Source organism: Pelecanus crispus, chromosome W, assembly GCF_030463565.1.
Source record: "Pelecanus crispus isolate bPelCri1 chromosome W, bPelCri1.pri, whole genome shotgun sequence".
NCBI classification, from domain to species: domain Eukaryota; kingdom Metazoa; phylum Chordata; class Aves; order Pelecaniformes; family Pelecanidae; genus Pelecanus; species Pelecanus crispus.
Genome location: NC_134675.1, coordinates 3625746 through 3737047, shown reverse-complemented (window position 1 = coordinate 3737047; position 111302 = coordinate 3625746). Strand labels below are relative to the sequence as shown.

The 111302-nt window shown below is 42.2% G+C and overlaps 1 protein-coding gene across 1 annotated transcript; it reads left to right on the top strand.

The window, feature by feature from the left end:
* The first annotated feature begins 25804 nt into the window (after positions 1-25804).
* LOC142596492 (uncharacterized) lies at positions 25805-89340 on the top strand. The gene is made up of 13 exons (XM_075725616.1): positions 25805-25965; positions 39738-39871; positions 48068-48183; positions 59945-60109; positions 61148-61326; positions 61933-62063; positions 63535-63649; positions 66113-66232; positions 68493-68685; positions 68860-69035; positions 77096-77191; positions 77992-78127; positions 89188-89340. The coding sequence occupies exons 1-13, from the start codon at positions 25805-25807 to the stop codon at positions 89338-89340; spliced, it is 1875 nt and encodes a 624-aa protein (XP_075581731.1).
* Positions 89341-111302: the final 21962 nt, after the last annotated feature.

The window sequence follows — 111302 nt, the reverse complement described above, 5'->3', positions numbered from 1 at the left end:
TTTTATATTGCTGTATTATTCTTATAGCATTACTCTCCTAAACCGTTGACCAAGTCTGAGACTAAGACTGGGCCCAGCCGCACCTCGGCTCCTCTCTGAGAAGGAGTTTAGAAAGCAAGGTGGTCCATTCTGAACCTCGTGACTCAATGGGAGGGTCCCCTTTCACACCCCCCCCCCCCCCTTTTTTGCCTTTATTCCATATATACGCAATGCTTTTATGAATCATCTTAACTTGTTGTGATTTAATTCTCTTTTATGTGCTTCTATGTAGTAATAGAGTGAACCTTGCCATCTTCGAATCTGTAACTGTCAGTTTGATCAATTTTGTCTAATCACTTTATTAATCATTGATGATTGAGTGCTATTAAAAATACTATAATCAAATTCTGCAATTCGCTACAAGTAAATTCTAACTTTTACTAAATCAAACTGTGTAAAGTCACTCATTCATAGTGAATCGACATAATCAGCAAGATTCACAAACCTGCATTCATGACAGTATTATAGCACCCTCAGGGAGAAGAGAGGGAAAACAAACTGACAGGCACTGCATCTACACCAACCCTGGCAACAGGCACTGCAGCTAAATCAGGGAACCAACCTGTGCTGGTATCAGTCACCCCTATACACAAGAAGAAATCTTGGAAGCGGAAATCAGCTCATTTAGAAAGGGAAGAGGAAGGTCGTCCTACGAGGGAGCAGGAGGAAGCAGCATACTGTCTCAACGGCAAGGAGGCAGACTACTCCAAAGCAGGGCCACCATGAGAACAGGAAGAGGAAGAACTCATAAATGAGACAGTAACCACCTGATCCCTATCCCTGAGTGAGATGCAAGATATGCAAAAAGATTTCAGCCTTTTTCCAGGTGACCACATAATCACCTGGCTGCTCCGATGCTGGGATAACGGGGCCAGTAGCCTGGAATTAGAGGGTAAGGAAGCCAAGCAGCTGGGATCCCTTTCTAGGGAAGGGGGCATTGACAAAGCAATTGGAAAAGGGGCACAAGCCCTCAACCTCTGGAGACAACTCCTGTCAGGCATGAAGGAAAGGTATCCCTTCAAGGAAGATGTTATATGTCACCCAGGCAAGTGGACCACCATGGAGAGAAGAAATTAGCCATGCTGGAGGTGATTTATGGTGACCTGAACAATGAGCAGTTACCCAAAGATCCAGATGAAGTCAGATGCACACGACCCATGTAGCGGAAGTTTCTATGGAGCGCACCATCATTGCATGCAAACTCGTTGGCAGTAATGACCTGGAAAGGCAGAGAGGAACCAATGGTGGATGAATTGGCTGGCCAACTCTGGCAATACGAAGAAAGTCTCTCTTCCTCCCTCGTCTCGGCCATGGAGAAACTGTCCCAGAAGGTCCAGCAATTCAAAGAGAATAGATCCTACTCCCCACCTGTACAGACCGGTATCTCAGCCATTAGGACTAAGCGCCCCTCTGCTCAAGAGAGAGGATGGAGAGGATACACACCACGGGGAACCCTGTGGTTTTACCTGCGTGATCACGGAGAGGACATGAGGAAGTGGGATGGAAATCCACCTCGACCCTAGAGGCACGGGTGCATGAGTTGCAAGGAAAAACTATTACAAAAGGCGGTTCTCCCAGGAAAATTGCAGCTCCAGTTTCCAGTGAGCAGTTCCCCAGACAGAGTAAGAGGGCTAATTTTACTTCCGAGCTTAATCAAGGGACTTTTGATTCGTATTTACAAGAAGTGAACAACGAATACTATGACCAGTGTTAGAGGGGCCCTGCCTCCAACCAGGAGGAGGAAAGGGACAACCGGGTTTACTGGACTGTGTGCATTCGATGGCCTGGCACATCAGACCCTTGTGGCTCCCCTTGCCTTGTCCTTACCTGGCAGCAGCGGTACCCTCAAGTTTCTCAGAGGGCTCCCAGGAGTTCCCCCTCTTCTACCACTTTCTAAGAGCCTCATTTCAAGTATTTTCAAGTATGGCATCACCACTCCTTGCAGTCCAGCCTCTCTCCTCTGTCACACTCCCTGATTTCTGGCTCTCTGCCTTCTTGTGTTCACTTTTCCTGATATTGTCTGCAAGAACATGGCTTGTATTTCCATATTGCAATTTGAAATATTGCTTTGTATTAAGGACAAGAATTAAGTATAGAAAAAGAAGCAGCTATTTGGCCTAAAAGAGGAGAAAACATGAAATAATCATTACAACCTACATATTTTAGACTACATCAGAAATACTCTGCACAAGATTTTGTGCATTTCAGAAGTAGGTCACACATCCCATTTAAGGGAAAAAAAATCTATTTAGTAGCTATGGATAAATATTACTGAGCTGTGAAAGATTCAGTTAACATGTAGCTTGTCTATCTTAACGTCTGAGTGAGGACACTTTCAGCCACTCACATTTATATGAATACCTGATTAAAAGTTTTAGAGATGTAAGAAGATGCAAGAGAACAAGTATCATGTGACTTGGCTGGCAAGGGTCCCAAGATGGCCAAGAACAGTTCCACGTTAAAGGTCATATTACTGAAATTATGTAGCTTTTCTGCATGACCCAAACTTTTGAGCATCAGGAATTACATTTCCAATTACAGTAGTCTGCAACATCTATTTTTGCAGCTGCATAACACAAAGGGGAGTATGGCTCTGCACTGCATACATTTCATGAGACATGGTTAGACATTGCAAATTGCTGAACTATTTATGTTTCAGTATTGTCCAAATTAATGAAAAAACTGTGATGCAGTATTCGGTGAAAATACCAATTTGGATAAACTTCTTAAGGACTGCCTCTTAATAGAGAAACTGGTAGCAGATGAATCAGATGCTCTACAGAGAAATTCTCATTCAATTGCTGATGTTGATGATTTGTGAAAGAAACTCTGGGGAAAAAAAACCCTACAAACAACAATAAGGGGGAAAAAGCTTTCTACTGAATTATAAGTATGCACTGGCAGAATACATGATTCGAAAGTATTGCGCCAAGGCTCCTAACATCATAACATTTTGGCATATTTGATTGATTTTTGTCTGTAAAAACTTCCACTCACAACAGAATAATCAACAACTGGTTTTGAATATGGAGAAGGTATTTTTGCTGAGACTGTTTCTGCCATTCTTTAATTGAAAGCCATGGCTCCTCTATGGAAAAAGTGAGGAATTTTTAATAAATATTGAAATAGTTTTTAAGAGCTGGTTAGCTGACATAATATTAAGTCCTGGGAAAAAGGAAATAATCATGTAAAATTTTCTCATTTGCTAACTGTAATGTGAAATGACTGATGAGGTTGGAGTTGATGCATGCAAGAGTTAGAAACCATGCTGTAAAACCTCCAAACAATTTTGTTTCTACTGCATTTTAATTAAAAAAGCTATGAAAATACACTTGGTGATTTGAATAAAGGGACTGGCTCTGCAGTAAGTGACGTGTGGTGGTTTTTTAATTGGAGATTGTAATTATTCTATTATAGTGTTAATCATGATATGCTTATATTTTAAGGCATCTTAAGATACCAAAAAGAATTTTCAGCATTAGTACTTACTGAACTCAGTTTGTTTTGCAATAATGTATATTTTATACCACTTTCAACTAAAAGTTATAGAGAAAATGTTAATGTTTATTTGCACTGAGTTATATTCTGGTATATTTTCCAACTTCACAATTGTAAAGGTTCTAATCCTTTTACTGTCAGTGGAAGACTATATTCTGATGCCATGAAGGAGTCTGGGAACTAGAACTACTGGCAAAGTGTGATTGTGCCCAGACCTCCTCATCTTGAAATGCAGCAGGACATGCATGATCAGATTTTTTAAGTGTGCAATCTACCATTATTCATATTTTTTTCTATGTCTCAGATAAAAAGAATTTGGTTGACTGATATGAGCAATACTGATATTATTTTTCCAATTTAAGGCAAAAGAAATATTCTTTTAAATTGATCATGTGAGAGCAAAGTAAAGCAGCCACTTTAGCTGCGACAATACCTGGATTATCTTCCTTCAAAACAATATCCCCAAACCAAAAACTCACTACTGTTGTGATTTTCCAGTTGCAGGTGTTATTATCCAGCTGAAGATGATATTCTATAAACTCTAGTTTACCAAACCAATACGTATGATGACAGTAATTCAAATATTGCAAAAAAAAAAAAGGGAAATTTCTTATCTAATGGGTAGACTGGAACTGTGTTTGTGTGCCAGAGTCAAGCACTAAAATAGAAAGGCACATTTCCTCAGTTTCTCCACTATATGTGAAATTATTTGGCTTTAGAGGAATGAGACTTTGGTTTCAATGTCCTAAATGTATTTAAACTTCTTGCCCTGATCCTACAAACTCTGGCTGGAAGGCAGAGGAAATTCTTCCCAGTGAATTCCAGAATTTTCTATCCAATTCCTTTGAACTATCCTGTTCAGATAGGTATTTTTGAGATTTAAAAACATCTCCCCTTTATGTAGAGTTATATACTGTGACTCACAGCAGGATAAATCTCACAGCAAAGGAAAAAGATGCTTTTTTTCCTCCAGAAATAGCAGGGACCTGAGCAGTTCCAATAGCATGTCCTGCCAGAAAAAGAGCAAGTAGCAGATCTGTCAGCAGACACTCAATTAAATTTACAAAAAAAGCTGATTTTTAACATTTTATTTTCCTTCTCCTATACATACATATTTACACATACTGGTTTTAAAAGTGTATCATAAAATTTTTAGTTTAATATAAACTTAAAAAATTAATATGTAGAATTTTATGCAGCTTAAAAAGAGGGTCTTCTAAAAACCCCTTTTGAAGAAGTGCTTCCATAATCCAAGTAGTGTTGCCTGGAAAACAGATACTAGATTTCATAAGTGACTGAAGAAATGCTGCCATGAAATGATAATTGGTTGCAGAATCTGTTCTCAGATTTATCTTTTACCTACTTGGGTGTATTTTCCCAGTCTGTAAATGGTGGTGATAATTTTCCTTTGTTAATATGCAATTGGAGATCCAGAGATAAAAGTACTATCTAGATGCTATTGGTTGTTAGCTAAGTCCTCCATCTTATTTTGAAGTAAGTTCAAAAAAACCTGAAAGCTGAGCAATGCTACTTCATCTTTGATTTAAACAATTTTATGGGGAGAAGGAAAACTTCATTATAAAACACACTCATATAGCTGCTAATGTGACTCTTATACTGCTATGCTAAATACAACAATCCTAACTTTTTTCATGTGTTTGCCATAAACCAGATAAAAAGCAGATGCCAAAATCTCACAGCCATTTCAGTTTACCAATGCCTGTTTATATAGTTGACTGCCATCCAGAAGCAGGAAGTTTGAAAATGTTTCAGCTGCTGTCATTGATTATGTAGTGTTTATCTGTTAATCTCAGTGTAGGTAGGATTTTAAGATTTCAAACTCAAATTTAATCTGGGGAACAAATAAGCAAACACAGCACTACTAGAGAAATTTTATGCTAGAAAAATCTTTCTAGAATTTTGTTGGGTAGGAATATGAAATTGGTTTCATACTTTGTGAAAAAATAGGTCTTGTTAAATGCTTTTTATTTAATTTTTGAGATTACAATGTGGTGGATTAGGGATTACTTCACAGAATTAGGACTTTGTGTTCTGTAAGATGTTTTCCTCTACTACATAACAGTCTCATTAGAGGAGGAAAAAAAAAAAATGGGAAGGCATATACTAAAAAGAGAGCAGCTACCTGATAAATCTGAAAGGTATGATGAAAAAAGTATGAAAGCAATTTCTAGCATTTAGGAAGAACTGTAAGAGTTTAGAATGAAGTCTATTGTCTATGAAATACTATAAAGTTAACATTTTCTGGTTTGTCTATATTTGAAAGTTCAAGTTGAAGTGATGTGTGAATCTGAATTGCATTAGCTATTTCAAAAGTCCTACTTCCATGTACAGTTTTATTAAAAAAAAAATGCTGAAACAACTGCAGATGTAAGGAAAACATATACTGTTGTTTTCAGATTTCATGTTAATCGCCTACTTTGATGAGAAACAGTTCATGCTATCAGAACTGAGGTTTTGGCCACACACAGAACTTGGCAAGCATCTCTGTATGAATTTATACATTGATTAAAATTCCTGACTGATTACGAGAGGCAGAAAAATATCCTGACCTGGGGCACGTGTCTAGGCAAAAACTGATAAAACAAGAGTATTATCAGAAATTGGCTTGAACAGGCAGTCTACTGTGAGTAGGAGACTGGCATTTGAATATTATGCCTCTTGATTAATTCACAAGAGAAGGAATAATAGTGTTGTAAAAGACACATTTGTTTCCTGTGTTCTGCATCCTCCACCTATGTAAAACATTGTAATTCTGGTTGTATGATAAGGCAAATTGTGTAAAGTTATTGTGTATGGAAATAAACTTATGTAGCAAAAGCTATACAAATACACTGGCTTTTCGTGGCATTCTAGTATTGCTTGTGAAAGAACATTCAGAAGAAAAAGACTTTAATTTTATTTGGATCTCTTCACCAGATTGATACATGTCTATTTTAATAACTCTGATATACTGAAAGATTAAGTTAAACACATAAATTCACCATCTTAAATAAATAAAAAGTAGGATACTTAACACAACTTGAATGCTTTAATGAGACCCAAAGGTGCTAGCTCTGATGGCAGTATTTTAAATGATGGCAGGCAGTATTTTAAACATTTGTACCATTCACTCAAACTTTTCTTGAAGTCTCAATAAGATGTCAAAAGTTCCCTAAATTCAAAATGGGTTATACAATGGTTATTTTAATGTTTGGACATCTTTTTCCCTAAAGACCACTAGCTTTTTTTGAGTTCAGTGCATAATTACAGAATTATGAAAGCCTGACTGAAAAACAGAACAAAGAGTGTGTCATTTAGCATCCTGCAAATATGAGTTGATATTGAAATAGCCTACACTGAATCATCTAGTCATTTGACAACCAAAATCAGCTAAGAAACGTCCATTGGAAGGAGTATCAGTCACATGGCCATCCTACCACCACATGTGTGGTTCTTCCCTGAACAATGTACCTATTGGTCGTCTGTGTTTAATAGAGCATTACAATAAGTCAGGTGAGTAACAGGTGCTACAACACCACACAAAGAATAACTGGTGATTGAGAAAAATATTATGGCAAGTAGGAAAAGCAGTTTGACATACAGGCAAATACTTTGACAGATACAAACTTCTGAGATTATCTGTTTTTGCTGACAGTGATGCAAATTCATTGAGACTTTCATGTACCCACAGAAGGTTTCTCAGACAAAGCTCTTTGTAGACTATCTTACAGTTGTACTTAGGTTGACAATAATATGCTTGATATTCTATATGCTGCTTAGCCAATACAAAATATTACTTTATAAGATTTACTGAGCAATTCCAAACATTGTTTGCTACAACATTAACCAGGCAACTGGCAGCTAGGCTTTCCTTGCAGAAATGATGTTTGTTCTTAATCACATCTTGGTGGAAGTCAAGCATTATTCCTTTCTATTATAGGAGAACAGAAAAACAAAGAAATTGTTCATGATTGTTCTCCTATTTGAGTTAGTAACACTAGTCTCACTTGTTGATCACATTCCTTCAAATCCTGTTCAATGTAGATGTAATTGAGCAAAGCATCTCTGGTTCTCTCTAATCACTGGTTTTGGCAATAACAGTAAGAATTAAAGTCTGTTAGATTCTCTCTCCTTGAAGAATCATAGAATATCTCGAGTTGGAAAGGACCCATAGGGATCGTCAAGTCCAACTCCCTGCTCCTCACAGGACTACCTAACACTAAACCATATGACTAAGAGCATCGTCCAGATGCTCCTTGAACTCTGACAGGCTTGGTGCCGTGACCACTTCCCTGGGTAGCCTGTTCCAGTGACCAACCACCCTCTCAGTGAAGAACCTTTTCCTAATGTCCAATCTGAACTTCCCCTGACACAGCTTCATTCCATTTCCACGTCCTATCACTGGTCACCAGAGAGAGATCAGCACCTCCCCCTCCGCTGCCCCCCTTGAGAAGTTGTAGACTGCGATGAGGTCACCCCTCAGCCTTCTCTTCTCCAAGCTGAACAAGCCAAATGACCTCAGCTGCTCCTCATAAGTCTTGCCCTCAAGACCTTTCACCATCTTGGTTGCCCTCCTCTGGACACTGTCTAATAGTTTGATGTCCTCCTTATATTGAGGCACCCAAAACTGCACACAGTACTCGAGGTGGGGCCACACCAGTGCAGTGTAGAGGGGGACAATCACCTCCCTCGACCGGCTAGCTATGCTGTGCTTGATGCACCCCAGGACACAGTTGGCCCTTTTGGCTGCCAGGGCACACTGTTGACTCGTATTCAACTTGCCATCAACCCAACCCCCAGATCTCTTTCCACGGGGCTGCTCTCCAGCCTCTCATACCTCAATTTGTATGTATAGTCAGGATTACCCTGTCCCAGGTGCAGAATCTGGCACTTGCTCTTGTTAAATTTCATAGAGTTGGTGATTGCCCAGTGAATAAGTGAACTCAGTTCAGGAAAGCACCTTTTATTCTCACAGAATCACAGAATTCCTGAGGCTGGAAGGGACCTCTGGAGATCACCCGGTCCAACCCCACCCTGCTCAAAACAAGGTCAACTATGGCAGGTAACTCAGGGCCACAACCAGTCAGGTTTTGAATATCTAATATCTAATATTCCTGTATTTCGGTTTGTGCCCATTGCCTCTTGTCCTGTCATTGGACACCACTGAGAAGAGTCTAGCTGTCTTGTCTACACTCTTCCATCTGGTACTTATTCACATTGATAAGAAGCCTCCTGAGCTGGGGAGCTCAGCACTGGACACAGCATTCCAGATGTGGCTTCACCAGTGCTGAGGGCAAGGATCACCTTCCTCAACCTGCTGATGATGGTCTTGCTAATGCAGCCCAGGGGCCTGTTGGCCTTCTTTGCAACAAGGGCACATTTCTTGCTCACATTAAACTTGTTCAACAGGATTCCCAGGTCCTTTTCTGCCAGCTGGCTTTCCAACCAGTTGGCCTCCAGCGTGTACTGGTGCATGGGGTTATTCCCGCCCAGGTACAGGACTTTGCATTTCCCTTTGCTCAACAAGCTCGCAGTCACCGAGGCGAAGGGCTCCGGAGCGGACGCTCGTGCCGGGGCACCCTTGCTAAGGCGGTGTCCTGGTTTCGGCTGGGATAGAGTTAATTTTCTTCCTAGCAGCAGGCATAGTGCTGTGTTTTGGATTTAGTGGAAGAAGAATGCTGATAACAGGCTGATGTTTTTAGTTGTTGCTGAGTACTGCTTATGCTAGTCAAGGACTTTTTCAGCTTCCCATGCTCTGCCAGGCGCACAAGAAACTGGGAGGGGGCACAGCCAGAATAGTTGATCCAAACTGACCAAAGGGCTATTCCATACCATATGACGTCATGCTCAGTATATAAACTGGGGGGGGTTGGCCGGGGAGCAGCGATCGCTGCTCGGGAACTGTCTGGGTATCGGTCGGCGGGTGGTGAGCAATTGCATTGTGCATCACTTGCTTCGTGTATCATTATTATTATTATCATTATTATACTGTTACTATTAGCATTACTATTTTACTTTATTTCAATTATTAAACTGTTCTTATCTCAGCCCAGGAGTGTTTCTCACTCTTACTCCTCCAATTCTCTCCCCCATCCCATCGGGGTAGGGGGAGTGAGCGAGCGGCTGCGTGGTGCTTAGTTGCTGGCTGGGGCTAAACCACGACAGTCCTTTTTGGCGCCCAACGTGGGGCTTGAGATAACAACAGATTAATCAGAGTGTATTAAGGAGTCTGTTAACAGTTGCCGGTCACGATATTAGTTCTTCTGATCTGCACCATGTTCTTTTTTTTGCAGCACGCGTTAAAGCTTGCTGTCAGTTTGTGTGGTGTGCTATGCTCTGCAGTGATTCATGATCTTTTGCTTGGGAGGCTCCTTATCAAAGCCCTGACCTTGAGCATTCTTTGGTATTTGGGTTTCATACAGAAGTCACTACTGTACTTCGGGTACTACCTCATAGAGAGAGTTAGCAATTATACTTCTTACTCTGAGAGGCTTGTTGTGGAGGAAATACAGAATGGCACCTTTGCTGCTTTCTTCTATGATGTTTCCTCCTTCATTACAACAACTTTCCTGTATCTTGAACACCCCTGGGCAGTTAAGATACTTCTATTGATACTTCTTGGGAATGTAGTTTCCGTTTTGATAAAGGTCAGTAAGCAGTTTAAAAATACCATCCAGAGATCTACCCCAAGGCTGGATAGTTATGAGTGGCAGGGTGTGTGGGATCGTATGCGCAAGTACCTAGGGCAGTGGGGACCTCCAGTGTTTTGGAACTTCACCCCTGAACAAGTGCAGAATCCTGAAGAACTAGTAAAGTATTTGGAAGAAGTATGTTCTCACCCTGGCAACTCCAAAGAGACACAACTCATTGCAACATGCTGGGGACTGGCCCATGCTTATACAGCCCTGTTCAACACTATTCAGTACCCTCAAGGGAAAGAGAGGGTCTCTGGATCTGATGACAAAACAACAGGCACTGTGGCTACTCCAACCACAGCCACAAGCACTGCAGCTACTCCAACACCCACCACAGGCACTGTGGCTACTCCAACACCCACCACAGGTACTGCAGCCACTCCAACCCCAGTGGCAGGCACTGCGGCTAAACCAGAGAACCAACCTGCACCGGTATCAGTTGCCCCTATACAGAAGAGGAAATACACGAGGAAATCAGTTCGTTTAGTAAGGGATGAAGATGAACCAGGGCCATCACGAGAACCAGAGGAGGAAGAACCCATAAATGAGATGGTGACCACCGGATCCCTATCCCTGAGTGAGCTGCGAGATATGCGAAAAGATTTCGGTCGTCATCCAGGCGAGCACATCATCACCTGGCTGCTCCGATGCTGGGATAACGGGGCCAGTAGCCTGGATTTAGAGGGTAGGGAAGCCAAGCAGCTGGGATCCCTTTCCAGGGAAGGGGGCATTGACAAAGCAATTGGAAAAGGGGCAAAACCGCTCAGCCTCTGGAGGCGACTTCTGTCAAGCGTGAAGGAAAGGTATCCCTTCAAGGAGGATGTTTTATACCGCCCAAGCAAATGGACCACCGTAGAGAAAGGTATCCAGTACCTGAGGGAATTAGGCGTGCTGGAGGTGATTTACAGTGACCTGAATGATGAGCAGTTACCCAAAGACCCAGATGAAGTCAGGTGCACACAATCCATGTGGCGGAAGGTGGTACGGAGGGCACCAGCATCGTATTCCAACTCGTTGGCAATACTAGCCTGGAAAGACGACGAGGCACCAACGGTGGATGAAGTGGCTAGACAACTCCGGGACTACGAAGAAAAGCTCTCTTCCTCCCTACAGGCCTGTGTCTCGGCTGTGGAAAAACTGTCTGAAAAAATATGCCAAGAGTTCCAACAACTCAGAGAGGATCTGTCCTACTCCCCACCTGCACGGACCAGTGTCTCAGCCATTAGGAGTCAACGTCCCTATGCTCAAGAGAGAGGATATAGAGGATACACACCACGGGGCACCCTGTGGTTTTACCTGCGTGATTATGGAGAGGACATGAGAAAGTGGGATGGAAATCCACCTCAACCTTAGAGGCACGGGTGCGTGAGTTGCAAGGAAAAACTATTAGAAAAGGCGGTTCTCCCAGGAAAATTGCAGCTCCAGTTTCCAGTGAGCAGTTCCCCAGACAGAGTAAGAGGGCTATTTTTACTTCCGACCTTGATCAGGGAACTTTTGATTCACATTTACAGGAAGTGAACAACGAATACTGTGACCAGTGTTAGAGGGGCCCTGCCTCCAGCCAGGTGGAGGAAAGGGACAACCGGGTTTCCTGGACTGTGTGGATTCGATGGCCTGGAACGTCAGACCCACAGGAGTAGAAGGCTCTAGTGGACACTGGTGCACAGTGCACGCTAATGCCATCAAACTATAGAGGGGCAGAACCCATTTGTATTTCTGGAGTGACAGGGGGATCCCAACAGCTAACTGTACTGGAAGCTGAAGTGAGCCTAACTGGGAATGAGTGGCAAAAGCACCCCATTGTGACTGGCCCAGATGCTCTGTGCATCCTTGGCATAGACTACCTCAGGAGAGGGTATTTCCAGGACCCAAAAGGGTACCGGTGGGCTTTTGGTATAGCTGCTTTGGAGACAGAGGAAATTAAACAGTTGTCCACCTTGCCCGGTCTCTCAGAGGACCCTTCGATTGTAGGGTTGCTGAAGGTTGAGGAACAACAGGTGCCGATTGCTACCACAACTGTGCACAGGCGGCAATATCGCACCAACCGAGACTCCCTGATTCCCATCCATAACCTGATTCGTCGACTGGAGAGCCAGGGAGTGATCAGCAAGACTCGCTCACCCTTTAACAGTCCCATATGGCCAGTGCGAAAGTCTAATGGGGAGTGGAGACTGACAGTGGACTATCGTGGCCTGAACGAAGTTACACCGCCGCTGAGTGCTGCCGTGCCAGACATGCTAGAACTTCAATATGAACTGGAGTCAAAGGCAGCTAAGTGGTATGCCACAATTGATATTGCTAATGCATTTTTCTCCATCCCTTTGGCAGCAGAGTGCAGACCCCAGTTTGCTTTTACCTGGAGGGGTGTTCAGTACACCTGGAACCGACTGCCCCAGGGGTGGAAGCACAGCCCCACCATTTGCCATGGACTGATCCAGACAGCACTGGAACAGGGTGAAGCTCCAGAACATCTGCAGTACATTGATGCCATCACTGTGTGGGGCAACACAGCAGAAGAAGTTTTTGAGAAGGGAAAGAAAATAGTCCAAATCCTTCTGAAGGCTGGTTTTGCCATAAAACAGAGTAAGGTCAAGGGGCCTGCACAGGAGATCCAGTTTTTAGGAATAAAATGGCAAGATGGACGTCGTCAGATCCCAATGGATGTGATCAACAAAATAACAGCCATGTCCCCACCAACTAGCAAAAAGGAAACACAAGCTTTCTTAGGCGTTGTGGGGTTTTGGAGAATGCATATTCCAAATTACAGCCAGATCGTAAGCCCTCTCTATCAAGTGACCCGGAAGAAGAACGAATTCAAATGGGGCCCTGAGCAACAACAAGCCTTTGAACAAATTAAACGGGAGATAGTTCATGCAGTAGCCCTTGGGCCAGTCCGGGCAGGGCAGGATATTAAAAATGTGCTCTACACCGCAGCCGGGGAGAATGGCCCTACCTGGAGCCTCTGGCAGAAAGCACCAGGGGAGACTCGAGGTCGACCCCTAGGGTTTTGGAGTCGGGGATACAGAGGATATGAGGCCCGCTCTACTCCAACTGAGAAAGAGATACTGGCAGCATATGAAGGGGTTCGAGCTGCTTCAGAAGTGGTTGGTACTGAAGCACAGCTCCTGCTGGCACCCCGACTGCCGGTGTTGGGCTGGATGTTCAAAGGGAGGGTCCCCTCTACACATCATGCAACTGATGCTACATGGAGTAAGTGGGTTGCACTGATCACACAACGGGCTCGAATAGGAAACCCCAGTCGCCCAGGAATCTTGGAAGTGATCATGGACTGGCCAGAAGGAAAAAACCTTAGAATATCACCAGAGGAGGAGGTGACACGTGCTGAAGAGGCCCCACTGTATAATAAATTGCCAGAAAATGAAAAGCAATATGCCCTGTTCACTGATGGATCCTGTCGTCTTGTGGGAAAGCATCGGAGGTGGAAAGCTGCTGTATGGTGTCCTATACGACAAGTCGCAGAAACTGCTGAAGGAGAAGGGGAGTCGAGTCAGTTTGCAGAGGTGAAAGCCATCCAGCTGGCTTTAGATATTGCTGAAAGAGAAAACTGGCCAGTCCTTTATCTCTATACTGACTCATGGATGGTGGCAAATGCCCTGTGGGGGTGGCTGCAGCAATGGAAGCAGAGCAACTGGCAGCGCAGAGGCAAACCAATCTGGGCTGCCGCATTGTGGCAAGATATTGCTGCCCGGGTAGAGAACCTGGTTGTAAAAGTTCGTCATGTAGATGCTCATGTACCTAAGAGTCGGGCCACTGAAGAACATCAAAACAACCAGCAAGTAGATCAGGCTGCTAAGATTGAAGTGGCTCAGGTGGATTTGGACTGGCAACATAAGGGTGAATTATTTATAGCTCGGTGGGCCCATGACGCCTCAGGCCATCAAGGAAGGGATGCAACGTATAAATGGGCTCGTGATCGAGGGGTGGACTTAACTATGGAAAGTATTGCACAGGTTATTCATGAGTGTGAAACATGCGCTGCAATCAAGCAAGCCAAGCAGTTCAAGCCCCTTGGGTATAGTGAACGATGGCTGAGATATAAATATGGGGAGGCCTGGCAGATTGATTACATCACGCTCCCACAGACCCGCCAAGGCAAGCGCTATGTGCTCACCATGGTGGAAGCAACCACTGGATGGCTGGAAACATATCCCGTGCCCCATGCCACCGCCCGGAACACCATCCTGGGCCTTGAAAAGCAAGTCCTGTGGCGACATGGCACCCCAGAAAGAATTGAGTCAGACAACGGGACTCATTTCCGAAACAACCTCATAGACACCTGGGCCAAAGAGCATGGCATTGAGTGGGTGTATCACATCCCTTACCATGCACCAGCCTCCGGGAAAATTGAGCGATACAATGGATTGTTAAAGACTACCCTGAGAGCAATGGGTGGTGGGACGTTTAAACATTGGGATACGCATTTAGCAAAAGCCACCTGGTTAGTCAACACCAGGGGATCTGCCAATCGAGCTGGCCCTGCCCAATCAACACTTCTACGTACTGTAGAAGGAGATAAAGTTCCTGTAGTGCACATGGAAAAATATGCTGGGGAAGACAGTCTGGGTTACTTCCCCCTCTGGCAAAGGCAAACCCATTCGTGGGATTGCTTTTGCTCAAGGACCTGGGTGCACTTGGTGGGTGATGCGAAAGGATGGGGAAGCCCAATGTGTACCTCAAGGGAATTTGATTTTGGGTGAAAATAGCCAATGAACTGAATTGTATAATATTAATTGCTTTATAATACTGTATGTTATCTCTTAACTATATGTTATCTCTTAACTGCATGTTAATATAAAAATATAGTAGGTTAATATTAAGTATATAATACTATATATTATGATTGCTATATGCCGCATCAATGGTATTGCAGTAAGAATTGCCCAGCCTAAGGAAAATGAACTTTCATGAAACCATGTTGGAATGAGAACTGACTTCAGCATGCAACAGTCCAACACTGCACACCACCTCTCCTGCTCTGAAAGACTGTGATGACAGATGGAACCCAAAGTCATGGGCTAAATGAACTCAATGGACATTTTAGAGGGATGGGCCATAGACGAAGGGAATGATATCTGTGTGTATATCAAGATAGGGAAAGCGGTGGTGATTAATTGGAACACATTGGAAAGGGGAGGGCCTGTGCATGACGTAGATGGTATAGAATAAGGGGTGGATACTGTCCTGGTTTCGGCTGGGATAGAGTTAATTTTCTTCCTAGCAGCAGGCATAGTGCTGTGTTTTGGATTTAGTAGGAGAAGAATGCTGATAACAGGCTGATGTTTTTAGTTGTTGCTGAGTACTGCTTATGCTAGTCAAGGACTTTTTCAGCTTCCCATGCTCTGCCAGGCGCACAAGAAACTGGGAGGGGGCACAGCCAGAATAGTTGATCCAAACTGACCAAAGGGCTATTCCATACCATATGACGTCATGCTCAGTATATAAACTGGGGGGGGTTGGCCGGGGAGCAGCGATCGCTGCTCGGGAACTGTCTGGGTATCGGTCAGCGGGTGGTGAGCAATTGCATTGTGCATCACTTGCTTCGTGTATCATTATTATTATTATCATTATTATACTGTTACTATTAGCATTACTATTTTACTTTATTTCAATTATTAAACTGTTCTTATCTCAGCCCAGGAGTGTTTCTCACTCTTACTCCTCCAATTCTCTCCCCCATCCCATCGGGGTAGGGGGAGTGAGCGAGCGGCTGCGTGGTGCTTAGTTGCTGGCTGGGGCTAAACCACGACAGGCGGCAAAAAAAAAAAAGCGTGAAGGGCGGGAGCGGGCAGCCCAGCCGCCCTCCCAGAGCGGGAAAGAGCGGGAAAGGGCGAGCTTCTCACGTGCGGCAGCTCTGATGCGGCGTGGGCGGGGCCAGGAGTGACGGTGGCCAAACCCCCAGACCTATAAAAGCAGCCCCCAGGGAGCGCGAGCGACCAGGAGCGCGGCGACCAGGACGGGCAAACAGGGCGTGGCGCGTCAGTGCAAACAGGGCGTGGCGCGTCAGGAGGGCGTGGCGCGTCAGTTTGCACGTCAGTGCAAACAGGGCGTGGCGCGTCAGGAGGGCGTGGCGCGTCAGTTTGCGCGTCAGTGCAAACAGGGCGTGGCGCGTCAGGAGGGCGTGGCGCGTCAGTTTGCGCGTCAGTTCGCGCGGTCAGGGCGTGCGGGGAAGGCCGAGTGTCCCCCCCTCCAAGTTCCAAAGGGGAACCCAGGCAGTGTTCACCGTCCTCCCAGGAGAACACCTGGCAGCGATGGTCACCACCCGCCCGAAAGCCGCCGCCAAAAGGAATGCGGCGACCCAGACGGAGCTCCCGCACAAACACGCGGCCGTCCAGGTCACCGGCTGCAGGGAGTGCCTGGGCCTGTCGCTTGTGCCAGACGGCAGCGGGGACGGCAAATGTCTTCGCTGTGAGCAGGTGGATGATCTGCTCAGCCTGGTGGCAGAGCTGAAGGAGGAGGTGGAAAGGCTGAGGAGTATCAGGGAGTGCGAGAGGGAGATAGACTGGTGGAGCTGCACCCTACCATCCCTGGGGCCAAGGCAGCAGGCGGAGGCCCCACAAGGAGCGGAGGCCCCCCTACCCTCTTGCCGGCAAGCAGAAGGAGGGGATCCAAGAGACAGGGGGGAATGGAAACAGGTCCCTGCCCGGGGAGGCAGGCGAATCCCCTCCCGGCCTCCCTCCCCTTCCCAGCTACCCCTACACAACAGATACGGGGCTCTGGAAGTTGAGGGCCAGGCAAGCCGGGAGGGAGGTGAAGGCAAAGGTCCAGCCAGGGGGCTGCCGAGTGTCAGTCAGTCAACCCCACGGATTACGACTGCCCCTGCTAAGAAAGAAAGGAGGGTAATTGTGGTGGGTGATTCCCTCCTGCGGGGAACTGAGGGCCCGATCTGCCGCCCGGACCCATCCCACAGGGAAGTCTGCTGCCTCCCTGGGGCCCGGGTTAGGGACATTACTAGGAAACTCCCCGACCTCGTGAGGCCCTCCGATTATTACCCGTTGCTGGTTATACAGGTGGGTAGTGATGAGATTGCAGAGAGAAGTCCTAAGGCAATGAAAAGGGACTTCAGGGCACTGGGGCGACTGGTCACAGGATCGGGAGCGCAGGTAGTGTTTACCTCAATCCCGTCAGTGGCAGCAATGAATGCTAAATGGAAGGGGAAAACTCACCTGATTAACAGGTGGCTCAGAGGCTGGTGCCATCGGTGGAATTTTGGGTTTTTTGATCATGGGGAGGTCTACACGGCACCGGGCCTGCTGGCGGCTGATGGAGATCGGCTGTCTCCAAGGGGGAAAAGGATCCTCGCCCATGAGTTGGCGGGACTCATTGAGAAGGCTTTAAACTAGTTTTGAAGGGGGAAGGGGATATACACGGGCCCGCTAATGAGGGGCCCAGGGGCAGCACATCAACGTTGGGGGCGAAATCGATAGCCCAGCTTAAGTGCATGTACACCAATGCACGTAGCATGGGCAACAAACAGGAGGAGCTGGAGGCCCTTCTGCAGCAGGATGGCTATGACATAGTCGCCATCACGGAAACGTGGTGGGACGACTCTCATGACTGGAGTGCTGCACTGGAGGGCTATCAGCTCTTCAGAAGGGATAGGCAGGGAAGGAGAGGCGGTGGGGTGGCTCTGTATGTTAGGGAGTGTTTCGACTGCATAGAGCTTGACAGTGGTGATGACAAGGTGGAATGCTTATGGGTAAGGATGAGGGGGAAGGCCGGAAAGGCGGATGTCCTGTTGGGAGTCTGCTATAGACCACCCAACCAGGATGTAGAGGTAGATGAGGCATTCTATAAACGGCTGGCAGAAGTCCCACAATCGCTAGCCCTTGTTCTTGTGGGGGACTTCAACTTGCCGGACATCTGCTGGAAATACCACACAGCAGAGAGGCAGCAGTCTTGGAAGTTCCTAGAGTATGTGGGGGATAACTTTCTGATGCAGCTGGTAAGCGAGCCTACCAGGGGAGGTGCCTCGCTTGACCTGCTGTTTACCAACAGAGAAGGGCTTGTGGGAAATGTCGAGGTCGGAGGCCGTCTCGGGCTTAGCGACCACGACATGATAAAGTTCTCAATTTTGAGTGATGCTAAGCGGAGGGGCAGCAAAACTATTACCATGTACTTCCGGAGGGCAGACTTTGGCCTCTTCAGGACCCTGGTTGGGAAAGTCCCTTGGGAGGCGGTCCTGAAGGGCAAAGGGGTCCAGGAAGGCTGGGCCCTCTTCAAGAAGGAAGTCTTAAGGGCGCAGGAGCGGGCTGTCCCCGTGTGTCGTAAGACCAACCGGCGGGGAAATCGACCGGCCTGGCTGACTAGGGAGCTTTTGCGGGGACTCAGGGAAAAAAGGAGAGTCTACCACCTTTGGAAGAAGGGGCAGGCAACTCAGGAGGAGTACAGTGATCTTGTTAGGTCATGCAGGGAGGAAATTAGAAAAGCAAAAGCCCAGCTAGAACTCAATCTGGCTAGTGCTGTAAAAGACAATAAAAAATGCTTTTATAAGTACATCAGCAATAAAAGGAGAGCCAAGGAGGATCTCCATCCTTTGCTGGATGTGGGGGGGAACATTGTCACCGAGGACAAGGAAAAGGCTGAGGTACTTAACGCCTTCTTTGCCTCTGTGTTCAACAGCCAGACCGGTCATCCCCAGGGTACTCAGGCCCCTGAGCTAGAGGATAGGGATGGGGACCAGAATGGAGCCCACATAGTCCAGGCGGAAGCAGTTAATGACCTGCTATGCCACCTGGATGCTCACAAGTCTATGGGGCCGGATGGGATCCACCCGAGAGTACTGAGGGAGCTGGCAGAGGAGCTCGCCAAGCCACTCTCCATCATCTATCAGCAGTCCTGGTTAACAGGGGAGGTCCCTGATGACTGGAGGCTTGCCAATGTGACGCCCATCTACAAGAAGGGCCGGAAGGAGGACCCGGGGAACTACAGGCCTGTCAGCCTGACCTCGGTGCCGGGAAAGATTATGGAGAGGTTCATATTGAGCGAACTCCACAGGCAAGTACAGGTCAACCAGGGGATCAGACCCAGCCAGCATGGGTTCACGAAAGGCAGGTCCTGCTTGACCAACCTGATCTCCTTCTATGACCTGGTGACCCGCCTGGTAGATGATGGAAAGGCTGTGGCTGTCATCTACCTGGACTTTAGCAAAGCTTTTGACACCGTCTCGCATAATATCCTCCTCGGGAAGCTGGCAGCTCACGGCTTGGACAGGCATACTCTTCGCTGGGTAAAGAACTGGTTGGGTGGCCGAGCCCAGAGAGTAGTGGTAAATGGTGTTAAGTCCAGTTGGCAGCCGGTCACGAGCGGTGTTCCCCAGGGCTCTGTTTTAGGGCCAGCCTTGTTCAATATCTTTATCAATGATCTGGATGAGGGGATCGAGTGTGCCCTCAGTAAGTTTGCAGACGACACCAAATTGGGTGGGAGTGTTGATCTGCTCGAGGGGAGGATGGCCCTGCAGAGGGACCTGGACAGGCTGGATTGATGGGCCGTGGCCAACTGTATGAGGTTCAACAAGGCCAAGTGCCGGGCCCTGCACTTGGGTCACAACAACCCCATGCAACGCTACAGGCTTGGGGAGGAGTGGCTGGAAAGCTGCCTGGCCGAAAAGGATCTGGGGGTGTTGGTAGATAGCTGGCTGAACATGAGCCAGCAGTGTGCCCAGGTGGCCAAGAAGGCCAACAGCATCCTGGCTTGTATCAGGAATGCTGTGGCCAGCAGGAGCAGGGAGGTGATTGTCCCCCTGTACTCGGCACTGGTGAGGCCGCACCTGGAATACTGTGTCCAGTTTTGGGCCCCTCACTGCAAGAAAGACATTGAGGTGCTGGAGCATGTTCAGAGACGGGCAACAAGGCTGGTGAAGGGTCTGGAGAACAAGTCTTATGAGGAGCGGCTGAGGGAACTGGGGTTGTTTAGCCTGGAGAAGAGGAGGCTGAGGGGAGACCTCATCGCTCTCTACAACTACCTGAAAGGAGGTAGTAGTGAGGTGGGTGTTGGTCTCTTCTCCCAAGTAGGTAGCGATCGGACAAGAGGAAATGGGCTCAAGCTGCGCCAGGGGAGGTTTAGACTGGAAATTAGGAAAAATTTCTTTACGGAAAGGGTGGTCAAGCATTGGAACAGGCTGCCCAGAGAGGTGGTGGAGTCCCCATCCCTGGAAGTGTTCAAAAAATGGGTAGATGTGGCACTTCGGGATATGGTTTAGTCTAGTCTGCCCTTGATTGGTTTAGGTGGGCTTGGTAGTGTAGGTTAATGGTTGGACTGGATGATCTTAAAGGTCTTTTCCAACCTAGACGATTCTATGATTCTATTCTATGATTCTAAGATGAGATGCCTGTCAGCCCATTTCTCCAGTCTTTTGAGGTCCCTCTGAATGGCAGCACATACACTCTGATGTATCAGCTGCTTCTCTGAATTCTGTATCATCTGCAAACCTGCTGAGGTCGCACTCTACCCCACAGTCCAGATCATTAATGAAGATATAATAGTATTGGACCCAATATTGACCCTGGAGTACACCACTAATTGACTCATCACCAGCTGGATTTTGTGGCCACTGATCCCAACCCTTTGAGCAGGGCAGTTCAGCCAGCTTCCATTGCACCTGATTGCCCACTCATCTAGTCTGCACTTCATCAGTTTGTCTATGAGGATGTTATGGGATGCAGTCACAAAAGCCTTGCTAAAGTCAAGATAAACACTATCAGCTGTTCTCCCCTCATTCATGGAGCCAGTCATTTCATTGTAGAAGGCTATCAGGTTGGTCAGGCATGATTTTCTCTTCATAAATCCATGCTCATAACTCCCAATCACCTTCTTGTCCTTAATATGTTTGAAAATGGTTTCCAGGAAGATTTGCTCTGTCACTTTCCCAGGGACTGAGGTGAGGCTGACTGATCTGTAGTTTTCCAGATGCTCCTTCTTGCTCATCTGGAATCTAGGGGTGACATTCACATCCCCCAAACACCACAACCTTTCAAAGATAATTAATGGTGGTCTCGCAGTGACATTGGCTAGATTCCTCAACACTCATAGGCACATCCCATCAGGTCCCATGGACTTGTGTACATCCAATTCGTTTCAGTATTCTCTAACCTGATTCTCCTCTGTCAAAGGTACATCTTCCATGCTCCAGACTTTCCCACTGGTCTCAGGGGCTTGCAGTTTCTAGAAGCAAGTCTTACCAGTAAAGACTGAGATGAAGACGGCATTAAGTACTCTAGCCTTTTCCATATACTTTGTCACCAGGACCCCTGCCCCATTCAGCAGCAGTCCCATGCTTTCCCTTGTCTTCCTTCTGCTGCTGCTATGTTTGTAGAAGGCTGTCTTGTTGCTATTCACCTCCCTCACTTGATTCAACTCTAGATGGGCTTTGGCTTTCCTAACCTTGTCTTTATACACTCAGATAGTGTCTCTGCATTCCTTCTGGGTGATGTGACCCTGCTTCTACCTCATGTATGTTTCTTTATTATGTTTTACTTCTGTCAGGAGCTCCTTGTTTACTTTTACAAGCCTCCTACCACCTAGGCTTTACTTTCTGCACATAAGGAAGGACTGTTCCTGAGCTTGGAGGAGGTGATCCTTAAAAAAACCTCAGCTCTCTTGGGCACCACTTCTTTTTAGAACCATCTCCCATGGGATTCTTTCAGGCCAGTCCATGAGCAGGCAAAGGTCTGCTCTCCTGAACTCCAGGGTTGTGATCCTGCTATTTGCTTTGTTCCCTCCTCTCAGGACCTGAACTCCACCGTCTAATGGTCATTGTATTTAGGCTGTGCAGCCTTAAGTGTTCCAGGAGTAGTTGAATCTGAAGTTAAATTTTACCTTTTGTAAATTGCTCAAGACTTAGAACTATTTGATTTTATATCAAATATATGCACTCTGTGGATAACATTCTTTTGGAAGTCTTTAAGGCTCTGTTTAAAGAAGGCTTTCTAATGTTTCTGTCTTTATCTTACCTCATTTGGTTTCTATTCCCTAAGCATGGAAGTGCAGTAAATGCCATACTGATGTCCACCTCTAACAGACTACCCACTGTCTACTTTAAAGGTGACTTCTTGTAAGGAAAAAGGCTTTTCTCCTGATCATTTAAAACAGGTTTTACTGTAACCTCCTTCTGAATTGCAAATATTTTGGTACTGCTACTTGCAATTAACATTTCCCAGGAAATGCTTTTTAAACCTTGGGAAAGACCAGGAAATACAATCTTAGACAAAAGGTTAATAGTTGCTTTTGTTTAAAGACTTTACCTTTTTACACATAGGTAACATGGAATTTAAGCTTCATGATCTCTGTAAGGGTAATGTATTGGTGTTGGTTTTTCAGAAGCTAAAAGGAAGAGGGAATGATGCAGTTTTAGGGGAAGATTATTTTCTATACATAGGAAAAACTCAGCCGATTAATGAAACAAAAAAGTATATTATTGTAAGGGCAAGCAAATGCTCCATATTCTGAGATTTGCCCTGTACCGCTAAAAAAAAAAAAAAAAAAAACCCACACTTTTTTGTTTTCAGAAAGGATTGCTTATTTGTCCTCATGAACACTCATATTGTTGATGCATGGATGGTTTCTCATTTGCCTTCACAGTATCTGAAAACTGTGCTCACCAGGGGAAGCCTATGAATTGCAAAGTCCCATTCAGTCTAATTTCTGGAGCAACTTTGAAGGAAAGGGAAAGAAGAAAGGGAATATACATGTTTTGACTACACAATGGTTGCTGATAAATCAGTTCTCTTCAAAGCATAGTTTGCACCTGTTTTTACACATTAAGAATAGGAATTATTAAGTAATAACTTTCCTCTTCCAGGAAAGGTGTTGATGCATATTTTTGAGAATTTAATGCAATGACTGTAAAGCTGTTCTCTTGAGCAACCCAACAACTCTGGATAAATGCAATTGCAAAGGGCTTTCTGAAATCATGGTTAGAGTTCCAGGACTGGAGCTCAGTCAAAATCTATTGTTTGGATTGTCAGGAAACTGATGTTGGAATCCCCAGCTAGGAGAAGTTTAAGGATTTCTGCACTGCAGGCATGGAATACCTTGGTCTTTGCTAGTTAACCTGACATTATTGCTCGTACGAGTAAGGTGAAGGTAAAATGAAATAATTTATTTTCTGAATCTAAGTGCAACAATCCAGTTACTGAAAGTATAAAAACAGGTGAGCAAAACTGAAAAGAAGCCCCTACAAACATTAATCCAGCGCTTAGAACACAGCTGAAGTTTTCTCTTGGCCTACAGCATCCTGTAAGAAGATATTAAGGCAGGTCTGTTAACAGTTGATTAGAGAGAAGGTGATGTTAGGGCACTGCTTGTACATTGATTCCCCTCTTGCATGTCTACCCATTTTATTTCACTTTTTTTTCCTCAATAGCTGTTTTTTATTATAGAGAGGGAGTGGCTCTTAAATACTTTTAAATTTTGAACAGTTTGGCTAAAACAGATTCATTGTTTGCTTCTGGCATTTTAATGGCAGTCTGTGTGAACCAAGGCTTTCGGCATTATTTCTTTTTTTTCTTGCTATTCTTCTGAAATCCAAGTTAATTTTTTTCATATTATTTTCCAAGCTAATTTTGTCCTGTGGTAGAGACTGACAAATATAAAATTTAAACAGTGTTTTGCTTCTGTTTTGGTTTTGGGAAAGAGGCCAGTAGCTCAGAATTTCATATTTACTATTAAAGGCTTTGCCTGAGGGGGGGATATCCCAGCCAGTTCTAACAGTACAGAATTTTTCTATTTGTGAATTTTAGAGCTCATTTTTCTGGTACCCTCCACTGAGAGATGCAAGGAGAAAGGACATGAATGTTCAAAGCAGTAATAGCTTCTACACCTCTGCCAACTGTCTTCGGATGAAATGTACTAGTCAAAACACAGGAAATCTTTATGTAATGTTCCTATAGATAGAATAATCATACCAAAGTTTAATTTTGCATAATATATAACAAAAGATCTTGAATTCTCCAGTTAAACTTCTCTAAGTTTAAGCCAATTAAGAAGCTATCAGGATGCCTTAAAGAAAGGATTTAACTTGGATCTTAAATCTTGTATTTTTGGAATCTGGATTCCATTTAGAAAAAGAATATAAGTGCACTGATTAGCATTTTGAAGTACTACCTGAAACATATGTGTAGGCATTTTAAAATAAAATAAATCTCTGACAATTGCTTGGGATTACTTAAAATCCTTGTCCTGGTTTCAGCTGGGATAGAGTTAATTTTCATAGTGCTGTGTTTTGGATTTAGTATGAGAATAATGTTGATAACACCCTGATGTTTTAGTTGTTGCTAAGTACTGCTTATGCTAGTCAAGGACTTTTCAGCTTCCCATGCTCTGCCAGGTGCACAAGAAGCTGGGAGGGGGCACAGCCAGAATAGTTGATCCAAACTGACCAAAGGGCTATTGCATACCACATGACGTCATGCTCAGTATAGAAACTGGGGGGGGGTTGGCTGGGGGGCAGCGATCGCTGCTCAGGAACTGTCTGAGTATCCATCGGCGGGTGGTGAGCAATTGCATTGTGCATCCCTTGCTTTGTATATTATTATTATCATATTGTTACTATTATCATTACTATTTTACTTTCTTCCAATTATTAAACTGTTCTTATCTCAACCCCGGAGTGTTTCTCACTCTTACTCCTCCGATTCTCTCCCCCATCCCATCGGGGCAGGGGCAGTGAGCGAGCGAGCGGCTGCGTGGTGCTGAGTTGCTGGCTGGGGCTAAGCCACGACAGTCCTGTAATGTATTAAGCATCAATAAAGGAAGCACTACCCAGGTTTATCTGTGGAGATTCCATAACAATTGACCTACTTGCTAAGGGAAGTATCACAAATTTTTTTCAGCCCAGATAGCCTAAAAAATACTTCAGTCCCTTCTCAGTTCAGGTTTGGGGTATGGAAGGTCTTAAAAGCTAAAATATTCACGTCTGAAACCTTAAGTCTTTCAGTGCCAAGATACACAGTTCTTTACCACCTAAGAAAGACTGCAGTTAGATCCTTAATATTGATCACACACATACATAGTGCTCAGTCTCATTTTCTCCAGTCAATTTGTGTGTGTGCCGCGTCCAGGCCGTCGTGCTCGCTTTCTCCGCTATACGGGCGCCGGGGCTTGTCCTTCCGGCGCCCCCCCCCCCCCCCCCCCCCCCGCAGGATCTGCGGTCGGGTCCCCTGGCAGCCTGGGGCGGGTCGCGTGTGCGTGAAGGGAGGCGGGGGGGATGCCCCGCGCTGGTCTCGCCCTGGCAACGGCAGCCTGGCTGGCTCCTTGGGTAGCCGGAGGGAAGAGAAGCTTTTTTTCCCCTCCCCTCTTGCAGGGGAGTTCTCGCGGCCGAGCTCGGAGTCCCGTCTGCGCGGAGCGAGGGCGCCCACTCCCCCGTGAGCCCCAGTCGGCACGGGAAGAACGGCTGCCCGCCCAGAAACACGTCCAGGGAGCAGTCGAGTTCGCCGCTAGAGCGCCCGCATGCTAGGACGCTCTGGCAGGCGCCGCGCGCTCCTCTCTGTCGTCAGGCCCGCCTCTCCGGCTGTGTGTGGCACTGCCGCGAGCGAAGTGGTTGTGCAGGCTCCGCCATGATGAACAGCGGAGGGATCGGGGTGCCGCTCGGCTTCCCCTTGGGCCCCACGTCTGTCATCCAGATCACGAACCTGTCCTCGGCAGTGACCAGTGAGCAGATGCGGACTCTCTTCGGCTTCCTGGGAGATATTGAGGAGTTGCGCCTCTATCCCCCGGAGTAAGTAGGCCCTGTGCCGGCCTCCGGATCGATAGAGACTTGGGACGAGGAAGAGGCCTAGAGGGGTCGGGAGGATGGAGGGAAGGGAAGAGGCAGAAGGCTCTATGTGCCATCTTGAGTGTGGGCACCAGAAGTCTCCAGCACGGGGAGGGGGGATCACGTGGTCCCACCCCTTTGTACGGGGCAGGAGCGTTAGGGGAAAGGGGCTTCGCCCGGACCTAAGATGGCGGCCCTGGTCCGGAGGAGGAGAGCAGTCGCGGCATCTCTAGAGCGGCCTGTAGAAACACGGCGGGTTTTGTGTTTTCATGGTGGCGGCTGGGGCCGCGGCCACCCCATGGAGGCTGCCGGCACTGAGTCACAGCCTAAGGCCTGGTGAGAAGCGGGCTCCTGGGCTGCCTCGAAGCGCTTCCCCGGCGCAGGTCTCGTTTCCACTCTTTTCCTGAAAACCTCTTTTCTGTGGCCCACCTTTCTCTTCACTCGGACTTATCCTAAGTGGAGGGGAGTCGGGCGGGAGCGCCCCAGGCCCGACCCCCGCCTGGTTGGCTGCCAGGCTGCGCCGCCCGGGCGACGCATGCCGGCAGGACCAACTTTTTTTGTTCGAAGGGCTCTTTTCTCCTTCGAGAAAGGGCCGCTCGAACAGAAGCCAGCATAGCTGTTAACAGAGGAACGGTACTTGCCCTGTGCTCAGAAATGCCCCCGATAAGACGTTTGCAGTAAATGAAAGTTAATAATGGACATTATACGTTTCTCTAAATTGTAGCTGTCCTCGTTATGTCAGCTGCACGCGAGGGATCTGCTCAGATGGGAGATAATATTGTTATTTTGCAAACCTCGGTGTTAATTCCAAGCAGATGGTAGCCAGTAGAACAGGGGAGGAAAAGAAATATTTTTTCTTAACGCATCTGTTGTATTAGGAAGTGAATGACAGATGTGCCTTTTCAAACCATTTATCTTTTCTTTTTCCTTATGAAAATTAGATAGGAATAGCAGAAAGGGGCAGGGGGAGTCATCCACATCCATACTTAAATTTTAATACAAAGATGACAGAGGAATAAAATTCCAATTTTTAAAAACCTAAATAGCAAAAAAAAGTTGGTATTTGTCCATTTTTATCTGTTACTAGATTATACTTGGCTAGGTTTGAATGAGGACCATTCAGAAAAATTAAATGTGATTTTATATGTAATAGGCATCTATTCATGTAAAGATAAAACAGCCTTACCAAGTCTTAAACACCCTTTAATAGATTTATGGTGATTTCTGTACAGTTTTCTAGGTTTCTTATTTTGGACTTGTTTGACAATACACTTAATACATTTGTTTTCTCCTGACTTAATATATTTTTTTTGTTATACATGTTGCTCTTATTTTTCACTGTTATATAACAGGTTTTAAGGCAAATAGATATTTTCTTGACATTCATATGCAAATAATGTTTGTGCCTATATATAAAATTTTGCCAGTCTCTGTATATACATCAAATATTAAAATCCAGTGCCATAACAGGGTTTGACTTGGAAATGTCAAGGTTATAATGCAGTAAGCATCAGTTCTAAATGATTAATTTAGTTTTCAGAGATAGGATGTGGGATTGTGATTATTCATTTTACTCTTGGTTTTATTTACAATTTTTATGCATAACTTTTAGAAATAAGCATTTCCTTGCCAAATAGTTCTGGACATTTGACCTGACTTTCAAATTATTACCTTGGAAAAAAATTAAGTATTTAATCTAATGCACTTCTTGTGAAACAGTAAAAACATGCTTCCTATTGACTCTCTGAAAATATATTTTAATAATATTATGATAAGTTCAGAAAATACTGTTTCATTGACAAGTGCACGGGTAGCAAAGGTATCCCAAGCAAAAAGATGCTACAATAGATGTCTGCAATTTGTTAAAATTATTTTCTGCTCCTATTTTTTCCTTAGGTATTTAGCAATTTAAGGCTTAGATTTTTTTAAAAAATAAATTCTTTTTATTAATTCAATAAAAAAGGAAGTTTGCTTTTTATATTAGAGTCAACATCAGACAAAAATTAATGTCATCCCAGTCTTACCTTTAAAAACATTTCTGTAAGCAATCCAAACTTCGAATGTTTTCTAGAGCATGAATTTTGTTACCTTCATGGAACAGCGGGAAACTTACTTTTCAGTCCGGTTTCTAGCTGAAAAACATGATTCAGTAAATTGAATTAGTGAATTACAGGTCTCATAGCTATTGACTACTGAACAACAAATATTAATATGCTCTTTTAAATTTATTTCATGCTGAGGAATAAGAGGAAGGTGACATGGTAGCTTTCAGTCATTACAGAATATTTGTGTTACCTAAATTAAATAAAAGTTTTCACTGAGATTGGGAACCCATTTGCTAGCCTTTGTACAGAAGCACATAGTTAAAATAATAAAGCCAACAGTTCTTGTTTCAAGAATAATTGTCATGGTTTACCCCAGCCAGCAACTAAGCACCACGCAGCCGCTCGCTCACTCCCCCTACCCCCAATGCTTTCCCACAAGACGACAGGACCCATCAGTGAACAGGGCATACTGCTTCTCATTTTCTGGCAGTTTATTATACAGTGGGGCCTCCTCAGCACGTGTCACCTCCTCCTCTGGTGATATTCCAAAACTTTTGCCTTCTGGCCAGTCCATGATCACTTCCAAGATTCCTGGGCGACTGGGGTTTCCTATTCGAGCCCGTTGTGTGATCAGTGCAACCCACTTACTCCATGTAGCATCAGTTGCATGATGTGTAGAGGGCACCCTCCCTTTGAACATCCAGCCCAACACCGGCAGTCGGGGTGCCAGCAGGAGCTGTGCTTCAGTACCAACCACTTCTGAAGCAGCTCGAACCCCTTCATATGCTGCCAGTATCTCTTTCTCAGTTGGAGTAGAGCGGGCTTCGGATCCTCTATATCCCCGACTCCAAAACCCTAGGGGTCGACCTTGAGTCTCCCCTGGTGCTTTCTGCCAGAGGCTCCAGGTAGGGCCATTCTCCCCGGCTGCGGTGTAGAGCACATTTTTAACATCCTGCCCTGCCTGGACTGGCCCAAGGGCTACTGCATGAACTATCTCCCGTTTAATTTGTTCAAAGGCTTGTTGTTGCTCAGGGCCCCATTTGAAATCGTTCTTCTTCCGGGTCACTTGATAGAGAGGGCTTACGATCTGGCTGTAATTTGGAATATGCATTCTCCAAAAACCCACAACGCCTAGGAAGGCTTGTGTTTCCTTTTTGCTAGTTGGTGGGGACATGGCTGTTATTTTGTTGATCACATCCATTGGGATCTGACGACGTCCATCTTGCCATTTTATTCCTAAAAACTGGATCTCCTGTGCAGGCCCCTTGACCTTACTCTGTTTTATGGCAAAACCAGCCTTCAGAAGGATTTGGACTATTTTCTTTCCCTTCTCAAAAACTTCTTCTGCTGTATTGCCCCACACAGTGATGGCATCAATGTACTGCAGATGTTCTGGAGCTTCACCCTGTTCCAGTGCCGTCTGGATCAGTCCATGGCAAATGGTGGGGCTGTGCTTCCACCCCTGGGGCAGTCGGTTCCAGGTGTACTGAACACCCCTCCAGGTAAAAGCAAACTGGGGTCTGCACTCTGCTGCCAAAGGGATGGAGAAAAATGCATTAGCGATATCACTTGTGGCATACCACTTGGCTGCCTTTGACTCCAGTTCATATTGAAGTTCTAGCATGTCTGGCACGGCAGCACTCAGTGGCGGTGTAACTTCGTTCAGGCCACGATAGTCCACTGTCAGTCTCCACTCCCCATTAGACTTTCGCACTGGCCATATGGGACTGTTAAAGGGTGAGCGAGTCTTGCTGATTGCTCCCTGGCTCTCCAGGTGACAAATCAGGTTATGGATGGGAATCAGGGAGTCTCGGTTGGTGCAATATTGCTGCTGGTGCACAGTTGTGGTAGCGATCGGCCCCTGTTCTTCCACCCTCAGCAACCCTACAATCGAAGGGTCCTCTGAGAGACCGGGCAAGGTGGACAGCTGTTTAATTTCCTCCGTCTCCAAGGCAGCTATCCCAAAAGCCCACCGGTACCCTTTTGGGTCCTTGAAATACCCTCTCCTAATGTAATCTATGCCAAGGATGCACGGAGTGTCTGGGCCAGTCACAATGGGGTGCTTCTGCCACTCATTCCCAGTTAGGCTCACTTCAGCCTCCAGTACAGTGAGCTGTTGGGATTCCCCTGTCACTGCAGAAATACAGATTGGTTTTGCCCCACTACAACTTGATAGCATCACGGTGCACTGTGAATCGGTGTCCACTGGAGCCTTCTACTCCTGTGGGTCTGATGTACCAGGCCATGGAATCCACACAGTCCAGTAAACCCGGTTGTCCCTTTCCTCCACCTGGCTGGAGGCAGGGCCCCTCTAACACTGGTCATAGTATTCGCTGTTCACTTCCTGTAAATGTGAATCAAAAGCCCCTTGATTAAGTTCGGAAGTGAAATTAGCCCTCTTCCTCTGTCTGGGGAACTGCTCACTGGAAACTGGAGCTGCAATTTTCCTGGGAGAACCGCCTTTTCTAATAGTTTTTCCTTGCAACTCACGCACCCGTGCTTCTAGGGTTGAGGTGGGTTTTCCATCCCACTTCCTCATGTCCTCTCCATGGTCACACAGCAAAACCACAGGGTGCCCCGTGGTGTGTATCCTCTATATCCTGTCTCTTGAGCATTAGGACGTTGACTCCTAATGGCTGAAATACTGGTCCGTGCAGGTGGGGAGTAGGACAGATCCTCTCTGAGTTGCTGGAACTCTCGGGACAGTTTTTCCACAGCCAAGACACAGGCCTGTAGGGAGGAAGAGATGCTTTCTTCGTATTCCTGGAGTCGGCCAGCCACTTCATCCACCGTTGGTGCCTCGTCATCTTTCCAGACCAGTATTGCCAACTATTTGGCATATGATGTTGTTGTGTTCTGTACCACCTTCCGCCACATGGATTGTGTGCACCTGACTTCATCTGGGTCTTTGGGTAACTGCTCATCATTCAGGTCATTGTAAATCACCTCCAGCACGCCTAATTCCCTCAGGTACTGGACACCCTTCTCTACGGTGGTCCATTTGCATGGGTAGTATATAACATCCTCCTTGAAGGGATACCTTTCCTTCACGTTTGACAGAAGTCACCTCCAGAGGCTGAGGGTTTGTGCCCCTTTTGCAATTGCTTTGTCAATGCCCCCTTCCCTAGAAAGGGATCCCAGCTGCTTGGCTTCCTTACCCACTAAATCCAGGCTACTGGCCCCGTTATCCCAGCATCGGAGCAGCCAGGCGATGATGTGCTCGCCTGGATGACGACTGAAATCTTTTCGCATATCTCGCAGCTCACTCAGGGATAGGGATCGGGTGGTCACCATCTCATTTATGGGTTCTTCCTCCTCTGGTTCTCGTGATGGCCCTGGTTCATCTTCATCCCTTACTAAATGAGCTGATTTTCTTGTGTATTTTTTCTTCTGTATAGGGGCAACTGATACCGGTGTGGGTTGGTTCTCTGGTTTAGCCATGGTGTCTGTTACTGGGGTTGGAGTAGTCGCAGTGCCTGTGGTGGGGGTTGGAGTGGCCACAGTGCCTGTTGTTTTGTCATCAGATCCAGAGACCTTCTCTTTTTTTTGAGGATACTGAATAGTGTTGAACAGGGCTCGATAGGCATGGGCCAGTCCCCAGCATGTTGTCATGATTTGTGTCTCTCTGGAGTTGCCAGGGTGACAACATACTTTTTCCAAATACTTTACTAATTCTTCAGGATTCTGCACTTGTTCAGGGGTGAAGTTCCAAAACACTGGAGGTCCCCACTGCCCTAGGTACTTGCCCATACTATCCCACACACCCTGCCACTCCTAACTCTCCAGCCTTGGGGCAGATCTCTGGATGATATTCTTAAATTGCTTACTAACCTTCATTAAAACCAAAACAATATTCCCAAGAAATAGCAATAGATGTATCTTAACTACCCAAGGATGGTCAAGATACTGAAAAGTTACTGTAATGAAGAAGGAAACATCACAGAAGGTAGCGAAGGTACTATTCTGTATTTCCGCCACAAAAAACCTCTCAGAAGAAGAGGTATAATTGCTAATACTCTCCATAAGGTGATACCTGAAGTACAGTAATGGCTTCAGTACAAACCCCAGATACCAAATAGTGCTCAAGGTCAGTGTTTTAATAACAAATCTCCCAGGCAAAACATCACTGCAGAGCACAGCAAACTGCAAAAACCAACACCAATCTTTAACATGTATAGCAAAAAAAGGAGCATGGTGCAGATCAGATGAACTAATATCATGACCGGCAACTGTTAACGGATTCCTTAACACACTCTGGTCAATCTGTTGTTATCTCAAACTCCTCGAGCCCCATGTTGGGCGCCAAAAAGGACTGTCGTGGTTTAGCCCCAGCCAGCAACTAAGCACCACGCAGCCGCTCGCTCCCTCCCCCTGCCCTGGTGGGATGGGGGAGAGAATCGGAGGAGTAAGAGTGAGAAACACTCCTGGGTTGAGATAAGAACAGTTTAATAATTGAAATAAAGTAAAATAGTAATGATAATAGTAACAATATAATAATGATAATAATAATAATATACAAAGCAAGTGATGCACAATGCAATTGCTCACCACACGCCGACCGATACCCAGACAGTTCCCGAGCAGCGATCGCTGCTCCCTGGCCACCCCCCCCCAGTTTATATACTGAGCATGACATCATATGGTATGGAATAGCCCTTGGGGCAGTTTGGATCAACTGTCCTGGCTGTGCCCCCTCCCAGTTTCTTGTGCACCTGGCAGAGCATGGGAAGCTGAAAAGTCCTTGACTAGCATGAGCAGTACTTAGCAACAACTAAACCATTAGTGTGTTATCAGCATTCTTCTTCCACTAAATCCAAAACACAGCACTATGCCTGCTACTAGGAAGAAAATTAACTGTATCCCAGCCGAAACTAGGACAATAATATATAGTGTAATATTAAAAGAGTATTATCTTAACTATTTTATAGATAAAGCAATGTGGTGAAATAAAGTTACATGTTGCATTGTGTAGAATTGTAACCTGTCTTCTCTCTAATTCTTTATTGCAAATATTCATCATACACACAAAATATTTTTACTTAGTCAAGCATGAGTTTGCAGAGCAGAGTGAAGTTGTCTTCTCTTGTGTATGCATCATCTCATGTATTAAAAAAAAAAGGGCATTCACGTTAAGAGATTTACCATAATATTTGTAATCCCATTGCCTTTGCTGGGCATGTTTATTTCTAATGGATATGAGCTTCTAGTTCTGTTGATGTTCAACAGTAAGCAAAATATATATACATATGTATGTATATGTACATGCATGCGCATGCTTTATAAAGCATATAAACTACCCTTTTTCTAATCCAGCATTATGGTCTTCCCAAATAAATGTTTAAATTAGCCTTCACCTCTTTCAAGTCAGTCATGTTTGTCAGCCTTCTACTTTTTCCCTTAATCTGCTGAAGTCTAGTCCATAAAAACTGATTGTATTTAATACTCAATTTTTTTTAATAACAAAGCTACTTTTTTTTTTTTCTATAGGAAATAAATCTCATTCTGGTATCTGTGAATTAACTTGGTCAAGGACATGGACCATTTTGGAGCATTGTTCTTCATAATTTAATTTCTTTTTGAAATATTTTTCCCCATTCTTGGAAGATGCAGCATTACATGTTACCTTTGGATTTTTTTTTTCTTCCTAATCCTTTTATATTTTGCTCTGTCAGAGCAATCCAAGAGGTTTGTAGAAGTGGTGAATTTGATCAGGTGATCATTTCAACCTTATAGGAAATTCCTTTGATAACACTGTTCCACTATAATTCATTGTGCAGCACCCTACTGCTGACTGGAATGAAAAAAAAAAAGAGAAGGTTTATGACTTACTGGGGAGTGAGGATGATGTATCTGGCACCTATAGGCTCTTCAATGATTATAGAACAAAGTATAAGGCTGTATAGGGCTGTGCTATGGTTGTCTGAACTAGCATTATAAGAGAGAAGAGTTCCTTTTCATCAGTTTTCTGCATTTCTCCAGTCTCCTGTCATTAACATGTCCCTTGGTTTTATAGGGTTCACCAGAGAATTTCTTTTAAAAAAAACCTAACAGGAAGTCTCAATTGTTGAATATAATTACTTACAGATTACATTAAATAGAAAGCATGTTATTGTTAGATTAGTTCACTTAAAGTTCTTGTAAGCATGCAAAATGTGGAGGGGAAGAGAGAGAAACCACCCCTGTTTTTTAATGCATTAAATAAAATGCAGATTCTTTAAGATGACTCTTCAGTATTCCTAGTGAGCTTCCTGAACCCGGTGACTTTTCCCAGCAATTAATATCTTAAGACTGTGGTTTTAAAGTAGCAGTTTCTTTTAGGGTCCTTTATTTTGTATACTAAATTGATTGGGAGGACTTTTATGAATGTTGAGTTAAATCGCACTATGCTCTTTGGTAGTTTATCACTTCATGTTTTATCTTCGTACATCAAAGCCCTTCAGTTTCTTCAGTCACTGCTAATCAGACATTCCTTTTAAGAAGGATGGATTCAATACCTGTCATGTTCCTGAAAGCCTAGTTCTCTATGAGGAAGTGTCTATCTCGTGTATTAGAGGCTTTCACACTTTATGCAGATGGCAGTAAATGCTACTTTATTATTATTGTTATTTTCCAAAGAGGCCTGTGTGAACTGTGAGTAGTCCATTTTCAGATTCAACGTTGAGGGCATTGGAAGCTCTTGGCACTGAAGAAGTTGTTTCCATATGGTCATCATCCTGATTTTAGCTACTTGTCAGTGAGGCTTCATTGGCACTGAAAGCAATATTTCTTTTTATTGAAAACCCATTAACATGAATCATCTTTCAGTGGGTCAGAGATGCTTGTTACTGGTGGCTGTTTGTATTTACCTATTTTCTTAAAAGAAAATTTTAAATTTGACTTGATTGTACAACTATATACTGTTCTGCTGTCTGGAAGGCTTTCCATTGAAACTTTAATCTAAAAATTGAAAGCACCTATTTGATGAATAACATCAATAAACAAGTATAAGTTATGTGGAGGTGGGAAAAGAGGTGGTATCTTTTTTTTATCCACTCATTTTACTCTTAAGTAATTTGTATTTGATTATCAAATCTTAAAGAGACTAGCTGAGTTTATGTTTTATCATGCTGCAACTGTCTGCTGTATTGGTTTAAAATTGGTATCAAAAACTTGCCCAAGAAACTTTGACTTCGTGAGATTTTTAACCCTTTCCTTGTAAAACTTGTCTCTTAAACACTGCTGTAGGTGGCTTTCAGTGCTCAAAGACCCCATTTATTCCATTTCATTACTATTGCCAAACATTTTGGTCACCTCTTCTTCCCTCTCCCATAAACAGAGCTTTAGCCTTGAGAAGAAGGCTATTCAGAGAGTTTGTGGGTTTTTTTGGTGTGGGTTTTTTTTTTTTTTTTTTTTACCAACTGCTCAGAAATGAAAGTAAGGGATTGTAAAATCCTTTCAGAAAATAGGATTTCTATGTTGTTTGGTTTTTTTACTTGTACATATAGTATTTTCCCTTTTGCTTACATCTTGAGGAAAATGACTGAATTGCAGGTTTCTAATTTTACCAAATGAGATCTGTTTTCTTCCTGAAACTAAAGACTTAAATATAGTAAAGAAAAGTTAAAGGTGTATATGAAAATGACTTGGAAAAATTATGGTTAGATAGGGTGAAACAGTCAACAAGACCAGAAAATAATATTACAGTCATAGCCTGTGTAAGAGATTTAGTTTATGTACTAAGAGTTGTTACTACGTTGGGGCCTCGGTGTGGATTTGCCACTTCTGTGTAGAAGAGGGTGGGTTTAGTGGGGCTTTGCTGTCAGCTTCAGTGATATTTTTGTCATCAAAGTCTGAGGAAAAACTCCTGAAGTTTTGAATATCTGTGTATGGTCCTGATTTGGCTAGAGATCTGAATTACCATGTTGAGAATGGAGAATTGCTGTCATTGTTTAACAAGTGCTCCTCAGTTTGCCATTTGCAAAACTTTCAGTGCTTATTGAATTTTCTCAAGTGGGAATACAGAGGCCATTAAGGAGGTAGGAGGGAGGCATCCTGCAAGCCGGTGTGTGCAAAAGATCTCTGAGAAACCACACTTGCGTGGTGATGCCAGGAGCATGAGAGGGTATGCTGTGTTCCCTGCTTTGCAGATTGTTCTCTGAAACTTTTGTCTCTTCACTGTGTGTGGGGTTTTTTGTTTGGTTGGTTTTGTGTTTGTTGTGGGCTTTTTTTTATCAGCCTAAAGTTACTTAAACTTACAAAATGTGTTGTCCAAGAAAGTATTAATTTGGTACCTTTCTATTGGCTGTTTAAATAGACTTTTGTGCGAAGATGAAGTATGGCTTCTTTTTCTCACAGTTCTGAACAAGACCGAGACCAGTCTTTATAGATCGCTTTCAGATTGCAGTACAGTTGAAATCTGAAGCTGGTTTGTAGGGTGCGACAGGTCTTTTGCCTTGGGTATGTACTCCAGTATGCCAACTACTCATACAGCTTAGAATTGTTTTTCGGCACACCAGGAGACCAGTGACGTCTGTAATGAGATTCTTAGTCCCAGTCATGCTTTTGCATTATGCTTGTCACCCAGTTGAAGTCTGTGTTTCAGAGGAGCCTTCAAAATTACATTTGTAGTGATAAGCTTTCAAATGTGGCTGTAAGAGGATTTTTGAACAGTTAAATATTGAAAAGCTTTATTGAGCAACAATTGAATTTTTGCAGAATGAACTGTTTGAAAGCAGGGAGGCACAAACTGTCTGCATTAGGTGTTGAAAGCTCTGCTATAATACTGTTTGCTTCCGGATGTTCTGGAGTGGTCTTGGAGGCTAGTACAGGCGAGTGTTTCTTAGACATTGTTATATCCTGCAGTGACTGCAGTATAGATAAGGCCTTTGAGATAAAACACACAGAGCCTTATTTAAATGTGATCTGCACAATTATTCCAGAACATCTTATTTTGATAGGGTATTAATTTCTGTTGTCTCCTCCACCATCACCCTGAGAAAATTTGGACCCTTTTATTTGATTTTTCACTGTAGCTTTCTAAATAGGTCATTCTTATGTTTTTGGTTGGTGGTTGTTCTGTTGGGAGATGGATGTTACTGTCTCCCTACAAAGGAAAACAAAAAAGGCAGAAACATCTGAATACTATTCAGATCTTTATTTCCTTTTTGAGTTTTCTTACTTTCCTAAAGGAACTGGATTATAGTAACCTTAAATCAGAGATGTAGGACTTGCTTTTTTGCATCAGTGCTTTGTAACCCTAGGAAGAAGACTATGACTCTACTTCAATTCAGCCTCAGAAAAGGTTGGCAGAAAAAATGGAACAAAAGGAATTAAAACAGAATAGGACTTTCCTGTTTTAAGGAAGACTTCTTATGAAGCCTACTGGGGAAGTTTAGGAGGCCCGCTTTGTAAAAGGAGGCCAATCACGACTCAATCACTGTGAAACCTTTTAGAATTTTAGATCTTTTGGATCTTAATCATCTCCCTCGATGTAGATGCAGCATTGATGTGTTTTCATCAGAGGTGGTCTCCTTATAAGAGAATTTCCCCTCTTCATCACTTCTCCAGTGAATTGCATGATTAGCTTAACCTTCAGAAAACACTTTGTACCAAGACTTCTTTTTAGACCCTTGTTGCAGCAGTGTTAATATTTTTTAACATATTTTCCAGATAGCTTTTGTGTTTGAAATCCAGGAAATACGGGGGGGAAAATATTATTAAAAATACACTTGTCATAGCTGACTCTATAGATGTTGAAATTTATAAGGATTATTTATGGAGCCTGGAACTGCTTGGAACAGCATTATTGAGTTAGCAATGAAAACAAAAAAGGAAAAAGCCAAGAGATGTTAGAAGTCTGGACCACAGAATCTTCAGTGGAGGCTTCAGCCATTTGGGTTGTAACACTGGCATGTGTATTTAAAAACAAACCAACCCCAAACAACAACAAAAAACCCAAAACACCCTCCCCCCCAACCCCAGGCACACAGACCCCTTTCACCCCCCTACCCTCCAAACCAAACAAAAAAAAACCCTCTGTGGCCATTAAAAAAATAAAAATCTTTGCAGTGAGCAAAGTCTGGCTCTTCAGAACATGTAAGATTACAAGTTGTATGCAAACATTTTTGCTGAGTACTGAGAAAGTCATAGTTCTTTGTCAGCTCTGATGGAAAGTGTTCTGAACCAAGACCTTACAGATGGCTCAAAAGCCATTTTATACATTTATTTCCTTCCTGAACATGAAAACTTGAAACTGTGAAAACATTGTCCACTACAGACAAACTAAATGGACAGAAGAAATGTAGTCATCTTGCAATGTTTTTCTAAATTGTATAAGGTTGACTTTCATATTTATGTTTCTTCCATTCCCTGTTTGTTTTTGCTTCCTCAATGTCTCTGTTTTTATAGAATTTTCCATCATAAATGTTTCTGATTGCCATTCTGAAGTTGGCTGGCTCTCTAGATATTTTACCTAGATGTTACCTTTCTGGTAACCAAAAATGTACCAATCTGCCTGCCTCAGCCTAGGTTCTTGGTTCAATTAATATGATGAAATAATGTGTCTAAAACTTCTGAGTTTGTATTTAAATACTAAAGCCTAATTAATTCCATACAGCAACTTTGGGAGTACCTGCTTGGAATTTGAGGGACTACAAGATGGATTGGGCTAAACTTGAACTGCTTCTGGTACTTCCAGAAAGTTGACAAGTGTTTCTGTTTCAGTTGAGGGAGGGTCAGGATTAAACAGTTCATACAGTGTATTTTCCATTATTTACTACTTTGCTAGAAGACAGATTTTTTTTTTTTCAAATGGAACTTGCTGATGTTCCAGCAATATCCTATTGTATTCTGTCTTTGAAGGCTTCACCTGTACTTACTTCATATGAAGAAATAAACTGCTTGTATAAAGAGTATAAACCTTGACTAGGGAATACATTTTTAAAGCAAACATCTTTGTTTTTGATCAAGATTACAAAGTTTACGTATAGTGCTTTCAGATGTCTCTGTTGGTGTACTTTTTAATGGAAAAGCAAATTACCCAACATACATATTTTTAATTTTCTTCCTTATTCTAGCCTAATAGTGAATTCCTCCTACCTCCTCCAGTGTTATCCTGTACTACACTATGCCAAACTAAGGCAGATGATAAAAAGGATTTTTGTTATGTTAGCAAACTAAGACCTAACTTTTGAAAGAACTCTCAAGAACTGCTTTTATCTTAATATGAATTAACGAAACTTCTTTTGTGAAGGCCTAAGAAAGAGTATCGGTTAATATGGGCCAATATCTGAAGGACCCACTGAAAAATGACTGGGCTTATTGTTTGACTTTCTTAAACAAGGATTATTTGAAGGATAAAAGATAAACTATAAATTATTTACTTGACACATTTGTTGATTAAATGTGCTACTTAAAATAGTAATTTGGAATGTACTGGTGAATGTTGTTTAGCAAGATTTGTAAAGAAAATCAGCCTTATTAATTTGGGATTTTGGCTTCTGTAAGTTTCCGTTAAAAAGGAGGAGGGGCTATGCTATGCTTTTTTTAGTGACATAGTAAGTAGGCAAATTAGTAAATTTCTATACTCTTGTCTTTTGGGTAACTTTTCCAGGAAGTCTAAAACTTTTTTTTTTAATTAAGAAATAATAGTTGAAAATACATGCATACAATTATTTAATATGGCTAATTGGTTTTTTTCCTTTTATCTTGCAGCAACGCACCTCTTGCTTTTTCCTCCAAAGTATGTTATATTAAGTTTCGTGAAGCATCAAGTGTTGGTGTGGCCCAGCATCTAACTAACACGGTTTTTATTGACAGAGCTTTGATAGTTGTGCCATGTGCAGAAGGTTGGTATTTTAGTCATTCTTCTGTAATGTTGGTCTTTGTCCTGTCTGCTAATTGTTTTAAGCTTTCTATGTAAGGAGGTGGTGCTCTGTTGTTATTTTATTTTATTGCTTTTTAAAAAAAAGTCTTGAAACAAAATTAAAAATTGAATGAAGAAACCCAATTATATAGATTTAATTGAAATTCAGCATTAGAAAACATTAGTTGATTTAAATTAGGATAATTCAATTTTCCATGGTTATTACATATTTTGGGGGAAAAGAAGGTAAAATAATTCCCTTCAATATGGTTTGTGTTGGCAAGCTTATTCCTACACAAAGTTTTCACTGAGGTCAATGGAGCACTGAAAAGATTAAGCAATTTCCTGGCACCGATAACATTGCAGTTTGGATCTTAATGTATTGCCCTTAGTGTGGTGGTTTTTGGTGTGGGTTTTTTTTGTGGGTGTTTTTTTTTTTTTAGATACTAATTATTTTTCCATTTTTTTTTTGACTGAATCCCTATTTTGTCTTGTAGACACGTGATATATGCATTTGACCATTTTAGATTCATCTAATCTAAAATATTTTTCATTTGTGGTGATAATTACTGTTTGAATATAAATGTTTACCTGCTAGTTTAATGAAAAAAAAAATCAGTTTTCCTTTCTTGTTCCTGTGGAAAATATTACTTTGTGTGCAATAAAAAGGCTTTCTTATGCATACTGGTACTCCTTTTTGATTTTAGATATCTCTTTAAAAATGCAATCAGCTGTACAGAATGCTTCTAGTGTAAAATATTTTTATAACTCTTGATAAAATAAAATGCTTGGTGAATACTAAATTTACAAGTGTTCCTTTAACTATCTCTGAGGTCATGCTTTTACAGATGTGTTGAATACAAGGTAGTTCTTATTGTTAGTATACTATCCCAGATCTGAATACAGTTCTATGAAGCATGGCTCTACTGTAGGCAGATCACTGGGGTTAGGCAGAGCCCCATTGACTTCATTGGGATCATTGTGGGAATTGAGCATCTGCCCATTTGGATCTGGACTGTTTGCCCCTTTGGAGTGGAAACATTCCAGCTGGTGGAGCGAAGCTAACTTCACTTTGAACATGGTAGCTGTTTTGCCATGAACAACGATATGATTTAGAATGATTGATCCATAAACTGCAGCAAGTCCAGAAATATCTCCTATTAACAGGACTTTTCTAACTGCAAGAGTCAGGTTTTGGTTCAAAAAATACTGTTGACTTCTTGGAGTTTGGTAACAGTGGTCCCAGAGTACCATTTTTTGGCATGTTGGCCACATCATGATTTGGATAGTATGAGATTAGTGCTGCTGTAATAATGGTCTGGGGTGTTCCTAGCAAACTCTGACAAGTCTCCAAAATTTCATAGACTCTAAAATGACCTACAATATGCTGTCTATTCTTGTAGCCTTGTTAATATGGGCATGTTAACAAGTCTTTGTGAAGCCTAGATTTTTAGTTGCTTTTATGCTTTGTTTTGGAGGCTTTTTGGCTTTATTTTTGGAACTTGTTCTTAAACCACAAAGAGGATATTGCTGTATCCATTTGAAGCTTTGTAGAGGCTTTGGGTAGGCAAAATGTATCAGACCAGAGTCCTTATTATTGAAAAATTTTCCTTAAATAATTGATTACAAATTCTTCAGGATCTTAGTTTTACGTTTCATTGAAAAGACCTTAACACTGGTTCAGTACTGCCAGAGAGGAAAGATTGCTGCCTAATGAATGAACAACACTTCCTGGTGTTTTTCTTGTGATGAGATCACTGCCTGACATGATATGGCAGCAGGCAGGTAAAGCTACATTTTCCTGTGTCTCTTGATAGTAGACATCAAGACTCCACTCTTGAGTGGAAGTAGAATAAAATCAAAGTTCTGAGAAATCTTGTTCCAATCCTGTTTGTAGCTGACTTATTAGGCATTTCTGAGAAAATGTGTTACAGAAAAATTGTCACTGTTCCAGATCATTCTGGACCCCACAGAGATTTATGCATAATTAGGTGAACAAGTGATTGGGTTGTAAAGTCAAATTTTTTTAAAGTCAGAATGCTGTTTCCATGTAACTTTCTAACAGAGTCACTAATTTTAATTTGTAAAGATGTGAATTCATATAGGTTTAACTTTCTGAGGAATTTATTCTGTGGAATAAGCATGGCTTTGGAGACCACAGTGCAACATTTTTGATTCACTATCTATCATTGTTAACGGAGTCAGTGGAGTGTATCACAGGCTTTAAAAGTAGCAATGGCTATATTCTACTGGAAGGTTAAATTTATATCCATGGCCAACAGTGTCAGTAATAAAATGTTTCATGCGCCAAATCAAACACAGAGGAGAGGTAAAACGGAACTCTGAAAACTTGGTTTTAAAAACCAGAATAAAATCTGAAATTTGGAGTGTATTTAAACAGTGGTAAATCAAGGGAGTATGAGGAGGGAATCACTACAAAATAAAAACAATGTTAATTTTGTGACATTTAACAAACAATTTAACAAAAACGTAATTGTAAATGTAGTAATATGACTTTGTTTTGTGTGTATCAGTAGGTTTTTCTTTAAATGTTATACTTTGAGAACGCAAAGGTTGAAAGATAAACAAAGATACCACCCTAATCATTCGAAATTTTATGTCCAAATTGTCTAGTAGATGGATTTTGACTATTAATTTGGTTTTGTATGTTTTCTCTGTGTGATATTTGTGCATTATTAGATGACTAGACTGGCCAAGGCAGACCTGTTACACTTGCCTGAGTTAGGCATTGTTTGCCATGCCACTAAACCTGCCGCCAAGTGAAACCTTCATGGGGGAAATGAGATCGAAGTCTGGCCTGCTGAAGATGGACGCCCTGTCTCTGTTTTTATTTTATTTTGCTTTCTTTCCTTTGTTTCTTTTATTTTTTCCCTTTTTTGTTTTGTTCTGTTAAATCTCTTTCCCTTGTACTTGTGAACTGGTAATTCAGTTCTGAAAAAATTATGTTTTGTAAAGGGTTCTCAATGTTTCATTTTGAAGTTGACCTGAAGCTGCTTGTGGATGGTATACACAAAATTTAGAATATGATTAACTAGGCTTTATGCTGTGAATTATGGATAAATTTGGTTTGGAATACATTTAAGCATCTAAATCCAACAGATGAGCACATTGTGTCAGACTGGAATAGTGAAAAATATATCAGTTTTAAGATGCATTCTTTCATATGTAATGCTTCATGAGCTTATCTTGGAAGAGGACAGTTGAAACTCTTCCTTTCTGGAGAAATTAACTTTACAAAGTAATACTGCCCATGACGTCATATGGTATGGAATAGCCCTTGGGGCAGTTTGGATCAACTGTCCTGGCTGTGCCCCCTCCCAGTTTCTTGTGCACCTGGCAGAGCATGGGAAGCTGAAAAGTCCTTGACTGGCATAAGCAGTACTTAGCAACAACTAAAACATCAGGGTGTTATCAGCATTCTTCTCCTACTAAATCCAAAACACAGCACTATGCCAGCTACTAGGAAGAAAATTAACTCTGTCCCAGCTGAAACCAGGACAGAGTGTATTGCACTTTTACATGCTCCAGTGGTGATTATTTTAAGAAGAGTTAAAAAAAAAAAAAAAAGTGTCATCTCACAATCTCAGAAGCCCTGGCAGCTGATGCTGGAGTGTTTGAGAAGGTTCTCATCCCTAAATGATGTTCGTTCTTCTTTCTTGTGAAATGGAAGCCCTGAAACAGAAGTGCTGGGCCAGGTGGTGTGTCTAGTCCTCAGACATCATTCTTCCCAGCCAGCTGCATTGGGACCAATTGGTTTCACTGGTAATGCACCAGGTTGTGAACTGCAGCTGGGAAGAGCTTTGCTTTGTGATCTCTGTTGGATTTAGCTGTGCCAGTTGAGGTAATTACCAGTAGTTGTAATCTCTTTAATCTCTGCTGCTAAATCCAATAAGAATCATGAATTGGATCACACAGAAATTATTTTATTTGTGTGTGTTTTCCATTGCTTTAAAATAGTAGGAAAATAACAATTCCTTTAATTATGTTTTGAGTAGATGTGAACAGAAAGTATTTTTAAAACAAACCTACATACTTATTGCTGAAGCAGTTTTGGGGGGAGAGGAGGATTAACCATGTAGTTTCAGTACAAAGAGTAGGAAATTAATTTCTTCTGAGCACATGGAGGGGGATAAGAATACTGTGATTAGTACCTGCTTAACACGGATACTTCTGTTCAGCATTTAACAAAATGGATTCGGGTATGGACTATGTTGATTAGGGCTCTTAAGCACTTTGATGATACAAAAAACTAACAATCATAACTGATATTTAGGACAACTGTACATTTCTGAAGAAGCATAAGGTATCTCTAGGCAATGCAGAGCTAATCTACATTTGCTTCCAGATTCCTTTGCAAAGTGAAGAATAAATAAATAAATGATCATAGAATCTGTAATTTACTAAACACTCATAAGCTCCTAAGAAATATTTCTAAGGATGTGGCATATTTATTTTGTCTGTTTCCCTTATTAGAAAATAAATATCTTTACATCATTTCCATTCAGCTTTTAAATACCATGAGTTTAAAAACTGAAACAGTTATTCTTAAACTAAAGTGTCCTAATTTATTATGACATTACCCACATGCTTTGTTGTATCTTTGTGGGCTTGTATTCCTTTTATAAATAAATTCATGGAGATAACATTCCAAGACTTAAAGACTGTAACTCGTGGGGTTATTTGGCCTCACATATTAATTTGTTTTTCAAAACTGTCTGAAGAACAGGGAAGTAAATTTACAAGATGTTTCAGGTTGGCTTTTTTTTTTTTTTTTTACCCCACAATAGTTTATTTTCTATAGACTTGTTAAAAAGTTTGGCCTGATCTTAAAAACTAGAGGGGGATCTTTTGAAAAGACAGTATCTCTGAAAATACAGGCAAATTTTCAGGATTCTGTCTGTAGAGATACAGATTCCTCATTCTTGAATAAAATAAATGAGCAGATCTTTGTTTGTGGCATGGAACTGACCAACTAGATTTTGTATTTAAAATAAAATATTACGTTGTTGAGGGACCAAAGTATTCTGGAAATAATGCTGCTAACTTTATAATTTAGATATGCATGTTATACATTTTTTGAACTGCTATAATAGCTTACTTAACTGAAAGTGTTCAGTGGATTCCTTAAGCAACGTTTGAGCAAATGAATAATTCCAATTATTTCAGTAAGATGACCCATATGCTTAAAGTTTAGAATTGTATTTAAGTACATTTCTGAACTTGACTTCCTGTCTGTTTAGTTATGTGCATAACTCAGTTCCTATTTAAAAGGGCTAAATGTGTTAAGCATCTCTTAAGTTTACCTGGTTAAGTGTATATTGAATTGGCTGTATGTAAGTGCATACTTAAATTAGGCATATACTTATGTACGTTACTGACCAAGGATCTAAATTAGAATACAGATGCACCACTTCTGGAGCCATTTCTGCCATTGGATTTACTTGAGCCATGTCTGTTGATCCTGTAGAAACTTGTATGAGTATCCAGTTAATTGCAAGATGCTGGCTATTCAGGATAAGGTCTGGTTCATCAATCATTTGAAAACACTCAAGTATTTTGATTTTCAGAAGAACTGGTATATAATTGTATGCCTAATTTGCACACACAGTTGCTGGAACTGTATATTTGGAAGCCTGTTAGTTAGCTACATAGTAGGCAGGAAGTGCAGCCAAGTACCTGATTCTCATGAGTAGTCAGGCGAATCAGGTACACTTCTCATTGCATGCCTGACTTGAAAATGAGACCTGTAAAGAGTGCTGAACATTGTGACAGTGACTCATTCATGCATGTTTTTAAAAAAACCCTGGAAGACATAACAGCACAGTTAATTCTTAAGTGCTAGTTTCCTATTTTTTTTCCTTTAGATAGCAAAATTAAGTGGTTTGTTACATGTTAAGGAGCAAGGTGCCTCAAAACTTAACATAAATAAAATAAATTTAAATAGGAGGCATGAGGGGAAAAAAAAAAAAGAGTACTGTTATTTTATCTTTTCTATTCCACCCATGCTACATATAAATTAATTTTCATTTAAATTTGTTTTGACCTTTGGTCATATCCAACTGTAACCCAGTCCTTGCTGCAGATCTGTAGAACAGGTTTGCAACACTTTTGTCATCTTTTTATTTTTTTTAAAGTAGTATTATTCCTGTGGGGTTTATTGGAACTCATATAGCTAAAATTGCACAGTGTTTTGAAACTTATCTTATATTTTGCTTTTTAATAACAATGTTTATATATTAATTTTTAAATCCTGAAGTTAGGGGTTTTATAGTTAAAACACATACAGTTTGAACCAAAGCAGTAAAAGCCACTGGCACAGTATTTGTATATACCTTGACTTTTAAAACGATTTTTAAATAAAAGCATTTACTTTATTAAAGTGCATGGGGTAATATCAAAGGGCTCAGTTGGATAGCATATATACAGTTATGCCAGTAATTTTGAACAGGTATAGTATACTATACCTAGTATAATTAGAACTTCCTTTCTGTAGTTTTTCAGTTCAGTGTTTAAAGTTTGTACCAGTTTAAATCCCTTTGTATTTCAAATTTAATACATACATTTAATTGTATTTGTAATTAACTATTACATCTTTTGATTTTTGAAGATTTTTTGGGGTTCATTTAGCAGTCAAATTATAACTAACTTTGAATGAAACCTGCGTTTAGTTCAGATTACATATTACTTAAACTTTTAGCATGACAGGGAATATAATATGGTTGAAATAGTAGGAAATACATATTTTAGGAAAATATAGCTTGCTTAGCGGATCGGTTATGATTTTCTTCAATCTCAGTAAATTTAAAGCTAATTTATCAAAGTTTCAGATTGTCGTGGTTTAACTCCAGCCGGCAACTAAGCACCACACAGCCACTCGCTCACTCCCCTCCAAGTGGGATGGGGGAGAGAATCGGAAGGGTAAAAGTGAGAAAAGTCGTGGGTTGAGATAAAGACAGTTTAGTAGGTAAAGCAAAAGCCACGCACGCAAGCAGAGCAAAACAAGGAATTCATTCACTACTTGCCATCGGCAGGCAGATGTTCGGCCATCTCCAGGAAAGCAGGGCTCCATCATGCTTAACGGTTACTTGGGAAGATGAAACGCCATCACTCTGAACGTCCCCCCTTACTTCTTCTTCCCCCAGCTTTATATGCTGAGCATGACGTCATATGGTGTGGAATATCCCTTGGGTCAGTTGGGGTCAGCTGTCCCAGCTGTGTCCCCTCCCAACTCCTTGTGCACCCCCAGCCTACTCGCTGGTGGGGTGGTGTGAGAAGCAGAAAAGGCCTTGACTGTGTAAGCACTGCTCAGCAGTAACTAAAACATCCCTGTGTTATCAACACTGTTTCCAGCAGAAATCCAAAACATAGCCCCATACTAGCTACTATGAAGAAAATTAACTCTATCCCAGCCAAAACCAGCACACAGATAAACTGAGGTGACCGGTGACCTAGAATGTAAGATGGTACAAATCTGAAATTTTCTGCCCTCTCCTCCTCCACTCCCAACTTCACTTGTAGTATGACTTCTGTGGTGTCACAGTAGTTTTTATTTTATTTTTATTTATTTTTACATCAAAAGTAAGTAACACTAGAGGGGGAAAAAGTGCACTAATTTCAGTTAGCACATACTTTTTTTTTTTTTTTTAATTTTTTATTTTTACTGATTTGGTTATTTGCCATTTCTGGGGATTAAACTTTAAAAAATGTTCTTCTTTTCTGTATCTGATGTTCTGTGTGCTATTAGTGATGCAGCCAACACGAACGGTTGTCATGTGTAAAACAACTTTCGATCACCATGAAAACACCGCCCTGGGAAAGCGTCCATGCTTGATATCGTTTGGTTCATGAACATTAAGTTTCCAGTACAGGTGACCCATAGCTCAAAGTGTTAAATAATTGTGTACATTATTCAGTTTTTAAAATAATAATACATTAATAAGATTGCTAGTCTTTGAAGTTTTCCTCACTGTTGTTTTTCCTAGTAGAGCAGGGTAAAAGGAAATGCTTAAGTTCATATTTGTTTCTTTGTAAGGATCTGGTAGATAGATTCATTCTTATTTATTACTTTTTTAAATGCAAGGGTAATTGTAAAATCATAGAAAGAGTAACATCTGTGTAGTGTTCCAACCCTGTGTAATGCTTTCATTTGCTTCTTCAGGTAAAATCCCAGATGAAGCCAAAGCCCTTTCTCTATTGGCACCTGCTCCTACTATGACAAGCCTGATGCCTGGTGCAGGGTTGCTTCCTATACCTACACCTACCCCTTTGACTACAGTAAGTAAAATTCAATCCCTGTTTGGTTTCTGGTTTTCCTCTGTACTCAGTAGCCTTTCTGAGTTCAGAGAACAAGAACTATCTGATCCATGGATGTTGTCCTCTTATATGCTAAATCAGTGAAGATTTAGCTGTGGTGCCTCTTTTTGAGGATAGATCACAAGATGTCCATTGCACTACCTTTCCTGGGTGTTTCTTTCAGACTCTTGTTTTGCAAAATAGTAGGTAAATATTGGTTTTGGTTGTGTCCATTTTAATTGTTGTCCCTTCCCTAGACCTATTAATTTGATCCAGTGACAATGCTATCTACCTCCTAAAAATTTGTTAAAACATAATAGTTGAATCGACACAGTTCTTTGGAATATTAAAATGCTGCATTAGGGTGCTTTTACTTTATATCTCTATGACAAGGTTTTTGACTGTTAGCCTAACAATGTTTTCACAGCAAAACGCACAGGAGCTAGCTGCTGTTGCTTCTGCTCAGTTCCCTTTTGCCTCTCTAAGTCTTTCTTGACATCAGCAGGCTGCTGTGCCCTGTTTAGGGAGAATTCTGGAAATAGTAAATCCTACTTCAAAAAAATGGGGCTTAAAGTCACTGACCCCATGTTATTTGAAGATGAAAATCCTCAGTCTTCCAAACATATTGCAGCAGTGTGTGTATTGATATTGTTAGTGGTACCATCCTGGATTTGTGACTCGTGTTAAGGGTGTCCTGCAGATTCCCAAACCTATTGTCGTGGTTTAGCCCCAGCCAGCAACTAAGCACCACGCAGCCGCTCGCTCACTCCCCCTACCCCGATGGGATGGGGGAGAGAATCGGAGGAGTAAGAGTGAGAAACACTCCTGGGTTGAGATAAGAACAGTTTAATAATTGAAATAAAGTAAAATAGTAATGCTAATAGTAACAGTATAATAATGATAATAATAATAATGATACACGAAGCAAGTGATGCACAATGCAATTGCTCACCACCCGCCGACCGATACCCAGACAGTTCCCGAGCAGCGGTCGCTGCTCCCCGGCCACCCCCCCCAGTTTATATACTGAGCATGACGTCATATGATATGGAATAGCCCTTTGGTCAGTTTGGATCAACTATTCTGGCTGTGCCCCCTCCCAGTTTCTTGTGCGCCTGGCAGAGCATGGGAAGCTGAAAAAGTCCTTGACTAGCATAAGCAGTACTCAGCAACAACTAAAAACATCAGCATGTTATCAACATTCTTCTCCTACTAAATCCAAAACACAGCACTATGCCTGCTGCTAGGAAGAAAATTAACTCTATCCCAGCCGAAACCAGGACAGTATCCACCCCTTATTCTATACCATCTACGTCATGCACAGGCCCTCCCCTTTCCAATGTGTTCCAATTAATCACCACCGCTTTCCCTATCTTGATATACACACAGATATCATTCCCTTCGTCTATGGCCCATCCCTCTAAAATGTCCATTGAGTTCATTTAGCCCATGACTTTGGGTTCCATCTGTCATCACAGTCTTTCAGAGCAGGAGAGGTGGTGTGCAGTGTTGGACTGTTGCATGCTGAAGTCAGTTCTCATTCCAACATGGTTTCATCAAAGTTCATTTTCATTAAGCTGGGCAATTCTTACTGCAATACCATTGATGCGGCATATAGCAATCATAATATACAGTATTATATACTTAATATTAACCTACTATATTATTATATTAGCATGCAGTTAAGAGATAACATATAGTTAAGAGATAACATACAGTATTATAAAGCAATTAATATTATACAATTCAGTTCATTGGCTATTTTCACCCAAAATCAAATTCCCTTGAGGTACACATTGGGCTTCCCCATCCTTTCGCATCACCCACCAAGTGCACCCAGGTCCTTGAGCAAAAGCAATCCCACGAATGGGTTTGCCTTTGCCAGAGGGGGAAGTAACCCAGACTGTCTTCCCCAGCATATTTTTCATGTGCACTACAGGAACTTTATCTCCTTCTACAGTACGTAGAAGTTTTGATTGGGCAGGGCCAGCTCGATTGGCAGATCCCCTGGTTTTGACTAACCAGGTGGCTTTTGCTAAATGCGTATCCCAATGTTTAAACGTCCCAGCACCCATTGCTCTCAGGGTAGTCTTTAACAATCCATTGTATCGCTCAATTTTCCCGGAGGCTGGTGCATGGTAAGGGATGTGATACACCCACTCAATGCCGTGCTCTTTGGCCCAGGTGTCTATGAGGTTGTTTCGGAAATGAGTCCCGTTGTCTGACTCAATTCTTTCTGGGGTGCCATGTCGCCACAGGACTTGCTTTTCAAGGCCCAGGATGGTGTTCCGGGCGGTGGCATGGGGCACGGGATATGTTTCCAACCACCCAGTGGTTGCTTCCACCATGGTGAGCACATAGCGCTTGCCTTGGCGGGTCTGTGGGAGCGTGATGTAATCAATCTGCCAGGCCTCCCCATATTTATATTTCAGCCATCGTTCACTATACCCAAGGGGCTTGAACTGCTTGGCTTGCTTGATTGCAGCGCATGTTTCACACTCATGAATAACCTGTGCAATACTTTCCATAGTTAAGTCCACCCCTCGATCACGAGCCCATTTATACGTTGCATCCCTTCCTTGATGGCCTGAGGCATCATGGGCCCACCGAGCTATAAATAATTCACCCTTATGTTGCCAGTCCAAATCCACCTGAGCCACTTCAATCTTAGCAGCCTGATCTACTTGCTGGTTGTTTTGATGTTCTTCAGTGGCCCGACTCTTAGGTACATGAGCATCTACATGACGAACTTTTACAACCAGGTTCTCTACCCGGGCAGCAATATCTTGCCACAATGCGGCAGCCCAGATTGGTTTGCCTCTGCGCTGCCAGTTGCTCTGCTTCCATTGCTGCAGCCACCCCCACAGGGCATTTGCCACCATCCATGAGTCAGTATAGAGATAAAGGACTGGCCACTTTTCTCTTTCAGCAATATCTAAAGCCAGCTGGATGGCTTTCACCTCTGCAAACTGACTCGACTCCCCTTCTCCTTCAGCAGTTTCTGCGACTTGTCGTATAGGACTCCATACAGCAGCTTTCCACCTCCGATGCTTTCCCACGAGACGACAGGACCCATCAGTGAACAGGGCATATTGCTTTTCATTTTCTGGCAATTTATTATACAGTGGGGCCTCTTCAGCACGTGTCACCTCCTCCTCTGGTGATATTCTAAGGTTTTTTCCTTCTGGCCAGTCCATGATCACTTCCAAGATTCCTGGGCGACTGGGGTTTCCTATTCGAGCCCGTTGTGTGATCAATGCAACCCACTTACTCCATGTAGCATCAGTTGCATGATGTGTAGAGGGGACCCTCCCTTTGAACATCCAGCCCAACACCGGCAGTCGGGGTGCCAGCAGGAGCTGTGCTTCAGTACCAACCACTTCTGAAGCAGCTCGAACCCCTTCATATGCTGCCAGTATCTCTTTCTCAGTTGGAGTATAGCGGGCTTCGGATCCTCTGTATCCCCGACTCCAAAACCCTAGGGGTCGACCTCGAGTCTCCCCTGGTGCTTTCTGCCAGAGGCTCCAGGTAGGGCCATTCTCCCCGGCTGCAGTGTAGAGCACATTTTTAATATCCTGCCCTGCCCGGACTGGCCCAAGGGCTACTGCATGAACTATCTCCCGTTTAATTTGTTCAAAGGCTTGTTGTTGCTCAGGGCCCCATTTGAATTCGTTCTTCTTCCGGGTCACTTGATAGAGAGGGCTTACGATCTGGCTGTAATTTGGAATATGCATTCTCCAAAACCCCACAACGCCTAAGAAAGCTTGTGTTTCCTTTTTGCTAGTTGGTGGGGACATAGCTGTTATTTTGTTGATCACATCCATTGGGATCTGACGACGTCCATCTTGCCATTTTATTCCTAAAAACTGGATCTCCTGTGCAGGCCCCTTGACCTTACTCTGTTTTATGGCAAAACCAGCCTTCAGAAGGATTTGGACTATTTTCTTTCCCTTCTCAAAAACTTCTTCTGCTGTGTTGCCCCACACAATGATGTCATCAATGTACTGCAGATGTTCTGGAGCTTCACCCTGTTCCAGTGCTGTCTGGATCAGTCCATGGCAAATGGTGGGGCTGTGCTTCCACCCCTGGGGCAGTCGGTTCCAGGTGTACTGAACACCCCTCCAGGTAAAAGCAAACTGGGGCCTGCACTCTGCTGCCAAAGGGATGGAGAAAAATGCATTAGCAATATCAATTGTGGCATACCACTTGGCTGCCTTTGACTCCAGTTCATATTGAAGTTCTAGCATGTCTGGCACGGCAGCACTCAGCGGCGGTGTAACTTCGTTCAGGCCACGATAGTCCACTGTCAGTCTCCACTCCCCATTAGACTTTCGCACTGGCCATATGGGACTGTTAAAGGGTGAGCGAGTCTTGCTGATCACTCCCTGGCTCTCCAGTCGACGAATCAGGTTATGGATGGGAATCAGGGAGTCTCGGTTGGTGCGATATTGCCGCCTGTGCACAGTTGTGGTAGCAATCGGCACCTGTTGTTCCTCAACCTTCAGCAACCCTACAATCGAAGGGTCCTCTGAGAGACCGGGCAAGGTGGACAGCTGTTTAATTTCCTCTGTCTCCAAAGCAGCTATACCAAAAGCCCACCGGTACCCTTTTGGGTCCTTGAAATACCCTCTCCTGAGGTAGTCTATGCCAAGGATGCACGGAGCATCTGGGCCAGTCACAATGGGGTGCTTTTGCCACTCATTCCCAGTTAGGCTCACTTCAGCTTCCAGTACAGTTAGCTGTTGGGATCCCCCTGTCACTCCAGAAATACAAATGGGTTCTGCCCCTCTATAGTTTGATGGCATTAGCGTGCACTGTGCACCAGTGTCCACTAGAGCCTTCTACTCCTGTGGGTCTGACGTTCCAGGCCATCGAATCCACACAGTCCAGTAAACCCGGTTGTCCCTTTCCTCCACCTGGCTGGAGGCAGGGCCCCTCTAACACTGGTCACAGTATTCGCTGTTCACTTCCTGTAAATGTGAATCAAAAGTCCCCTGATCAAGGTCGGAAGTAAAATTAGCCCTCTTACTCTGTCTCGGGAACTGCTCACTGGAAACTGGAGCTGCAATTTTCCTGGGAGAACCACCTTTTCTAATAGTTTTTCCTTGCAACTCACGCACCCGTGCCTCTAAGGTTGAGGTGGGTTTTCCATCCCACTTTCTCATGTCCTCTCCATAATCACGCAGGTAAAACCACAGGGTGCCCCGTGGTGTGTATCCTCTATATCCTCTCTCTTGAGCATAGGGACGTTGACTCCTAATGGCTGAGACACTGGTCCGTGCAGGTGGGGAGTAGGACAGATCCTCTCTGAGTTGTTGGAACTCTTGGCACAGTTTTTCCACAGCTGAGACACAGGCCTGTAGGGAGGAAGAGAGCTTTTCTTCATAGTCCCGGAGTTGTCTAGCCACTTCATCCACCGTTGGTGCCTCGTCGTCTTTCCAGGCTAGTATTGCCAACGAGTTGGAATACGATGCTGGTGCGCTCCGTACCACCTTCCGCCACATGGATTGTGTGCACCTGACTTCATCTGGGTCTTTGGTTAACTGCTCATCATTCAGGTCACTGTAAATCACCTCCAGCACGCCTAATTCCCTCAGGTACTGGATACCTTTCTCTACGGTGGTCCATTTGCTTGGGCGGTATAAAACATCCTCCTTGAAGGGATACCTTTCCTTCACGCTTGACAGAAGTCGCCTCCAGAGGCTGAGCGGTTTTGCCCCTTTTCCAATTGCTTTGTCAATGCCCCCTTCCCTGGAAAGGGATCCCAGCTGCTTGGCTTCCCTACCCTCTAAATCCAGGCTACTGGCCCCATTATCCCAGCATCGGAGCAGCCAGGTGATGATGTGCTCGCCTGGATGACGACCGAAATCTTTTCGCATATCTCCCAGCTCACTCAGGGATAGGGATCGGGTGGTCACCATCTCATTTATGGGTTCTTCCTCCTCTGGTTCTCGTGATGGCCCTGGTTCATCTTCATCCCTTACTAAACGAACTGATTTCCTCGTGTATTTTTTCTTCTGTATAGGGGCAACTGATACCGGCGCAGGTTGGTTCTCTGGTTTAGCCACAGTGTCTGTCACTGGGGTTTGAGTAGCCGCAGTGCTCATGGCTGTGGCTGGAGTAGCCACAGTGCCTGGGGCAGGGGTTTGAGTAGCTGCAAGGCCTGTAGTGGGGGTTGGAGTAGCCGCAGGGCCTGTAGTGGGGGTTTGAGTAGCCACAGTGCTTGTTGTTTTGTCATCAGATCCAGAGACCTTCTCTTTCTTTTGAGGGTACTGATTAGCGTTGACCACGGCTCGATAGGCATGGGCCAGCCCCCAGCATGTTGCAATGATTTGTGTCTCTCTGGAGCTACCAGGGTGACAACATACTTCTTCCAAATACTTTACTAATTCTTCAGGATTCTGCACTTGTTCAGGGGTGAAGTTCCAAAACACTGGAGGTCCCCACTGCCCTAGGTACTTGCGCATACGTTCCCACACACCCTGCCACTCATAACTATCCAGCCTTGGGGTAGATCTCTGGATGATATTTTTAAACTGCTTACTGACCTTTATCAAAACGGAAACAACATTCCCAAGAATTATCAATAGAAGTATCTTAACTGCCCAGGGGTGTTCAAGATACAGGAAAGTTGTTGTAATAACGGAGGAAACATCATAGAAGAAAGCAGCAAAGGTGCCATTCTGTATTTCCTCCACAACAAGCCTCTCAGAGTAAGAAGTATAATTGCTAACTCTCTCTATGAGGTAGTACCCGCAGTACAGTAGTGACTTCTGTATGAAACCCAAATACCAAAGAATGCTCAAGGTCAGGGTTTTGATAAGGAGCCTCCCAAGCAAAAGATCATGAATCACTGCAGAGCATAGCACAGTGCACAAACTGACAGCAAGCTTTAACACGTGCTGCAAAAAAAAGAACATGGTGCAGATCAGAAGAACTAATATCGTGACCGGCAACTGTTAACAGACTCCTTAATACACTCTGGTTAATCTGTTGTTATCTCAAACCCTTCGTGCCCCACGTTGGGCGCCAAAAACGACTGTCGTGGTTTAGCCCCAGCCAGCAACTAAGCACCACGCAGCCGCTCGCTCACTCCCCCTACCCCGATGGGATGGGGGAGAGAATCGGAGGAGTAAGAGTGAGAAACACTCCTGGGTTGAGATAAGAACAGTTTAATAATTGAAATAAAGTAAAATAGTAATGCTAATAGTAACAGTATAATAATGATAATAATAATAATGATACACGAAGCAAGTGATGCACAATGCAATTGCTCACCACCCGCCGACCGATACCCAGACAGTTCCCGAGCAGCGGTCGCTGCTCCCCGGCCACCCCCCCCAGTTTATATACTGAGCATGACGTCATATGATATGGAATAGCCCTTTGGTCAGTTTGGATCAACTATTCTGGCTGTGCCCCCTCCCAGTTTCTTGTGTACCTGGCAGAGCATGGGAAGCTGAAAAAGTCCTTGACTAGCATAAGCAGTACTCAGCAACAACTAAAAACATCAGCATGTTATCAACATTCTTCTCCTACTAAATCCAAAACACAGCACTATGCCTGCTGCTAGGAAGAAAATTAACTCTATCCCAGCCGAAACCAGGACACCTATCTGTCCTTAAATGATTCCTCATCTGTCTCCATTAATTACCAGAAACATTATTCCCACTCTCATATTCTTAGCTGATACTGATAAGCATCCTAAAAGAAATGAATGTATTTAGTGTCTTCCCTCTTTCCTTCCTTCCTTCCATAAAAAAAATTGCTTTAACCAAGTGTGATTTCTTCAGCACTATTTGAAAAACCTGCACAAAGGTCAGCATCCTTTTTGAACCTTGTGCTCCAACAGCTGTTTTAAGAGTGTACAACTTATATAATGAAACAGTGGGACCAAAGTCACCAGTCAGAGGTTTAGGGTAATCCTGTTTATGGTTCATAACTATCATTGTATAAGACATTGCATGACTTTGAAAATCATTTTTAGTTCACAAGAATATTGGCTTTTTTTGTCGTTGTCCTGGTTTCGGCTGGAATAGAGTTAATTTTCTTCCTAGTAGCTGGCATAGTGCTGTGTTTTGGATTTAGTAGGAGAAGAATGTTGATAACACACTGATGTTTTAGTTGTTGCTGAGTACTGCTTATGCTAGTCAAGGACTTTTCAGCTTCCCATGCTCTGCCAGGCGCACAAGAAACTGGGAGGGGGCACAGCCAGGATAGTTGATCCAAACTGCCCAAAGGGCTATTCCATACCATGCGACGTCATGGGCAGTATAGAAACTGGGGGGGGTTGGCCGGGGAGCAGTGATCGCTGCTCGGGAGCTGTCTGGGTATCGGTCGTCGGGTGGTGAGCAATTGCATTGTGCATCACTTGCTTTGTATATTATTATTGTTATTATCATTATTATATTGTTACTATTATCATTACTATTGTACTTTGTTTCAATTATTAAACTGTTCTTATCTCACCCCAGGAGTGTTTCTCACTCTTACTCCTCCGATTCTCTCCCCCATCCCACCGGGGCAGGGGGAGTGAGCGAGCGGCTGCGTGGTGCTTAGTTGCTGGCTGGGGCTAAACCACGACAGTCTTAAAATGGGTGATACTGCCCTCATTGATATGTGAAGTAATAGTTTAGGCATTTCATAAAACAAAATGTGCTTACTCATGGTTCTGCTGCATAATTGCTGCTAATGAAGCATAAATAATCGTAGAATCATAGAATCATTTAGGTTAGAAAAGACCCTTAAGATCATCGAGTCCAACGGTTAACTAAACCATGTCCCTAAGTGCCATATCTACACGTCTTTTAACTACCTCCAGGGATGGTGACTCAACCACTTCCCTGGGCAGCCTGTTCCAATGCTTGACAACCCCTTTTGTGAAGAAATTTTTCCTAGTATCCAATCCAAACCTCCCCTGACACAACTTGAGGCCGTTTCCTCTCGTCCTATCGCTAACTACTTGGGAAAAGAGACCAACACCCACCTCACTACAACCTCCTTTCAGGGAGTTGTAGAGAGCAATAAGGTCTCCCCTCAGCCTCCTCTTCTCCAGACTAAACCACCCCAGTTCCCTCAGCTGCTCCTCATAAGACTTGTTCTCCAGACCCTCCACCAGCTTTATTGCCCTTCTCTGGACACGCTCCAGCACCTCAATGTCTTTCTTGTAGTGAGGGGCCCAAAACTGGACACAGTATTCCAGGTGCAGCCTCACCAGTGCCGAGTACAGGGGGACAATCACCTCCCTGCTCCTGCTGGCCACACTATTCCTGATACAAGCCAGGATGCTGTTGGCCGCCTTGGCCACCTGGGCACACTGCTGGCTCATGTTCAGCTGGCTGTCGACCAGCACCCCCGGGTCCTTTTCCTCTGGGCAGCTTTCCAGCCACTCTTCCCCAAGCCTGTAGTGTTGCATGGGGTTGTTGTGACCCAAGTGCAGGACCCGGCACTTGGCCTTGTTGAACCTCATACAGTTGGCCTCAGCCCATTGGTCCAGCCTGTCCAGATCTCTCTGTAGAGCCTTCCTACCCTCAAGCAGATGAACGCTCCCACCCAACTTGGTGTCATCTGCAAACTTACTGAGGGTGCACTTGATCCCCTCATCCAGATCACTGATAAAGATTTTAAACAGAACTGGTGTAATGTCGGTGTTTAGAGATATTTGTTTCTAAACTAACCTTCTAAGGTAAATTCACTTTGGTTTTATATACATCTTTAATAAGTTATCTGTGAATTTTAGAATATCAAAGAGTAAGTCAAGCTGTATAACCCTCTGTAGAATAATAAAGGGATGATTTCAGATAAAGACAGAGTAGTTCTCTCTTGTTACATAAAAAAAAAAACCTTACTGGTGGCTTGTTGAGAATTTCTAACACTTTTTAGAAACTTTGTTTGCTGGAAAGGCAGTTGCTTTTTTGGGTGGAGAAAATAAAATTCAAACCAGGAACTCAGTAGACCAATGTAGTAGTGATTTTTAAGAGACTTTTTTTATAACATTCCCCAGGAGAGATTTCAGTTCCCAGTTCTAAAAATGAGAGTTGTATTGTCCTCGTTCTCTAGGAAGTGACTGTGTAGGGAAAGATCTTAGACTTAATATCCTTTGCGTTTCAACTGTAATCTTGCCTTACGTGATATGTTTGTCCAAAAGGTACCTTATCTGTCCCTTTGATGGACTGATGTCTGTTATGGAACAAATTGGCCCTGGGCACTGCAAATTCCCTTCTTCCCTTGCTGGGCAAGGCCTCAGCAATTCCTCATCCACTTATAATACTTGTTGTGGCAAAAAAAATAAGAATATTAGCAGTATTTGGAGGCATCTTAATGAATTTGATTGACTGTAAGCATTAGAAATTCAAACCTGAATATTTTCTGATTGATATACTGCATCCCTGGCCAGACCTATTTGATAGCACACAGAAAAACTGTAGAAGGCTATTTATGGGTAGATTTATTCTTTAAAAAAAGTACTTGTGGTGGGTTGACCTTGGCTGGCTGCCAGGTGCCCACCAAGCTGCTCTATCACTCCCCTTCTCAACTGGACAGGGGAGAGAAAATATAACGAAAAGCTCATGGGTCAAGATAAGGACAGGGAGAGGTCACTCAGCAATTACCATCACGGGCAAAACAGACTCGACTTGGGGAAAATCAGTTTAATTTATTGCCAATCAAATCAGAGTAGGATAATGAGAAATAAAACCAAATCTTAAAACACCTTCCCCCACCCCTCCCTTCTTCCCGGGCTCAACTTCACTCCCCATTTCTCTACCTCCTCCCCCCAGAGTGGCGCAGGAGGATGGGGAATGGGGGTTGTGTTCAGTTCATCACATGTTGTCTCTGCTGCTCCTTCCTCCTCACGCTCTTCCCCTGCTCCAGCATGGGTCCCTCCCACGGGAGACGGTCCTCCATAAACTTCTCCAACATGGGTCCTTCCCACGGGCTGCAATTCTTCACAAACTGCTCCAGCGTGGGTCCTTTTCCATGGGGTGCAGTCCTTCAGGAGCAGACTGCTCCAGCATGTGTCCCCCACAGGGTCACAAGTCCTGCCAGCAAACCTGCTCCAGCGCGGGCTCCTCTTTCTCCATGGGGCCACAGGTCCTGCCAGGACCCTGCTCCAGCATGGGCTCTCCACGGGGTCACAGCCTCCTTGGGGCACATCCACCTGCTCTGGCGTGGGGTTCTCCGTGGGCTGCAGGTGGATATCTGCTCCACCGTGGACCTCCATGGGCTGCAGGGGGATAGCCTGCCTCACCATGGTCTTCACCACAGGCTGCAGGTGGATATCTGCTCCAGTGCCTGGAGCACCTCCTCCCCCTCCTTCTTCACTGACCTTGGTGTCTGCAGAGTTGTTTCTCTCACATATTCTCCCTCCTCCCTCCTGGCTGCAGTTGCACAGCAGTTTTTTCCCCCATCTTAAATATGTTATCACAGAGGCGCTACCACTGTTGCTAATTGGCTTGGCCTTGGCCAGCGGCGGGTCCGTCTTGGAGCCGGCTGGCATTGGCTCCATCAGGCATAGGGGAAGCTTCTAGCAGCTTCTCACAGAAGCCACCCCTGTAGCCCCTCTGCTACCAAAACCTTGCCACACAAATCCAATACAGTACTCAGCTGGGACCTTACAGTTTAAAGTCTTGCCTATATTCATTAGATTTATTTTTATAGAAATGCACAAGGCAGGCAAGTATTAACAAGTGAAGTATCCACCAGTGCTTAGTTGCGAAGCATATTATATTTTTGTGTTTTCTAGCTTGGTGTTTCACTTGGCACTTTGGGGGCTATACCAGCAGCAGCATTGGACCCTAACATTACAGCAATGGGAGAAATACCACAGCCACCAATTATGGGGAATGTGGACCCATCCAAAATTGATGAAATTAGAAGAACAGTCTATGTTGGAAACTTGAATTCACAGGTAGCTTTTTTTTTGTTATTGTTGGCAATACTAATGGAAGATGCAGAATTGTAATTTATGAGTTATAATCTTACATGTTAAGAGTTTTCTTTAGTTGATGCCAATAGGAATTTAAACAAAGAAATAAGCCCCCCTTTTTTTGGTTTCTAGTGATATTTCAAATTCTGAATGCTCCTTTGCCAATCAGATCAGACCAGACTGTGGAATTCATTCTAGCAGGATACTAGAGAAATCGCATTGTAGCTGAATTCAAGAAACATACTTATGATTGTGTGTGTTGATCAAATGTCCAGCTGGGTTGTGTTAGCTGAATAATGCCTCAGAAGTCATGATCATGGTAGCTGTCCCCCACAATGGTGTGCAGTTGCTTAAGTACAGTAAGAAGGAATGATTTGTCCTAGTGGAAGTTGCAAAATTATCATAAATACCTTTGAGTTTCTCTGACAGGAAAGTTATGTCTGTCAGAAATTTGTTTTTTCAGCAATTGATTGAATTAATTGAAAAACAATTTGCTTTTGACTGATGGCAATATAAGTATTTGATTGGGGGGTTTTTTTGACTGCCAAAGTAGCTACTAGAGTGTAAAAGTACTGTTGATCGCAATAAAATAAAACAAGCTGGAAGCTAGTAGAAAAACAGATAAAAGTAAAGTCTTGTAATACTGTTTGGATTATTTTTTTTTTAATTGATCAAAATTCACAATCAATAGCTTGGACATAGGTGTATAAGGAAATTCCTCATCAATTATTTCAAATGAGTTGCCTGAAAAGTGTAAAATCCTGTGCAAGTGCTGTTTTAACCTAGATGTAGGACTTCAGGGTTTGTGGTTGCACTGTTTTAAATTGTAGTATATTCTTTAGATTAATTGAAGAAAAAATACCTTTTCCTCTTAAAGTGTAACATTACCAAATTCATGTCGCCTGTGTAATAATGGTGATATGTCTTTACAAAATCTGTTGCCCTTAGATTACCTGATATGTTTGATAAGTGGTTTTCATTATATATTTTACTTCAGCTGAGCTCTTTGACTCTTTCCAGACTACAACAGCAGATCAGCTGCTTGAATTCTTTAAGCAAGTTGGAGAAGTCAAATTTGTGCGAATGGCAGGTGATGAGACACAACCAACACGATTTGCTTTTGTGGAATTCGCAGACCAAAATTCTGTACCTCGAGCTCTTGCCTTTAATGGAGTTATGTTTGGAGACAGGCCACTGAAGTAAGAAATTAATTTTCCATATGAATATTGAATGAAAGATTTCATAGTAACCTTATACATTTATAACTGATGTGCAGGAAACTGCTGTGATGAATATTTTTTCAATATAAGGACCTATTGTTAGTAAACTGGAACACTTCTATGAACTTCAATTTCAAGGTTGGGCATAACTTTCTCCAAGAAGAATATGGATGGCATGGAGTAAAATATTTCTACATCTAATCTTGAGTTAGTGAAAGCCATAATAGTGAGACAATCTGCAAAGTCCTTGGTTCTAATTAAGTTTTATATATGATGTGTATGTAATTAGTAGGCCTTAATGTAGAGATTTTATCTGAAATAGAGAAACAGATTTCTAGACTTCTACTAGAAAAATATTTTAACACAGAAATAATGTGCCGCATTTATTTAAGTGGTAAGGTTTGAAAGCAATAAAAGACAGACATTTCAGATACTTAGAACAGATGAGTGTTAGGAAAAATCTGTAGTTTTGCTGGACTTTGAAGTTTTTAGTCATATGTGGAAGCTGAGGTGTTTTCTTATTTGTTTTTCACTTTCCCTTTTCAAGTGTTTGGGAGTTAAAGGTTTTATTTTTCCTTAATTTAGAATAAATCACTCCAATAATGCAATAGTGAAGCCTCCTGAAATGACACCACAAGCTGCTGCCAAGGAACTGGAAGAAGTGATGAAGAGAGTAAGGGAAGCCCAGTCTTTCATATCTGCTGCTATTGAGCCAGGTAGGTATATTGTCTTCATTACCTAACAGACATGTTCTGTGTATACCTTGGCACATGCTTTTAAGAGCACTTTCAAACACAGGAAAAGGGTACTCAAAGGTGAACAAAATGTGTGAGGGGAAAACAAAAGAAAATAATCAAAATTGTCTTCATGCAACAAAGCAGTGGAATGAAGCTGACTTTTTATTTCATCATATCTTATTTTCAGATACATGCTCATTGAATGTTTTCAAAAATACAAAGTCAGTACTAAATTAATGCTTAATGTTGGTGCTTTTAAAGTTCAAAGTACTTACAAACTTTAAAAAAAAAAAGCTTTATATTTTGTTTTGTTCTCTAGCACCCATTAATGCCATAGTTTCATGATCAGAGGGAGCTAGCATGCTGCTGAAAGCAGCAATATTATGCTTTCCTTCAGCAGGTTAATTTTGTCACTGTGCCATGCTTTTTCATGGTGGCTCAAGACTGTGTGCATCCTCATAGCAAATGGGATCAGAGAATGAATCTGGGATAAAACTTAACATATTGTAAAGGACGACTTTTCATCCAGATTGGTTCCCTGATCCCTGTTAACACTGAAATGCTAGGTCAAGGAGGAAGGTGTTGGTGGGTTGAGTGGTTAGACAGACATTTCAGTGCTGATTTATGCTGACTTAAACCGATTGCATAACCACAGCATAAAAAATTCTCAACTTGTTAAACTTGCAGTTGAAATCCTTCTTTTTTTTTATCATCAGCAAGATTTTGTCATTCTTCTTACTAAGAAACCCAAACATTGACTTATGTAGGTTAGATAGTGGAGGGTCTTGAGGGTTGGGGGGGGGGGTATTTTCTGTTGTTTTTTAGGGTTGGGAGAAAAATAGTTCTAACATTTCCTCAGTGTTAATCTTTTAGAGTCTGAACCAAAGTCTGCTGAGGTCACTGGTAAGCTTTCTGTTGACTTCCTGGCCTTTGGATCAAACTTTTCACCCCCTTCACTCCATCCCTTCCTCCCCCAAAACAGTGTTTGAGGAATAAAACTTCAATATTTGTACAGTAGTTGGAATATATAAAAGTATAGAAAGTACTAATTATTATTTACATTTTATGCTTGTTTTCAAATTTATGCCCTCTAAATTTACTCTATTCTTCCGAGGTTATTTAAAAAAAAAAAAGTAGTTATATTACATAATATACCAGAGGAGAACGTGTTGTAATCTTGTGCATTGTGGCAGCAACATAAATCCCATTCCTAACAGAGCTAGCTGTTTATAATTATCTGGTTTATGTGTACTGCTGCAGGATGGCTGCACTCAACGAGTATATGCAATGACTTTCTTGGATGTTTCTGAAGGATATTTGCAAAGAAGGAAGATGTGCAAAGCGTAGGCCCCTTGCACTATATGTGTGGTACATTCCACTTGTGCCAGATTATTAACTGGGATCTTTAAATGTTCTGAGCTTACACTGCAAAGTGGTTTTTTCCTCTCAGAGTCTGGAAAGAGCAGTGAAAGAAAAGGCGGTCGATCTCGTTCCCATTCTCGTTCAGAATCCAGGTCTAGCTCAAAATCCCAATCTAGAAGGAAAAGATCACACTCAAAACATAGGTAGGTATGTGTTTTATTTTGGACTAATAGATCATACTGGTTTTTGGTTTTTTTTTTTGTGGTGGTGGTTATTGAGATTTCTTACTGAGTTATGAGACAAGTATCCCTGTAGAGAAGATTAGTAACTTACACTGACTAGATCAGAGTAACTAGGAACTTTGTCTCTGAACAGGTACTCTTTCCCTCTAAATGCTAAATGTTTTCAGGATTACTTTCAGGTAAAACACACTTGTGGATGGAACATTTAGTTTACTGTTAACACTCTGAACAGATAGGCTGGCTGGTTTTGCTAGTAGAAAGTTCCTGCTGTCCTGAACTTCTAAATATCTAATTAACAAATGCAGTATTTTTATTTACTGTACTGTAAATGTAAAGCTATATTTTTTTAAAAGCCAGAAGAAAAAGGCTTTAGGGGCAGTTTTTCATTCTTTAGAGTTTATTTGCTTTGCTAATTTGTTCAGTTCTGAAACAGGCTTTGAAATATAGGAGGAAATAAAATTACTAGATTACCCTTAAAGTTTACCCATTAAGAATTTTTTCCAAGAATGAGACAGTCTTGCTATGTGAGACTTACAAATGCTTCCTGAAATGGTTCAATGTCAAGAATGTCTTCTGATCATTTAGATAATCAATCTAAAGATATTTGGCTACATTAAGTATCAAAAAAAAAAACCCCAAACTCAAAATGTATTTGATAGTTTACACTTTAAAAAGGTGAGTGTTGTCAGTGTTGCAGTGACAGCACTGTTGCATTCTTTCATCCATTGTCTTTTAACAGGGCAACTAGAATTCTTTTACATACAGAAAAGCTGGCCAGAGGGACACACCACATCAGTTATACTACCAAACAAATATGATCTAAGTGCAGGCTTCAGTTTTGTAATAGTGTTACACAGTACATGTTATCCAATGACATCAAAACATTGGGTACCTTTTTAATGCAAGAAGAATCATTTGTTCATTTCCTTATTGCTTGCTTCTCTTCTGTTTCTCTAACTCAGGACATAACTGAAAAACAGTCTTTGTTTTTTGTAATACTGCAGTAATCTCAGTGCTATTTTGTACTGACACAAACCAAATTGATTACTAGAAGATAAATTTGCATTTTTTTTACTTGCAGAAAACCTGTGCTTTAAACAATTGTTGTTAGTTATATATATATTTTTTAATGATTTTACCACTGTTACTGTCAGTTTTGAGAACATGCTGAAAAAAGGCCATTCTGATCTGTTGAGGCAACTTCATCCCTAAGAATAAACTGTCCTTACCACTTTCCAGTTTTACTGTTTTATAAAACCCCTAAATCATTTTCATCTCTATGATATAAAATTTATTCAAGGTCTTATTTGGACTAAATTGTAATTAATTTTCCCTGTAATTAGTTGTTATTTCTACACTGATACGTGGAGCAAAGCTGTAGGTAAAAAATGATTGCCTCTCCTCTCCTCTTGGTATATCTTACTCTGTGTGTCTTGAGCTGCAGAAGAAAGGTGGAGCTGGTGTTTTTTATATCTCCTTGTTCTTCAGGATTTATTGAGTAATATACATGAATTTGTGTCTTTGGTAAGTTTAACTTCATCGTACCTTAACCTCTCAGGCAAAGTATCCAATGATGTGTTCTTTTGAAACTTAATGTTCAAATTCAGCTTTTTATTTTTGTTTTCCTAGGGAATATGATCTTCCAAATATAGGGAATATTTTGGAAAAAAGAGTATAGAAATTTTTAAAAGTCTTGTTTTTTTCATCAAATCTGAGACTATACTATACATGTTTATCAGAAGACTTTAATTAGATTTCTATTGGAGTATCTGCACATTATTTGCATTCCTTATCATTCCTTATTTATCGTGTAGTAAATGCTCATTCCTTTTCTTGAGAACTCTTATAATTCAAATCCATGCTAACATATCCTTTCAGGTGAAAAGGTAACTTGACTAAATGCTGAACCACAGATAGTGGGGTTGGGTTTTTTGGGGGTTTTTTTTAAAGTTCAATTAAATTTGTAAGGCTGGAGAACAAAGCAGCCAGTTAAAGCCATCTTTCTTCATTGACCAAGACTGCTATAAATGACTGGGCCTGGAAAAGAAGAAAAATGTAACTGATTATTTTTAGAAGCTGCTAGAAATAGTCTATACTAGATTTCATGCACTAGATTTACTAAAGACAGCTATCCTAATATGACATGAATTTAATTTTTCCAGAATATTCATGGAAGTTGTTATGAAACATGAGTATTACTTGAATGGTGCATTGTTTCAAAGGAGAGCATGTGCACCTAGCGAAGCTTAAAAGTATCCATATTTACAAAAATGTTGGTAGGCAGTATATTACTGAGGTGTAACTCTCTATATAATTTTATGTAGTGAGGCAAGATTTATGTGGGGTTTCTTTCCCTTCCTGGTTGACCTAATTTTTATGAAGTTTCCATATTAAAGTATTTTTCTTCTGGCTTTGTTCATATAGAAGTAGATCTGGCAACAGATCGCTCTCAAGACACAAGGACAGGCGCAGATCCAGAAGTCCCCTGAAAAAACGGTCTAGATCTAGGGAAAGGCAGAAATCAAGAAGTCGCTCTCATTCTCGGTGAGTTCCATTCCTAAGAAATGATACTGTTCTTAGCACACGGTACAAAATTTTTGAAAAAATCTAACGAACCTTTTAGGTGATGGCAAAGGATGGAATCTCTAAATGCTTTAGCCTGTCCCTAGGCTTTGTTTGTGGGACAAAAGAATAGAAAGTAAATTTTTATGCTGAGTGTACTGGTTTTGGCTGGGATACAGTTAATTTTATTCATAATAACTCATATGGTGCCTACAGGGGTTAAACCACAACACTGAGGTACCTAAACTTTGATACCAAAGTCTAGTCTACATTTACACCAATGTGCAAGCTGATCGAAAATAGGTAACTTTGTCAGACTTTAACCAACGGATTAGGTATGTTCCGTGTAGCCTGTGGAACGCACAAAAAAGTGGATGATGCTTCTTCAGTCTATATCTGTTGAGAACGTTGGATTCAGGATGAACTTGATCCCACTTTCTGAGAACATGTATAAAGTTTTTGTGCACGAGCTTTTATTTTTGCCTTTGGCTATTTCATATTGGCCTTACACAGCTGTAGGCACAAATGCATATGTCTGTTATGTGGCATATTGTCATGGTTTAGTCCCAGCCAGCAACTCAGCACCACGCAGCCGCTCGCTCACTCCCCCTGCCCCGATGGGATGGGGGAGAGAATCGGAGGAGTAAGAGTGAGAAACACTCCGGGGTTGAGATAAGAACAGTTTAATAATTGGAAGAAAGTAAAATAGTAATGATAATAGTAACAATATGATAATAATAATAATAATATACAAAGCAAGTGATGCACAATGCAATTGCTCACCACCCGCCGACCGATACCCAGACAGTTCCCGAGCAGCGATCGCTGCTCCCCGGCCAACCCCCCCCCCAGTTTATATACTGAGCATGACGTTATGTGGTATGGAATAGCCCTTTGGGCAGTTTGGATCAACTGTTCTGGCTGTGCCCCCTCCCAGTTTCTTGTGTACCTGGCAGAGCATGGGAAGCTGAAAAGTCCTTGACTAGCATAAGCAGTACTTAGCAACAACTAAACCATCAGTGTGTTATCAGCATTCTTCTCATGCTAAATCCAAAACACAGCACTATGCCTGCTGCTAGGAAGAAAATTAACTCTATCCCAGCCGAAACCAGGACATCCAGTGAAGAAAGGTGGGGGCTTTGTGTAGGGCCTTTCATATCTGAAGGAGTCTCTTTGAGAATCTTTAAAAATCCTAGAATAGGTACCAATACCAATAGACACAGCAACTTCTGTCAGCCTGGTTCTCTTGGACATGAAAAGGCCTGCTGATCAACTTCTTTTCTTGTGCTTTCTCCTGTTTCTCTCTCTGAACATGTGTTACTTTTTGACATGTCCTAGAGGCAGGTCTAGGAGTGATGTGTCTCTCTTCTCTTTGCTAGAAAGGAAAGATGGTTCAGAGTCTCGTACTTCCAAATAATCCTTTACCAAAATGTAATCTTCCAGCCAAAGCTGCGATCTAATAAATTTTTATTTGGCTTGACTACTAGAACATCCATTGGAATTTTCCTCACTGTTTTTATGAACATGTATCATTCTGCCTATCCCAAAGCAGCTGACTTGTTCTGCTACCTTGCTTCTGTTTTTACTGTCTTAACAATTTTTCAATAATTTTCAAATTCCTAATGACATTACAGATGATTGAATTGTCTTGGTTGAGTTTTGACCTTACATTTGCCTTTTGAGGGAATTTTATGAAATTTTATCCCTGTTTTTTTTGTTTCTGTGGATTAATTGATGTTGGACTTCCAAGCAGTTCCAGGGTATTTATGTGAGAGAACACTGTAGAGTAAAGACTTCTGTCCAGTCAGCTGTCATTATTCATGTGGGGGAGGTTAATCTGCAGTCTGTTTTACGTGGACATGCTTTTACTAAAGAATAGATTTACAAATTGTAGAGTTTGTCTCACTCCTGACAAAATGTAGAAAATTTATGTATGTATAGTAACGTAGCTGTGAGGTGAAAAGACATATTCTTTCAAAGTGTAATAACATCACTTTGAAGATCACAGTTTGATTTGATTTTGGCACCCCCCTTCCCCAATTTGGTTTCCAAATTTTTCCTAGCTATATAGCCTCTCCCTCATGGTGAACAGGGGTGGAAAATTAAAATTTTGAATATTTACTACTTTTCAACAGAAACACATGTTTTCTCTTGAGCAATTAATGTATGCTAAAGAGTTAACTGTAATTTTTATTGGAAAGTTCAAAGATTAATTAATGGATTTGTGTTTGGCTTTTCACAGGGACAAGAAAAGAGACAAAGAAAAGGTCAAGGAAAAAGAAAAGGCCAAAGAAAAGGAGAAAGAGAGAGACCGAGACAAAGAGAAGGAGAGAGACCGGGACAGAGACAAAGAAAGGGAAAGAGAACGAGATAAAGAGAGAAACAGGGAGAAGGACCAGGAGAGAGAGAAAGAGCGAAACAAAGATCGAGAGATAGTCAGAGACAAGGATAGGGATAGAGACAGGGACAAGGATAAGGACAAAGATAGGGACAGGGAAAAGGACAAAGATAAGGAGAAGGGAAAAGACAGGGAAGAGGTAGACCAGAACAAGGAAAAAGATGATGTTGAGAAAGAGGGGGAGAAGGACAGAGAGAAGATTAAGGACAAGGAGGGAGATAAGGACAAAGAGAAGGACAGAGACAAAGAAAAGGAAAAAGATGAGGATAAGGAGAAGAAGGAGCGAGAAAGAGAAAAAGAGAGAGATGATAAAAAGAAGAAAGAGAAGAGATCCAGAACACCCCCAAGAAGCTATAGCTCTTCAAGAAGATCTCGTAGCTCCAGCAGGTTTGTTTAGAATTTTTTCATGCTTTTTTGGATTTGTCAGTACAGTGACACACCATGAAAAATGCACATCATAATTTTTATGTATCAGTATCACCATGTCACTTACTAATTCAATTTGTATTCTTTCTGTTTTGTAGATTTCCCTATAAAGTAAAATCTATTACAAAGAGCTTGTTGCGTCAAGGGGGGTTGGAAGGTACCCAATTTATCGTTATAAGTCCAGTCGCATTCATTGTACTGAACTATCACGATTACGGATGCACAAATAATGTAGGCACCTTTCGTCTAGTCGCGTTGCATGAACTACGACAGCCACACTTAAAGCGTCTGGTCGCATTCAATGAGAACTATCACAGCTAGACCAATGAATCAAAGCAATTTATTAAAGCAACAGACACATAGGTTTTTTGGATTACCGGCGATAAATTCACTGACTGCAAGGCACATGCAAACACCAAAAGCATGAATAACACAGATGCATCAAAAGACATAAAGCGACTTTATATAGAGGTTTCTAAGTTTCCCGGGGAGGCACTTGGTATAACCAAGTGTTTGAATCTTACCCAAAGGCGTCCCGATGGGGGGAAAGAGAGGCTCAGCCCGTCGACTGATCCCAGAAGTCAGGGTGGTACGCAATGGTATCTTCCCTAACATCCCCTCTCTCTTAGGCTAATTTATACTATTTTTTACCTTTCAGGTGGAGTTTGAGTGACTCTAGTCATACATACTGTGTTATGATTGGTGTAAAACTTTCTCGCTTTGCTTTAAAGGTATAGGCTAGGAAAAATTCAAAGCGCAAGCTCAGTGAGGAGTGGTCGCACCTTAGAGGCGGGTAGGTTTTGGGATGGAGGTGTGTTTTGGTATTATAATGATATTATAATGAGCAAAGTTTACCAAAGGACAGCATTTTGTCAAAATCATGACAGGCTGTTGGCCCAGGGTCTCGTATTATACCCTTTCTATTGTCCTTCTTCATTCATCCATCGTTTGCCCAAGTTCTCGCAGTGTTCCATTATACTGCACTCTGTTCCTTTGGTAAGTACATCTACAATAGATCATTTGCCATGTTCTGGCACGGACAGGGCTATACAAGGGCTAAAAGCAGCAGCAATAAGGCAACAAATGCTTCGTCTTTTCATGTCCGTAGATAGACCAAGTCTCTGGGCTTGACGGAGTGTACTGGGGAATCCAAGGGCACAGGAGCTGCCCTGGCTGGACAGAAGGCTTCACAGCAGTCCCATCTGGGGTGCCACACAGAGCCTGGCCGCGGTGTCTCCACACCCCTTCACCCTCCAGTCACTTCCTCTTAGAGCCAGCACACCAAGTTCCCCTGGTGTTGCTGATGTCTAAGGTTGCAGGCCTAGGGAACTTCCGTGAAATGGATTCCTTGCATGCCAGCCGCACTCCACCCTGGAAGCTTCTTCAATGCTGTGCCTTTCCTAAAATTGTGAATCTAAGTTTAATTTCTAAATCACCTCCAGCAGTTACTCCACAGAGCTCTGTATGATGCTTGATAGAAAATACCTTCTTGTTGGGCAGCTGGTGCTTGCCTTTCACATAACTGTATAGTATAGTCCTTGAGGACAGTAAGTAGATGGTTCTTATGCCATTTCTCTGCATTGCAGCCATCCAAAAGTTATGAGAGGGACATCAAACATCACCTTTCTCCTGATGAAAGTTTGAGTGACTGTTACATAGTTCCTTGGTTACTTACATACTGTACAGTCTCGGTCTGTAGAGCAATGTGTTGGGCTTACAAACAGTTGGGTGGTAGTATTTGCCACTTGGCCACCTTAAGGATGGCGAGCGATGAATTTTCTTGGCTGGATGGCTGAACAGCAGGAAGCAAGCATGTCACTTGGCTGGCTAGCTATTCAGAAAGTTGAATGTATCTCAGTTGGAAGATAAAGATACCTTGTTTAGCTGGTTAGATGGCCAGATACAAGTAAAAATTAACATTCCTTAACCATGCTGATAGTAAACAGGAAAGCAGTCAAGGTTAATCTAGCTGTTGTTTTTGCCTCTGAGGGAGGGTAAACTGGGTAGAAGTCTGGATAAATTCAGTACAGCGGAAGGAGGCTGTGAGATTGATTAGAAGCTCTGTAAGTGGACTAACTCAGGCATATTCTAAAAGTGTTGCAGCTAACTTAAATTCAGAAGCTTTGGTGAAAAGTGTCCTTTCTGAATACCTCAGGAATTACGGAGTTCAATAATATCACATGTCAAATTTAGATACCAAATTTTATCTGTTACCTTGAGAGAATGAAGTGCTGGATGAATTGGGAAAAGTTCTACGTATTATAATCACTTCCCTGGATAAAAGCCAAATTTCCATAGCCCTCAAAATTCAGGAGTTCATGGTTCATATAATGCAGAAAAGGCTGTAATGGTTTCTGAACATTCTGTTTGGGTTATATGAAATGTCCATGTTGTTTTGGAGGTTTATGGGCAAAATACTGTGGCTTCTTTAAGCATATACAGCTTCCTATTTTAATGCATTGTTAACATTATTTCATGGCTTGAATACCTGCACAGAGTAGAGAGAGTTCTGTCAGCTTTGAAAACAACATTTTTTGCCTGTATGCCTCAGGAGTGTTGAATTAGATAAGTAATTGTAGTCAGTTGACCTTGGCTGGATGCCAGGTGCCCACCAACCTGCTCTATCACTCCCCTTCTCAGCTGTCGTGGTTTAGCCCCAGCCAGCAACTAAGCACCACGCAGCCGCTCGCTCACTACCCCTACCCCGATGGGATGGGGGAGAGAATTGGAGGAGTAAGAGTGAGAAACACTCCTGGGCTGAGATAAGAACAGTTTAATAATTGAAATAAAGTAAAATAGTAATGCTAATAGTAACAGTATAATAATGATAATAATAATAATGATACACGAAGCAAGTGATGCACAATGCAATTGCTCACCACCCGCCGACCGATACCCAGACAGTTCCCGAGCAGCGATCGCTGCTCCCCCGCCAACCCCCCCCAGTTTATATACTGAGCATGACATCATATGGTATGGAATAGCCCTTTGGTCAGTTTGGATCAACTATTCTGGCTGTGCCCCCTCCCAGTTTCTTGTGCGCCTGGCAGAGCATGGGAAGCTGAAAAAGTCCTTGACTAGCATAAGCAGTACTCAGCAACAACTAAAAACATCAGCATGTTATCAACATTCTTCTCCTACTAAATCCAAAACACAGCACTATGCCTGCTGCTAGGAAGAAAATTAACTCTATCCCAGCCGAAACCAGGACAATACTGTGGCTTCTTTAAGCATATACAGCTTCCTATTTTAATGCATTGTTAACATTATTTCATGGCTTGAATACCTGCACAGAGTAGAGAGAGTTCTGTCAGCTTTGAAAACAACATTTTTTGCCTGTATGCCTCAGGAGTGTTGAATTAGATAAGTAATTGTAGTCAGTTGACCTTGGCTGGATGCCAGGTGCCCACCAACCTGCTCTATCACTCCCCTTCTCAGCTGGACAGGGGAGAGAAAATATAACGAAAAGCTCATGGGTGGAGATAAGGACAGGGAGAGGTCACTCAGCAATTACTGTCATGGGCAAAACAGACTCGACTCGGAGAAAATAATTTAATTTATTGCCAATCAAATCAGAGTAGGATAATGAGAAATAAAACCAAATCTTAAAACACCTTCCCCCACCCCTCCCTTCTTCCCGGGCTCAACTTCACTCCCCATTTCTCTACCTCCTCCTCCCCCAAACAGTGCAGGGGGATGGGGAATGGGGGTTGCAGTAAGTTCATCATGCATTGTCTCTCACACTCTTCCCCTGCTCCAGCATGGGTCCCTCCCATGGGAGACGGTCCTCCATAAACTTCTCCAACATGGGTCCTTCCCACGGGCTGCAATTCTTCACAAACTGCTCCAGCGTGGGTCCTTTTCCATGGGGTGCAGTCCTTCAGGAGCAGACTGCTCCAGCATGTGTCCCCCACAGGGTCACAAGTCCTGCCAGCAAACCTGCTCCAGCGCGGGCTCCTCTTTCTCCATGGGGCCACAGGTCCTGCCAGGACCCTGCTCCAGCATGGGCTCTCCACGGGGTCACAGCCTCCTTGGGGCACATCCACCTGCTCCGGCGTGGGGTTCTCCGTGGGCTGCAGGTGGATATCTGCTCCACCGTGGACCTCCATGGGCTGCAGGGGGATAGCCTGCCTCACCATGGTCTTCACCACAGGCTGCAGGTGGATATCTGCTCCACCGTGGACCTCCATGGGCTGCAGGGGGATAGCCTGCCTCACCATGGTCTTCACCACAGGCTGCAGGTGGATATCTGCTCCAGTGCCTGGAGCACCTCCTCCCCCTCCTTCTTCACTGACCTTGGTGTCTGCAGAGTTGTTTCTCTCACATATTCTCCCTCCTCTCTCCTGGCTGCAGTTGCACAGCAGTTTTTTCCCCCATCTTAAATATGTTATCACAGAGGCGCTACCACTGTTGCTAATTGGCTTGGCCTTGGCCAGCGGCGGGTCCGTCTTGGAGCCGGCTGGCATTGGCTCCATCAGGCATAGGGGAAGCTTCTAGCAGCTTCTCACAGAAGCCACCCCTGTAGCCCCTCTGCTACCAAAACCTTGCCACACAAATCCAATACAGTAACTTGTAGCTTATATAAGAGCCTTGCTGGAAGACCCCGTTCCTAATGTCAAATAGCAAGTGTAGTTAGCTGGATGTTACAAAAAATTCATACTCCAGTTTGCAACAGCATTGTTCCCCTTTAAGCATCCTGCTATTTAAGAAGGCATCATGGAAGGCTCAAATGTCATGTACTTGGGCAGAGAATTCTAGTGAAGTTCAGTATATCTTTTCTAATGGATTCACAGTACAAAGCCCTGCTTTGATATGAAATTATTTTTTTTAGAGATGCTATTAAACAGGGACAATTTTCTTTTTGAAGATGGAGGATAAGAGAAATACACTGGGTTTTATATGTATCCGTCATACAAGGAGAGGCTGAGAGGGCTGGGATTGTTTAGCCTGGAGAAGAGAAGGCTGAGGGGGTATCTTATCAGTGCGTATTGAATACCTGATGGGAGAGTGTGAAGAAGATGGAGCCTGACTCTTCTCACTGATGGCTAGTGACAGGGCAAGAGGCAATGGGCTTATATTGAAATATGGGAAATAAAAGGGTTTTTTCTAATGTTTAAATTGTGTGTTTTCTGGACAAACTGGAACCAGTTGCCCAGAGAGATTGTGGATTCTCCATCCTTGGAGACATTAACAACCTGACTGGACATGGCCCTGAGTAACCTGCTCTAGTTGATCCTGTTTTGGGAGGTTGGGGGTCTGGACTAGGTGTTCTCCAGAGGGCTCTTCCAACCTCGGTAACTCTGTTATTCTGAAAAGTATTTGTCAATAGGTTGGGCTACCAAGTCCTGGTTAGCTCGTATTTAGGGGTGTCCGTTTACTTTGGTGATTGACTTTGCCTAGTTGAAATGGTTACAAACAGTTCAGGAGAAGATTATCCAACAACCTGGCATTTCAGCTGTCCAGATTTACACTGCAGCATTGAGTTGGGACTGTTTCTGAAGATGCAGATTCTTTTTCTGAAGAGTGTAAAATATTGGACAAATAGTCTTCTAGTCTTTTTGGAGAAGAGGTGGAATAGAACATACAGGACCTTCTAAGAATTAAGTGGCAGGTCACCTTGCTTTACTGACAAACAGCATGCAAGTACTAGAAATCAGATGGCTATTTTTGATTCCTAGCTGAAGGAAGAGACACAGACCAGAGGAAGAGGAGAATCAGGCTCCTTTTCTAAGAGATATCTACAGGCTAGCAAAGGAGAGGGACTCATAGGTAGGGACTTTGTCCAAAGAGAAGACTTCTTGATGGCTGAAGTGGTATCTTCCTACATAACCCAGTAATGTCCCAACCTGAAGGTGATGATATCAAGTCCAGTCAGTCTTACCCATTAAATATTGTCTGTCTGAGATTTTTTCTTAATATTCTGCTTTTTTTTTTTTTACCTAAAGAAGGCAGAAGGACCCCATATATTCCATTGGCAATTTCTGCTGGCATTAGCAAGGCTCAGATTTCATCAGGGTCAAAACCAAAATTTGTGCCTTAATTAGGGGCAAACAGAATGTGAAGAAGCTGAAAGCTACCTCTCTTTCCAGGAAGTTAGTTCACACTGCCACAGTTCTTCCAAGTACTGCTAGTTGGAGACAGGTGTTGAGAAATCTCTCTGCCCCAAAGCTTCTGTCTGTCTCAGAATTAAAAGATCCTAGCAATGCTAGACCCGGTGTTGGTCTAAGGCAAAGCTCAAAGCCATTCCTAGTTAACTTTATTTAAATCAACAGGAAGTTGCCTCCAGTCATGAGCCTGTAGGATTTTTCCTTTGAGACAAGAATGTTAGTTCTGTGTATGATTTAGAGACACGGGATCACTAGCAAAGTTTTCAAACTTCTTTTTCTTAAATCTTGTTGTATTAGTGTTGCTTAAGAGTGTTAATGAAAACAGGCGCACAAAAATCTTTCTATAGAAAAATGTGACAGAGATAGGAATGCTGTCAGACACAGCTGTAGTTCTTCAACTTGAAATATGAAAGCAGAAACTGAAAATTAGATTTCATGAATAAACAGTTTCTAGTTTGAACACAATTACTAGGGCACTTACTTGGTTGCTCACAGATATGTATGCAGGAAAGCAAAATAATGTGGGGATGTACTCAATGTAGACGAAGCGGGAGCACTGTGAGAATAATATATTCATTTCCAATATCCTCATTTGAAAAAAGGTGATGATAAATGTGAGGATGTTCAAAATGAGGTGCATGTTAACCAGTGAACAGCTGATAAATGATTGTGGGGGTGTTTTCCATGATTTTGAGGTCACTTTATATTTTTGTTTACCAAAGATCGAATCAAAATTAAGAGCTTGCTGAATAAAATAGTTATGAACTTTTGTCCTGTGCAGCTTCATGAGGTCAGGCTAGATGATTTTGTCAGAGTATGAATCCAGAAAGTAATACTAGGTATATCTTAATATGTCCTTTTGTAATTTATCTAATAACTGTTGTTTTCTTGGCATTTCTAAATATTAAAGAAATTAGGTGTGAATTGCAAAAGCTGGTATACATAAGTGTAGCTTTTGTGCTGTGTCTTAAAGTGCCCTGTCAATTAGTTTTTAACTTCCCTGTTTCTCTTTGATGGTTCTTCCTGTCTGCTTTTCCTGCTCTATGAAGAGGTGATAGGAAAGAGTCATCTTACTTTGACAGATAGGTTCTATGTTTATGTTGAATGAAGCTTTACTTGCTCAGTTTTTACTTTATTTTAACATGTGCCTCAGTATGTCTGCAATCAGTTATTTAATGTTCTGTTCTATTTGAGATCAGACTCCATAACAGCAACTTCAGCAAATTCCATACATCTGTGTAAAACAGCTGTTTTGTAAAATATTAAGAGATCTTCAGTGCGTTATAGAATGATACGTAGGTTTGCTGAGCATGGACTGCTAGGAAAACAATAGATATTAACTTATTCATTTTGATTTTGACAACAGCTTGAGCTTCATTTTGCACTGTTTGCTTCTAAACCAATAGGAATGCTAGCTCATGTATTCAGGAATTAAACTTCAGTCACACTCAACTGAAATTCCAGTGATTTTAAGCTTGTAATGTTAAGTTTTGAAGTTTGTATTGCTCAAGTTATGCCTTTTGTCTTAATGTGGCTTTTTATTCAATTGGATTCTTTTCCTGACTGAAGAAACTCTTACTTAATACAGGATTAGTGAATTCAGTGTTTCCATTGTTATCAGGTATAAGTACAAGCATGTGAGGATAAACATAAAACTAAAATCTGAAAGGGCAGAACTTTTTTTTTTTCCTACTTCCCACTTCCATTCTCCCCTTTCCCATCAAACTGAAACATGATTTTTTTTTTTTTTTTTTTTTACTTTGTACAGTTCATATATTATTGGTGATATATAATGTTAAATTCAGGGATATTTACTTAGTTGTGTCAGATAATTCTAAGAGCTTTCTGTTTTTATGCGGTTCCTGAGTTTATTATTTTTCTTCTTTGGCGATCTTTAATTTCTTGGTCCTCCAGAGAAAGGCGTAAAAGGAAGAGTAGAAGTCCCTCCAAGTCTCCTAAAACATCTAAAACAACAAAAAGAAAGTCTTCACAAACTCCTTCTCCGAGAAGGTCAGTTTGATGTAAACATAAAAGTTAATGAGCTGTAAATGAGGAAAATGTATTTTTGTTAAATTGAAATGTGACATAGAGATCAGTGTTATGAAAGGAGCTAACTCAATTTGTGTTTCTTGTGGATTTTTTTTGTTATGCAAGAAGTTCTTTAATAATAATTTTCTTTTCTAAGGAAAAGGTTTGTTTTTCATTAAACAACACTAGAAGGTGGATGCAGATACATATATTGAAAACAATTTGGGAAGTATTTTCATTGATTTACTGCCTTTTCACTAGTCATTTCAGATAATTTCAATTGGTCAGTATGATTCAGTTCTAATTTAAAACAAAACAAAAAAACCCTTCATGGATTTGATCTTTGGTATGCTTTCAACTAGAGAGTTTTAAATCTGTTAGCAATGCAAATTTGCTTCAAACCAGTAAAAGCCCTTCATCGGATACAGATTAATTTGGTTTTCTCTTTGCAAATATCATGTATACTGAACACATGCGTTCTTTAGCTCTCTTCAGTCAAAAAATCCTCTTGTCTTTATGAAGGGGGTTTTGTTATGCTTTGGGTTTGGTTTTGTGGTTTTTTGGTGTGGTTTTTTTTTTTAAACCCCCCAGATGAGAGTTTAGTTTGCAGTTAAATGGTTTGAAGGTGACTGAACCTTTCTGAGGGAAAGCAAACGAAGATACCAGCATTCTTAGATATTGTACTGTGCAATTTACTGTACAGTACACTCAATGTATGCATTGGTAGTACATTTGTTGCTGTTGGATCAAATTCTGATTTGAGTAAAAATTTTCTTAAACAGAAACAAGAAAGAAAAAAAAAGAGAAAAGGATACAAATAATGAAAGAAGAGAAAGGGAACGCTCCACCTCCAAGAAAAAAAGTAGTACAGAAAAAGAGGGAAAGGAGAAATCTGAAAAAAGCAATACTACTTTGAAGGTAAGCTGTGTGACCAAGTGATAAGCAGAGTGCTGCAAGTGGAACAATTATTACAATTCCCTTCCTTCTTTTTCTTTCTTTTCCTCACCTTTTTTCCCCCTCTGTTTTCCTTACCAAATTATTGCCACTTCGGTTTAGGTTTTGCCAGTCAGAGACATGAAAGTCATTCTCCAGTTGATGTTAGTAGGACAGTTTGAGAAGTCTGTGCGTTTGAACTTACTTGACCTATAGGAGCTTGTGTGAATAGGTTACAGAAACACTTTTGGTTTTTTGTTTCGCTCTCTTCTGTTCTGTGCCATATGTTAGGAGTTGGATTGGCTGCCAATCTGTATGACCAGGCAGGAAGCAGATTGTGTAACTCAGCAGCACGGTTCAGAGTTAGTTTGGCTGTGTCATGGTTTAACCCCAGCTGGCAAGTAAGCACCACCCAGCCACTTGCTCACTCCCCCCCGGTGGGATGGGGGAAAGAATCAGAAGAGTAAAAGTAAGAAAACTCGTGGGTTGAAATAGGAACAGTTTAATAGGTAAAGCAAAAGCTGCACACGCAAGCAGAGCAAAACAAGGAATTCATTCACTACTTCCCATTGGCAGGCAGGTGTTCAGCCATCTCCAGGAAAGCAGGGCTTCATCATGCATAATGGTTACTTGGGAAGATGAAACGCCACCACTCTGAACATCCCCCCTTCCTCCTTCTTCCCCCAGCTTTTTATTGCTGAGCATGAGGTCACATGGTATGGAATATCCCTTTGGTCAGTTGGGCTCAGCTGTCCCAGCTGTGTCCCCTCCCAACTTCTTGTGCACCCCCAGCCTACTCGCTGGTGGGGTGGCATGAGAAGCAGAAAAGGCCTTGACTCTGTTAGCACTGCTCAGTAGTAACTAAAACATCCCTGTATTATCAACACTGTTTCCAGCAGAAATCCAAAACATAGCCCCATACTAGCTACTATGAAGAAAATTAACTCTGTCCCAGCCAAGACCAGCACATTCTCCACCCCTTATTTCATACCATTTATGTCATGCTCAGGTCTCACACTATCCAATACATTCTCGTTACCCACCACCACCCTTCCCATCTTTTGATATAATATACAGATATCATTCCCTTAGTCTATGGACCACCCCTGTGAAATGTCTGTAAAATGTCCACAAAACATCCATTGAGTTATTTTAGTCCATGACTTTGGGCTCCATCTCTTATGGTGGTCACTCAGGACAGGAGAGGTGGTGTGTTGCATGGAGTTATTGGGCACCAAAGCCAGCTCAGGTCAGGTCACTGCTGCACTTGCACTGCTTCTTGTAAGGCTTGTCCTCCATTTGTTCAGGTGGTTCCTGCTATAGTAATTCCTATAACATTCAACTCAAATCCTGGGCTACAACAATTTAAAGGTATTTCCATTGCAATCTCCACCCCTGGCCCCTTTGGACAAGACCAAAGGGTTTAACATTGCAGTGAACTCCTCCCCTTGCCCCTGCTCCAGCTTGGACTTATCCACAGACTGCAGTCCCTTAGGGGAGGACCTGCTCCAAGTGGAGCCTTATCTATGAGCCAGTCTCTCTGGGGGTATACCTGCTGCATCATGGTCTTATACACAGCCACTTCAAGGTGCACCTGTTCCAGCGTGGCCTTCTCCATGGGCCACAATGCCTTCAGAGATATACCTGCTCCAGCGTGGCTTTACCCACAGCCACAGTTCCTTCAGAAGTAAACCTGCTCCAACATGGCCTTGCCCATGGCTGCAGTCCCTCCAGGGCTGTACCTGCTCTGTCGTGGGCTTATCCATGGCCACATGCTTTGAGGTGCTCCAGCATGACCTCATGCACAGCCACTGATGCTTCAAGGTGTACCTTCTCCAGCGTGGAGTTATCCTTGGGCCACAATCCCTTCAGAGGTACACCTGCTGCAGCACAGACATAACCACGGCCACAGATGCTTCGAGATGTACCTGCTCCGATGCGGACTTATTCACAGCCACAGATGCTTTGGGGTGTCCTGCTCCCACGTGGACTCATCCACAGGTCACAGTCCCTTCGACTCGAGTTCACGCTGAAGTTCCAGCCTGTCCGGTACAGCAGCGATGCCCTGGCTGTCTACCAGCCCAGGCACATGGCCATTGCTGTTATCAAAATGTTCCCAGGCACAGCAGAGTAAGATGATAAGCAGTACAGCAGCACAGCAAGCAGCAAAAGCAAAAAGCAGCCACTAACGAGCACTAGACTCTCATATACAGTAAGGCAAACAAGTCCCATGGCAAGCACAGGAACCTGCCAATTAATAGCTAAACAGCAATAACAGCTATAAATTCTGTATCTAGCACATTCCAATCAAATCTGTCATTATCTCGAACCCTTGGAGCCCCGCATTGGACACCAAAAAGGACTGTCATGGTTTAACCCCAGCCAGCAACTAAACACCACCCAGCCACTCACTCACTCCCCTCCAAGTGGGATGGGGGAGAGAATCAGAAGAGTAAAAGTGAGAAAAGTCATGGGTTGAGATAAAGACAGTTTAATAGGTAAAGCAAAAGCCACGCACGCAAGCAGAGCAAAACAACGAATTCATTCACTACTTCCCATTGGCAGGCAGGTGTTCAACCATCTCCAGGAAAGCAGAGCTTCATCATTATCGTGGTTTAGCCCCAGCCAGCACTAAGCACCACGCAGCCGCTCACTCACTCCCCCTGCCCCGATGGGATGGGGGAGAGAATCGGAGGAGTAAGAGTGAGAAACACTCCTGGGTTGAGATAAGAACAGTTTAATAATTGAAATAAAGTAAAATAGTAATGATAATAGTAACAATATAATAATGATAATAACAATAATAATATACAAAGCAAGTGATGCACAATGCAATTGCTCACCACCCGCCGACCGATACCCAGACAGTTCCCGAGCAGCGATCACTGCTCCCCCGCCAACCCCCTCCCAGTTTCTATACTGAGCATGACATCATATGGTATGGAATAGCCCTTGGGGCAGTTTGGATCAACTGTTCTGGCTGTGCCCCCTCCCAGTTTCTTGTGTACCTGGCAGAGCATGGGAAGCTGAAAAGTCCTTGACTAGCATAAGCAGTACTGAGCAACAACTAAACCATCAGTGTGTTATCAACATTCTTCTCCTACTAAATCCAAAACACAGCACTATGCCTGCTACTAGGAAGAAAATTAACTCTATCCCAGCCGAAACCAGGACAATGACAAAAAAAGCCAATATTCTTGTGAACTAAAAATGATTTTCAAAGTCATGCAATGTCTCATACAATGATAGCTATGAACCATAAACAGGATTACCCTAAACCTCTGACTGGTGACTTTGGTCCCACTGTTTCATTATATAAGTTGTACACTCTTAAAACAGCTGTTGGAGCACAAGGTTCAAAAAGGATGAAAGGAGAAAATTAACTCTATCCCAGCTGAAACCAGGACAATCATGCATAATGGTTACTTGGGAAGATGAAATGCCACCACTCTGAACATTCCCCCTCCCCCCTTCCTCCTTCTTCCCCCAGTTTTTTCTTGCTGAGCATGAGGTCACATGGTATGGAATATCCCTTTGGTCAGTTGGGCTCAGCTGTCCCAGCTGTGTCCCCTCTCAACTTCTTGTGCACCCCCAGCCTGCTCATTGGCAGAGCAGTGTGAGAAGCAGAAAAGGCCTTGACTCTGTTAGCACTGCTCAGTAGTAACTAAAACATGCCTGTATTATCAACACTGTTTTTAGCAGAAATCCAAAACATAGCCCCATGCTAGCTACTATGGAGAAAATTAACTCTATCCCAGCCAAAACCAGCACAGGCTGTCAAGCTGAAAAGATTTTTAATAAACTTTCACTCTGCAGTTCAGCCTCTCCCTGGTTGCTTTGGTCCTGAGCTGCATATTGGACTCTGAAGGCATAAAGCTAAAGATTTGGCGAAGAGTAGTATGGGATTTTTCCCTTGCAAAGTAGAATGTGGTGTGATTAAGAAAAGAAAGACCTTCAAATTGTTTAATCTTAGACTTTGAAAAGCAGCATGCCTTTAAAGAGTAGTTTGTGGTACTCAGAATTATTCAACTGTTATAAAACAGCTGATTTAGGTGACTCATGCTTAACTAATTGTCTGTCCTGGTTTCGGCTGGGATAGAGTCAATTGTCTTCGTACTGGCTGGGATAGAGTTAATTGTCTTCCTAGTAGCTGGTACAGTGCTGTGGTTTGGATTTAGTAGGAGAAGAATGTTGATAACACACTGATGGTTTAGTTGTTGCTCAGTACTGCTTATGCTAGTCAGGGACTTTTCAGCTTCCCATGCTCTGCCAGGTGCACAAGAAGCTGGGAGGGGGCACAGCCAGAATAGTTGATCCAAACTGCCCAAAGGGCTATTCCATACCATATGACGTCATGCTCAGTATAGAAACTGGGGGGGGTTGGCCGGGGAGCAGCGATCAGTGCTCGGGAACTGTCTGGATATCGGTCAGTGGGTGGTGAGCGGTTGTATCACTTGGTTTTCCTGGGTTTTGTTCCTCTTTTTGTTGTTTTCCTTTTCTCTACAATTTATCATCATTATTATTATTATATTATCATAATTATTATTATTTTTATTTTACTTAAGTTATTAAACTGTTCTTATCTCAATCCATGAGTTTTCTTACTTTTGCCCTTCCGATTCTCTCCCCCATCCCACAGGGGAGGGTAGGGTGAGCGAGCGGCTGCGTGGTGCTTAGTTGTCGGCTGCGGTTAAACCACAACAGTTGTTTTTGGTGCCCAACATGGGGCACAAAGGGTTGAGATAGCGACAGATCTGACCAGTGTGTTAAAATAAATTTGTTATAAGCATTCATTATATTAGTTTAATATTCACTGGTCACAATGCTGGTTTTTTTGTTCGCATGGTTGTATTATGTAATTCCTCCCTGTTTATCACCTCTGGGAGATGGATCAGGATTATCATTTTACTATACTGTGTAACAATGACTTATGATACGATAATATCACTAGTCAAAAAACTCATTTGGTATTTGTATTTGGTATTACTGTCATCTCCGTACCTCGGGCACCATCTCTCGGGAGTTATTAATAATGACACACTTCACTTTTTCTCCTCGGAGAACCAATCTATGGGGAAGACGGAGGGATGCATTCCCCCATTCTTTCACATTCCCTTTCTCCTTCAGGCTAGTTACACCAGCTCTTGAGAATTTTGAATATTCTCTGGATGTTCAAACTAGCATGCATCTATTGCTATGTCTCCTGAATCTGTTTCAGGTCTTATTTAGGTTTAAACAACTATTTTAAAAAAATACTCAGAGATCTGCCCTGAGGCTGGAGAGTCATGGGTGGCATGTTATGTGGGAGAATACAGGCAGGTAGTTAGAGAACTTCTTCCCTCCAGTGATCTGGAACTTCACTCCCGAACAACTACAGGATCCTGATGAAGTGATAGAATGCTTGCAAAAAAAATGCCATGGTTATTCCGAAGAGGCACAATTCATCGCACTGTGCTGGGCCCTGGCTAGTATCTACCAAACACTGCTCGGTATTATAGCACCCTCAGGGAGAAGAGAGGGAAAACAAACTGACAGGCACTGCATCTACACCAACCCTGGCAACAGGCACTGCAGCTAAATCAGGGAACCAACCTGTGCTGGTATCAGTCACCCCTATACACAAGAAGAAATCTTGGAAGCGGAAATCAGCTCATTTAGAAAGGGAAGAGGAAGGTCGTCCTACGAGGGAGCAGGAGGAAGCAGCATACTGTCTCAACGGCAAGGAGGCAGACTACTCCAAAGCAGGGCCACCATGAGAACAGGAAGAGGAAGAACTCATAAATGAGACAGTAACCACCTGATCCCTATCCCTGAGTGAGATGCAAGATATGCAAAAAGATTTCAGCCTTTTTCCAGGTGACCACATAATCACCTGGCTGCTCCGATGCTGGGATAACGGGGCCAGTAGCCTGGAATTAGAGGGTAAGGAAGCCAAGCAGCTGGGATCCCTTTCTAGGGAAGGGGGCATTGACAAAGCAATTGGAAAAGGGGCACAAGCCCTCAACCTCTGGAGACAACTCCTGTCAGGCGTGAAGGAAAGGTATCCCTTCAAGGAAGATGTTATATGTCACCTAGGCAAGTGGACCGCTGCAGAGAGAGGTATCCAGTACCTGAGGGAATTAGGTGTGCTGGAGGTGATTTATAGTGACCTGAACAATGAGCAGTTACCCAAAGATCCAGATGAAGTCAGGTGCACATGACCCATGGGGCGGAAGTTTCTATGGAGCACACCATCGTTGCATGCCAACTCATTGGCAGTAATGACCTGGAAAGGCAGAGAGGAACCAATGGTGGATGAATTGGCTGGCCAACTCTGGCAATACGAAGAAAGTCTCTCTTCCTCCCTCGTCTCGGCCGTGGAGAAACTGTACCGGAAGGTCCAGCAATTCAAAGAGAATAGATCCTACTCCCCACCTGTATGGACAGCTATTAGGAGTCAGCGTCCTTCTACTCAAGAGACAGGATATAGAGGATACACACCATGGTCCACCTTGTGGTTTTACCTCCGTGACTACGGAGAAGATATGAGGAAGTGGGATGGAAAATCCACCTCAATCCTAGAGGCACGGGTGCATGAGTTGCAAGGAGAAACAATCACACAAGGGGGTTCTTCCAGGAAAATTGCTGCTTCAGTTTCCAGTGAGCAGTTCCCCAGACAGAGTAAGAGGGCTAATTTCACTTCTGATCTTAATCAAGGGACTTTTGATTCACATTTACAAGGAAAGAACAATGAATACTATGAACAGGACTAGAGGGGCCCTGCCTCCAGCCAGGTGGAGGAAAGGGACAATCGGGTTTACTGGACTCTGTGGATTCGATGGCCTGGCACATCAGACCTCAAGGAGTAGAAGGCTCTAGTGGACACCGGTGCACAGTGTACCCTAATGCCATCAAGCTATACAGGGGCAGAACCCATTTGTATTTCTGGAGTGACAGGGGGATCCCAACAGCTCACTGTACTGGAGGCTGAAGTGAGCCTAACTGGGAATGAGTGGCAGAAGCACTCCATTGGGACTGGCCCAGAGGCTCCGTGCATCCTTGGCATAGGCTACCTCAGGAGAGGGTATTTCAAGGACCCAAAAGGGTACCGGTGGGCTTTTGGGTTAGCTGCCTTGGAGACAGAGGAAATTAAACAGCTGTCCACCTTGCCTGGTCTCTCAGAGGACCCTTCTGTTGTGGGGTTGCTGAGGGTCGAAGAACAACAGGTGCCCATCGCTACCACAACAGTGCACCGGTGGCAATATCGCACCAACCGAGACTCCCTGATTCCCATCCATAACCTGATTCGTCGACTGGAGAGCCAAGGAGAGTGATCAGCAAGACTCGCTCACCCTTTAACAGTCCCATATGGCCAGTGCGAAAGTCTAATGGGGAGTGGAGACTAACAGTGGACTATCGTGGCCTGAATGAAGTTACACCGCCGCTGAGTGCTGCCGTGCCAGACATGCTAGAACTTCAATATGAACTGGAGTCAAAGGCAGCAAGTGGGATGCCACAATTGACATTGCTAATGCATTTTTCCCAGTCCTTTTGGCAGCAGAGTGCAGGCCACAGAGTTTGCTTTCACTTGGAGGGGTGTTCATTACAATTGGAATCGACTGCCCCAGGGGTGGAAACATAGCCCCACCATTTGCCATGGACTGATCCAGATGGCACTGGAACAGGGTGAAGCTCCAGAACATCTGCAGTACATTGATGCCATCACTGTGTGGGGCAATACAGCAGAAGAAGTTTTTGAGAAGGGAAAGAAAATAGTCCAAATCCTTCTGAAGGCCGCTTTTGCCATAAAACAAAGTAAGGTCAAGGGACCTGCACAGGAGATCCAGATTTTAGGAATAAAATGGCAAGATGGACGTCGTCAGATCCCAATGGATGTGATCAACAAAATAACAGCCATGTCCCCACCAACTAGCAAAAAGGAAACACAAGCCTTCTTAGGCGTTGTGGGGTTTTGGAGAATGCATATTCCAAATTACAGCCAGATCGTAAGCCCTCTCTATCAAGTGACCCGGAAGAAGAACGATTTCAAATGGGGCCCTGAGCAACAACAAGCCTTTGAACAAATTAAACGGGAGATAGTTCATGCAGTAGCCCTTGGGCCAGTCCGGGCAGGGCAGGATATTAAAAATGTGCTCTACACCGCAGCCGGGGAGAATGGCCCTACCTGGAGCCTCTGGCAGAAAGCACCAGGGGAGACTCGAGGTCGACCCCTAGGGTTTTGGAGTCGGGGATACAGAGGATCCGAAGCCCGCTATACTCCAACTGAGAAAGAGATATTGGCAGCATATGAAGGGGTTCGAGCTGCTTCGGAAGTGGTTGGTACTGAAGCACAGCTCCTGCTGGCACCCCGACTGCCGGTGCTGGATATTCAAAGGGAGGGTCCCCTCTACGCATCATGCAACTGATGCTACATGGAGTAAGTGGGTTGCATTGATCACACAACAGGCTCGAATAGGAAACCCCAGTCGCCCAGGAATCTTGGAAGTGATCATGGACTGGCCAGAAGGAAAAAACATTAGAATATCACCAGAGGAGGAGGTGACACGTGCTGAAGAGGCCCCACTGTATAATAAATTGCCAGAAAATGAGAAGCAGTATGCCCTGTTCACTGATGGGTCCTGTCGTCTTGTGGGAAAGCATCGGAGGTGGAAAGCTGCTGTATGGAGTCCTACACGACAAGTTGCAGAAACTGCTGAAGGAGAAGGGGAGTCGAGTCAGTTTGCAGAGGTGAAAGCCATCCAGCTGGCTTTAGATATTGCTGAACGAGAAAAGTGGCCAGTCCTTTATCTCTGTACTGACTCATGGATGGTGGCAAATGCCCTGTGGGGGTGGCTGCAGCAATGGAAGCAGAGCAACTGGCAGCGCAGAGGCAAACCCATCTGGGCTGCCGCATTGTGGCAAGATATTGCTGCCTGGGTAGAGAACCTGGTTGTAAAAGTTCGTCACGTAGATGCTCATGTACCTAAGAGTCGGGCCACTGAAGAACATCCAAACAACCAGCAGGTGGATCAGGCTGCTAAGATTGAAGTGGCTCAGGTGGATTTGGACTGGCAACATAAGGGTGAATTATTTATAGCCTGGTGGGCCCATGATGCCTCAGGCCATCAAGGAAGAGATGCAACATATAGATGGGCTTGTGATTGAGGCACCGCAGAAAAAACTGAGTCAGAGAATGGCCTCATTTCTGAAACAACCTCATAGATACCTGGGCCAAAGAGCACGGCATTGAGTGGGTATATCACATCCCTTACCATGCACCAGCCTCTTGGAAAATCAAACAATGCAATGGACTGTTAAAGACTTCCCTGATAGCAATGTGTGCTGGGACATTTAAATGATTGGGATATACATTTAGGAAAGGCCACCTGGTTAGTCAACACCAGGGGATCTGCCAATCGAGCTGGCCCTGCCCAATCAAAACTTTTATGTACTGTAGAGGGGGATAAAGTCCCTGTAGTGCACATAAAGACTATGCTGGGGAAGACAGTCCTGGTTACTCCACCCTTAGGCAAAGGCAAACATATTTGTGGGATTGCTTTTGCTCAAGGACCTGGGTGCACTTGGTGGGTGATGTGAAAGGATAGGCAAGTCCAATGTGTACCTCAAGGGGATTTGATTTTAGGTGAGAATAGTCAATGAGTTGAGTTGTATCATATTAATTGCTATGTAATACTGTATGTCATCACTACTGTGGTTGCTGTATTCCACATCAATGGTATTACAGTAAGAATCACCCAGCTTAATGAAGAATGACCTTTGATGAAACCGATCAAAGTGCAGCAGTGTTGGAACGAGAAGTGGTTTCAGCATGCAACAATCCAATACTACACACCATCTCTCCTGCCCTGAAAGACTGTGGTGACAGATGGAACCCAAAGGCATGGACTAAATGAACTCAATGGACATTTTAGAGTGATGGCCCATAGACAAAGGGAATGATATCTGTGTGTATATATCAAGATAGGGAAAGTGATGGTGATTAATTGGAGTTTATTGGAAAGGGTAGGACCTGTGCATGACGTAGATGGTATAGAATAAGGGGTGGATACTGTCCTGGTTTTGGCTGGGATAGAGTTAATTTTCTTCCTAGTAGCTGGCATAGTGCTGTGTTTTGGATTTAGTTTGAGAAGAATGTTGATAACACACTGATGGTTTAGTTGTTGCTGAGTACTGCTTATGCTAGTCAAGGACTTTTCAGCTTCCCATGCTCTGCCAGGTGCACAAGAAACTGGGAGGGGGCAAGCCAGGACAGTTGATCCAAACTGTCCAAAGGGCTATTCCATACCATATGATGTCATGCTCAGTATATAAACTGCTGGGAGTTGGCTTGGGGGCAGCGATCGCTGCTTGGGGACTGGCTGGGCATCGGTCAGTGGGTGGTGAGCGATTACATCACTTAGTTTTCCTGGGTTTTGTTCCTCTTTTTGTTGTTTTCCTTTTTACTACAATTATTATTATTATTATCATCATTATTATTTTATTTTATTTCATTTATTAACTGTTCTTATCTCAACCCACGAATTTTCTTAATTTTTCCCTTCCGATTCTCTCCCCCTTCCCACTGGGGAGGGTAGGGTGAGCAAGCGGCTGTGTGGTGCCTAATTGCCAGCTGGGGTTAAACCACGACATTGTCTTACCCAAGAACTGTCTTAAAATTTATCAGTTATCAGACAAAAAATATGAGAGAAAAATTGTAATCCTGTTTTATTTAGAAAATATGGTGAATCCTCATTTCTGGAGCTGTTTCTCATAGGTCCCATGATGCTGCTTGTTCTGTTTTAGCTGAATATTGATAATAAAGACAGATGACTTTATGGCAATGATTTCTTGGGTACTGGGTTGTTATGAGTGCCTAACTTCAGCCAACTGAAAGGAAAGCTTTTGTTTTTTAAAAAAAATAAGCCGACACTTCTATTCTGAAAATTGCTGAGACAAGATAGGCATGTGAAAATTGAGGCAATCGAAATACCAGGAGTTGGTTGGAAGACATATCTTGTAATTCTAAGAGTATGATTTTTTTTGTAAAATAATTTTATCTTTTATAGGACAAAGATCACATTAAAGAGGATCTGAATTCAGAAACTGACAAGGAAGTAGGTGATAGAGATACACAAAGGACAGATGAAGTCAAACTACAACAGAATGGGAACTGTCAACCAAATGACGAAAAGCTCTCAATTAAAGTGGAAGAGGTTTAAAGCGAAGAATGGACCTCTCACTCAACTAAGGAATGAAATCCAAAGCTTTTTATTTCCCAGAATGAGGAAGAAAATGTCAAAGCAATCAATCTGAACATGGTGATAGTACGAGTAGCTTTTCCAGTTCTTGTGATAGCTTTGCTGATTTCTTGCTGTAAAGCAAGAGCGCACGGACTAGTAGTCATACCATGAAAAGGCAGATGCCATCAGAAGTATTCATCTCTGAAAATCCATGCATTTCCATGATGGCTGTAATTATTTGTAAAATTATTTATGTTAAGTTTTGCCATAAGCTGTTACAAATCAGTAGAAACTGAAAGATGTAAGCCTGTACTATCCAAAAAAAGCTGAAGATATGCATTGAAGGTTGTTTAAAATACTGTTCGTTGATGATTTTTGTATTCTTTTACTTTGTGGGTTAAAAAATCCACAAAAACTTCAGTGTATACTGTTTGATGTGCTTGGAAATGGTGCATAAATATACACAATTTCTTTTGTTGTAAATGAAAAATATAGAAAAAGGGGTTTTAAACATAAATACAGTTTTACAGTTCTTATGTTAAATGCCTACTGACTAGTTTGTTTTTCATTTGCTCACTGCCTGAGATTTTTGGGTTTTATTTAAAACAATTTCTTACTAATATCCCTAAAATTACTCTTTCTTTTAAGTAGCATGCATTGTTCAAATACTTTTTCTGTTCCTAAAAGGAACATTACCGTGTTATAGATAATAGGTTAGCTTACTGGGTTATTTTTGGGTTGTTTTGTTTTGTTTTGTTGTTTTCTTTTGTCCTTCCAGAAGTGAGCACATATGTATGATATTATTAGAACTTACAGCTTTGTTTTGAGCCGTACTGCAGTGTGTCTGTTCAGCTGCAAATAGTACAGGTGCCATTATGAAAATAAATTTTTTCTTATTTGTTTAAAAAAATATGAGAGCACAAGCAGAAGCTTTAGTGCCTTCTTAAAACAATGTGGTATTTTCTAGAAATGTATATGTGCTATTACTCATTTTCAGCTAAATCTTACATGATCTCTATTGCTATTTTGCCACCACCATACTGTAGACAAGAATGCAAGTGATTTGTCAGAACAATTGTTTGATTCACTTGTTAAAATACTAAAGCTCCATTTTTACTTTTATTTTTTATTTTTAGAAGAGATTTATAGGTGAAAGCAAAGATGCATTTTGGGGACCACCACTGTACAAAAGTAGTAGCTGAATACAAAGCATTTTCTGATCAACTGCATCAAAGACAGCCCTTTAGACATTTAATCTACATTTGAATGGCCTTAATTGTTACCTCTCCATCATCATCTCTCATACCTGTTGGGTGATATAAAAGGAAATGTATGCAAAGCTGAGGGGATAAATAATTTGGGAAAAAAAGTTCTAATTTACACAGGAGTTATATGGTAGAGATTTTTTTGTTTTCATTCTTTACAGAGAAAGCATGTAAGAAGAGAATCATAGAATAGAATCATAGAATCATAGAATCATCTAGGTTGGAAAAGACCTTTAAGATCATCCAGTCCAACCATTAACCTACACTACCAAGCCCACTCTAGACTAATCAAGGGTAGACCAGACTAAACCATATCCCGAAGTGCCACATCTACCCGTTTTTTAAACGCCTCCAGGGATGGTGACTCCACCACCTCTCTGGGCAGCCTGTTCCAATGCCTGACCACCCTTTCCGTAAAGAAATTTTTCCTAATTTCCAGTCTAAACCTCCCCTGGCGCAGCTTAAGCAAATATTTTTGTCAAGGTAAAACATGGCTTGTGCTCTCTGAACTAATTTAATCAGTTTCATCATTGTGAGATTTCTTAAGAGTCATACCTTTAAAATTTATACCTAAAATCAAGTAGATTATTTTTAATACAGCTTAATACAATCAAATTACTTAATTGCCTTACCTCATGGGAAGAGTTATTTCTTTCAGTTAAAAATAACTTAATAGCATATTAGCTATTTGCTTTCAATTTGTTTTTCTTTTCCTTTGCATAGTTAATTCTTACCAAAAAAAAAAAAGCGCATATTACAAGGAATTAAAAATTTGCCCAATTCCTAAGGTAATGAAACCCAATTTGGTTGTGAAGCTGCTTAATCACTCTTCATTTTTTATAGGATTTTATGTTCTTGCCGCTGTGTACATTTAAGACTATAGAAAATGCTTTACCATGTAAAGTATAGACAGTCATTTTTGTGATGTTTTAAGCCACATGCTGTTGGCTGGTAAACAGCTTATTCTGATAAAAGAATGACAAATCTGTATGCTTATAGAAAGACTGTGAAGGATTGTGTCTTGCAACAACAGCTGTCTTATGATGTGTAAGTAGCATAGAGCAAAGAAATTCTTTGTATACTTGTTATCTTTGGTACCATTTCACTAATAAAATTAAGTATTTTAGAGGGAAGTTTGTGCTGACATACTTTTAGTTGATCTGGTCTTATTCAGGCAGCTGCTTTGATTTGAAATGTGAATACAAGTGAAAATATACACGTATTATTTATAATATCTTTGAAAAGCTAAGTTTCTCCTTTGGGAGAAATTAGAATTCTTGCAGTGTATCACGTTTCAGCTGAGATTAGTTTGATTTCCTGAATTTTGTTATCCTGAAATTGCATAGCTCTATTATATAGCAGTTACAGAATATGTAAAGGATTGTGTACAGTTAGCTAAGAAACATGCCTTTGAAAATTAATAGTTAAGGATGGCAGCCTTACTAGCTAACTTATCACATGTAAGTCCATATGTAGCACATTGTTATATTGTATGTGAATTAATGGTTCCCTTACAAAAAGTGTTTTTTTTTTAAAAAGGCAAACAAACAAAAAATAGAAAATCCACCAAACACAAATTTCCTCCCCACCCCAAGTCATATTTTCTTACAAATGCTGTATTTTCTGGTTTTGCTTTGTAAATACTGTGCAGATCTGTGAAGTAGTTATATCTATTTGTATTAGGTGTTTTACAGTTCCCCTCTTCCTAATGAGCCGCCACTGGAGAACTATTATTCTGTAAAATGCCTATCTCTGCAGAGGGTTTCTCATTTTTAAACCAGTAGCATAGCACAATAATGAAGTTCCTGCTTGGTCCACCAGGATTGTGTGCATCATCCATTAAATTTGTACATCTTCCACTGGAAGTTCATTGCCTTCATCATTAATAAGTTTGCATGCTGCACTGCCACATCAGGTTGTTTGGTTTTGCACTTTATAAATGAGATGAAATTGAGTGGAGGTTTTGAGAACAGTGTAGTTCATGATAGCTGTATTGTTTTAAATGTAATTTCATTTGAATCAGCCTTTATTTGAAAACATTGTGACTCGTAATTGCTCAGAAAAGTGATGATATGGTGACATTTTGCTAAGACCATGTAAAGCACTTATGTGGAAGCTTCCATTAGTGACCACAGTTATTTCACAACAGTGTTTCTGGAAAACAGATAGGATTTTTCTTTGGATTTTAAAAGAGGAAGGTAGCAGAAGACAACTGCTGGTGGATGAAGCAGGATTCCAAGCTCAAAATAGAGGTGGCTGTGACTTAGATAAATTCACTGAAGTAAATGGTAAACCCAGATGTGAGTGATGAAATTTTGTTTGCAAATACTGTTAGTACTATGGTGTGTAAAAAATCTTGGTTTTCAAATTTCAGAATTAGAACTAAGAGGGGGAAAAAGCGCTTAAGTTGGAAACTAGAAACATTGAACAATGCCTGAGAAATTGGTGAGACGTGGGTTCTGCCTACTCATTAGTCGCCTGCTAATTTCTTTGACTGCAATTTCAGATAGTCTGAAACTAGCTTTAAATTAGCTGGCTAACAGTGGTAACCTACATACAGCTTGGATTCTGAAATGAGCTGACCGTTTGAGTGCATTTACTCTGTTGCTAAGAAGGTAAATTCTGCAGTCTGAAGCATGCTTGTCATTGCTTGCTAGTGTTCTCCAACCCAGTTACATCTAAGGCAATACCTGAAATTACTTTGAAACTCTGCAAATCTATTTGTTACGTGGTAGCTTATCTGTGTTGCCCTTAGCTTGAACTGGTATTTTGTAATAGTTTTTAGATTTAGGGATTCCTGCGATTTTTCTTTTGGTCTAAGGAAGAGATAATAAGTAAAGGCTGCTTTGTATGATACACATACTTGTCCTTATTACTGTGACCAGTTATTTTTTTCATTCACGTGTATGACTTGCAAGCAGTAATGCCATAGTGATGTGCGTATCTTCTACTTTTAGGTCTGAAGCATCTCTGTATCACTGTCTTTTTGTTAGTTTGTAATGAATTTTTTTTTGTTAGTTTGAAAATTGCATTATAATGGTAAACCAAATAATTTTAAAGACGTGAATTCTGAACAACAAAGTATTGCAAATTGGGGCATATTACGGGTCCCATCTGCCACTTAGTGATATTTTCAGTTTTATAGCAATGGATTATTGCCTTTGGTGTTGTCATAATTTTAAAAGTGGGAATTGGACTTAGTGACACAAATGCTGAGATCTGTAAATGGCTAAAATAATGTAAATCAGTAGGTGCTCAGTTCAGAGAGATGTTGTTTTCTCACCAGAGAATGGAGTATGGACAGTTGAAATTTGTAGATAGTGTTAGTGTTATTACCTAAAGAGAATCTAAAACTTAATTTTGTTTGTTAATATGTAAACAGAAAAAAAGTTTTCAGCCTGTACCTTAGGTTTATTTTTATATGTTGAAAAGTATAATTATATATATATAAATATTATATTGTTTATATTGGAAACTAAAAGCACTGTATAAAAGGGATTTTTTTTTAAATGCAAGAGAAATATACTTTCAATTGTGTTTAATTTTAAACTTCTCAAAAATGTTTCTGCATGTGGTATTGATTTTTATTTCAGATTCAAGATTGCCTCACTTGTAGGTAAGTCCTATTGCAGGATCTGAGCATGTTAGTATGGGGTTTTCTTCTGTACTCTCTTCAATATAAAACAGCTTAATAAACTTGTCTGACAATATGTGGAGGCAGCTACTTTCCCCCTAGTTTGAGGAGGCACAGCTCTAACTTCGATTCTGTATTGTTAAAGTAAATACTACAGTTGAGAAGCTATGAACTTCAGTTTTCAGAATGTTTTCTGAAACCATGAACTCTTACTATCCAAGAGGGGAACAAAAAAAAAAAATTTAAAAAATTGTCATGGCAGTTTTATGATTGTTGAGCTTAATACAGGAGGACACTGACAGCAAAAATGAGGTTTTAGCTGTATATATTTTCTTCTGGAAAGTTTCAGCTTACAGTTATTTTTTTCTTAGTTACATTTTTTTCATTAATCTAGTGCCAAATAATTACTCACTAAAGTAGGAAATAGAAATAAAGAGAAATTATTTTTAGAGGAGGTGATTGAAAATTGACTAAAAAAGTGACAGTCTTTTAAAATCAAACTTTTTTGTGTACATGGCTTGTTTGTCTACTTGTTTTAAGAAAACAGGCAGACATGAGTGTTAGTATTAGTCTTTCCTTAAGTGTGCTGCTTCAGCTTCAGACCTGGAGAAGACTCCATGCTTCTCTTCCTCTTCTGTTTTTCTCTCTATAAATCTTACATTTCTTTTTAAAGATAGAGCCTAAAGAAAACCTTTAATTTTAAAGTAATATTTTAAAGGGTTGATTCAGATTATTGGATTTAGAAGTTCAAAGCAAATGTGTTGGTCCGCATGAAATGTGAACATTGAACAAATGTATAATCATCTGCTTTCATCAGATGTGTGTATTACTGTGGTGACCTAGCATTTTCCATAATTGCTCCTCTGCTTTGTTCAATTTCAAGGGGATACTATTATTTTTCTAAGACTCATTTAATAAGTCTTCTGAGCTGTTAAATATTTGTCTTTCTACTAGCTTGGCATTTTCCTCACAAGTATTCAATTCTCATGCATCCCAGTCATCCTGCCTAGTCTAATCTAGACTACGTATCCAGTAATAGACTAGATTTGTCTGAACCGTGCTGTAAATCATATTAACCCATGTTCCAGGTCAGCCTCAAGCAAAATGATCTGTATTTCTGAATGAAACGCAATATAGAATAAATAGAGAGATGTTATGAGATGTATATATTAACCAGGAACAAACATGAGGTGCTCTTTGGTTTATTTTGGTGGGTCCACTTTAATTCTTCTCTTGCCAGAGGAGATTTTGAGAAGATATGTTATTAAAGAGTTAATTGGGATGCAGAGAAGAGAGGCCAGCCTCTAAAAAAGATGACCAGCTGGGTTAGCTCAGTTGGTTAGAGCATGGTGCTAATAACGCCGAGTTCACAGGTTCAATCCCTGCTTACTGCAGGGGGGTTGGGCTTGATGATCTCTCAAGGTCCCTTCCAACCCAAAGCATTCTATGATCTACTATGATCTATGTCGACTGGATATTTATGATGTTAATTATAAGGTGTTATTTGATCTGTCCAAATTTCATTTGTATCAGCAAGGAGATCCTTTGATCCATTAAAGATCCTTAGAGCTGTGATATGTTTTTTCTGTTGCTTAATCTCCAAAGAGGATGGAAAGATGACAGCTGTATGTTTATGGTGTAGGCCTGGGAGAGTTGGAGACTGCTTTATAGTGCCATTTCTCAGATAATGTGGAACACACAGTAAGTCACTGAAATATTCTGTTCTTCACTCTTCTGATTTTATAACAGGACTTATAATACTTGCTTTGTTCAACCAAAGTGCAGCAAAGCTGAATTTATTAGTTTAAAGTATACTTTACAAGCTTTTGATGGAAGAAAGCGTTAGACCTGGGTCATTGCATTGCACCAAATGTATTAGAAATGGGCATTTATTGTGCTTTGATGGCTAGATGAAAGATGGTAGCCAAGTATTGCATAAGTTAATTCATTCTAATAAATCAGATTCCCTTTAATCATTTTTACCTGGGGTAATGTAGTAATTCAGTAGATGATAATGAAACATAGAAATCCTACTTCTTTATTTAAGAACTTTCTGTTCTTCTGTCAGATGTGTAACTATTCTAGTAGTAGCTCATAACTGCAATTGGAGAGTAGTACATCCCTTTTGAAGTGATCTTCTTTCATGGCCTCTATGTCATCCTTTGCCTATAAGATAAGAAATTTCGCCTTTATGCTCTTTATAGAGAGATATGAATAGAGATCTATAAAGAGCATAAAGGCAAAAATTATTATTTTAGAGGCTATATCAGCCTTCCAGATCATAGTTCTCAAGAGCTTTATAAAAGCAGTCAAGCATCATTCCTCTCCCTGCCTCCCACAAGGTTAGAAGAACACAAAGGGGTGCATAACTGTCCAAGCCTGCTGGTTCCACTATTGATTCATCTTCTGACTTAGTTACACATGGGAGATGTAAAATGCCTAACATCAGTGATCAGACATCTCTGGCTATGATAATATGATTATTTATACCATGTAAACTGTTGCTGCTGCTTGGTGCTTAGCTAATTGGAAGTTGTGACAATGTTTGGGGGGGAGGTTTTTTTTGTTGTTGATTTTTTTTTTTTTTTAGAACTGTGTGTGATTCAGTCTCCCCATTCCTTTTTGTATTATGAAGGTGTGAACTTCATGAAGAATTAATGGCTATACTGGTTGAAGAGGACTGCATGTGTAGAAGTGGGTTAGTTGCAACGTGAGACAGAGGAATGAAAGTAGTTTGCAATGAGGCCCTGCTGTTATAGGGGTGCTTAGGCAGGATGCTGATTTGGGGCTTATACAGAAACTTGGCTTTACCACTGTGATTTGATAACCTTGAACATGATATTCCAGAAAGCTGGTGGTGGTCTTACTTTTTGGATCACTGGGCTACTGTTGACAATATACCCTTTCCATCACAATGCTTTGAATCAATAAATGGGAACCTTCCTTTTATAATATGGTTCTGTGTATCACTTACCAAGGCTTTGCAAATTGCAGTCTGGGATTTGCTGTAGCAATACCTTGTTTTGAAAATGTTGCCCTTCATTGCTGTGAATGTATGCTGGTTGTAAGTCCTGAGAGAGAAATCTCCAAGAAAGGTTCAGGCTCCTTAAGGCTTGTTGAGGGAATTACAGTGGAGAAACAGAAATGTTGAAGCCAGAATCTGTACTGAAATTTCAAAAAGTAAAAGTGTGATAGCTTGTATAGGAAGAGCATCTTTTTCAAGAAGTTACACTATGCTTCACTGCAGTATAAAATTCAGTGCTATAGCACCCCCTTTTGAGCTATCATGGTAACTTTTCAGATATCATTTGAAATACTGCATATTTAGACATATAGTGTGCTACAGACTTTGTTACAAGCCTACTACAAAGCATTGCTATTTTTAGTACCCTACCACTGCTATTTTAGTACCCTGAAGCAGTAGTAATCTGCTAAAATGCACTGGAATGTGATGTACCTATTTATACATTAATAGGAGATATTCTGTGTACGGGTTGCAGGGCTTTTTTAGTCATGTCTGGAATAGCTTCATTTTGACGTTGAAGACATGCCACATTCCTTACCTGGTGCTTTGGACCAACACTAGGGGACTGAGGCTGATATGTGTTGGAGGTTTGCATTTGATTACATGCAGCATCGTAGCTGATGAAATGTATTTAAATTGTTTCTTTTTGGGGGGGAAAGGGTAATTTAAAATGCTTGGGAGCAGGAAGGTGCTTTTACTTAATCTAAATCAAGAGAAGATGAAGTAAATCTGAACTATGTAGTCCTTACTCAATCTTTGACTGCAATGAGGTAGGAACTCCAAAAGATATGGGAACTACAAGAGAGATGGAAACTGTAAGGTTGGATTCTGCTGACACGGCACTACGCAGAGTACCATGGTGCCAGTATGCAACACTGGGCTTCCCAGGAAGCACAGCTGGTTCCAGGTCCAAGACATTGGAACTGCTGGAAGGACAGACTATGCAAGTGTAGGAGTATAACAAAAAATAAACAGTGTATCTTCCATTCTGTTCCTAGTGCTTGGAGCTCTGTCAGTCAATATGTTCTCTGCATCCAAACCTTCCCTTTTGTTCCTTGAAACTTTCCAATAACCAACCAGTACTTAAAAAAAAACCCAACAAAAACAGCCCACGACCTTACAAAAGATGCTTTCCTTAGAAGATGAAAAAGAAGCATTCTCTGTTATACCTGTAACTGGTTCTCCAGTGTTGCTTCTCCATGGCCTAGGATCAGCACACGTTTTCATCAGATCTGGAGAACAGAAACTGAGTCACAGTATTACAAACAAAATAAATTGACTATTTGCCAATAAAATATTTGCTGGACTGTTGTGGTTTAACCCCAACCAGCAACTAAGCACCATGCAGCCGCTTGCTCACTCCCCCTGCCTCAGTGGGATGGGGGAGAGAATCGGAGGAGTAAGAGTGAGAAACACTCCTGGGGTGAGATAAGAACAGTTTAATAATTGAAATAAAATAAAGTAAAATAATAATAGTAGCAATATAATAATGATAATAGTAATAATAATATACAAAGCAAGTGATGCCCAATGCAATTGCTCACCACCCGCCGACCAATACCCAGCCAGTTCCCGAGCAGCGATCGCTGCCCCCTGGCCAACCCCCCCCCAGTTTATATACTGAGCATGACATCATATGGTATGGAATAGCCCTTGGGGCAGTTTGGATCAACTGTCCTGGCTGTGCCCCCTCCCAGCTTCTTGTGCACCTGGCAGAGCATGGGAAGCTGAAAAGTCCTTGACTGGCATAAGCAGTACTCAGCAACAACTAAACCATCAGTGTGTGATCAGCATTCTTCTCATCCTAAATCCAAACCACAGCACTATGCCTGCTACTAGGAAGAAAATTAACTCTATCCCAGCTGAAACCAAGACAGAAGGCTGGATTTAAAGTTCACTGCAATCTTGCAACTTCAAATACACAAATATGGAAACAGAGAGGAGAAACCCTGATGCGTGATGAAATATAAGAGTAAGAAACATTCTTACAGCAAATGGCATCAAAGCAATTGTATAGTGGGTTTATGAGCACACGCACAACCCTTTTTGGAATTGCAGACGACTCAATCATTCCAATGGAGATATGGCCCATATGTGGTGAATTTAAGTATACTGCTGTAGCTTGGCTTTTCTTATTTACATTTTGTGAAATCCTGAGGGTCTTCTGACCAAGGATGAATGGACATTGAAATAGGGTGAATAGAGTCATGTTCCACTGGCTTGCGTTTTAACTGTTTTTGGAGCCAGGACTTTTCTCAGCATCCACAAAATCTCTATGTTAGTAGTGGAAATATTTTAGTTTTTCCTAGTAGGATCTTTACTAGCAATGTTAATTTTCATCGAGTCAGTGTATTCCATATAAATTTTATCTTAATTTTTCTACAAATGCTCTGTAGGATTGGAAGGGCATTTGTATGACCCAGCATAACTGGAGCTAGCACATACTCACATTGAAGTTCTAATTTGTTATTGCTTTTTTAGCTATGAGGTACTAAGCCATGCAGTGTTGAGAAGCTACAATGTGCTCTGTACCTATATAGATAGCTTGTCTATGCATGTTTTATGGGCATTGGCAGTTACAACTGGTTTGACACAGCTATGATAATTAAAAATTGCAGAAACACAGGTAGCCTCCTTTCCAGAAGTGAGTATGTAGCATTTGAATATAACACACAAAAGTCACAGTGGCCGTGTTCATTTCAAGATAGAATGTAACCCACCAAAGCCGTCCAGATACTGAACACACAGCCACAGTATCATACCAAAAGGGAATTACTGAGCCTTATGGATCCTAATTCTGGTGACTCCCAGTAACCATTCACTTGAAATGAGTGCCAGAATGGTTATTTAATTGCCACTCACAAGAAAGATGAAGGTTGCTGATAGCTGGGTACCTTGGCTTGAACTGCTACCAGCAAAGTTCAACAGTAGCAGTTACTGTTTAGGAAAGGTCAGAGACTACTCATGAGAGCTTTATGGTTCTGCTATCCGTTTCCATACTAGCCATCCATCAAAAACTGGCTGCAGCCTGCAATTTTTCAGGTAAAGTAGCATGTCTACTATTCTCCAGCCTGCCTAGACTCTAGTGTCTCCAGTAAGGACCTGAACCCATTTCATCACAAGTTCCCTGGCCTGTTCTGGCTGTTGCTGTGCCTGTTGTTCCTTAGGATTTTTCTTTGTCCTGCCTGTGTCTACCACTTCAACAAATCCAAATTTGTTTGTTTGTTTCTGTAAAGTTTCTGCCCTGGCCCAGGGAAGGCTTTGTGCTAGGAAACACTGAAGGGGTCTCTGAGGATGGGTGATGTGAATGACAGTATCTAGCACTGCAGATTGTTTTCAGTTTTATTAATCAAACTGGTGCTTCCACCGTAGAAATAAAATAGATACGGGGTTAAGATTATTTCCCTCCATAGGCATGGAGTGATTTGTCTTAGCAGCAATCTTCTGTAAACAGTGCTCAGAAGTGACTGATGTAAGCTGTCCCGAGTTTTATTACCTACTTTCATACAGATCCCATCAACACAGTACTAGAACAGTTGACATCATTCAGGCAGTAGACACACAGTTCTTCAAGAAAACAGTGCCATCAAGAGAGAGAAAAAGGCAAACCAAGAGCCTGTGACAGAATCAAAAGCTCTGAGACAAGTGTCTTTTGTAAGTAGAGGGCTTTAATGAAGTGCTTCATGATTTTACAATTTTTGTATCAGTAACTGGGATTGACTCAGATTGACAGGATCCCCCTGTGCTCTCTGCTTTCAAGAGGACTCTGTTCAAGTGCAGATGCCATTGCACCGTAAAGGTAGCTTTTAAGTTTGCCAAAGTACCCCAAAGGCTTAGGTTTTTAGGAGATTTATAGATGTTCTGTGGTGGTTATTATTCTGTTTGGTAGTTGATGCAGAGTGAAAAAACTGGAATATTGTGGTCACTGCAATCTCCTGTTCCAGGCTGAGTGGCTGTATATCTTGTATCTGAAACTATGTAATAATTTTCAGTGCTGTCTAGCTACTGCACTGTAGTCTGACATTAAGTATAAAAAGAAGTATAGAAAAATATATCTCCGTGTCCATACTACATTAAAGTATGCAAGAAAAAACTGATCTACTCTGGGTACCAGAAAAAATAGGTACATATTAACTTTGCTTTTTGATGGTGCTAATGTACTCACTACCATAACTATACTCTTTGGTGTCACAGCTGACTCAGTAATGTGCCATGACTTGCATGACTTGGCACCCACAAGTCTATTTTTCTGGGTTACCTACCTAGCTTTTGAGTCTGTGTTATTAGATACACTTTAGAAGTGGGTTTACTGAGAAGAATTTGTTTTCAGGAACACAGGTATGGAAGCACTCCTGTCATGAAACAGATTCGGCACATTTGTCTAATTCTTTCTCTGGCATCATGCACTATGCTGCTGGCAACCAAGGTGATTATTTAGCCATAGACCTTATCTAAGCTCTATGAAAATGGTCATATCCTAACCATTTAAATGGTGACATACATCCAGCTGTTATCCTTTGTTATTCGAATATAGGGCAAATTCACTTACCTTTTGTATTCACCAGTTTTACCTCACTGTTCATTATTGTCCTATGCTGTGACGCTGGATGGTTTTTTTTAAACCCTCTACTACTGCTCAATAGACAGGCTATGTTAGAGACTGAATATTACATTAATTTCTCTGTAAATATAAAATGCTAAAACACTGTAACCCTGCAGTATAATACCCCATGCTATAAATCACTATGCTTATGTGCCTCTGGGCCTACAGTTAAGTGTCTAAGCTTTTACAATGTCTAAATTCTCACTAATGCTAACAGTGGTCGTCTAGAGCTATGCTGACTAAAAAAAAAAATAAATAATTTTAAAATGCCATGGCATTTATGGTCCCAAGCCTCTATATTTGCAATTGCACTCTTAACATAGCACACATCAACAATACTGAAGCTAAGAACACTACTAAAACCACCTGAACAGTACTATAACACATGAAATAGCTTGCACATGTATTAGTAGAGGTAGCCTTCTGCAGTCATTATACATCTGTATATGCACACACTTTTTTAAACTAGTTGTCCATAATCTGAAGACCCGAACACTATGTGTCTCCTAGTCTGTGTCCCTGAGTAGGTACGTTATTCCACCAAAGCCTCATTTTTGGCTGGATGAAACTGTTTAGCAAGTGTACTATTCTATTTCTCTCCATGTAAAAGGTTCTTTCTTTGCTCTAAAAGGATACATCATGATGGGATGAGTTCTTCATTTATATCTAATCTCCATGCCAGGATTTTTAATGTATCTCTCATTCTTCCAAATGTACAATTTACAGCCATTATACAACTATTGAGTGTGGTATTGCTCTAATAAGATCAATAAAAAATTTCATATACTGTGAGCTTTATAACTGAAAGTGGAATACATCCATCCCTTCTATTTGAGGCAAATAGGTCTATGTGTACTTCTAGTGAAATTCCCCTAGCCTGATGAATGGATTTCCCTCATCAAGATGTCAATCAATGGCTAATATCATGGAGGCAGTACTCACCGGATCAAAAGCCCAAACTGTCTTTTGAGTTTCATGTATGAAGGCCACTTCATATACTGAAACTGCTCACAAGCCATTGGTTCAATTCTACTTATTTACTTTATACTTCCTACATAACATAACATGTACTGTTTTGGTAGGTGCAGAGTAAGAAAAAATTAATTCAGTGTTTACAGGGATGAGTAAGTTATTGAAGGTATCAACTACACCAGGAAGATAAGTCGTTCTGAGCAGAAATGAAAGAAATAATATAGGTAAGGAGCATGGATATTTCTTAGATTTGGGAAATGGACACATTAGGCTGTGTTCAGATGACTACTTGATAATGATTGTATATGATTTGAGGACAGCTGTTCATTTCAGCCCCTCTACTAGATACTGCAAGTATCAACAGCTCCGCTAATAGCAGGATCATATGTGTTCTCCTAAATTCAAATCAGGCAAAGTCACCTGACTGAAGTTAAACAAATGAAGAAAGATATTTAAAAGATTGCTCAAACCTTTGAGGTGGTCTGGGGAGTGCTACTGTTACTCCTTTCAAGGAGCAGAAACAAGGGTGGGTGGTAATGGGTACATTGCTTTGTGGCAAAACAGTGCATTTTAAGTGCTAAGAAAGAACAATGCAAAACCCACAGTGAAATGCAAGTTGGTCCCTGCCAATCCTAACAGTCATAGAGACATATAAATAAAGAGACAGTGAATATAAATAAAGTGAATAAAACAGGTTTTGTTATGGGGCTTCACTGAATCAATCAAGCGGGGGGATTTGCAATTTCTTTAAGCTTTTTGCAAGCATGGCAATTCTATAACTCATACTGCCTAATATGCATTGAAATATTTGTGTGAATGTGACTCATCCTTCACTTTTAATGAGAGAATTTTAAAAGATGTCCATCTAAGGAGCCTCTAGTGCTTAGGGTACAGCTGATCAATTTCTTTCTCCACAAAATAATGTCAATAAAATGCTCCATAAACTAGAGATGACAGTAATAAATTGTGTCTTTGTCATGATTTAGCCCCAGCCAGCAACTCAGCACCACGCAGCTGCTCGCTCACTCCCCCTGCCCTGGTGGGATGGGGGAGAGAATCGGAGGAGTAAGAGTGAGAAACACTCCTGGGGTGAGATAAGAACAGTTTAATAATTGAAATAAAGTAAAATGGTAATGATAATAGTAACAAAATAATAATAATATACAAAGCAAGTGATGCACAATGCAATTGCTCACCACACACCAACCGACTCCTAATGACTGTGATACTGGTCCGTACAGGTGGGGATTAGGATATATCCTCTCTGAGTTGTTGGAACTCTCGGCATTTTTTTTCAGACAGTTTTTCCACAGCCGAGACACAGGCCCGTAGGGAGGAAGAGATACTTTCTTCGTATTCCCGGAGTCGTCTAGCCACTTCATCCACCGTTGGTGCCTCGTCATCATTTCAGGCCAGTGTTGCCAACGAGTTGGCATACGATGCTGGTGCGCTCTGTACCACCTTCCGCCACATGGGTCGTGTGCACCTGACTTCATCTGGATCATTGGGTAACTGCTCATCATTCAGGTCACTATAAATCACCTCCAGCACGCCTAATTCCCTCAGGTACTGGATACCCTTCTCTACAGTGGTCCATTTGCCTGGGCAGTATATAACATCCTCCTTGAAGGGACACCTTTCCTTCACGCTTGACAGAAGTTGCCTCCAGAGGCTGAGCGGTTTTGCCCCTTTTCCAATTGCTTTGTCAATGCCCCCTACCCTAGAAAGGGATCCCAGCTGCTTGGCTTCCCTACCCTCTAAATCCAGGCTACTGGTCCCGTTATCCCAGCATCGGAGCAGCCAGGCGATGATGTGCTCGCCTGGATGACGACTGAAATCTTTTCGCATATCTCGCAGCTCACTCAGGGATAGGGATCGGGTGGTCACCATCTCATTTATGGGTTCTTCCTCCTCTGGTTCTCATGATGGCCCTGGTTCATCTTCATCCCTTACTAAACGAGCTGATTTTCTTGTGTATTTTTTCTTCTGTATAGGGGCAACTGATACCGACACAGGTTGATTCTCTGTTTTAGCCACGGTGCCTGTCACTGGGGTTTGAGTAGCCGCAGTGCTCATGGCAGTGGCTGGAGTAGCCACAGTGCCTGGGGCAGGGGTTTGAGTAGCTGCAAGGCCTGTAGTGGGGGTTGGAGTAGCCGCAGGGCCTGTAGTGGGGGTTTGAGTAGCCACAGTGCTTGTTGTTTTGTCATCAGATCCAGAGACCTTCTCTTTCTTTTGAGGGTACTGATTAGTGTTAACCACGGCTCGATAGGCATGGGCCAGTCCCCAGCATGTTGCAATGATTTGTGTCTCTCTGGAGCTACCAGGGTGACAACATACTTCTTCCAAATACTTTACTAATTCTTCAGGATTCTGCACTTGTTCAGGGGTGAAGTTCCAAAACACTGGAGGTCCCCACTGCCCTAGGTACTTGCGCATACGATCCCACACACCCTGCCACTCCTAACTCTCCAGCCTTGGGGTAGATCTCTGGATGATATTTTTAAACTGCTTACTGACCTTTATCAAAACGGAAACAACATTCCCAAGAAGTATCAATAGAAGTATCTTAACTGCCCAGGGGTGTTCAAGATACTGGAAAGTTGTTGTAATGAAGGAGGAAACATCATAGAAGAAAGCAGCAAAGGTGCCATTCTGTATTTCCTCCACAACAAGCCTCTCAGAGTAAGAAGTATAATTGCTAACTCTCTCTATGAGGTAGTACCCGCAGTACAGTAGTGACTTCTGTATGAAACCCAAATACCAAAGAATGCTCAAGGTCAGGGTTTTGATAAGGAGCCTCCCAAGCAAAAGATCATGAATCACTGCAGAGCATAGCACACTACACAAACTGACAACAAGCTTTAACCTGTGCTGCAAAAAAAAGAACATGGCGCAGATCAGATGAACTAATATCGAGACCGGCAACTGTTAACAGACTCCTTAATACACTCTGGTTAATCTGTTGTTATCTCAACCCCTTCGTGCCCCACGTTGGGCGCCAAAAAGGACTGTCGTGGTTTAGCCCCAGCCAGCAACTCAGCACCACGCAGCCACTCGCTCACTCCCCCTACCCCGATGGGATGGGGGAGAGAATCGGAGGAGTAAGAGTGAGAAACACTCCTGGGTTGAGATAAGAACAGTTTAATAATTGAAATAAAGCCTAACCGGGAATGAGTGGCAGAAGCACCCCATTGTGAGTGGCCCAGACGCTCCGTGCATCCTTGGCATAGGCTACCTCAGGAGAGAGTATTTCAAGGACCCAAAAGGGTACCGGTGGGCTTTTGGGATAGCTGCCTTGGAGACGGAGGAAATTAAACAGCTGTCCACCTTGCCCGGTGTCTCAGAGGACCCTTCTGTTGTGGGGTTGCTGAGGGTCGAAGAACAACAGGGGCCGATCGCTACCATAGTGGTGCACAGGCGGCAATATCGCACCAACCGAGACTCCCTGATTCCCATCCATAACCTGAATCGTCGCCTGGAGAGCCAGGCAGTGATCAGCAAGACTCGCTCACCCTTTAACAGTCCCATATGGCCAGTGCGAAAGTCTAATGGGGAGTGGAGACTGACAGTGGACTATCATGGCCTGAACGAAGTTACACCGCCGCTGAGTGCTGCCGTGCCAGACATGCTAGAACTTCAATATGAACTGGAGTCAAAGGCAGCTAAGTGGTATGCCACAATTGATATTGCTAATGCATTTTTCTCCATCCCTTTGGCAGCAGAGTGCAGGCCCCAGTTTGCTTTTACCTGGAGGGGTGTTCAGTACACCTGGAACTGACTGCCCCAGGGGTGGAAGCACAGTCCCACCATTTGCCATGGACTGATCCAGATGGCACTGGAACAGGGTGAAGCTCCAGAACATCTGCAGTACATTGATGCCATCATTGTGTGGGGCAATACAGCAGAAGAAGATTTTGAGAAGGGAAAGAAAATAGTCCAAATCCTTCTGAAGGCTGGTTTTGCCATAAAACAAAGTAAGGTCAAGGGACCTGCACAGGAGATCCAGATTTTAGGAATAAAATGGCAAGATGGACATCGTCAGGTCCCAATGGATGTGATCAACAAAATAACAGCCATGTCCCCACCAACTAGCAAAAAGGAAACACAAGCTTTCTTAGGTGTTGTGGGTTTTTGGAGAATGCATATTCCAAATTACAGCCAGATCGTAAGCCCTCTCTATCAAGTGACCCGGAAGAAGAAAGATTTCAAATGGGGCCCTGAGCAACAACAAGCCTTTGAACAAATTAAACGGGAGATAGTTCATGCAGTAGCCCTTGGGCCAGTCCGGGCAGGGCAGGATATTAAAAATGTGCTCTACACTGCAGCCGGGGAGAATGGCCCTACCTGGAGCCTCTGGCAGAAAGCACCAGGGGAGACTCGAGGTCGACCCCTAGGGTTTTGGAGTCGGGGATACAGAGGATCCGAAGCCCGCTATACTCCAACTGAGAAAGAGATATTGGCAGCATATGAAGGGGTTCGAGCTGCTTCGGAAGTGGTTGGTACTGAAGCACAGCTCCTGCTGGCACCCCCACTGCCGGTGCTGGGCTGGATGTTCAAAGGGAGGGTGCCCTCTACACATCATGCAACTGATGCTACATGGAGTAAGTGGGTTGCACTGATCACACAACGGGCTCGAATAGGAAACCCCAGTCGCCCAGGAATCTTGGAAGTGATCATGGACTGGCCAGAAGGCAAATGTTTTGGAATATCACCAGAGGAGGAGGTGACACGTGCTGAAGAGGCCCCACTGTATAATAAATTGCCAGAAAATGAGAAGCAGTATGCCCTGTTCACTGATGGGTCCTGTCGTCTTGTGGGAAAGCATCGGAGGTGGAAAGCTGCTGTATGGAGTCCTATACGACAAGTCGCAGAAACTGCTGAAGGAGAAGGGGAGTCGAGTCAGTTTGCAGAGGTGAAAGCCATCCAGCTGGCTTTAGATATTGCTGAAAGAGAAAAGTGGCCAGTTCTTTATCTCTATACTGACTCATGGATGGTGGCAAATGCCCTGTGGGGGTGGCTGCAGCAATGGAAGCAGAGCAACTGGCAGCACAGAGGCAAACCCATCTGGGCTGCCGCATTGTGGCAAGATATTGCTGCCTGGGTAGAGAACCTGGTTGTAAAAGTTTGTCACGTAGATGCTCACGTACCCAAGACTCGGGCCACTGAAGAACATCAAAACAGCCAGCAGGAGAATCAGGCTGCTAAGATTGAAGTGGCTCAGGTGGATCTGGACTGGCAACATAAGGGTGAACTATTTACTTCTACGTACTGTAGAAGGAGATAAAGTCCCTGCAGTGCACATAAAAAATATGCTGGGGAAGACAATTTGGGTGACCTCCCCCTCTGGCAAAGGCAAACCCATTAGTGGGATTGCTTTTGCTCAAGGACCTGGGTGCACTTGGTGGGTGATGCGAAAGGATGGGGAAGTCCGATGTGTACCTCAAGGGAATCTGATTTTGGGTGAAAATAGCCAATGAACTGAATTGTATGATGTAATTGCTATATAATACTGTATGTTATCTCTTAACTGTATGTTAATATAGTAATATAGTATAATGTTAATATAATAATATAGTATACTAATGTTAAGTATATAATAATGTATGTTATGGTTGCTATATGCCACATCAATGGTATTACAGTAAGAATTGCCCAGCTTAATGAAAATGAACTTTGATGAAACCATGTTGGAATGAGAACTGGCATCAGCATGCAACAATCCAACACTGCACACCACCTCTCCTGCTCTGAAAGACTGTGATGACAGATGGAACCCAAAGTCATGGACTAAATGAACTCAATGGACATTTTAGAGGGATGGCCCATAGATAAAGGGAATGATATCTGTGTGTATATATCAAGATAGGGAAAGTGGTGGTGATTAATTAGATCACATTGGAGAGGGGAGGCCCTGTGCATGACGTAGATGCTATAGAATAAGGGGTGGACACTGTCCTGGTTTCGGCTGGGATAGAGTTAATTTTCTTCCTAGTAGCAGGCATAGTGCTGTGTTTTGAATTTAGTAGGAGAAGAATGCTGATAACACCCTGATGTTTTAGTTGTTGCTGAGTACTGCTTATGCTAGTCAAGGACTTTTCAGCTTCCCATGCTCTGCCAGGTGCACAAGAAGCTGGGAGGGGGCACAGCCAGGACAGTTGATCCAAACTGCCCAAAGGGCTATTCCATACCATGTGATGTCATGCTCAGTATATAAACTGGGGGGGGGTTGGCCAGGGGGCAGCAATCGCTGCTCGGGAACTGTCTGGGTATCGGTCGGCGTGTGGTGAGCAATTGCATTGTGCATCACTTGCTTTGTATATTATTATTATTTTGTTACTATTATCATTACCATTTTACTTTATTTCAATTATTAAACTGTTCTTATCTCACCCCAGGAGTGTTTCTCACTCTTACTCCTCCGATTCTCTCCCCCATCCCACCAGGGCAGGGGGAGTGAGCGAGCAGCTGCGTGGTGCTGAGTTGCTGGCTGGGGCTAAATCATGACAAAGACACAATTTATTACTGTCATCTCTAGTTTATGGAGCATTTTATTGACATTATTTTGTGGAGAAAGAAATTGATCAGCTGTACCCTAAGCACTAGAGGCTCCTTAGATGGACATCTTTTAAAATTCTCTCATTAAAAGTGAAGGATGAGTCACATTCACACAAATATTTCAATGCATATTAGGCAGTATGAGTTATAGAATTGCCATGCTTGCAAAAAGCTTAAAGAAATTGCAAATCCCCCCGCTTGATTGATTCAGTGAAGCCCCATAACAAAACCTGTTTTATTCACTTTATTTATATTCACTGTCTCTTTATTTATATGTCTCTATGACTGTTAGGATTGGCAGGGACCAACTTGCATTTCACTGTGGGTTTTGCATTGTTCTTTCTTAGCACTTAAAATGCACTGTTTTGCCACAAAGCAATGTACCCATTACCACCCACCCTTGTTTCTGCTCCTTGAAAGGAGTAACAGTAGCACTCCCCAGACCACCTCAAAGGTTTGAGCAATCTTTTAAATATCTTTCTTCATTTGTTTAACTTCAGTCAGGTGACTTTGCCTGATTTGAATTTAGGAGAACACATATGATCCTGCTATTAGCGGAGCTGTTGATACTTGCAGTATCTAGTAGAGGGGCTGAAATGAACAGCTGTCCTCAAATCATATACAATCATTATCAAGTAGTCATCTGAACACAGCCTAATGTGTCCATTTCCCAAATCTAAGAAATATCCATGCTCCTTACCTATATTATTTCTTTCATTTCTGCTCAGAACGACTTATCTTCCTGGTGTAGTTGATACCTTCAATAACTTACTCATCCCTGTAAACACTGAATTAATTTTTTCTTACTCTGCACCTACCAAAACAGTACATGTTATGTTATGTAGGAAGTATAAAGTAAATAAGTAGAATTGAACCAATGGCTTGTGAGCAGTTTCAGTATATGAAGTGGCCTTCATACATGAAACTCAAAAGACAGTTTGGGCTTTTGATCCGGTGAGTACTGCCTCCATGATATTAGCCATTGATTGACATCTTGATGAGGGAAATCCATTCATCAGGCTAGGGGAATTTCACTAGAAGTACACATAGACCTATTTGCCTCAAATAGAAGGGATGGATGTATTCCACTTTCAGTTATAAAGCTCACAGTATATGAAATTTTTTATTGATCTTATTAGAGCAATACCACACTCAATAGTTGTATAATGGCTGTAAATTGTACATTTGGAAGAATGAGAGATACATTAAAAATCCTGGCATGGAGATTAGATATAAATGAAGAACTCATCCCATCATGATGTATCCTTTTAGAGCAAAGAAAGAACCTTTTACATGGAGAGAAATAGAATAGTACACTTGCTAAACAGTTTCATCCAGCCAAAAATGAGGCTTTGGTGGAATAACGTACCTACTCAGGGACACAGACTAGGAGACACATAGTGTTCGGGTCTTCAGATTATGGACAACTAGTTTAAAAAAGTGTGTGCATATACAGATGTATAATGACTGCAGAAGGCTACCTCTACTAATACATGTGCAAGCTATTTCATGTGTTATAGTACTGTTCAGGTGGTTTTAGTAGTGTTCTTAGCTTCAGTATTGTTGATGTGTGCTATGTTAAGAGTGCAATTGCAAATATAGAGGCTTGGGACCATAAATGCCATGGCATTTTAAAATTATTTATTTTTTTTTTTAGTCAGCATAGCTCTAGACGACCACTGTTAGCATTAGTGAGAATTTAGACATTGTAAAAGCTTAGACACTTAACTGTAGGCCCAGAGGCACATAAGCATAGTGATTTATAGCATGGGGTATTATACTGCAGGGTTACAGTGTTTTAGCATTTTATATTTACAGAGAAATTAATGTAATATTCAGTCTCTAACATAGCCTGTCTATTGAGCAGTAGTAGAGGGTTTAAAAAAA

What these genes read in the sequence shown, in the direction of transcription:
- LOC142596492 (XM_075725616.1), top strand. Translation starts at nt 25,805, where the DNA reads ATGATGAACAGCGGAGGGATCGGGGTGCCGCTCGGCTTCCCCTTGGGC. An exon ending in AGAAGTCGCTCTCATTCTCG is followed by an intron (nt 66,233 to 68,492) that starts GTGAGTTCCATT and finishes GGCTTTTCACAG; the next exon opens with GGACAAGAAAAGAGACAAAG. An exon ending in GAAACAAAGATCGAGAGATA is followed by an intron (nt 68,686 to 68,859) that starts GTCAGAGACAAG and finishes ATTAAGGACAAG; the next exon opens with GAGGGAGATAAGGACAAAGA.